Consider the following 144,179-nt stretch of genomic DNA (forward strand, 5'->3'; position numbering starts at 1 on the left):
GCTAAATTTTCCATTTCTGAAAAAATAAAGCTACTGTGTTTTTTCTTTTACACATCCTCTTTATACACACCGTGTACACTAGACCGCTGCAAGTTTTGAATGAAAATTTCAAATTCTTAAATTTTTACACCTCCCATAACTTTTTTTTGGTTGTTTTTGCTGCCACAAATTGCAATAAAATTCTCGGAAGCGATCCACCCAGTCCTGAATAAGCGCAACGATTTTTAATTTTGTATGGAAGTTTGTATGGGAAATCAAAATTTTTCATTCAAAAAACGCTTGAGCTGTACTGAAAGTTCTTAAAAATATATTTTTGAATGAAAAATATTTCTTGATTCTTGCAGTATAATTTATGTGAATAAACCACAAATTTAACCCAGGAAAGATATTCGATGTTATACACAATTTTTGTTTTCAAAATTATTGTTTTTTAATTTTAGCGTTTTGACTGCTTATTTGAAAGCTGTGAAAACTTAGGATGAGAATAAAAGATCTCAAAAAACTGCCTTGCATAGCCAAGAAGTTTATTGATTTGTATAACATTTGAAAAAACACTTCATGAAATTATCAAAAGCTCTAGAAAGCAAAGTCTGCTAATTTTAAATACTTTTCAATGCATTCAGATTTTTCTTAGCTGGTTGTCATGTTAGCAAAAAATGAAGCTTAAAAAAAGTCAAAACCAAAAATGAAAGACCGACTTCATTTCAGGCTTGTTTGAATTTTCTGGATGATTTAATGTGCGAAAATTTCTTCTTCTATACAAATTTCCATACAAAATTGAAACGCGTTGCGCTAACTCAGGAATCAACCAAATCATCTAAAAATTTTACACTGCTGCTTGGTGACCCAAAAGGCATCGAAAAAAACATATGGGAGCAGTCATTTCATCAGTCAAGTCATTTTTTGCAGCGGTCTAGTGTACACATAGTGGACCAAATACAAGATATCTCGTTTTTTTGCTTGATGCAAGTGCGTTCACTGATGAGCAAAACTCAAAAGTGATACATTTTATGTAGAAGAAGACTTCATTATTTTGATAAAAGCCATGGGTCGTAATTTCAACTGCGATGTTGCTCCGCCTTGTGGCAAATCAAAGATAAAGATTTTTGCACACATCTCTATTTTCTATACATTTCACCCCTTTGACACTTGCCCTTCGACTGGAATGTTTTAACGCCATGTTTAAAAACGAGTCAAAATGATTGAAAAACTGTGTGGAAAAAGAGTGTAGAATTTTCTTTTGTGGATAGCTTTTGAATCCGTGGATGAAAATTGATGACATTTTATGTGATATTACCTAGTAATGTAATGTTTACATGTTTTTAAGATAGTAACTTTGTAAAGATCAATGGCCAGAACTTTTTCCGCGTGAAAATCAGTGTTAAAACAGTATTTAGGTAAAAGTCCTATTGAACTTATATAAACCAGTGTTTTCAAACATATTTACAAAGTTCCAAATAATTTTAACGACTAGAAGTACTTTCGGCTATTAACAGGATGAGAATTACCTCACAGAACTTAATATTACGATTTTATATGCTAGAAAATCATCAGATAGAAATCTGTAGAGTCAGAACATCAATGCTGATTCCAAATGACTATCATACGCATAAAACGTCTGAATCTGGGATTCTCTCGAACAATAAAAAAAAATTTGACCAAAAATAGCCTTCAAGGGATTGGATGCCGTTTTCGGAAACATAATATGGGGACTTAATATTAAATTTTTCAGAGTTCCCAAATGAATCAAAAAACCCCTACAATCAACCCAAACCCCTAGAAACTACAAATGACATGTAAATTATTCGAGAATTTTTATAAGCAAGCTCGTTTTTAAGGCGGGCAATAGGGCGCAATTGTCCCCGGTCCCTCAGCTCAGAAGGACCCCTCCAGGAAAAAAATTAACACGGTTGTCATCATACTACTTTAGTTCATATAAATCTAGGAAAGGTAATCAAAATTAAAACGATAAATATAAAAGCTAAGGGAGCCGCCTTGAAACATTTATTTTAATAGTATCAATCTAACTTAAGTTATGATCCACCTCCCTCTCTCCACTAGAGTAATTATTGCAGAATTTTTCTGCATTCATCTGCATTTATGCAGTAAATCAGGGATGATTTTATTGAAAACTTGGTAAAATTTGACCATTTGATTTGGAATTTTTCAAAACTAAATCTGGACAAAAATGAGCAAAATCCAGTGAGTTGAAAAAGTGAGGTAAACACCTAACATTTGAATTTTTTTCAATGAAACACGTCAGCAACGTTCAAATTGTTTTCCAAATTCCTAAAATAAAACGAGCCCGATTTGAGATTTCTGTATTTGTTTTAATAATGCTAGAAAAAATACAACCAACCCTCTGACCTGCAGTCAATTTTGACAACAAATTGTGGTTTCTGGCTCACTATGGCATTCCCAGTTCGATTTTTTCAAAAATCCTGAAGGGGGAAAAACACATTTTTAAGATTTTTCTTCAAATTTCGTTGAATGTAGCGAAAATTGTTTCAATTACAAGAACGAAAGACAAAGTGTGAAAGATGGAAATTTTATCTCTTTTCAACATTCCACATTTTTTGCAAATTTTCGTTTTTAAATTGCTCATTTTTTCGAATCTTTTATACGGATTTAACGGCGGCTGAAATAACTTTTTCTTAACGTTGTCGAAATTTGATAAAAAATTCAGTATCTAACACATTTAGGACCGCAAAGAAATCTTAGTAAAATACAGCAATATTCGCATTCTATATTTCAATTTGAATAAATTTAGTACCTTGGGTTATCGAATTTGTTGTTTTCAAGTTTGTGTTTTGTGTTTTGTGATTGTGTTTTGAAGATTTAAAATTGAAATAACCGTTTGGATTATGAATTATTAAATTCCTGCTTTGGTTTTGATTGTAACTTTGACCTCAATTAAGGGTTTGAATCTCATTTGTAACTCTTTCTCAAATCTTGATTTGAGACACTGAATTGTGGTTCTGAATAGAATCTGACAATAGATTTTAAGTTCTACTCCTGAGCTCTTATATGTATCTGTATCAGATTAAACTTGATTTTAAATATTTTTTTCAAGTTTATTGTTTTGGGTTTTAACTATGTAAGTCTGAAATCTTACCAATTGTCATGAGCAAAATATTTTCATTATTTTGATGAATGCGATCAATGATTAAACAAAAACATTTCAATATCTCTCTTTCATTTTTTCTAACCCAGAGACTTAATTTTTAACATCAATTGCGGATTGATTATGCATTTAACGGCTCTAATCATTGATTAACTCTTCAGCGATGATTGCACATGATGTTTCACAATTATTGTTTGAAGATACCAGAAACCATCTTCTACGCAGACGTAACGGGTAAAAAGGCAATATACTGAACTCATATTCAGTTTTTTGTATGTTTGAAATATATTGAATTCTCTGGAATGACATTTGTAAAGAAAAATCGATGCATAGCGGCCCCCGAAAAAAATTGCCCTGAGCCCCCCGATGGCATAATCCGGCCCTGTTTTTAAGGAATCTTAAACAATTTTTTTTGCAAAGATAGCCAAAAAAAAAAATACCTAAAAACCATAAAAGTTGATCATATATTCGAATTGAATGACGAAATACACCCAAAATACACACAAATAAAAAAAAAACAAAAAAAAAGCTAAACGCATACATTGACAAAAACAAATTTCTGTCAAATTTGTATTTTTTTTTAATTTTCGAAATTTTTGTGCATTTTGTCACCTTTGTCATTTTTGTATTTTTTGTAATTTTTGTAATTTTTGTAATTTTTGTAATTTTTGTAATTTTTGTAATTTTTGTAATTTTTGTAATTTTTGTAATTTTTGTAATTTTTGTAATTTTTGTAATTTTTGTAATTTTTGTAATTTTTGTAATTTTTGTAATTTTTGTAATTTTTGTAATTTTTGTAATTTTTGTAATTTTTGTAATTTTTGTAATTTTTGTAATTTTTGTAATTTTTGTAATTTTTGTAATTTTTGTAATTTTTGTAATTTTTGTAATTTTTGTAATTTTTGTAATTTTTGTAATTTTTGTAATTTTTGTAATTTTTGTAATTTTTGTAATTTTTGTAATTTTTGTAATTTTTGTAATTTTTGTAATTTTTGTAATTTTTGTAATTTTTGTAATTTTTGTAATTTTTGTAATTTTTGTAATTTTTGTAATTTTTGTAATTTTTGTAATTTTTGTAATTTTTGTAATTTTTGTAATTTTTGTAATTTTTGTAATTTTTGTAATTTTTGTAATTTTTTAATTTTTGTAATTTTTGTAATTTTTGTAATTTTTGTAATTTTTGTAATTTTTGTAATTTTTGTAATTTTTGTAATTTTTGTAATTTTTGTAATTTTTGTAATTTTTGTAATTTTTGTAATTTTTGTAATTTTTGTAATTTTTGTAATTTTTGTAATTTTTGTAATTTTTGTAATTTTTGTAATTTTTGTAATTTTTGTAATTTTTGTAATTTTTGTAATTTTTGTAATTTTTGTAATTTTTGTAATTTTTGTAATTTTTGTAATTTTTGTAATTTTTGTAATTTTTGTAATTTTTGTAATTTTTGTAATTTTTGTTATTTTTGTAATTTTTGTAATTTTTGTAATTTTTGTAATTTTTGTAATTTTTGTAATTTTTTTAATTTTTGTAATTTTTGTGATTTTTGTAATTTTTGTAATTTTTGTAATTTTTGTAATTTTTGTAATTTTTGTAATTTTTGTAATTTTTGTAATTTTTGTAATTTTTGTAATTTTTGTAATTTTTGTAATTTTTGTAATTTTTGTAATTTTTGTAATTTTTGTAATTTTTGTAATTTTTGTAATTTTTGTAATTTTTGTAGTTTTTGTAATTTTTGTAATTTTTGTCATTTTTTAATTTTTGTAATTTTTGTAATTTTTGTAATTTTTGTAATTTTTGTAATTTTTGTAATTTTTGTAATTTTTGTAATTTTTGTAATTTTTGTAATTTTTGTAATTTTTGTAATTTTTGTAATTTTTGTAATTTTTGTAATTTTTGTAATTTTTGTAATTTTTGTAATTTTTGTAATTTTTGTAATTTTTGTAATTTTTATAATTTTTGTGATTTTTGTATATTTTGTAATTTTTGTAATTTTTTGTAATTTTTTAATTTTTGTAATTTTTAATTTTTGTAATTTTTTAATTTTTGTAATTTTTGTAGTTTTTGTATTGTTTGTATTTTTGTAGTTTTTGTAATTTTTGTAATTTTTGTGATTTGTATCACCGTTGCTCAGGAACTTTTTTGTCTTACATTTCTCAAGTATCATAAAATAAATTTACTGAAATATGCCAACCAACCCCTGCACCAGTTTATTCCCTGCATTGTTGAATAATACTTTTATTCTAGCTTATTTATTGGATAAATTCATACTTATTAAACATTGCATGAGTTTTAATCAGAAGAATCTCTTAGAGTGAAAAAGAGTATGTGTACAGATAACCTACTTTCGAGAAATCATGCTACCGTTTCGAATTTTCGGGTAAAAAATTTTACATTTTAAATATTTTTGAAAAAAAAAGAAGTTTTATTTTGTGGAAAAATAAAAAAAATAGAACAATTTGAAAGATGCATGCGTTGATTTATTTGGAATATCATATAGCATAACTCACAAAATATTGATACATTTTGCTTTCACTACTACATTTTAATGTAGTCAGTGCTAAATAAATTATAATTTAACGATTCTGCCGTTTAATCATACAAGCATGCACAATAACAAATGTCATAATGAGTTGAGACTTTTTTATACTCTGTCAATATTTACAAAAGGTCCTCAAATATTATAACTTCACTTACCTAAATGACTTAAGTTAAACTCTCTTTTTCAGGGGAAGTAAACACAATTGTAAATATTTCACCTCCCTGAGAAAAAATAACAAAACCACCGGAATGAGTAGCAATGATTAATGTCTCTTCCAATTAAATTACTTTATCGCATTAAAATTTCCAGCAGGGGACATCCGGGTGCAAATGGCTGCTGCAGCGTGGTACCAGTTGTAGTGATGTGGCCCATTTCGCGGCCATAACTCGCACTTCCTCGACGGAATTCAGCCGAGTTTTAAATTTAACGTGCTAAGTTCGAAACTCGGTTTGCACCATAACAACAGCACATCGCAGCAGCTTGCATCTGATTCGCAGTGGGTCGCAATGCTACTCGTGCTGCGGCGAGGCGGCCGACTCCATAGTTTTCCACTTGATTAATTTATTCCATTTGCATAATTTACTTCCCCCTCATACTACTTACAGCCTATCTTTGGGGGTGGGCTGAAAACAGAAACAGAAATGTATGGCTAGTACATGATTATGTTGGCAGTAAGTACAACTGCACGCTGAGAAAATTTTCTGAAAATGTTAAAAACAAAATTGAAATAAAAACTTTTTTATCGTTTTTGTATGGATTTAACGCCTTTGAAAGTTTAAACTCAATAAATGTTTTCTCTGTACATGACACATTCAAACGGGATTCACAAACACAAAAGCAATCGGAATTCTCTAGAGTGCTAGTCTGGAACGGCTTTTTACAAGTGCACTTTTCTACTGGAATATAGCAACAGTTTTCAGATTGCGCATTCGACACAAAAAAAAGGCAACATCAGTAAAAGTGTTCACTCTTTCCCCGTGGAAGGCAAATTCTTTCGTTTTGGCAATACTTTTCATCGGCAAAAGAGCATTAAGAGCTGGACAAGACTTTTTTTTTCCTTCACCCCTAAGGGTAGCTAATTTCTGTTTGCAGTTTGTGTTTGCTGAAGTCGCTTCCCGGGATTCTTTCAAAACTGTTTCAGTCCCTCTTCTCCGTTCCCTCAGAGAAGAAAAGACACAGGAGAATGGCAATTCGGTACAACCAAAAGTTAAATAAAGTAGCTTCGAAAGATAAGTGCCGGCAATTTGCAACGCAAATGCACCAGGAGAAAAAGTTATTTAGTTTTGGTACCGGCGGTTTTCGAGCGCCCCGCTTTGCGATTGTGATAGAGTTTGTAATTAATTAGCCCAATGATGGTGGCTTTTGAGGTAGTTTAGCGGCTCGAATTCTCTTTATAGCTTTTGCAGAGATTGAAATTCCTGAATATATAGATGAGATCACTGGAAAACTTCAGGACATTTACTTTTGTAATCTTTGTTAATTTCTTATAAAATATTTTTATGTTATTATGAATAGAAATTGTCAATTTTTTAAACTTAGAAGTGTTTGGGATTCGAAATGTTTTTTATATAGTCAAATTTAATGGGGCTCCTATTTCTTAGACGACCATGAGTTCATAACCGAGCGAAGGACCCGCTTTGGGGATAGGGCGGTTACATGGCTATCGCAGCCCTCTTTTTTAGCAAAAGAGTAACCGACAGCCGCTTACAGATGGCCACTCTGAGTTGCCTGTGAAGGTGAGCTGTGATTGCTTCGTCTCTTCTACATAGTCAGTCAGTGAGGATCAAATTTCTAATCGATAGTTTTGAGGTTTCTACACAAATTCCCTTCCGCTTACCTTTAAATATTCAATTTTTAAATTTTGAAAGATTGCGGTCCGTTAAATCAATATTCGTAGAACATACCCAATTTTTGCCACATTTATTCACATTATTTACAAAAGCAAACGGAACGCTGAAATTGAGTTATATTTTTTAATTTTCACGCTCAACAGCAATCTGGAATGCTAAATCTCGCCGCAATGCAATAAAAATTTAAAAATCAACATTAATAATCACGCCAAAAATCTTAAAGATGATTGATATTGGTAGAAAATGTATCAATGGATAAATGACGATTTATTTGGTAATTGATGGTGGCTCCAGAGAGGAAAAATCATCAGGTTCAGGATAAGAATCAGGATAAGCATCAGGGTTAGGATAATTATCAGGATAAGGATGAGAATAAGGGTAAGGATAAGGATCACCATTAGGATCAGGATAAGGATCAGGATAAGGATCAGGATAAGGATCAGGATAAGGATCAGGATAAGGATCAGGATAAGGATCAGGATAAGGATCAGGATAAGGATCAGGATAAGGATCAGGATAAGGATCAGGATAAGGATCAGGATAAGGATCAGGATAAGGATCAGGATAAGGATCAGGATAAGGATCAGGATAAGGATCAGGATAAGGATCAGGATAAGGATCAGGATAAGGATCAGGATAAGGATCAGGATAAGGATCAGGATAAGGATCAGGATAAGGATCAGGATAAGGATCAGGATAAGGATCAGGATAAGGATCAGGATAAGGATCAGGATAAGGATCAGGATAAGGATCAGGATAAGGATCAGGATAAGGATCAGGATAAGGATCAGGATAAGGATCAGGATAAGGATCAGGATAAGGATCAGGATAAGGATCAGGATAAGGATCAGGATAAGGATCAGGATAAAAATCAGGATAAGGATCAGGATAAGGATCAGGATAAGGATCAGAGTAAGGATCAGGAAGAAGTTCAGGATTAGGATAAGGATCAAGATAAGAATCAGGATGAGGATCAGAATAAGGATCAGGATAAGGGTAAGGATAAGTAGCAGGATAAGGATCAAGATAAGGATCAGGATAAGGATCAGGATAAGGATCAGGATAAGGATCAGGATAGAATCAGGATAAGGATCAGGATAGAGATCAGGATAAGAATCAGGATAAGGATCAGGATAAGGATCAGGATAAGGATCAGGGTAAGGATCAGGAAGAAGTTAAGGATTAGGATAAGGATCAAGATAAGAATCAGGATAAGGATCAGGATAAGGATCAGGATAAGGATCAGGATAAGGATCAGGATAAGGATCAGGATAAGGTTTAGGATAAGGATCAGGATAAAGATCAGGATAAGGATCAGGATAAGGATCAGGATAAGTAGCAGGATAAGAATCAAGATAAGGATCAGGATAAGGCTCAGGATAAGGATCAGGATAAGGATCAGGATAAGGATCAGGATAAGGATCAGGATAAGGATCAGGATAGGGATCAGGATGAGGATCAAGATAAGGATCAGGATAAGGAACAGGATAAGGATCAGGATAAGGATCAGGATAAGGATCAGGAAGAAGTTCAGGATAAGGGTAAGGATCAAGATAAGGATCAGGAGGAGGATCAGGATAATGATCAGGATAACGATCAGGATAAGGATCAGGATAAGGATAAGGATAAGTAGCAGGATTAGGATCAAGATAAGGATCAAGATAAGGATCAGGATAGAATCAGGATAAGGATCAGGATATGGATCAGGATAAGGATCAGGATAAGGATCAGGACAAAAATATGGACAAGGATCAGGGAGAAGATTGAAATCAGCATCACGATAAGGATCAGGATAAGGATAAGGATGAGGATCAGGAAGAAGTTCAGAATTTGGATAAGGATAAGGATCAGGATTAGGATCAAGATAAGAATCAGGCTAACGATCAGGATAAGGATCAGGATAAGGATCAGGATAAGAATCAGGATAAGGATCAGGATAAGGATCAGGATAAGGATCAGGATAAGGATCAGGATAAGGATCAGGATAAGGATCAGGATAAGGATCAGGATAAGGATCAGGATAAGGATCAGGATGAGGATCAGGATGAGGATCAGGATAAGGATCAGGATAAGGATCAGGATAAGGATCAGGATCAGGATAAGGATAAGTAGCAGGATAAGGATGAAGATGAGGATCAGGATAAGAATCAGGATAAGGATCAGGATGAGGATTCGGATAAGGATCAGGATAAGGATAAGGATAGGGATCAGGATAAGGATCAGGATAAGGATCAGAATAACGATCAGGATAAGGATCAGGATGAGGACTAGGATAAGGATCAGGATAAGCATCAGGATAAGGATCAGGATAAGGATCAGGATAAGAATCAGGATCAGGATAAGGTTAAGGATAATGATCGGCATCGGTATCGTGTTGAGAATCAGGATAAGGATCAGGATAAGGTTCATGATAAGGATAAAAATCAGGATCAGGATAAGGATCAGGATAAGAATCAGGATCAGGATCAGGATAAGGTTCAGGATAAGAATCGGGGTAAGTATCGTATTGAAAGTCAGTATAAGAATCAGGATGAGGATCAGGATAAAGTTCAAGATAGGAATCACGTTAAGGATAAGGATCAGGATTAGAATCAGGATAAGGATCAGGATAAGGTTTAGGATAAGGATCAGGATAAGGATCAGGATAAGGATCAGGATAAGGATCAGGATAAGGATCAGGATAATGATCAGGATAAGGATCAGGATGATGATCAGGATAAGGATCAGGATAAGGATCAAGATAAGAATCAGGATAAGGATCAGGATAAGGATCAGGATAAGGATCAGGATAAGGATCAGGATAAGGATCAGGATAAGGATCAGGATAAGGATCAGGATAAGGATCAGGATAAGGATCAGGATAAGGATCAGGATAAGGATCAGGATAAGGAACAGGATAAGAATCAGGATCAGGATAAGGATCAGGATAAGGATCAGGATAAGGATCAGGATAAGGATCAGGATAAGGATCAGGATAAGGATCAGGATAAGGATCAGGATAAGGATCAGGATAAGGATCAGGATAAGGATCAGGATAAGGATCAGGATAAAAATCAGGATAAGGATCAGGATAAGGATCAGGATAAGGCTCAGGATAAGGATCAGGATCAAGATAAGGATCAGGATCAGGATAAGGTTCAGGATGATGATCGGGATAAGTATCGTGTTGAGAATCAAGATAAGGATCAGGATAAGGATCATGATAAGGATCAAGATCAGGATCAGGATTAGGATCAGGATAAGAATCAGGATCAGGATCAGGATAAGGATCAGGATAAGGATCGGGGTAAGTATCGTGTTGAAGGTCAGTATGAGAATCAGGATAAGGATCAGGATAAAGTTCAAGATAGGAATCACGTTAAGGATAAGGATCAGGATTAGGATCAGTATAATGATCAGGATAGTGATTAGGATAAGGATCAGTATAAGGATCAGGATAAGGATCTGGATAAGGATCAGGATAAGGATCAGGATAAGTAGCAGGATAAGAATCAAGATAAGGATCAGGATAAGGATCAGGATAAGTATCAGTATAAGGATCAGAATAAGGATTAGGATAAGGATCAGGACAAGGATCAGGATGAGGATCAGGATAAGGATCAGGTTAAGGATCAGGATAAGGATCAGGATAGGGATCAGGATAAGGATCAAGATAAGGATCAGGATAAGGATCAGTATTGGAATTAGGATAAGGATCAGTATAAGGATTAGGATAAGAATTAGTATAAAGATACAGATAAGGATCAGAAAAAAGGATCAGGATAAGGATATGTATCAAGAAAAGGATCACGATAAGGATCAGGAAAACATAGGAGGTAAGGAACAGGTTTAAGATCAGAATAAAGGTCATGACAAAAAAAAAGAAAAAATAAAGATAAGGATCAGGAGAAGGATCAAGATTATGATCAAGAAAAAGATCAGGAGAAGGATCTGGAGGAGGATCAAAATATGGTTTAGGATCAAATAAAAATCATATCTGAATTGCAATGATTTTAGATGAATGTGTCGTTTTCTTGAAGCAGTTTTGTTTTATTTTCTAATTTGTCTTTTGATATAAAAAAATTACTGATAAAGTGAACGAAACGTTAGTAGATGTTGCCTGATGTTCAAATCTTTGACGTTATAATGCTCCCAAAAATAAAAATTCTGATAAACCAAAAAAAAGTGTACACTTTCATGCTTCATTTCGAAGGAAAACGCGTTTAAAAGTGCGAATGAATCCATTCCTCACCGAACGTTTTCTTGATCCGATAGAAAGTTAGGGATTTTCCTCCTCTGACTTCCGACTTCTGCCAGCAGTGTAGGAGAGCACTTAAAGGATAAAGTCGAATCTGATAAGCCCGTCGATCGATTGAGACGAATGTGTGTGTGTTGGTGTGAAACGATTCCAAACGATGATGGTTTGCCAATAATGTTGAACACTCCAGGTGAGAAATCAACTTGTTCGGAATTCTCGGTATGTTCCGTCTGGAACAGACCAACAGCATCGGTGCGAAAGATGTTTGTTGGATGGATTTGTGATGCTATCTTCTTTGGAAAATCCTACTTGTTTGTCTCTGGATTTCGGATAGGCATTTGAATGAAGGAAGGATTGAAAATTGAACTATCAATTTTTTGTGTTACATTTTTGTGTAAAAATGTTTAAAATTACTCAACTTAGTTTATTAAATTTTCAATGATTAAAAAAAACTACACATGTTTTCGTATAATGATAGTTTACCGCTGAATTTTCCCATTTGAAAACATTTCCAAGGCAGAGCTCTGTTTCAGTTTTCACCGAATTTCTTCCATTCGTTGACAAGCGGCACAAATGACGACAGTTGAATATTTCATCATCGAATAACTCCACAGTCCCTAGCTTTTCCCCAGGATGAGTACAATCATCAACTTTTGTTTGTTAAATAGTTAATGAGTTTCAATTTGGAACTTAATTTTCAAAACTGTTGAAACTGGTATGGTTTTTTTTCTCCTCCAGAGCGAGCAGTTGGTAAATGAGTTTTAATGCGGAATGCACTCGCTGTTTTTAATTATACACATTTAACAATTAGGAATCCCTGTAAATGTGTTCGTGGCGCACAGACTTGGAAATGAAAAATTGCCTCAATTTGCGAAATTGGGTTCAGAGGTTGAACGAAAGTTTCGAGGAAAGTTAAAGTCAAGCGGGATGAGGCTGAGCATCACGCCCGGTGCAAAAGTTATATATGCCGGAACTTTCCGTTGATCGCTCGAATTGAATTGGATTTCACGCATGCATATCCGCATCCGGGGGATTATGTTTTCCCTTCACAATTTGTATTCTAATTTCAAAAATTTCTCCACGGTATTTTCACCTTCATCGGAAAGTTGTTGCTGTAGTGGATTAGGAACGTTGGAATGTAAGTTGGAGGCAGAACTGAATGGTGGAGGCGGAGGAAGTTTTTAGGATAATTCGCGTAGTGCATGTATTTTGAAAACAGACTGTAGAGATGAGATGATGGATAAGATACATACAAATAAAATTTTAAAAGATAATAAGGTACAAAACAAAATCACAACACGGAAAAGTAAAATGATAAAATAACACAATTATGATCTATTCTTGTACGCGAGAGACCAATTAAAGTGAGTTGCAGAAAGAAATGACAAAAATGACAAAAATGAGAAAAATGACAAAAATGACAAAAATGACGTTACTCAATATAGATTAATTTTTTAAAAACCACAGAAACATAAAGTTGAAAAAACGTAAGAAGCTTCAAAATCGGCAACACTTGACAATAAATTTTATTTTCGGAGAACATTTCATAAAACCATTGATATTTTCAAATTGTAGTTCGTTTATTTTTGAAAGTATATGAAAATCTAACACATTTTGGTTTATCAATTTTCTTAAGCAGCTAGATATCAATATTGACGACATTTTGGTGGACATGTCTTTTGTTCAAACTCGTATAACGTTAGCATAAGAGACATAAACAGACATATCTTCAATGGTTCACTATTCTTCGTGATTCGTTCCATCTTCCTGTGATGAGGTAGCGTTGCTTGGGGTAGGTTGAACTTCGTCTACTTCTTCCAGAATCTCTTCATCGGAGACCAATATCAACTCGATGGGACCGCTGCTGGGCATTGTTATAGAATTCTCCATGAGGACACTCTCTGCAGTTGCGGGTTCTTGGGGTGTCAGCTCTTGACGTTCCTGTTCAACAAGTCTAGTGGAGCTTTCTTGTTCAGCATCTTCGGGTTGCTCACCGCCACTTTGCTGATCATTGCTGCCGTATCGAGAGTGAAGTTTGTCTAGGTGGCTGTTGAGATTCGATCCCCGTTCGAGTGTCTTACTCATCTTATTGATTAGTGACTGACTCTCAACTTCCAGTTGATGTAGGCGATCCGATCGACTCTGTGTGTATTCTTGTTCACGTTCGCTCAGAGTTGCTAGGTCTTCAGCTGGCCTTTCCTGACTCCTATTGGGTTCAGCCGATGAAGATGATCCAGGTATTGGAGATTCCGACTGTCTTGCCATGAAACCGTTATGAATGTCGTCTATCTGTGCCGATATTTGACTTCCACGATTCACAGTCCGCTTAAGTCTGTTTCGAAACTCCTGTGCTTCACGTTCTAAACGTTCCAATCGTGCAGCTCGCCTCTGCAGATATTCTTCTTCAGTTGAAGTTAGAACTTGTGTCGGTTCAGAGTCGGATGCATTCTCTTCGGTTACATAGCTAGAGGTGTCTTTAGAGGAACTAGCTCCACTAGAGTAATTATCCAGCTGGTTGTTCAATTCAGCCATTCTTTTCAGTCTAGCTTCTCTTTTCAAATTGAACAGTTCCTCGCTAGTCAAAGCAGGTTCTTGATTCTGAGTACCTTCCTTCTCTCCCTCGCCATTCCCTTCAATTTTCTCAATCTCAGAGCATTCTGAGTCAATGGTAAGTTCGGTTTCTGAATCATCTTCCTCATCGTCATTGCTATCTGGAGGAATACCTGCCAGCCGTTTAAACATCTCCTCAGCCGTTTCTGGTCCTGATTTCTTATCTTTTTTCTTTTTTACTTTCTTTGTTTTCATCTTCACTGTACAATCACACTCTTCCGGAAATAGTGGTAGATCTTCAATCTTCTCGTTACAAAACTGATTTGCTCTCTCCACATTGCTCAGCGATTTCATATCCGACTCGCTGTGACACTTTCTCAGCTCAAGAGCCACCTGCAAAACGTTGCTCAAAGAAGCACTACGGAACCGATTCTCCAAACAAGCCATCCTGGCCAAGAAATCTTTACGAGTTTGCTTTTTGGATCCTTTAATCGACGTATCGTCCTCATCATCCGTTGCCTGCTCATCACTGTAGCCACTTTCGCCCGACTGGTTGAACGAATCCTGTTTCTTGCGAGCGGCAAAATCAGCCTTCAACTGCCGCCATTCTTCTTCGGATTCGGTGTTTTTCTGCCGGGCTGCTGACCACTTCAAGCGGCAGTATTCGAGTTCCTCCTTCAGTTCACTCAGCAGACGCCGTTTTTGCTGCAAATGGTAGCGCAATATTTGTTCCTGGGTGTGGAGCTGTCGGTGTTGACGCTATCGAATGATTAAAGGAAATGTTAAAAAAACACACTTTAAAAATCTGAAGACAAGTTGTACCTGCATTTTGCCAACAAGGTGCCACGTTTTGGTGAGCTCCAAACTCACTGCACTCAGGCGTTTTTCTTGCGTTTCCAGGCGGCGTTCCAGGTGAGTGTTCAATGTTTTCAACCGGTTCGTTTCCTTCTTCAGTGCTTTTTTCTCCAGAATGAGGTCCTGAAAACAGAAAAATCATTGAAAATTAGTCTTAAATCATATATTTACGTTTTGCTGTCTTTGGACAGTTGTATTTTAAGAGATCGGATGTTTTAAAAGGTCGAAATTCTTTCTGAAACGAGTCAAATGCAATTTAGTGCATTTGGAGGACATATTAAATTATTGTTGATTTTACAGTAACCTTTTTCGCTTTATACAAATTCTTAAATTCAATTTTGGCTATCGTGTGATTATAACAGTATTTAAAATGTAAAAAAAAACAAATAATTGTTTTGACATCAGATTTGACTTCTTGTAACAGTTGAGAAGAAAGTTTGAAGAATTTTTTCTCTAATCGCTTACACAGAAGAACAGCATTTTTGGTTCTAATGTTTAAATTGCTGTTTTTGGAAGATTATAGCGTCCTGAATTCGGATTATTTTCCAGATGATTAAAAGTTTTAAAATTCATCATTTCATAGTATAGGCAATTTAAGGCAATCTTTGATCAGTCCGGAACAATTTGAAATCCTTTTTTTGTGATTTGGAGTTGAAATATTACTAGGGGGATAGGGAAAAATAGTTCGCTTTTTCAATTAATTTGAACAATTTGGAAAAATGCTTGTTTGCCACATATTTTCAGACAATCAACATTGCGCAAAATCTAAACATTAATCTCGATTACAACAGGTGATTTGTTGCCTCTCTTCTACAGTTTGATTTTCACTCTTCCAACTATTTGAGTTATCAAATAATTTACTATTGAAATAAAAATACCATTTACATTATTTTTACCCCCTTTCGAATTTGAAGGAGGATGAGGGGAGTGAATGACAAAAGAAGAATTTAATACTTGTTCCGTCCTTAGTAATGAACAAACAAAACAACATGCATAACAATAACTGATTTCAGATCAATTCATTATCCTCCCTTCTATCAAGGATTCAGATTTAGGGTTTATGTTTTTGTATTAGAAATATTTGAACTATCTTTGACATCTCTTAAACGTTGATGAATTTAACCTTTGCTGAAGCCTGCGAAACATTTGGACGATAACTTCTGTATTTTTTCTTCTTAATAGTCGAAATTACTCACTGTGTTCAAAAAAGTCAATGATTTTATCAATTACTAGCTGATCCCGTACGAACTTCGTTTCGCTTTAAATCATTGGTACGTCAAAATGAGTTTAGAAAATGAATTCGAAACATCCTTTCGACAGTTTTGGGGAAAAAATTCAACAGTGTTTAAAGTCGCTACTATTACTATTACTTGAAATTCGAATTAAACGGTTGCACGACTCTTTTTCTTGACCTTCACACTTAAATTGGTATGAATTAACTGCCTCCAACAAAATTCTTGCACAAAACACTGAACTTTCAATGAAACCCTCTTTTTCTGTCCCATGGCCCGAAATTCGATAATTGAAACCAATTTTACGTTCCTCAAAACTCCCTTGTGCCATTTTTTCTTTTCAAATTATATGTAAAATAACGTCAGGAACTTGAAAACAGTGATCAGTGAATATAGACGCCCCTTTCGCCGACCCTTGACACGGAACATTTTACCTGGAGTCAATTGCTCATAGTTTATAACCCTCATCTGAACATTTTCATCTCAATCCGATGCATGATCACGACAATATCGCGAAAACAGTGAGCAACTAACATGGACGGCCTTTTTTTGACCACGATTCAAAACTTGACACCTGAAATTAAATATCTTTTCAGTTGAACTCCCATGTGCCAATTTTCATTACAATTCTATGCTCAATCAAGAGAATATCATAAAAATAGTGAACAGATAATAACCCCTTTTGCCGACCCCTGAGTCAAGATTTGAAACCTGAAAGCAAAAGAGCGTCCCTCAAAACTCCTATGCGGAAATTTTCATCTCAATCCAATGTAGAATAACGTCAAAATCGCAAAAACATTAAAGTTGGGTATGGACGACTCCTTCAGCCGACTTCTGATCCGCAATTCGAAACTTGAAATCGATTGCTCGTCTTTCAAAACACTCATGTGCAAATTTTCATCACAATCCGGTGTATAATAACGTCAGTATCGCAAAAACATTAATCAGTGGATATGGACGACCCCTTTTGCCGACCTCAAACCCTAAATTTGATAACTGTAATCGATTGCTCGTCTCTCAAAACACTCATGTGCAAATTTTCGTCACAATCCGATGTATAATAACGTCAATATCGCAAAAACATTAATCAGTGAATATGGACGACCCCTTTGGCAAACCCTTGACCCTAAATTTGATAACTGTAATCGATTGTTCGTCTCTCAAAACACCCATGTGCAAATTTTCATCACAATCCGATGTATAATAACGCCAATATTGCAAAAACATAAATCAGTGGATATGGACGACCCCTTTTGCCAACCCTTATCCCTAAATTTGATAACTGTAATCGATTGCTCGTCTCACAAAACACTCATTTGCAAATTTTCATCATAATCCGGTGTATAATAACGCCAATATCGCAAAAACATTAATCAGTTGATATGGACGACCCCTTTGGCCGACCCCTGAACCTAAATTTGATAACTGTAATCGATTGCTCGTCTCTCAAAACACTCATGTGCAAGTTTTCATCACAATCCGACGGAAAGTAACGTCAATAACGTGAAAACAATATTTGTCTTGTATGGACGACCCCCTTCAGAAAGGGTCGTCCAAAAATCTAAAAACATTTTTCATCATTCCTGGTCCTAATGAGCATCCATGCCAAATTTCAGATCTCTAGCTCTTAAGACGGCTGAGTCTATAGAGGACAAACAAACAAACAAACAAACAAACAAACATACATACAGATAATTGCTTTTTATATATATAGACTAGCTGATCCCATACTAACTTCGTTTCGCTTTCAACTTGGAATATGTAATGAACAGTTTGTATGAAAGCCAATTGCCAAGCATTTTCCAGATGCACTTCTGAATTCATTGTTAAGTAATAATTGCAAAAATATTGGTCGATCACTTTGTCTGTCGTCTGCTACTTAATTTGAAATCAAAAATCCTTTGAACGTGCCAAAAAAACCACGTGTATAAATTTCGACTTGATCATTGCATAACAACGCAATTATTGCCAAAAAGCTAAACCTTTTCGGGGGCTCTTATACAATCTTTGATGACTGAAATCGATATCCCTTCCCTCAAAACTCCCGTGTGCAAGTTTTCAAAGCAATCCATTATATAATAACGTTAATATTGCTAAAAACAGTGAAAAAATTAATTTATATGGACGACCCCTTTCGTCGACCCCTGGCAAAGCATTTGACATCTGAAATCGGTTGGTCGTCCCTGAAAACTACCGTGTGCAAATTTTCATCACAATCCGATGTAAAATAACGACGATATTGCAAGAAATATTGAAAGGTTTATATGGGTGACCCCCTTTGCCGGCCCCTTACACTGAATTTAATACCTGAAATCCATTGCCTATCTCTCAAAACTCTCGTGTACCAATTTTCGTCTGAATCCGATGTATAATAACGACAATATCGCATCAACAGTGAATAGTTAATATGGACGACCCCTTTGGCTGACCCCTTACACAAAATCGACCCCTGACCCCTGAAATCGAATTCTCGTCTTTCAAACCACTTATGTGCAAATTTTCAACACGATCCGACGAAAAATAACGTCAATATCGCGAAAACAATATTTGTCTTCTATGGACGACCCCCTTCAGAAGGGGTCATCCGAAAATCTAAAAACATTTTTCATCCTTCCTGGTCCTAATGAGCATCCATGCCAAATTTCAGCTCTCTAGCCCTTAAGACGGCTGAGTCTATAGAGGACAAACAAACAAACAAACAAACAAACAAACAAACATACAGAAATTGCTTTTTATATATATAGATTTGAAATCTATATTTTTAATACATTAAAAAAATCATCAAATTTTCAAAAAATGCACAAATTTTTTAAAAAATTTCGGCCTTTTTTCAAAAGTTAGCCCTTGTATCCTACAAACGAGAGTTAAAAAATCAGAACTGCATATTTGCACCACTGATATTGTACTCCCAAATAAGTCAATGTCAGCTCTTTAACTCTTTGCACCTCGTTAAAATGTGAATTTTGTCACCTAGTGCTAACGATCACCAATCATTAATATGACTTGAAGACCAGTCAGATAGATCACATCTTTATACGGATACTATTGTAGAGATTTGAAGTTAGGATCCAATAAATTTGATTAATATTTGTTTTCAACTAACTTTCAGACACTGGAATTTTAAAAAGACTTAAGTATTGTAAGTAGGTATGTCGGTTTTTTGAGTAACTGTGTTTGGAATCTTTAATTCCGTTGTGTGTGCTGTACATTGCAGATTCAAGAAGAAAATTGAATATTTTGAAATTTTCTACCGCAGCGTTACATGAAACGCGAATTTGGAAAAAATATCAATGTATCAATGACCATGAACGCAATTTAAAAAAAAAGATGTTTGTTTTTATTTTTTCCTTAGATTTTAAGACAATTTTTTTTTATTTTCTTCAATAAGCGATTGTGTAACAGTGTAGAATCCGACAATGTAGAATATTGGAATATTAGTCATTGATATCCAAATAAAATAATAATCAAAGTTAAAAATGCACTTGGGTTGGGTTTCTCACGGAACATGAGTAAATTTTTCATGAAAAAATATTTAGTTATTCTCGCTTAACCCTATATTTCATGATTTTTTATTTTTCCTTTTAAACCATCTTAAACAGTTGGAAATGATGAGTACATCAAGAAAAAAAAATTTAAAAGAAAATACGATTTTTCACTTTTTCCATACATTAATTGTTGCAAATTTGTTACTTTATGAAACGAAGGGTTAAAATGATCTATGGAAATAAAATCAAAAGCATATGCTGAAAATCTTTGTTAAGTCTTTTCGAACATTTAAAAAGTGGTTTTAAAAGATAACATATTGGTAACATTTGTATGAAAATGTTTAAACATATCAAAAAAACATATCAGCCTAAAGCATACACAATTAATACACGACATATTAGAGGACACGACACTCAACGTTCTTATAATTGGATCCGTTTGCAAGAACGTTAAGTGTCATACCCTGTAATACGTCGTATTTAAATTGGTGTTCATAAATTGGCACAAATCTGCTTAAAAATGAGCCAAAAACATCTCTGTTCAATAGAGAAGCGATCCGTTAAGTCCTGATTAAGCTCAACAAGTATCAATTTTGAAGGGAAACCTGTATGCATTTCTTTTTATTCCCTGAAATTTAGAATCCAAAAACTATTTGACATCGGATATTCAATTTTTGTTTTATTTTTGTACTAGAACTTTTGTGAGGAAAAAACTACAAAAAATTTGCAACACAACAAATATGTTATATATTCAAAAGAGAAAAAAAATATTCATGAAAAAAGCATTTCAGACAGCCTTTTTCAAAGCTGGTGAATCGAAGGATGAGAAAAAAAATCAAAGTCATATTCGTCTGTTTGTTTATGGAACAATCTCGATAACATTTCATGAAAGTATTTAAAAGATAAATTAGCAAGCGAAAAGTTACATTTTGGACTACTTTTCTTTGTACTTAGAATTTAAATTTTTGAGGGATTTTTTTTTTCAGGAAACATTTTGTTTAAATACATTTATGAAAAATAACAACTGCAAGAGTTAAGAGGGTAAGAGAGAGTGCGTTAACGAGAGACATGAGGAAACGTGGACCACTTTCAATACCTCAGCTGTGTGTTGCGATAAAAATCTCAATCCAACTGTTATCGTCGTTGCTTTGCGTAAGCATATGTTCCGATATGTTGTTGACTTATGTATGCATTCTATGAGTCTTTCATTTAACTTACAGAATAAAAAATCAATTACATGATTAAACAAGCAACGAAAATTGCATCGGTGGGAAACCTATAGTTCATAACAAAAATATGCCCATATGCTAATAATCTCAGTTCTCTTGCTCTTTCACATGAAAAAGGAATTTTTCATGAATAGCTTAGCTTAGCTTAGCTTAGTTGACTACTCATATCCACCTTAAATCATTGAACTTGAAGTGCTTAGATATGGTAATTCATTTAAAACTTCAGATAGCATATTTGATTAGACTTTGCTCAACTTATGCACTTAAAATTCCATGATCGCTGGCGTGGCTAAGCAGAACAAGTTCTACCTCGCCAATGGTTGCTACTCCGTGATTGATCAAGGCCATCAGTTGTGTTCAAGGGCCAAAAGAATGGTGCTTGGGACTAGCAGTTCATTCACAATGCACAAAACTCCCTTTGAAAATGATCAATACCGGCGCCGGCCACGTCCTAGTAGTCAATGAGGGATGAAGGAAGGATTGTTAGTAGGATACTTCATGGGATCAATTAGCAACCTTTTGTCCCTTTATATTCCAACGATTAATTTTGAAAAACTCAGAAACAAAGGTAAGTCAATATCTCCAACTATAGAAACCGTCTATACGTCTGCGAATCTATATTTTTATAAATATCCAAGGAAAGGGTTGTGTTAGTAGAGGAAAGATTTAAGATCAGGATCCATTTTGGTAATGGTGTGATCGAGTTTTCGTACACCTCCTATGCTCCTAGATTTTTCCTAAGGAAACACCTAATTTCTATCTTTGAGGCAGTGATAAGAATCTAATAATAAAGTAGAAATCGTATTTAGATTTTCTTTAAACTAACTTGTTTTCCTAAATCTTGTTCCTGATACACTTGTATTTTCAAAAACAACCCTTTAGAGTAAAGATAATTTTATCATACTTTGAAGAATATTTATAAAGAGATATTTTTAATATTATTTTTTATATGGATGAAGTGAATCTCCTTTTTGTTCATTTCAATTTTTAATTTTTAATGTAGGTTGTGATAACTGAATAAGATCGTTTTTGGAAACTCATCAACTCTTTGCCTCATATGAATTTGATTACTATTCTGAGTTCTGAATCAAATCTGTATTAAAAATTTAAATTTGAAATGTCAGTTTTTCGGTGTTTTTCCAATTACCGTGTTTCCCGGTTCACCGGCCACCCTGGTGTTTGTTCGGTTAAGGGGGGGGGTAGGGTCTAACATTTTCAAAAAATCGATTTTTTTATTTTTTATTTTCTTATTGTAAAACATTTCAGGAATGTTGTGTCAAATTTTCAAGTCAATTGAAGCAAAACTGTAGAAGTTATAGGCCTTTATCTCCTCCTATCTAATACTGCAAGAAAGCAAGAGCAGAAACTTCAAACGCGTTTTTCTCGAAAGCACATTTTTAAAGTCCGTGGACATCGTCATTTGAAAACTACTTATCCGATTCTTTTCAAATTTGGAACATATTTTCGACATATAAAATACCAGACCCCAACGTTTTTCTTTTTTGATTTTTTTACTTTGGGGAGATTTTACAGGTGAAAACTGGCGGAATTTTTTCGTGAAAAATCGTAGTTTTTACTTCAAACAGCCACAAAAATTTCATAAAAATTTTTTTAAGTTAAATAAAAACGTTGGGTTCCAGAAAAACATCTATTAAAACTATTTTGCTCTGATTTTTTGACTTCAGATGATTCTGTGCTGAGATACAGTGTCCACCGCAAATCCTGTTTTCTAAAAGGCATCCTCGAAAGTGCTCCGTCACCGGCTCATTTTTCAATATTTTTCTACGAAAAAATTACTAAATGTTCTTTTAACAATGCTTTGTATAGTGCAAAAAATTTGAATACATTTGTTTGAACGATAGCTCTAGAAAAAAATCGTGAAAATGGTGTTTTTTTATACCCGTTAGACCCTACCCACCCCTTAAATTTTAAGATTTAAATGAAGTATGTTTTGCGTTTAGTGAAGGACAAATTTATCACATATGCAGCGGAAAAAAAATATTATTATTATTTAAAGTGTAATGTGTAACGAATTCAACACACTTTCAATCAAGCTGATTTAACTGATGTTGAAATAAGTTGATATATTCCGTTAGTATGGGAACATGAGTAAGTAGGATTTGTCAAGTGAATTGAAATAAATGAATTAAATATAAAAACCGGATAAAAGATAAGATGAAGAAGATATATAAAAAAGAAAAAATTGTTTCGGTATATTTTTTTATATTGATGATAAAATTGTGTTGTGTCGAATAAACAAGGGATTAAGCAAAAATTAGAATAACTTCACATGCATGTCGTCAGACACGTTGCTCGGCCATAAACATAAAAAAGAACTCTTCCGCATCTAAGCAAGCTGGCTGTCAACCATCCGCAACCATCCGCAGAAATAATGATAAGTTAAAATATTGATAATCAATAGTTGTAAAAAAAAGGTGTAGTAAATTCACTATTGAGTGAAACAACAATAGATCAGGTCTAATATGCGATGGAAACAAGTACTTATCGTTCATCAAGATTGTATCCCATTTACCCGAAAACCATTGCCCAGAATGAATTTTTCCCAGAATGACAAATACCCGAAATCAAACCCCAGAATGAACCATTTCCCAGAAAAAAATTCCCCAGAATGCACCATTTACCAGAATTTTTTTTCCCAGAATGGACCATTTCCCAGAATTTTTTCCCCAGAATGGAACATTTACCAGAATGGCACAAATCCCAGATTTTTTTCCCTTGTATTTTTATTTGTTTTTTTTTCTAATGAATTCTTGAATATTTCATATGATTCGAAATTAATTTTTTTCAAAATGATTTTTTAAATGAAACTACGACTTTGAAATTTTCCAACTAAATTTATTTTAGAACCAATATTGTGCTTTGTTTATGGTTTGGGTACTTTAATTGATTCAATGCTTACCATGGTCCTTTAAAAACCGTTTTGGTATCCGACTCCTCACGCTGCGCGTTCAAACTTGAAAGACGTTTTGTCCTTCACGCTGTCGCGTGGCGGACGGGGCTAAGGGATCACCCCTAGTTTTCACGCAGACCTAGGAAGCCCCGGCAGACCTAGACCAATGTCTTAGGGCCGCCGCTTCCGACGGCGGGTCGGCGGCCTCCTCGGATTTGGGAGCTTCGGCGGCTTTGTGCCGCCTCAGCCCCTTCATCCTCGTTGGTTGCGGCCTTGCCGCAAAAGAATAAAGTTATGAAACCCCATTTTTTTTGTAACAATTCCTTTTTTTTATAATTAATTTCTGGTTAGGATAAATGTTTTCAATTTTCTGGGAAATGGTCCTTCTGTCGAAAAAATTTCTGTTACATGGTTCATTCTGGTGAAAAAATGTCTGGGAAATGGTACATTCTGGCGGAAATTTTTCTGGGGAATGGTTCGTCTGGGGAAAAAAAATCTGGGGAATGGTTCTTTCTGGCGATTGGAATTCTGGGGATTTTTCATTCTGGGCAATGGTTTTCGGGTAAATGGAGTACAACCGTTCATCAAGTATCAATCAACTTCCATGTTTTGACCGCCCATCGAGTTCGGTTGAAATTTAATTTTGTATGACTATCAAGCCTGGGAAAATGAAACGACTCTTGCTGCTTAGAGTTTAGCCGTCAAATTTTTTTCCATCATTGCTTTTTATTCAAATAGCTGTAAATCAATCAAATGTTAAAGAAAAAAACAATCATAAATTCCACTTATCTGAAAAGCCGGATCAGGTAACTGGAGCTCATTGTGACAACTCGTCTGCATGCAGATTACCATTCTAGGGTTCGTCCTATGTTCCGAGAGCGTAACACCTTTCATTCCACGCAAATAACTTCTTCAAAAAATGACTGGACTGTACACACACTTTTCTTCAAAACTTAAATTTAAAGTAAAACATAAATCATTTATACTACACTAGAATCAACAATAACATATTAATGTTTCTTCATATTTTCTACCACGAGACACGAAAACGACAAAAAAACGCAGCGACAGAAAACAACGTCCCGTCTCGATCCTGAAAAAGGAATTTTTCATGAATACTACTCAAACTCAAACGCAACCAATTAGCAAATAATCTTTTGTGGGATATCTTGGACCACCTTAATTTTGGTGTATTTATACACGTTCATAAGTTGTAATACATTTTTTCTATCTGTGATGTTTTTTTTACGCCAAATAAAGAGTCATGAAAAATATTCTGTCAACTTTAAAACTTGGAGAAAATAACTTATAAAAAAATATTGTCTAATGATACGTTAGAAATATAGAAAACTATGCCATTTTTTTTATTTTAACTTTCATAATAAAGAAATTATGGAGCATAGAAAAAAGTTGCCTATGATTCCCCAATCTTTTTTTCTATTTCAAGCTCATTCGAACTTTCTGTCTGAAATAATGTGACCTTTTTATCCATACAAATTTGAAAACAAATTTGAAACTCGCATCGCTTATTTCAAAACTAAGCAATTCATCTCATATTTTACACTGATGCTTGATGAACCAAAAGATATTGAAAAAAACATGAACCTAGGAAAAATGTTTGAAAACTTGCAGATAATGTTCATAAAATTTCGTTTAAAAAAATAAACAAACTATTCCAAAACTTATCAAAACAAAGTGTTGAATACTTGTTTATTTTGAGGTAGCTCTTGAAGGTGAAAAAAAATCCAACAGTGGTTATGAAAATTCTTGGTTTACAATTACAGATTCCTTTTTGTCTTTATGAATGCCTATTTCTTACTATATGTAGAGAAGAATGAGGATACTTGATCCCTGGGGATACTTGATTCCTTCGCTGTACAGTGAGCGAAATAAGAATAGCACCACTATGTGTTTTGCTTGTAAAAATATGAATGATTGAAAATAACGAAAATTTTCTTTCACAGTTTGTTCTGAATTATTTAACGGATACATCTAGCATAAGTTTACTTTTTTTGGACGTAGCAATTGGCGTTGAGAAACAAAAATGTGAAAAAGGGGTGCGAAGTAAGAATAGCACCACTTGTGTTTTTCAACAAAAACAATATTATTTTTAAAAATTTACTGTGTAAATGTGAATAATAACGTTCTACGAATTATTTGAATAGATCACTGTATTTTAAGGAGTTTTCCAGAATTCCAAAGGTTTTCAAAGGTATTAAAAGGGGGTTTTAAGAGATGCTCCTTTAGCTTTAAGGAATTTGATATTTGAGCTATAAAACTTTATCAAACTGCTTTATTTCTTCATTAACATTCATTAGTATGATGCAAAATGATGAAACATAAATTTGAAGCTGAGTTTAAATCCAAAAAGCAGGATGGAATTAAAAAATACTAATGTTTTTTTAATAGTCAAACACTATTTCTCTAGTTTTAAGTCATAGATGGCAGCACTATCTTGCCATTTAACCAAATTCATGCCCATTTTGAAATATCCGGTATTTATTAAGGAGTGCTGGATGATTTTGGTCAAGAAATAAATACATGTACCTTGTGAACGCTTTAGAAATTCTAAGATCACTAAATCCAAAAAAAAAAGAATTGCATAAAGGTCACTAAAAGTTAATTTTTTGGACCGATTATCAGAATAAAGTTATACTTTGCGATGGAACTTGATGGACCAGATGGCTAGCAGTGTTCTTGGTATGATTTGCAATTGAATCGGAAGCTGAGATGAGCAAGAATTTTGGCGGTTGTACATTTTTGTGCTGGTGATTCTTTTGCAAATCCGGAAAAGCTTTCTGCAGCGTGACCTTCCACAAAACTGTGATGCGAAAATACCTCAAAATGATGAATATGGGCCTAAATAAACCTGGAAAATCAATATTGAGATCAAATTTGGTTTTAACTGCAATATAGTGCTGCCATCTACGACTTGAAACTGGAAAAAAGTGTGGTTTACTTTAAAAAATCAAAGTTTTTTACTTCCAACCTATTTTTTTCTGATTCAAAGTTAATCTCAAATGTTTGTTTCATCATTTTACGTCGTTTTAATGAAAAAAGTAAGTAGTTTGGAAAAGAATTACAGCTCAAATATCAAATTCCTCAACGCTAGAGGAGCATCTCTTAAAACCCCCTTTTAATACCTTTGAAAACCTTTGGAATTCTGGAAAACTCCTAAAAATGCAGTTATCTATTCAAATAATTCGTAGAAGCATTATTATTCACTTTTACACAGTAAATTTTCAAAAATAATCTTGTTTTTGTTGAAAAACTCAAGTGGTTCTATTCTTATTTCACACCCTTTTTTCACATTTTGGGTCTTCAACGCCAATTGCTTTGTCCAAAAAAAGTAAACTTATGCTTGATTTATCCGTTAAGCAATTCAGAACAAACTGTGGAAGAAAATTTTCGTAATTTTCAATCATTCATATTTTTACAAGCAAAACACATAGTGGTGCTATTCTTATTTCGCTCACTGTATCTCGAAACCGGAATGTCTTACAAATATTAAACCTATTCGAGAAAAAAATATGCCAAATAGAACAAAAAAACAATGCTGTTCTCTCCATCAATTTAAAAAAAATTCCAGTTATTGAACTTTGTTTCAAAAATTCAACAAAATATGATTTGAAGATCTTTTTTTATCACTTTAAAATGTTTCTCGCATGAAAAACTTAAAATAAAAATATTTATTCCAGTATATCAATCGTGAGAGCATAATATGAACTTCGAACAAAGCAATAATAAATTCTTTTTTTTTTAAGAAAAAGTCATCATAAAACTACTATTTTTTGTCCAATAACTAATGTTCATGTAATAATCTATTAAAAAGGACTTATAATACTGTTGTTTCATAAAAACTATAAAATTGCGCCTCAAAGGATGCAATGACTTTAGGGTAGTAGACGAAATTTTAGAATTCTATTTGTCGGATACTGACAAACTGTGAAATGTTGATTAATGTGGCGAAAAATAGTCAACAGAACTTTTCTCTTTTTATTTTGTTAGGTTTTTGCCTAGGGTCAGGGCACCTTAAATCAAGGATCAAGTCTCCTCTAGTAAAGGATCAAGTCTTTTTTTAACTTAAAAAATATCACAATTTTTTTCGTCTAACGAAAATGCTTGTATTTCATTTACGGATTCATGTATCGCCCTAACTTTTGGAGCACATAAACTTGAAGTTACACGCTGTCAGAAAATGCAAAAGACGGCAAGTTGCTAAATTTTCATAAAAAAATATGATGAAAATAAGAAAAGAGGAGTTCAGTTGTACCTTTCATATTCTGGATGTCATGCTCAGCAGATTTACTTTTTTGTCCATAGTGTGAGCTCTAATATTAGTAACTCCAAGATAATAGTGAATTTGTTTCTTGATAACTGACTTGCATTTGTTTATATATAATAAACTGATCTTGAAAGAACTCCGTTTTGTTTGCTGTTGCTTAAACAGAGAGGAAAATACAAAACAAATAACGAGTTCCTATACACGAACATTTTATTCTGATTAAAATTGTAAATTCTTAATTCCATGATCCTGCAAAATATCACAAGAATCAAAATGGATTGCATGCACCACCCCTTTTTGGCATTCAGCACAAAATTCAAAGTCTAGGATCAATTGTTTTTAAACCTCGGTAGGAACCTATGTGAAAAAATGTTTTGATACGATGCATAATCAGCTAAAATATTGATTTGTTTTGAATTTGCCTTATACACCAATGTTTCTTACACGGTTTTTGGGAATTAGCCCGGTTTTCACACGGTTTTTGGAAATAAACACGGTTTTTTTTGCACAGTTTTTTTAACGCGCTACGTATATCAGTGTAAAAAAAACCCTAACTGTAATATAATGATTAAACAGCCTGTAAAAATCTGTTTAAATTTAAAGTCAATTTTCAGTTGTTTTTTGTCTAGAAAAATCTATAAAGTGAAAAAGCCATGGCCATTAGACTGCCTCAAATTTGAACTAGGCTTAGGATCAATTTTAGACTGCAGCGTAAAACTTTATCAAAAGCCGGGTTATTTGGGGCACCCTAATGGCCATGGATAAATCAAGGAATATTTGAACAAGATAGTACCAAGAGCCATATTGGATTTTATATTGTGACGTCACAAAAACAATTGCATCGAAAATTTATCAGAAAAGGGGTAAGCTTAAAGCGGCACGTTATCCAAACAAACGGGAAAATTGTGCCCTCATCTGAAGATTGTTTCATTTATATTTTCCACTTTTATTATTGAACGCAGTGTGATCTTGAAACTAAAACGTGCATAAATGAAATAAAATCAGCTTTAAAAGTATCTAGCCGGTAGTAATTGAGTGTTCAACTGATTGTCATGATTTTTTTCTAACCGGTAAACTATATACAATTCTTATGTAGAACAACTAACATCAATTAATGATTGTTAACTTGGTTTACTATAACGCCAGTGACAATATTTTACTGGCGTTTTTTAGTAAACCGAGTTAACAATCGATTATTGATGGTTGATGGTTTTGCTAAAAAAAAGCTTTTTGGTTATTTTATTGTAATAAGAAGCTTAAACTGCACTGACTTGAACATTTACATGGTGGGTTTTGAACTTCTTCTAAAGCTTTGAAAATTTAAGTTGGGAAAATGCACCATTTTCCCAACTTAAATAGCCAAAATTTCCTTCGATACCGTCAAACGGGGCATCATGCAACAGCGGCGTTGGATGCAACATTTATATAACACCACACAGATTCAATTTTTAATTTAATGTAATGTGATAAAGTTATCTTTTTATGATTAAAAAATGATGATGACGTAATTTCTTGGATTCTCAGATAGTTTTTTGAAGTTTTAAATTTTCGTATAAAATTTGAAAAATCGAACAATAAATGCACAATTTTTAACGTTTTTTGATGCCGTAAAAAACTTTACCCAGTATGACGGATTGGCTTAATGATATTACCCACAAACTTTATACTAGTTTCCTCACCCTATACCAACACTCTTAATGTAAAAATATTTTTCGAACAATCACTCAATTTTTTTAAATAAATATTTTTATAATTCAGTTACCAGCCTGGGGTAAAATGCAACAAAATGCAAATCAAAGAAACACCTTTTAAATCTCATTTGCATATGCTGGAATATGATTGCTTTGCATCACGCGTTTGTAAACATTGAAATTTCTTCCATCCAACTATTTTTTTTTCATTAAGATCGGCTTTTACAATTTTTAGTAGTATTGTTTTACCCCTAAATGTATGCAGCACCCTTATTTTCAGAAAAAAATGTGAAAAAAGGTTTTCACAAAACAAAAAATCACTGCAATTGGTGTTTTCATGCGTAATGATCTTTAAGTAATCGAAAATTTATTAAAAACTAAACATTTTCATACGTTTTCATCAGATTTTTAATCAAAAACAAAGTTTGTTGCAAGTTACCCCATTTTCTGAGGAAGATAAATATCGCATGTTTTTAGAAAATTAAAAATAACTGAAGAAACCAATAATTTTTCTGACTACGCCAATTTGATGTCCCATCAACCTTAAAACTTTTGATGCATAAGGGGTATGATTATCTGTGAACATCAAGTTTTTAGAAGCCTCCGAAATTGAAAATTGTTGCATGTTGCCCCAGTTGACGGTAGTCCTTTTTACGGAAAAAAAATGAAAATCCAACCTTTTAGTACCGATTTGAAGAGCAAAAATCTTTCTCGAATAACATGCCTTCGAATAATCTCGAAAAAGGTCTGTTTCCTAGTAAATTACCAAATTTATCGTGATTGAGACGTCGCAGTCTGTACCAATACGAGAGCAGGGCTGCCTTGGTACTACCTATTCTTTAAATATTCCTTGTGGATAAATATTATTATCATTTAGTCAGCTGTCAGTCTTGAGTTGCTTATCGTCTCTAGGAAATGTATTCCTGGTGCAAACGATTCATGCAAGTAATTACCTTCAGTTTGAGGTAGGTTTTGCTCACGCTAACCACCGTTTTCGATCCATTCTTTGTCGGCACGGACTTGAGACATTCTTCACTTTCTCCGTTTTCCTGCGGATGAAAAACACAAAGCGTCAGGATAGGGAATATTTTCAACTGCTGAGAAAAGCGGGTAAACACGTGATATAAATTAGTAAGCGTTCTAATTAAGCACATGATCTAGATGGCTCGAGGAATTGATTCAGCTGCAAATTGTCGGACGTGGGGGTGTATTTTTTAATGAGTAGTTTTTTTTATTGTAACTATTCCGGTTCCCTTTTTCTGTTTTTCTAATCAACTTGTTATGTCTGACTGAATTGAGAACAATAAACTCAAATGACGTTTGACTAAAACCATACAACCCCAGGTCAAATACCTACCACAAATGGCACAGGTTCGACTTGTTCCTGATGATTCACCAGTTCAATTAGCACCCGCCACACTTTCGGCAGTTTGTCAGCGATTTGTTCCGGTGAGGCGGTCTGCACCTGACTGAACTCTTCTCCCGACAAACTAGACTCCGAAGTTGGTTCTCCTGAATCGTCCTGCTGTCGTTGTTGCTGTTGCTGCTGCTGCTGCTCTTCCTGGTCCACCTCGGACACCAAATCGTACAAGGCCCGGGGCAAGAACGCACCCAAATCAATCGTTTCCGCTTCCTCCTTGGTCATTTCGATCAGCAGGTCCCGATTTTCGGCCAGCACCGAGGTCAGTTTGTCCAGCTTGACCTGGTCGGCCGTTCGATTTGGGCCCATGCCCAGCAAAAACTTCGAGATGAATTGATTTACCACGGTCATTTCCGCCTGCAGCTGGTGACATTCGGCCACCGATTGGGCCAGCTTTTCCTTCGTTTGGTACAGTTCAGCTTTGGTGGCTTCCAGGTCGGTTTGCAAACCGGAGACGTGGGATTCGAGGTTTTTGTTCCTGATGGATGGAAGAATATTTTAACTTTAAAGTATCATTTTTTTTTAATTCATTCAATAATTATTTATTCAACAAGTTGCTAAAAGTGATTTTTTTTTCAGCACTAGTCGTAAGTTCATCTTACGAAGCTTTCCGATATAGATTATTACGGCGAGAGCTGAAAAAAAAAACGAATTGTGTAAAGAGATGCACATATTTTTATGCAAATTCGGAAAAAAAAATCCTTGAAAATCTATTACTTAACCTACTAAGGCTATGATCATTTAGTATCCAGGCAGTTACAAACGTGTGTATTTTAAAAACTATTCATTTGATCGAAAAACTTTCTATGGAGGAAATGAAGGTGTTGATATGACATTTAATGTGAAAATCTATATATATAAAAAGCAATTTCTGTATGTTTGTTTGTTTGTTTGTTTGTTTGTTTGTTTGTTTGTTTGTCCTCTATAGACTCAGCCGTCTTAAGAGCTAGAGGTCTGAAATTTGGCATGGATGCTTATTAGGACCAGGAAGGATGAAAAATGTTTTTAGATTTTCGGATGACCCCTTCTGAAGGGGGTCGTCCATAGAAGACAAATATTGTTTTCGTGATATTGACGTTACTTTTTGACGGATCGTGTTGAAAATTTGCACATAAGTGTTTTGAAAGACGAGCAATCGATTTCAGGTGTCAAATTTTGTGTAAGGGGTCAGCCAAAGGGGTCGTCCATATTAACTATTCACTGTTAATGCGGTATTGCCGTTATTATACATCGGATTCAGATGAAAATTGGTACACAATAGTTTTGAGTGACGTGCAATCGATTTGAGGTATCAAATTCAGTGTGAGGGCCCTGCAGAAGGGGTCGTCCATATTAAATTTTAAGTATCTTAGTGATATTGACGTTTTCATACATCGGATTGGGATGAAAATTTGCACATAGGAGTTATAAGGGTCAAACAACTGATTTCACTTATCCAAACTAAAATCAGGGGTCGGCCAAAGGGGTCGTCCATATTAACTATTCACTGTTGATGTGATATTGTCGTTATTATACATCGGATTCAGACGAAAATTTGTACATGAGAGTTTTGAGAGACGAGCAATGAATTTCAGGTATTAAATTCCGTGTAAGGAGCCGGCAAAGGGGGTCGTCCATATAAACCTTTCAATATTTTTGCAATATCGTCGGTATTTTACATCGGATTGTGATGCAAATTTGCACACGGTAGTTTTCAGGGAAGAGCAACCGATTTCAGATGTCAAATGTTTGCCAGGGGTCGACAAAAGGGGTCGTCCATATAAATTAATTTTTCAATGTTTTTTAGCAAAATTGACGTTATTATACAATGGATTGCTTTGAAAATTTGCACACGGGAATTTTGAGGGAAGAGAAGGGATTTCAGTCATCAAAGATTGTATAAGAGCCCCCGAAAGGGGTTTAGCTTTTTGGCAATAATTGCGTTGTTATGTAATGATCGAGTCGAAATTTATACACGTGGTTTTTTGGCACGGTCAAAGGATTTCTGCTTTCAAATTTAGTAGCAGACGACAGGCAAAGTGATCGACCAATAATTTGGCAATTATTACTTAACAATGAATTCGGAAGTGCATCTGGAAAATGCTTGGCAATTGGCTTTCCAAACTGTTCATGACATATTTCAAGTTGAAAGCGAAACGGAGTTCGTATGGGATCAGCTAGTATTAAATAAAATATTTATCAATGATATCAAGAAATACTCCAACTTTTTCACAAAATCTCTTTTTTATCTTTGCACACTTTTTTCAGTCATGTATTGATTTATTTTTTTAACCACAGAAGCAAAACCTTTGCAAAATCATGATATTTTACACAAACTCACCTAGAAAAAGCAATTGGAATCTGGTTGAAACATTTTCATGAGTAGGCATCTCGAAAAATTTTATATCTTCTATCCGGTTTTAACATAAATTTTTTTTGTCCACCAGAACACATCTGTCATATTGCGTAAAAACCGGATGCACAGATTTCGATCTTTGGAACTGATCATTATTAGTTATTTACTTGATTTCCACTAGTCAGGCAACACTTTTTGCCTGCCGGAAATGGTTTTTTTTTGCATTATTTAAGGAGTCTGCATTCAGTTATCCCCAATAACCATAGACTTTTTACCATATTTAAGACCAAGGGTTGCACTCCGATGGTTGGTTTGAACTTCGTGTGGATCCTAATACTTCTTAACCATTTGGTCCGAAAAAAAAATCAGAAAAAATCAACAGTTTATGAGCTTTTAAGTCAACAATGAAGAATTTTCGAGGCGCAAAATGCATAAAAGGAGCAAATTTGTGCAAAATTATTTTTACCAAGTCTTTTTGAATCGTAAATATCTCAAACACACGTTAACTTAAAAATCTATCAAAAAAGGCAAGATAGTCCTATTTATAACCTACACAACGCTACTAAAGTTTTGCATTTCCGAGCTCTAAAGCATGGATCACTACAAATCTGGACGCATTAAAACGGATCTATCTCGGAGCTATGTAAACGAAATAAAAATGTTTTGTACTTGAAATGTAGGGTTTTTATTGCACTTTAAAGGAAAAATCATAAAAAAAATATTCCGATGTTGTTTTGATGAATTTTTGAGCTTTTGGTTGAGTATCACTCATTATAGTTTGAACACCCTATTGGCTGACCTCAGCGGCCATTTTGTTCCACAATCTTTTCATCTCTGTTGCTTCCCGAGTCGTCCTACCATTCTTCTTCATCTTCTGCTTGACAATTGCCCAAAATTTTTCGATAGGGCGGAATTGAGGGCAGTTGGGTGGGTTGATGTCCTTTTCGACAAAATCCACCCGTTGGCCCAATACCACTGTAGAACCTCCTTGCTGTAGTGGCAGCTTGCCAAATCTGACGAAAACTTAACTAGTCCTTTGTGAGATCTAATGTATGAAAAAAAAAAAGTTTTTCAGGCATTCCTCCTTGTAAATTTTGGAGTCCATGGTCTTGTTTTTCACAAAAACCGGAATTTTTTGTCCGCAGCTGCAAATACCTTGCCAGATCAAACACTTTCTTGCACACTTATCAGCAAAAACGAATTTGAAGTTGCCGGGGACATCACCATGACCCGTGCAGTGCACCACTGCAGTGGCTTTACATAATTTTTGACCAGAAAGCTGCCCAAAATCCATCTTCACGTACGTTTCGTCATCCATGAGGATGCATCCGTCGAACTTCGTTGGAATCTTCTTGTATAACTTGCGGGCACGTCCTTTGGCTACTAAATTCTGCTTCAATGTCCGGTTTGGTTGCTTACTGGTCCGATAGGATCGTATTCTTTCGCGTAGACGAATTCTGCTGACGGTGCACCGGTCGGCGTTGAATTTCTTGGCAATGTCATAGTCCGACTACCCTGTGTTTTCCTTGATCGTTCTCAACACCTTCAAATGCAGTTTCTGATTCTTAGGTCCACTAAATATAACGCTTGGTATGAACCTGCCGATCTATAGTACGCATCTAACGGAAACGTTTGAGAACGCTACACACGGTTGATTTGACATTTTTTAACGATTTCGCGATTTTTGAACCCGACCACGTCGGGTTTTTACGTGGGTGTTCAAAATTTATTTTCATCTCGCGGCTTCCATCACGTGTAACTTTTTTGAAACAAAACAAATCGTAATCAAATTTTCAGCACTGATAGAAGAAACATTCCTCTACAAAGTGCTGCCAAAACATTCCAGATCCGGCAACTAGGAGCACTATGGCAAAATAAATAGTGCGTCCAGATTTGTAGTGATCCATGCTTTAGTTTGTTTGAGGAAAAAAACTTTCAGACTTAAAATATATTTTTGAAAGACCGAACAATATTTTTTTCACAAAGTGAAATAAGGACTATATCCGAAAATAAATCAGACAGGGGCTGATAGGATTTGGTTGGTTGGATATCCAAAAACGGCAAACGCATCATTTCTCATCATAACTGACAACTCGTGCAGTATATGAGAAGGCAATGCAAATCTTGCCGTGCTTAAAATGTCCAAATTTGAGTCCAAATACCGTAAGTGGGATGGGATGGGAGATGGGAATAGAAATAGACAAAGAAAATGATGATGATGACATGGGAAAACAATTCCCTTCATTCCGATAGACATCGACACTCGACCAGTAAAACTTTCATACGCCTGATTGTCTCCTGTAGTAGAATGTTAATACATGGACCCCGGAGATTCACAAGATGTGGGTTCAAATCTTACCGAGAGACAATGCGAATTTTTTCAACATTAATTTTCATCTTGTCTAGTCCCTGAAATTTCAAAAAACAATGTAGGATTCATTTCTCTACAAAAAAATTTTCGCTGACTGAATGTTTGAGTCAAGACCCATCTCTGGGTCGCAGTTTTAAAATAAAATTTAATTTTTATGTATATTCTTTTCTGTTCTCAAATCCTGACCTGAAATTTGAGGAAAGTTGTACCCCTTTCCCTTTTTTCTCTCCCCACTGAAATGAAAACAAGAGTCTAAAATTCTAACTTTCACATACTTTTCAATGACAAATATGACCCCATTTGCTTAAAAAAGTTTCGACTTATGCAAAAAAAAATTAGAGCCCTCCTTCTTCCTTTTCATCTTCCACTGATTTTTATTTTATTTATTTATTTACATAGTATTCCGTCTCACGACATAACTTGACGAACATAATTCCTAAAATTCACTCGGTCCATGATAACCGTTCTCCAATTTCTCGGGCACCCCACGTTCGCCAGATCACGCTCCACTTGGTCTAACCACCTCGCTCGTTGCGCCCCCGCTCGTCTTGTTCCTACCGGATTCGTAGCGAACACCTGTTTTGCAGGACAGTCGTCCGGCATTCTCGCAACATGTCCCGCCCAGCGTATCCGGCCAGCTTTCACCACCTTCTGAATACTGGGTTCGCCGTAGAGTCGCGCGAGCTCGTGGTTCATCCTTCGCCTCCACACTCCGTTCTCCTGTACGCCGCCAAAGATGGTTCTTAACACTCGTCGCTCGAATACCCCGAGTGTACGCAGGTCCTCCTCGAGCAATATCCATGTCTCGTGCCCGTAAAGAACAACCGGTCTAATAAGCGTCATATACAGGTTACACTTCGTGCGAGGGCAAAGTCTTCTCGACCGCAGTTGCTTGTGGAGTCCATAGTAGGCACGACTTCCGCTGATAATTCGCCTCCGGATCTCACGGCTGGTGTCATTGTCTGCGGTCACCAGTGAGCCGAGATAGACAAAGTCTTCGACTATCTCCAGCTCGTCGCCGTCGATCGTGACCTTGTTATTACTGGACAAGCGGGTTCGGTCGGTCTCGGATCCGAAGGCCAGCATGTACTTCGTCTTGGACGTATTAATCATCAACCCAATCCTTCCTGCTTCGCGTTTCAGTTTGCGGTAGATCTCCTCCACCGCCGCAGATGATCTGCCGACTATATCAATGTCATCGGCAAAGCAGATAAGTTGACTGGATCTGTTGAAAATCGTGCCCCGCATTTCGCCCACCGCTCGTCGAATAACACCTTCTAGCGCCACGTTGAACATCATGCAGGATAGACCATCACCTTGTCGAAGCCCCCTGCGCGACCAGCCGACTTGTTTCTATTCAGCTGGCGAATGGCTTCCTTAACTTCACTCGTCGTTGGGAGTGGCTCCTCTTCGTCGTTGGCTACGCCGGCGATGTACCTTTCCCCACCGTCTTGATCTCCTGCATGTGCGCCGTTCAGGTGTTCATCGAAGTGCTGCTTCCACCTTTTGATCACCTCACGATTGTCCGTCAGGATACCCCCGTCCTTATCCCGGCACATTTCGGCTTGCGGCACGAAGCCTTTGCGGGATGCGTTGAGTTTCTGATAGAACTTTCGTGTTTCTTGGGAACGATGCAGCTGCTCCAGCTCCTCGAGCTCCTCCTCCTCCAGGCGGCGCTTTTTCTCCTGGAAAAGTCGAAAAGTCGAACTCGCTGCCTCTTCCGCTGTCGGTGATTTTCCACATTTCGACGGGTGCCTCTTTGCACTACTGCCGCCCGCGCGGCATTCTCTTCGTCCATCACCCTCCTACACTCCTCGTCGAACCAGTCGTTCCGTCGAGATCGCTCCACATAACCGATGACGTTCTCCGCAGCACTGTTGATGGCTGTTTTGATGGTATCCCAACAGTCCTCGAGAGGGGCTTCGTCAAGCTCGCCCTCTGCCGGCAGCGCTGCTTCGACCGATTGCGCGTAGTCTGCCGCGACCTCAGGTTGCTTCAGTCGCGCGATATTTAATCGCGGCGGGCGCCGGTTTCGCGTGTTGTTCACTACGGAGAGTTTTGGGCGCATCTTCACCATCACCAGATAATGGTCCGACTCGATGTTGGCGCCCCGACAGGATCTGACGTCGATGATGTCTGAGAAGTGCCGGCTGTCGATCAAAACGTGGTCGATCTGTGATTGAGTTTGGTACGGTGATCTCCAGGTGTACTTGTGTGGGAGGCGGTGCTGAAAAAAGGTACTACGTACGGCCATTCGTTTGGAGGCGGCGAAATCAATGAGTCTGAGGCCGTTTTCGTTGGTCAGCTGGTGCGCGCTGAACCTTCCAATTGTCGGTTTAAATTCCTCCTCCTGGCCGACCTGAGCATTGAAATCCCCGATGACGATCTTGATATCATGTTTTGGGCAACGGTCGTATTCACGTTCCAGCTGCGCGTAGAATTCGTCTTTGTCGTCACCGGTACTTCCGAGGTGAGGGCTGTGCACGTTGATGATGCTGATGTTGAAGAACCGGCCCTTGATTCTCAACCGGCACATTCGTGAGTTGATCGGCCACCACCCGATCACGCGCTTTTGCATCTTTCCCATCACTATAAAAGCTGTTCCAAGCTCGTGTGTGTTGCCGCAGCTCTGGTAGATGGCACGACCATCTGGATACGTTCGTACCGTGGAGCCCTTCCAGCATACCTCCTGCAGCGCTACGATGTCGAATTTGCGGCTCTTCAATTCGTTGGAGAGCACGTGGGTACTGCCCACAAAATTTAGAGATCGGCAGTTCCATGTTCCAAGTTTCCAATCGCTAGTCCCTTTTCGTCGCGTAGGTCTTTGCCGATTTCCATCCGAAATTTCTTGTTCGTTATTCGTTGCTTATGTTTTTTAGTAGTCACAGGCTCGCAAGGCCCGCAGCTAACCCCACTATCTCGCAGGAGGACCGTCGTGATGTTGCTGTTTTGGGTCCCGAACACCACCAGGACGTTGTTGCACTCCGCACGCCGCCCCTAACATGGAGAACAGACGCGTGCGAAGCCCCCTAACTCATTCTGCATGCGACCAAAGCATCCACCGGGGTTGGGTACCCGATCTCCGCTAAGGTTGCTCGCACCCCAGCTAGTACCACGGGGAGGTAGAGAATCGGAGTTGCAGACAAGAGGTGATATGACCACTACCCGAAGGTTGGGTGTATGGGGTCTCGAGTTGCACATTGTCTACTTCACTAGCCACATCTTCCACTGAAGGGTTCTCAAATAAGCATAGAATTATTTTTTCATCTCAAACACCCTCCCCTACTAAAGTTGGTTTCTTTGGTATGACTTAATGTGTGGGGCTTCCGTCTCCTCTTCCTGTCTCCCTCAATGGAAGAAGGAAAGGGTCCCAAATAGTTAAAGAAATATTACTCTTATCAAAATACAATTCAATACGAAGTTTGGTGTTTTTTAACTGACTTATTCTCGACATCTTAAAAAACTGTGGTGCCCTTCTCACCTCTTCCTATTTGTTCACTGGGATCAGGGAGGGGTCTCAAACAACCATAAAGTCTTTATCCGTATCCAAATATTCTCCCATGTCAAATTCAGTTTCATTTTCTAGATTATTTCTCAGATTACGCGAAAAATTGTATGGGAGTCGCCTTCCCTTTTCTGAATATCCAATGGAAAAAGATCTTCTTGGGAACATTTCGTTCACCCAATTATAAATAACCCGCATTCCAAATTTTATTCCCCTTGCTTGACCAGTCATCGAGTTAATGTAAAAAATAGTGTTGGTCCCTCCCTCTTACTATCCTCCCAATGCAAGTCGGGAGGAGTCTCAAACAATCATAGAACCTTTCCCCACATCCAAATATCCTCCCATGCCAATTAGGTTCCATTTGCTCGAATTTTTTTTCAATTTTGTTTATGAGTAATTTTTTGTTTTTGACTAAATATGTCTGGATATTGCCCGGATTTATAGTTTCCATATAAAATTGTCTGGATTTGTCGGACCCGGATACGTGCTGAAAAATTCTGGCATCTTTACGCTATAGAATGAAAAATGCAGCTGGAGTTTTGAATTGCAATACAAAGAAGACTTAAACTAATTTTCTGAAACTTGATTACTCAATTTGTTTCAAAGATTTGAAAAAGATTATAACAATAGTAGAACCATATCTCGTACTCAAATACCTTTCCATTATATACTCGATTCGATTTGCTGTCATCACAAATTGAGAACTTATGCTAACAAAATTGTATTGGGCCATCCTCCCCTCTTCCTTTGTTCCTGCTCACTAGAAGAAGGGTGATGTCTTAAATAATCTGAAAACCATATAAACATAGTTTCTCATGTAAATTGTTACCATTTATTAGATTAATTCTCGGGTTATGCAAAAAATCCCATTTCAAATTTGTTTTTTTTGCTTGGTTATGTTGGTTGTCGAATTATACAAAAGCATATTAGAAAGACCCATTTACACTCCATTGGATGAAAGGACGAGTGCTTAATATTCATAGAAATATTTCTTATACTCAAATACCCTTTGATGCCAAATTTGGATTTATTTGCTCGATTAATTCACAAATTATACAAAATTTGTATGGGAGCCCTTCCCCCCATTTATAACTCCCCGCTAATAGAAATGAGGAGCCTCTTTTCATCATACAATCATTTCCCATATTCAAATACCCTCCCATGCCATATTTGGTTCCATTTTCTCGATAGGTTTTCGAGTTATGTATAAACATTGTATGGAAACTCCCCTCCCCCATTTCACCGTCCCTGCTGGATAACCATAGAAACATTTCTCGTATTGAAATACTCCTACCGAAATACATTCCCATGTCAAAATTGGTTTCATCTGCATGATAATTTCTCAATTTATGAAGACTTATTACTTTTATTTGAGAGACACCCTCCCCCCTTCCACCACGAGGGAGGGGTCCCAAACTATTATACTAACCTTCTCTAGTCTTAGAAGCCTCCACCTGCCAAGTTTCACGTGAATAAGTTCTGTAGTTTTTGAGTCTATTTATAGGGAACAGACAGACAGAAACGAATTTATATATGTACATACTAGCTGACCCAGTGTGCTTTGCTACACCTTCCAAAATTGAATCAAATTTGTTAAAATAATTGAAATTTTGTCTTATTTCCTAGGCAGCATTTCAATCCAAATTTCAGTATAATTAAGAAGCAAACGCTTTAAAAAGAGAGCTTTAACTGAAGTTTCGCTTTTTAGTATACAAAGATGATTTCAATAATGTTTTCGAGAAATTTTTTCCTAGATTTATTTTTAAAGATCTGAAACTTCAACTCTATTTTTAAAAACTTCATAGAGTTTATAACGATTTCAAAATATATGTTATAATGATACGGACATACAGCCCTTTCCATTTTCGAATGCAAGAAGTGGTCACGAACTACTATTAAATAATTTTTAGTACCTAAAGGGCGTAATATTTCAATTTATTTGACTGATAAGTTTTCAAATTATGGGCTTGTGATATAGCTCAGTTGGCAAGTCTATTGTCTCCTGAGCCGATGTCCGCGAGTTCGAGCCCAAGAGCAAACATCGAACACAGTTGTACCGGATAAGTTTTTCAATAACCATCCGCCAACTGCACCGTTGATAAAGTCGCGAATGCCATAAACATGGTAAAACGACTAAAATCGAAACAAAAAGAGGTTTTCAAATTATGCCAAATATAATATGAATATTAACTTGCCTCCTTCTTTCCGACTCCACCCAGAAATAAAGAAGCCTCAAATTATTCATACGCAAAAATCCCGCTTCTTTCTGTTTGTTGAGTTCTCGATTTATGTCAACAAACTTTTATTGAAGCTCTGAATGTTTAATTAGTTTTCAAGCTAAGCACCGCAACTACATGGAACTCACTTTGTCCCTCTTTTCTTCACACTTCACAATGCAGAAAGGTTTGCAACAATCATAGAAACATATCTCGTACATTACAACTTATGCCAAAAAGCATGAATGACATCTGACGACGACGATACGTTATACTGAAAATTAATATATTTTTATTTCTTCCAGTATAAATTGCAAATTAAATTCATATGGATAAGCTGTTATCTTACACAGAAAAAAAATTTTAAAAGTATACGGAATCTAAAATGAGAGGGATCTTTTTTTCCACAGTGTAATTGTGGAAAGATGTAATTTTACAACCTTTTTGATTTATTGTTAATTGATTTTAATGAAAAAGTGTAAAATTGAGCTCTTTTGGTATAAATTTATACTCCCTGATTGAAAAATATGTTTTTAAATTTAAATTTACATCTTAAACAATGTAAAGTATGACAGATCAACTGTTTTTCTTTTGTTCGCAGACTAAGTTCAATCATTTTGACACGCGATGGTGTTTTCTAGAACGAACAGCAAAGTTAGAAGCAGTTCGCGATAGTTTAACGGATCAATGTAAGCCAGAGCAAATCGATGCCCGAGAAGGCAAAACACACAAGATCCCGATTAGGTAAATATATGAAGTCAAATTTCAAGCGATAAACCAAAGATGTTTAAAATGAGTTTCTCTTCTTTCTTTGCAGTGACGAGGATCCGGAACCATGATTGTCCGGAACAAAATTTGATACTGGTGACGATGACTGTTAAAATATGATCAGGATTCATTATTGTCATCTTCGAGTCCAATAAAGTACCTGCCTGGCCCTGCTCTTGGTGATGATAGTGGGTGAATTTTTTAAATTTACTTTTGTACTGTTTATTTAAAATAAATTGTTCAAAAAATTTATCACTGTTTTTAATAGCATATGAAACATCCAAAACCTGGATATTCAACAAAAATTGAAAACATCCAGAACAAAACTTCAAAAATTTTACATCGTTGTTTATTTTTACACGACAATAAGCTGATCCATTTTCGTTTTAAATTTCGATCTAAATTGTTTTCGATCTAAATTTACACGCCTCAATAGAATTTTAGATAAAAAACGATGTTCCGTTTTCGTGCATCGTTTTCGATCTAAAATTACACTAATTTTTCTTGCAGTGTATGAATCAATAAAAAAAATGGTTTTCATAGGAGAAAAAAATGCTTAAATTTTATTATTCAACTGAATTACTATACTATTTTCTCTATTTTTTTTGCATTTTAAAACTTTCTGAGATTTGAGCTAACTGACTTGATATGTTCATTGTAAATCGATTGAAAAGCAGATTTTCGAAAATTGAATGGATCGAGAAAAAAAATTTGTTAATGTTTCGACAGTGGTATGAATATTTTCTAAAAATTTTCATGTAAACATCGCGAAGGCAAACATTTATTAAAGTTTATTTTGCTCCTATTTTTCTATTTCATTCTTCATTTCAATTCAGATACACCGAGTCAAGTGCAAAGGGATTTTATAATAGTTGAGTTTTTATCAATCTAAGGAGAAAATATGTAAATTTTTATTTAAAACAAATCAATTTTCTTTTTTTTTGCAAAACTAAATCAGTTCGCAACAAACTCTTGTTGGAAGTAAAATCACAGAGAACCAGAGTTCGGGCTGGAGCCCCAACCGTGTGTAAAAATACCAACCGTGATTTCAAAATAAACGACGCCATTTTTGCAACTTAGCTAAGAGCCACCAGATGTCGTTACCGGTACTTTTAGTTTTTTCATTTTTTCTACACGCTCAGACGATAGTACCTTCAACGAATGAAAAATGCGCTCAAAGCCAAACTTATATTCAGTCACTCAATCGGGTATTAAAATAATTGTATATGGTTTTTCAGTTTTTGGCCTGTGTTTGTTTTTGTCGACATGAAATTCACTACATCAAGACTAAATTGATTTTTTTTATAATTTAGAATAAATTTCGATGATGAACACAAATTTCAATAATTCGTTCAGTTTTCTTTATCTTCACAAAATTGTTATCTCGGTAGGATTGATGAAAAATTGGCGCATGGTGTTATCGGATATCTGTAATAAGTATAATAGAAGGGGGTAATATTTGAAGAATTTATAAAATTTTGATATCGATTTGCTTTTAAATGCCTTTTGCTATTCCCTTCAATTCTTAGGATTCTTAGGTGTCCGGGTAACGTCCATGCCATTACTTTGCTCTGTCTAAGAAGCCTAATTCGATAAGAAGCTATTCCAATTTTCGAATATTTTCGGAAGTAGGTACTGAAGTCCTATCCTGGCAGAAATGACGCGATGTTTACAAGCTAGAATTGCGCAATGTTCGAACGCAGATGAGTGGTGATACTTTCGATAAATAAGATTTAAAATGTTGTTATGAGTGAAATTTGATTAAAAAAAATCTGATCCTAAACAAAAAGTGGAGTTAATCCATTAGAGGGGTATCATAAATTAACACATCATACAGAAATTCTGCGGCAAATGTTGACTGAACTATTTTTGAAATTATAATTCATATTAAAACAGACACATAATTAAAATCTTATATGAACTTTCTCTTCAAACAACTAAATAATGTTTGCTTTTTTCAAACTAAATCAGTGGCTCAATACAAAACGAGTACCAAATGAGGTAACATTGCCAAAAGAAAAAGATTTCGTTCAAAGAGCATATAGTTCCTGCTGCAAATTTCATTATGTTGCTTTTTCTACACCCCAAAAAAAGAAAACTAGCTGAACTCTGTTTTGGTGCCACCTGGAAGTAAATTTTGGGTTATTTATGTTCTGAGTGTTCTCAACTGTTGTCAAAAAAAAATCGACAACAACAGCTGAGTCACTTAGCTAAGAGCCACTAGATGGTGCTGTTTTTAGGCTAATTTTAACGGTTTTAAAATGGCCGACGATTCAAATTCTTACACACGGATTCGACACATATTTGTTCGGGGCCCGTTCTCTGGTTCTCTGTGGTAAAATGTTGACAAAAAGTTGTTTATATGTTACAATTTTTCCTGTTTATTGAGGCAAGTGAAAACACAATTCTTTTTCTGAACTTATTCACAGATGCGTTACAAATTCAATACGTGTTTATGGTTGTTTTATCAAATTTCATTGATGTATCTGCAGTTTTTCTGCAGTATAAGTTTATGTTTAATACTTCACTTTTACTCAATGGTGTTTTAAACAAAAGACCTTCGTTTACCAAGTCATTTAATAGTTTTGAATATGCACTTCAGATTCAACACGCGGGATACCCCTTTCTGACCATTCTCGTATAATGCTGAATTATTTTGGTCAGAAAATTCTTAGAAAGTAGAATATTCATGGCTAAAAGCCGCCTTTGAACTTTTTATCCGTGTGACATGACAGTTAATATTATGGCATCAGTATTACATTCATATTTTTTAGACAAAATTGCTGCTATAATTAACACGAAATCAAAATAGTTTTAACTTTTAAAACCGTTTATATGGTTTTGATTCAATCGGCAAAATATTAATCTAGGTCACATCCAGGCCTCATTTATAGTTATGTGCTGTTCAAACGAGATAGGAATCAAGAAGAAAAAATCACATCTACGCTTCATAGCCTTGAGAAATACGCGCCCAAATGTTCCCACTAATCAGTATGCTATACCATGGTCACTACCCTCTCGTGACGCCTCGACCATGGAGACGAAAAACCAAATCCCCAAAGGAAAAAAACTCGAAAAAATGGAAGCCATGACGTTTGTTTTATTCAAATTATTACAAATTTAATTATTACAAACAATTGATGCAACTTTGTGTGTTTTTTATTCGATATGAACTGATTCGCATGCCTACAGAATATTCTAAAAATAATTTCATTTGCATCGTTTGGATCATTTTGGAGGAGTGGTACTACAAACACCGTTACAAAAGAATTTTATATAATAGATATACTACAGGTAGGTTTGTATATATCCTCCACTTTTGTAGCTATATACAATTTTTCAAGTGAATAACGATCAATTAATCTGGTATATTATCTGGTACCTATAGGTAATTCTTTTGTGGATAAAGCCTCCTCAAATGTTTGCTGGGTACTTTCGGCCGAATGACCTAGCCTCTTTAATGGATAGGACTGAATCAGCAAAACCTGTATGTTGATTTTTTTTGTAATTTCTTTATCTGAAACGGCTCACACATTGAGGCTTTAAGGAGCCAAACTCGTTTTGTATGTTTACAATTGTTTGCTAAGGTCTGGAACGTCAATTTTTTAATAAAACAGTAAATAGATTGGAAAACGTGATAATAAAAAGAATTATAGACGAAGATCAATAGCTCTTATGAAAAGGTATATTTCGAAAATGTAATAATGTAATTCATGTCTATTGCAGTTAGTATATCTCTCACTGGGGTACAGGGTGGTCTTGAACCCAAATAGAATCTATTAAATTCGCTCTAGCGGCCAGGTGGACCTCACACGACCAAACGATATGCTCGATGTCGTGGTAATTTTTGCAACAGCCACAAAAATTGCAATATTTATATGATAGAGTACCGCAGGAATAGTGATTGGACATGAGACGGGAGAATATACGAATAAAATCTCAACTCAGGTTCAATCTGTTAAACCAGGGCTTAAAACTTATCCTTGGAATAATCGAGTGAAGCCACCGTGTATGTTGGTTGATGTTAAATAAAAATACAAATAAAAAATTCAGACAAAAAAATTTCGATCCATTTGGCTAATTCTGAGAGCCAATATATTCTTGTCAAGTTTCAACATGTGCATATTGTCTTCATAACTTTTCTTTCACTGAGGGTTTAGTTTTTTTTTTTTTATAAACTTCATTGTTTGATGCCCATTTTCAATGATAATAAAAGAAGTACCTATGTACATATTTTATCAAATTAATGGCTGCTAAGGCAGTTCAAAAAAGCATCATGATCCCAGCGCAGCACACATTATTCATTACACCCTTAACAACACTGAACAAAGCCTCCTCTAGAGAGAGAGAACGCTAAGGAAAAATGAGCAAATCATTTTACAGAAGCAGCACGACACGAGGCGTCACTCTTTCAACGACACGATACGTTTTCCTTTGTGACATGACAGCCGGCAGCAGCGTGCGGTTAAAATGAAAACACCCGGTGTGGAAAACCGATGGTTTTTTTTTTCTCTATGTCTCTTCATTTTTCTTTTTCTTTAATTCCGTTGTGGAACTCGACCGAAGCGTAATGAATATTAATAGCAACAAGCAGTTAACAAATTGAAAACATGAACAGCTGAAGTTTGCGCGTTTCGGAGCTTTCCGGTTTATGTTCTCTGTGAGTTTGTTTTGATGGAAACGTTCTTGTCATCTCGGGAATGCTTAAAGGCTTCACTTTGGTTGTAAACTTTAATATTGGGCACTGCTATAACTTAGTTGTTCATTTCCTTGGGTTTTAAAATCAACTGAAGTAGCAAATATCACTAATTTTTTGTATCACCTGGACATTTCACTAACTTCAATTCCTCGGTATCCTTTTTTAAGTTTTTTTTTAAATCCCATTACAAAAAAGAAAACCTTGTGCAGGTACTTACTTTTCCAGTTCCGCGTCCAGGTCGTTCTTGCGCAGCTCCAGCTGCCGGAGCAAATTGTCACGCTCCATCCGGGAAACACGTTCACGTTCTTCGTACAGTTCACGCAGATTGCGGATGTTGGTCATTTGTCGTTCGTACTCGCGGCGAAGATCGGTGGACATTATCTGCAGCTCGCGCTCGTGCAGAGAGTCCTCAATCTGGCGCAGCTTTGCCTTCAGCTGCAAAGGGAAACAACGAAGCAAAAATTAAAAAAAAAAATCGAAACAAAACAAATGAGACTCGGTACAGACAAGCGCTTTGAGAAGACTCAACGTAAATCGAGGTGAAAATGGCTGGCAACAAATAGAATAACGGCGAAAAGCCATTTAATTAGGACGAAACAAATGACGTGATATTAAAACATGGAAACTGCGCAATAAATGTGTCGCAGACCGACATGAACATCCTATACCAGAAAAAAGCAAAACCAAACACGTTTTGGGAAGCACAAAATATGCAACTGACATCAGGATCTGTTTCACTATTATTAGTTGCACCCGGTAATAGAGCCATATTCGGAAACATTGTCCAACTATAATATGCACAATTAGGTTTTCCCCATTTTTCGTTTATTGCGGGGGACTTCAAGCAACTGCTACACGAAATAATGCAATTAGATTCCTCAGAATTGTCATTCAACAATTTTCACGATACCTAACAAATAATCTATCTCTTTTTATTAGTCGTTTAATGGTTCTTTACAATTCGCGGCTTATTAATAGCAACCATAGCCCGATTTATTATTCATACTTTGTCAAACAAATGCATTGAAAACTGTAAAAAAAAATATTGGTGATCAGATAACTGATGTAACAGGTAGATTGTCCATTTCCCAGCCATTTAAGCGTTCTCGGGAATCGGAAAATTTTACGATCCGTTTCCCGGGAATTCTCGGGATCCCGGGAAACAAAAGTAGTTGATTTTTTTTACTCTGTTAGGTACTGGTCTCTATGATATTTTCTTAAATTTTAGAAAGTAGTTGCGAAACATTTAAAACTTTATAATGTCTCAAATATTTAATTAGCAAATATTAAACCCAAGACCCAAAATCTAAGTACCTTCAACGATAAACTTGCCTGATTCATGCTGCAAAACTTTTAAACCCATAATCACACTTAAAATACACTTGAGAATTCATTCAAAAGAAGGGATAAGTAAATTTCTTCCTTTCAAGTGGTTCATGTACATTTAATTTTTCTCTCTCTTAAGTTTAAGGTAAATCCAATATCTATCTACTCATTTTAAGTGACTGGCACTTGAAATTCTATCATCGATCGACTACACTAGAAATCATTGCTTTTCTTTTGCTTTCGATTGAACTCAACAGAGCATGGAAGTAAAGCAAAGTGGTTATTTATTGGATTTATATCAATGATATGTGTTCAAAGCTTGTTGACGATGTCTCTCGGAACTTGCAGCGATTCGCCAAAAAACAACTCGAACTGAAGATAAGGAAAAGTTGCAACTTTCATTAGAAACTATCAATAATCCAGGCGAGCATTGCAATGTTTGTTGTAAGTTAGTTTAATAAACCAATCAATGGTTGTATCTTTTCATTTTGTGTTTGATATTTTTTAGATTCCGGGGAGGCTTTTCATGACGATTATTGCTTCTTAGAATCGGATCACAACTGTTGGGCAAAACTAACGAATAAAAATATAATTTTAAATTCTGAATGTCTGATTGATTAAAATAAATTAAAATAAATACAACCCTTAAACAATACATTGTTGTCTTCTCGAATACCAAAACATATTAAAGAAATATCATTTTTACAGAAATATGTGAATGACCTGATCATACACTTACTACCTACATGCTTGGTCACTTTAAATTCACCTGACTGCTAATTTAAGAAAATTTTCACTTTACGGTCACTTGAAATTCACATTAATTTACGTACCGTAAAACGTATTTCAAATATTTAAAGGATGATACGGTCAAAATTTGGTCAATATCAACTTGACGTATTTCTTTCAATTTTGCATTTAAAAAACCTGAACACCCCTCATTTTGAAGGTGTGTGTGTGTAGAATGTTGCTCCTATTTTGATTTTGGAATTCACTCTTCAGTTGTCAAAATGTCGTCCAAGGAAGAAGAGCAGCGTATCAAAATTTTGCTCGCGCATCGTAAAAATCCGAGCTACTCGCGCGCAAAGCTGGAAAAATCGCTAAAAGTTGCCAAATCAACCGTTACAAATGCAATTAAAGTGTTTGGGGAACGTTTGTCGACAGCCAGGAAGTCTGGATCGGGGGGAAATCGAAAACCGGAAGCCGCTGAGACGACAAAGAGAGTTGCCGGTAGTTTCAAGCAAAACCCTAACCTCTCTCTCCGAGATGACGCAAATAAGCTGGGTGTATCGTCTACAACCGTGCATCGAGCCAAAAAACGAACCGGACTATCGACTTACAAGAAGGTAATGACTCCAAATCGCGATGATAAACAAAATATGAAGGCCAAAGCGCAATCCCGGAAGCTGTTCACGACGATGCTGACGAAGTTTGACTTCGTGGAAATGGACGACGAAACCTACGTCAAAGCCGACTACAAGCAGCTTTCGGGACAGGAGTTTTTATACGGCAAAAGGAAGGGGAAAGGTAGCAGATATTTTCAAGCACATGGAACTGTCAAAGTTCGCGAAGAATTATCTGGTTTGGCAAGCCATCTGTACCTGTGGCTTGAAAAGCAGCATTTTCATAGCTTCCGGGACTGTCAACCAAGAAGTTTACGTGAAAAAGTGTTTGAATAAACGTCTGCTGCCTTTCCTGAAGAAACACGGTTGTTCCGTACTGTTTTGGCCGGATTTGACATCATGCCATTACGGTTGAAAGGTCATGGAGTGGTACGCCACCAACAACGTGCAGGTGGTTCCCAAGGACAAGAACCCTCCCAACACGCCAGAGCTCCGCCCAATTGAGAAATACTGGGATATTGTTCAAGGAAAACTGGCTTTCTGCGGCGAAGAAGGTGGACAAAATGGCTGTACCAAATCTGATGGCAGGGGTAAGCGTTAGGCCCGGCAATTTGGATTTGGAAAAGCGGAAACCTAACTGAATATTTATCCTGCATTTTATACTAAATAAACTTGAAAAAGAAATTTGATTTGATTTTTTAAATAAACGATTTCACTGATTTACACGACCTTGACCAAATTTTTACCGTATCACCCTTTAAAGGTATTATTGTGATCTTCAACTAAACATTAACTTTTTTATCCTTTTATTTTGACAACTGAAAGAATTTTGATAACTGGAAGAGCTTGAATATGAAAAAGGATTTTATCCCTGATTTTGATTATCCTAGGCACTTGGGGGATAAAATGGGAGGTGTCCCAAATAATCGAAGTCCCAAATAACATTTATTGTACCCAAATATTCACCCATGTCAAATTTGGTTCCATTTACTTGATTATTTCTCGAATTTTGCAAAAATTTATATAGGAAGCCCTTCCTATTCATCAAATATCTACAGTTCTACAATTCTTACTCAGAAATCATGTTCAAATAAATTTTTTCGCCTTCAATATGAGCAAAAACAAACTGCTGTTATTAACCCGAAGATGTACGGATTTAAGTGCAAGTACTTTTATTTACAACTATATTTCATATTTTGAACTTTATTACAAAAGTGTTATGCTCAAAGTGCATGGAGACTCATCGACCAAATATTTGAATTTCAGCAAAACATGGATCAGAAAAGGCTATACTTTTCATTTCTCAGAAAAAATGAGTTACTGTTTTTTTTCTTTTAAACAACTTCTTTAAACACACCGTAGTGTGATCATAGTCTTGATAAAAAAAAAAAAAAAAAAAAAAAAAAAAAAAAAAAAAAAAAAAAAAAAAAAAAAAAAAAAAAAGAAAAGAAATTAAAACTAGTAAATCGGAATGAAAACTTGAAAATTAACAGCTAAAAGGGGCCCTTGTAAAATAATGTCTAAATTGGTTTTTTTCTTTTACATGAGTTAGGGGCCCCCCCCGAGAGTAAGCAATGAATGATTTCTTCCGCATTTCGCGGGCTGAGAAATTCAAAATCTAGGTATTAAATTTCAAAATTTTCAGGCCAAATTCTGGACAAAGATAAAGTTAATCAAATAACGTCATTTTTCGAAAAAAATGAGAAGAAAATTAAAAAAAATCACATGAAATTTTAATTTTTTTTATCGAAACATGTCAGTAAGGATGTTCAATACAGATCACGCAAGATAAAGGTAAAAAAAACATCTCCTCATTTTCCCCAGCTAACATGGAATCGTAATAGAAATGATAATCCAAATCGAATATTTAGACATTTTCAATAACCATCGTAAACAAGTTGGTATTGAGTGATTTTCTATCATTCATTTACGACAAGCTTTGCCCAAAAAAAGTTGAATCGGATAGCAGTTTAGTCAATTCGTAAATATGTCTCCAAATAGTTGAGAATACGCTAATTCGACATTTACGATTTGAGTGAACTGATTTACGATAAATGGGCGATCCTTCCTTCATTCTTCCTTTGACCGGTTCGTGAACAGAATATCTTACATATAGAGCTATAGCGCGAATCATTTCAACTGATGAGTTGGCCTCGTGGTAAGATACCAGACAGACAACTCGAAGGCTGGAGTTCAAATCTCGGTCGGGGAATTTTTATTTTTTTCGTTTTATTCAAATTACTTCAAATTGTATATTTGCTTTTTGTGGGGAAATCGAATCGATAAAATCTTGTCATTGTAGATATATTGCCTCCACTTTTATAGCTATATGCTATTTTGGTAAGTTTAATACAATCTTTTCATCTGGTATATTCGTTTGATTAATTCTGTTGTTCCTGCGATATACCCTCTTAAATGTTTGCTGGGTCATTACATGCAAACGTCTTGCACAATAATAATGTTAATTAATGCGTTAACTTTCCAATTCATATTCTGGCAGTAAAATTAAAAAAAGAAAAAAAAACAATTCGTTATTGGCGGAATATACCATTCTCCGAGTGCAAGCAAAGCTCGTTTTCTGGATATCTTGGAAAATACTTGGTTAAATGAAATTGTTATAGATGAAATCGATAACTTTGTTTGTGGAGACTTCAATATCAACTACAATAGCGAAGCAGAGTGCAGAGACCTTAAACGTGTTATGGAGGCAAACGGATTAAGACAAATTGTTAATGAAGACACTCGAATAACTCCTTCCAGCAGCACTAGAATTGATTTGGTTTTCACGAATGTGAAGGGAGCTAAAGCGTCTGCAATTCCAGATTTTCGCGTATCGGATCATGAGACAATAAATATTAATGCTGGATTTGAACTGGACAGTTTCATACCAGAAATTCAAGAGACTGTAAATGATTGGTGTCGGTATAATGGCAATGTTTTTCGTCAGCTTCTTGAGGCAGGTATGTCAACCTTGAAAAACACGGACTTTAATGAGTCAGTAAGATGTTTCGATTTATTAATAAAGGAAAGTGTTAATGCACTTGTATTCCAAAGAAAGGTTAAGAAAAAACTCGTACTTAATGGTACAGGTTCGGGTGCTAAATGGTACTCCAGAAACCTTAGGGATATGAAAAAACAAAGAGACAATCTGTATAAACAATTTTTAAGAACTAATAGCGAAAGAAGTTAGCGAAAATACAAAACTGTAAGAAATGAATACTCGCGTAAAATAAAACAAGCGAAAAACCAAGCGATTCAAGATGAACTGGAAAGAAACCAAACAAATGGTAAAGTACTTTGGAAAACAATCAAACGATTAACAAGTTCAAATGCTGCCAGAGAAGACTCCGTCTTGTTCGATGGGGTTGAAATCACGGACGAAACAGAAATTGCAGAGAAGTTTAATGACTTCTTCATTGACAGTGTCATGGAAATCCATGACAGCATTCCGACTGGTTCTAATTTCTACTCAGATCATGTGATTTACAATAGTGGAAGTTTAAGTTCGTTTGAAATAGTAAGTAATGAAGAGTTCTATGAAATCGTAAAAAATATGAAGTCCACTGCTGGGATCGACAATGTTTCTTTGAATGTATTTAAAGATTCTCTACCGGTAATAGCAAATCAGTTGAGACATATTATCAATACCAGTCTACAATTAGGGAAAATACCTTATACGTGGAAGCGTTCGACTGTTATTCCTATTCAGAAAGAGAAAAATGCGAGAGATGCTAAATTGTATGCTAAATTGCATGTTGGAAATACAAGAAAAGGTGCTTGAACTGGCAGTAAAAAAGCAATTTCTACTTTTTATTGAGTCAGAAGGAATATTGATCGACGAGCAATCTGGATTTAGAAAGCAGCACTCAACGGAGTCCGCAGTAAATTTGATGCTTCGAAATTGGAAGATAAATATGGAAAACGTTCGTTACACAGTTGCAGTATTTCTGGACTTCAAGAGAGCTTTTGAAACAATTGATCGGCTAAAGCTGGTAGAACTATTAGAAAGAATAGGTATCAACGGAACGGCTCTAAACTGGTTTAAGGACTACTTAAATAGCCGAATGCAAAGAACAAAATATGGTTCATCTTATTCGAGATTTCGAGAAAATAATCTAGGTGTCCCACAAGGAAGTGTCCTGGGTCCCTTGTTATTCATATTGTATATTAATGATATGAAAAACTGCCTACGATATGGTCGTCTTAAACTGTTTGCTGATGATTCTGTCTCCTACTGGAATGGTAATGACTTAGAGCTTTTAATTGAAGAGGCAAATGCCGATTTGGAAAATATCGCAGAATTTCTGAAACGTAGAAAATTATGTCTAAATCTAAACAAAACCAACTGGATGGTTATCGGTAATCGGAAGATTGGAGTTTGTCCAGATTTGTTCATTGATGGTTGTGCCATCGAAAGAGTGCGCCAAGTCAAATATTTGGGAATACAAGTCGATGAAAAGCTTAATTTCATAGCCCATATCGATTATACAATTAAGAATATCGGTGGTAGAAATATGGTATATTCTGCCGAATTAGCCGATACATGACTTTCTGGTCAAAAATAATTTATGTTTAATCTGTTATAATGCCACACTTCGACTATTGCGCTACAAGATTGCTCAATGCATCTGATACACAAACAAATCGACTGCAAAGAATACAAAATAAAATAATGCGAGTAGTAATACGTTGTAATCGATACACTCCTAGTGTTTTAATGCTGGATATTCTTCAATGGTTATCAGTTAAACAAAGGATTGCATATAACAGCTTAATTTTTATATACAAAATGAAAAATGGAATGTTACCATCTTATTTTATGGAAGGCCTGCAGTACGGAATCGACATACACAGATACAATACCACAAGAGCACAAGACTTCAGACTGCCCAACACTAAAAAAGAGATTAGCAAACGCTCTCTTTTCTACAACGGATTGAAAATGTTCAACATTTTACCGCCGAGTATCAAAGACAGTGTGAATATAAGCATCTTTAAGAAACTAACAATACAACACATAAAACAGACTATTTGATAAAAGGACCAATCCTAAAAAGGATCATACGAAAGTGATGAAGATCTGAAAAAAAAAAATCAGATATGAAACTGTACGGTGATGGACATACGCGGGAGTAAGACGAAAAAGTCGTACAGAATAAGAAAATAAATGTTAAATTTAAATATCCAAAGGATAAAATGTCCCTCCCACTTCTAAAGAAGCGTATGGGGTGGAGGAAGGACCCAAATGGGCCTAAGGGACCATCACAAAAAAAAAACTTATTTCTACAAAACCGGATCATAGTGCTAAAAAGAACAGAGAAGCTCTGAAGCTATTGTTGAATACCATTTTCACAAGTCGTTAGTGCTTATGCTTTCTTGGGTTTTACTTTTACATTTTTTGATAGGAATTTTTAAAATAGCCCAATTATGAATATATTCACTTTTACTAAATAAAACTTAAATCTTTATGAGATTAATTTCAGAATTTTACACGGGAAATATCCGGGATAATACCAGGTATTATTATAACTGTTCATTTTCCAATCATTTTTTATTGAAATTTCCGTTGGTTTGTAAATTCTAAAACCTTTTTTTTTTTTTTTTAAATCTTAGCTTAGCTTAGCTTAGCTTGATTGACTACTCACATCCACCTTTAATTATTGAACCCGAAATGCTTTGTTCATAGTTTAAAGTAATTAGTCAAAATTAATTAATTCCGTTCGACTTTTTCAGTGTATTTAGTGATTATCATTTTTATTTTCATGGCAATTAATTTAATTGCATTTCGAATTCCATAATCGCAGGCGTGGCTAAGTGGAACGAATTCCACATCGCCAATGGTTGCTACTCCGTGATTGACCGAGGCCATCAATTTTGCCCAAAGGTCAAAAGAATTGCGTCTGGGATTGACAGCACATTCACAGTGAACAAAACTGATGCTCTCTCTTTACACATCAATAACGGTGCCGGCCACGTCCTAGTAGTCAATAGATAGGTTGAAAGAGAGAAAAGGATGAAAGATAAATTTTGTGCTTTAGAACCGAGGTCACCTCTGCATCCTAGCAAATAATTTTGGTTTGGAGGTTTGGATGATAGGATATGATCAGGAGACACTTTTGACAAGTGCGATCTTTTTTTAGTATCCTAATGTTCTACTATCTTGAAGGCGATAATCATTACTAGTGACAATTTAAGAGAGTTGAAAGTTATTAATAAAGAATAATCTAGTTAACATTTTTCGTATATATTATATATCTTGTATCTTACTAAAAATTTATATTCTTCAATGATTTTGCTTATTATTTTTCCCTATAACCCTGTATTAATAAAAATTCGTTTGAAAAACTTAATTGGGAATTCTTGACTACCAAGCATATTTTTTACGTATGGGCAAAATATTCTAAAAGAAAAGATTGACTTTCACTTACCAAACGTACAAACGATTCTTAAATTCTTCGATGCTCAATCAATATTTGTCTTAAGGTTAGAAATGTCCATTCATGCGTGTACCAGAGCTTTTTCTCTAAATTATTTTAGAATACGTTTGAAATACTATCTTCAAAGTAATGTAAAGTAGGAATTCTAAAATAATAATAATAATAATAATAATAAAATCATAATAATTTGTAATAATTCATATTTTTTTACTTGAATAACCCTTTTTGCCAACGATATGACTGAAATTTCAAATGAACATTTAAACATATGATAAAAAAGACAATTCAAAAATAAATAAAAATGCAAAGTTATCATTCAAATATGAATAAATAAAAAAACATTTGAAAATAGAAAAAATATATTACTGACAAGAAGCTGAAGATGTCGTGAAATTAAGTTATTTAGTAATTAAAATATTACAAACTTTTTATTAATCATAACTAAAAACAATTCATTTCTTATATCAGAGATTTTGATTAGGTTGGGTACAAGCTTGAGTTTGCTATCAACAATTAGTAAAGAACACGTCAAATTATCTCATCTTTTCTCAATTTTTTAAACTTGAATTTGAGAAATTGTATAAACCTGAGATCGTAAGCGAAGCGACAATTTTTCTGGATTTTAGAAAACTAAGTATCACTTGTAGTGATACGTTTCAAACTAAAAATTAAAGCTATTGGTCTCCAAGAAAAATAAAAATAAATCATTCCTGTTTGTAAAATGTCAAAGAAAAAGCAAAGCACACACACACACACACACACACTGATTTCCATGTTCACTTGCTAGCCTAACATGTCGGCGATAATCATGCTTTACAACATGCAAACCCTTTCATTATTAAAATAAACCCTGTCACTTACATATTTCGGTCACTTGGGATATAGGTGCATGAATAACGTTTTAAAGTTGACCTGTCGACATGCACATCATTGAACATTGTTATTAAACTGCATTTTCGTACAACAATATTAAACATAGTTTTCACTGTGAATTTGGCAACCACCTAATACAGTTGTTTAGCTTTTACTGAACGAAGGATTCTTCAAGCTTACTGGACGTGGATAACTTTAAAAGCTTTCATCTTTGTGAATTGGAAACGAGCTTTCGTTCATTATTTTTAACAATATTGCATGCAAGTTGAAAAAATTGTTTGTAAGTCAATCTATCTGCCAAACAGAAACATTATTCTACATAATTAATAGGAAAATTTGCGAATAATAGAGATATTAACTTAATCAAATTTATACTTAGCTTGAATTGGGTGCTCAGGTAATTCACTCTTTCGGGAAAAGGGTAAGTTCATCTCGGTGGCGACGAATGTTAACGCACCGGAATACGGAGCTGAGACACGAATTGAGACACTACCGCACTCTGCATTTCAGTTAAGCTAACTATTTCACTAAACCACCTCCACTTCACTCCACTCTCTCCATTGTATGGGTCATCCGAAGACCAGAAAATCAAATGATTAAAAAACTAAATTTTCGACTTTCTCGTAACTTCACTTTGAACATTTTATGATGCACGGTCGCACTAGTACTAGGCTCATCGATCTATGATAATTTCACAATTTGAATTGATGAATATCACGTAAAAATTGTAAAATTTTCTAAGGCTTGAAAATTCATGACAACTATCAAACAGTGTTTCCAGAAACTCCCCTTTTTTTTTTTTTTTTTTTTTTTTTTTTTTTTTTTTTTTTTTTTTTTTTTAAATCTGTATAAAAAAATATAGCTGCTTTAATTAGACCAATTGATAGTATTGAGTTTCTTCATTGAATTTCCATGCCCTAGACTCGAAATTCGAATTGAAACATTTTCAACTGATTTTTTCTAAATTTTATCCTGAATTCAGCATATTATTTAAAAAATTATCATTCTCGAATTATTTTAATCATAAAAACGATCTCATAGTTGAGTTGCTAACATCATCGAGTGTTTCTCTTAACATGAATATTTCAATGGCTTTAACCTTATCTTTTTCCAGATTCAGTTCATTGAGATTTTCAAGTCTTGTGTTGTTTCTTCAGTCTGTAGTTCAGTTTCTTGGTTTTTCTGAATTTTGAAAACTCAGGATCTTTGTTTAAGATAATTAACTTATTTTAATTCTTTATCCGACTTTTCAATGATAACTGATTATGTGTTTTTATTTAAACATTTAATCTGTATTTTGATTTTTCTTCAATCGATCGTTTTCGCATTTATACCCCTTTGGCTTTGAGTGCATCTAATGAAACTTTTGTCATACTTAGAATAACAATTTGATAACAATTTATTTTTATCTGATAATAATAACATTCATAAACATCTTATGAAAACCTTTTTTTAGCGTTTCAAAGATATTAGATTAAGAAACACATTTTCTGCAAATCCTTCTTTGGTTCTGATTGTAATTTTGAACCTTTTTTTTTTTTAAATTTAATTTGTACATATTTTGTTTCTTTAAGCTTGATTTGAAATTGCGAAATTTGAAATCAAAGCTTCGGACATAAATTAAAATTTGTAGGAAAAATGATAATGATTGTGATTATTAATCATTTAATATTAAATTTTTTTCTTTTAGTTTTCAAATGAAGAATTGATTAAAAAATGTAATATTAAATTTAAAAAATAATCATGATTTGAAGTGTGAATTCTCAATCAGGAAAAAAAGTGTATTTTGAAGTTAGAAGAATTTAATCAATAGTTGATAATTGAATTTTATTTGATAATAAGAAGAAAATATTTGAGTATATTTCAAGAGTGCAAGTGATCAAAGTCAGAGATTAAAACTTTTTCTATATTTGAATTATTCCAGTAATTAAAATAAAAGGCTACAAACTTTATATATAAAAAGTACAGATTGATAAGTGACTAATGAGAAACTTAAATAAAAAGCAAATAATTTCAAGTTTTGTTGTAAAAATCTAATGCACAATGATAATAGTAATAAAGTTAACATTGCCCATTAAAATTTAACTGCTACTTTAATAAAGATAAATTAAAGATAAATTAAAAATCATGATCGATTAAAATACATGATTTTATACGATGAAAATAAATAAAACGTTATTAAATTTTCAATCGAAGGTTTTAAAGTTATTAATTTCAAGCACTGAATATTTGTCGCTTCCAATTGAATTATTTAGTCCAGGAAAAAAGAGAAGGTGGAAACTATGGTAAGAATTTAGATTTAAAGGCTTCAAAGATGATTACGTTTTCAGAAAAAATAACAAACATATAAAAATATTTCAATAAATTTAAAAAGTTTGATTTAAAAATTCGATTAATTTATTTGAAAATAAAATCAAAATACGAAAATGAAAAAGATAAGTTTTTGAACATTTTAGACTTAATCATTTTAAAATCTTATTAATAGAATTTATTTGGTAACTTAAGGGAACTGGTAGATATAAGCGTCCTGAACTCGAACAAATTTTGACTCCTTACGTTTTGTGTTTATTAGCTTTATGATATATCGGTTTTAATTGACATCAATCATTGATAACTTATTATATAACATATCTTCATTTAAGAAAAAAAATATTTTGATTTTGTTCATTATATGTATCTATTTAATTCAATTAAGAAATAATATTTCATGGATGATAATGCATGATCTTAAAAAGGTCAATTCCACTGCTTTTTAAATTTTTAAAGCATTAAATATTCAAAGTATTTCAGATACAACTGAATAAAATTGAAAATTTTTTTTTTTTTTTTTTTTGTCTTTATTAGAGAGACTTTCAGCCTTTGTGAAAAAAATTTAATTCATTTAACAAAATTGTTCAATTTTGCAAAACGATTTGATTTTTGCTTTAAAACAGGAAACATTAAATTTGGTTCAAAATATCATTAAAACTAGGGAAATGTAAACAAATAGAAAAACCATATGACCCATTCCAAGCACCCCTGAACTGGAGAACCGATTTTTATTTTTCATTATCCAAAAATAAATTACATAGCGTTAGAAAGGTTATATTTTAAGTGTAATTTTCCATTAAAAGATTTTCAGTTACCTTTTTAAAGAATTGAGTATGTTAACGTTGAAATTAAAAAAAAAATAGTATGAAATTAAATTGATTTTTGCAAATATTCTTTACTTATAACAAAACTTTGTCAAAAATCTAGTAATGTCAATAAAATTACTGCAAAATGATGGTAGTTAAGCAATCTTTTAAACATGATATAAGATAAATAACAGTTACTGCAAGTTAACGCTCTAGAATCGTTGATAAAGGTGACTTTTTTTAATCGTTGTGACGTCACGAAAATTCTACTGTTTTTAAATTTATGATTTACTGAAATTTCACATATTGTCGAAAGTTGGAGGTCTCTTCAAACTTTTTGAGTGGAATTTAATGCAATTTTTAGATTGAAAATCGGTTTAGCAGGTTGTGAGTTCCACCCGGGTAAAGAATGCGTTGTGACGTCACGAAAATTTATTCACTTTTTTTGAAAACATTCACGACTTTTTACTTCAACAGTATGATAGTATTTCTTCAATACAAATTCAACACAACAATGTGCTTCAATAAACGAATTCTATTATCAAGTTTTTAAAGAAACTAATTTTTTTTGCATTAACTTAGTTGTTTTTAAACATTTCTAATAAAACATATAAAACAGCGCTTAAAAACGCTTGATTCAAGAATTAACAAACTATCAAACAAATGAAATTCTCATCGATTTTTTAGAAGAATATTTGTGAATCATAAAGCAGGTAGGTATCTGTGATTTAAATAAAAATCTTGCAAAAGATCAAGTTCTTCATATATCTATGTTAGAATGAAAAACATCGCTAATAGCTTCTATTTTTTTCTGGCATTATGTTCAAACAAAATAAGTTCCATGAAATAAATGTAATGAGATTCAAAAAATCTTTGAACATGGTAAACTTAATAGATTAACTTTTTTATTAGAAAATGCATAAGATTTTCATAAAAGTTAATTAATAAAATTATTTATATTATTTTAATACAAAACTGCCCTCATTGAAATTTCCACCTCAAAGAATGTCACTAGAAAATCCAAATCGAACCCCGTGTTCACATAAAAACTCACAAAAGAGACTTTGAACTGAATTACAAAATTGAATAAATTCAAATATGTACTAGCACAAGGTCTCATGCAAAATTTGGGTCAGATTATTCTAAGGGAAGGGGTCACGCAATACACCTGAAGTTTGTATGGAATTATGTAGATTTTGTTCGGCATGATAAAAAAAACCGTTTTTCGTCAATAATTTAGGTCTTTATCAACCAATTTTTCTTTTAATTTGAGTATTTTAAAGCTTTGATTATGACAATATTTCATCTGAGGAACGCGTCTCGATTAGAGTTATCATAAAACAGCTATAACGTTCAAAATTAGCGTCGATTAACGATCATTCAGGTATTTTTTGTATTTGACCCATCAGAAGCTAATTTTTGAAAATTTTTGAAAAACCTTTTTAACTAAACCATTGTCGAAATGGGATCTTGAGATAAACTATTTGTCATAATGAAAGTTTTGTGAATGACTATAATTAAAACAAATCAGCCGATAGGGACTTCAGAAATTGGTGCATAACTTGGTTTTCATGTCCTTCCAAACAAAATTTCTCATTATTCCATACAAATTTTAGGCTCATTGTGCTCTCTATTTCCGTGGGCCAATCCCCAAATTTGGCACTGGACTTTGTGTTAGGCCTAGGAAATATTTAAGCTTGCAACTTATAAGATTTACATTAGATGGCTGATTTAGGCACTCTAGTGTCGATTAAGTATCTTTGAAAAGATCGAAGGCTTTGGAATTATCATTTATTTTTCCTTTCCTTTGCAATTAAAGATTAAAAAGATTCAGAAACATATTTCTACGCTTTTACGAATAAATATTTCCTAGTTTTAGTTTTGTCCTAAATAATATTCACATGATCGCTCAAAAAAACTTCGAATAAAATTGATATGAGCAGTGTTGCAAACCTTATCTGCTTATATGGGCCTTTAAGATTTAATTCCTTTTAATTTTTGGGAATAAATGGATCGATTTCATCACCAAATGACATTATTTATTAAGTTTTTAAGCATTTTAAGTAAATTAAGCATCCATTTTAAGATTATACTTTGATTTATTTCATGTAGCTAACCATAAAATTTCGTGACGTCACAACGCTTTGCAAAACTCTTCTTTTAAAAAAAATGGTGCGTTGTGACGTCACGAAACTGAACCGCTCTAAAATAAATTGAAATCGAAATTTGAAAAAATCAAAAACAGCGATATGTTGGTTGTAATAAAACGATACTTTCCTGAAATTTTCATAAAATTTGATCTAATAGAAGAGCAGAAAATTGCGGCGTTGTAAAAAAAACTGAAAAGTGGGAAAAGAGGCGCGTTGTGACGTCACGATTCCTTTTGCTTATATTTTGTTAACTGTTTATTCTATACAAACACTTTTGGTTCCAAATTGTAGAGAATTAAATTTTGACCTTATAATGTACGATTTTCAACAATGTGCGATGTGACCTTTAAAACTTACATATAATATACCAAAAGAATGTTTTGCAAACGTTGTGACGTCACGCTGGAATGGGTCATATAACTTTTTTCGTAGAACTCCAAAGTCTTGATTTTATACCTTTATTTTAAAATATTTTTGCTTAAAGTCTTGATTTTATACCTTTATTTTAAAATATTTTCTTTTTAAATTTTGTCAAAAAAATGCAGAAATTTCTTAAATGATTGTAAAATATGTTCAAAAGTTAATTAAAAATCAAAAACTGATAGAAAAGTTCCATACTTAGATCAAGGGCACCTAAATTAAACAAAATCAACATTTAAATTTTTTATCAACTCGAAGTATGTGGCTATGTGCAATTTATCAAATGTTTTTTAAGTGTGATGTTGAGCATTTAGAAAAACAAGAAACACATAATAATACTGAGACTGGAATTGGTTTCTTAAAGAAAATTTCATATTAGCACGATTTTTTGTAAATCAAAATTTTTAGTAATACAGTAGAGGACACTAGGTTTATGATTTTGTTTTGCTCATTCTGATGACCATCGTGAGTCATGATACATGGCTTCCAACTTATTGATATAAAAATTAGTATTCGATGCATTAATTTTGAAGTTAAAATGGTTGGTCTCAAATTCTGAATCAGTTTGGTTACACTTCTTAATAAAACTCATTCTAAAGACAAGGTAGAAATTTCGAATGTCAAGACATGAGTTTCAACACAAAAGATTGATTGAAATGCAAAAATTAGTTTCAATGTGTGAACGGCATATATGTATGTAGTGTCATGAAATGGAATGTCTCAAGCCTAGAGTGATTTAAGACTTATTTCTGACTTTTTTGTTTACACTTATTGAACACCTTTTAAGATCAAGTAATTTTGCTTTACTACGTTAAAAATTTTAACTTGAAAAAAATCTCCATGGGGGTGGGGGGGGGGGGGTGTTTTAAACCTCTAAACCCCCCCTATTCGCACGGCCATGGGTCCAGTTATACAAATTTTTTAAATACAACTACATTGTTTTCATACAAAATATTTTTTTTTTCAAAAACAAAACTTTCAATTCATACATATAATTGGCGATATTAAAACAAAAAAGTTAAACATATTAGATTATCATTGAATAACCTTCAGCTTCCTCAAAAGAAATAAATTCCAAATGCCGAAAATGCACCAGTTAAAATGCCTTGCTTCGCGTTTGGACATCAAAGTTCAAGTGCAATGAGTTGACACGCTCCACACACGAATATAGAAATCCCTACTTATAAATATTTCGGCGACGCCTCAGCCGGTTTCCCAAATGAGTTCATTGCCGGCACTAAACAGTCTGCTCGAGTTTTGGCACCGAATTCGTAAACATCAACTATAGGTAGCTATCAACACCTGTCAACGTGGCAATTATGCCTACACCACCAACTCGCACTTACTTGATCAACTTGATCCTCCCGGATGGTGATGATTTCCTTGCCGGCTTTGATCACTTCCTTGAGGCTCTTAATCTGGTTCCGTAGCTGATCGTTTACCGTTTGAAGGGAGAGAGTTTCGGCGTTCGAGATCTGTAGCTGGAATTGAAGCTCCGCGAGTTCTGCCTTCAGTTTTCGCAGCTCAGAGCTGTGATCTTCCTGTGTGGTTTCGTTTGTCTGGGCTTGTGATTTCAACTGATCGATGGTATCCTGGAGGGAGAGAATTTCTGCATTGGCTTGCTGCAGATGAAGCTGTGACTCAGCCAGGTCTTTGCGCAGGGCTCGACGTGTTTCATCCTGTGAAAGTGAGTCCGATGAACTGTCTGCAGAGCTGTCGCTTTGTCGGTGCTCTGTCTTGTCGTGAGAATCTTCCACGTGATCATTTTCACAGCTTTCATTGACGGCAACAAATACATCAGCAGGCAATTGCTTTGTTTGATCTTGTCCTTGTATGTATTGGACCAGTGTAAGGTTTTTACTTTTTTCCTCTTCCAGGTCTTTTCTCAGCTGATCCATCTCTTGCCTGATTTCCGCCATTTTCGCTTTTCGAAGCTCACGATGCCTCGCGATCTCCTCTCGAAAATCTGCCAATTTGTCGTTTTGTTCCCCACCATCACATGATTCAAACTCATCAGGTTCATCGTCCTTGAACGAACTTTCAACAACACTATTTTCTGACAAGTTTTCTGATTTATTGCAAATTATTGCACAATTTTCCCTCACTTCTACATCTGCTGAGTCGTCGTTAACGTGCTGAGTTTCTTCCCATCCGCTTTCTGTTGGCGCGCCATTCGATGTATTTCTCTCCTCTTCCTCCCCGCGGCTCCCATTAGTCGATATAAAACTACCCATTTTCCCGAGCGTGATTTTTCTTCACTTGCCCAGATTACGTTGGTGGAAAATTAATCACCTCCGTTTAAACTACTCTTGAGCAGCCGTTGACTAATATTTATTTGCACAACCCTTGCCGGAACAATCGCTGAATCATTTCGCGCTATCGTTTTCCTCGAATTGAAACCTACTTTACTAGCCGAATTATCAAATGAATCATAAAATTGCTACCCGAATAAAATATAAAATGAAAATTTCAATCCAACAGAAGGCAGAATCGTTTCGAGTGCGTCGTGCTTCTGTTCGAGTTTAAGAAATCGCGACGACTGAGCTATTTTTGGCGGGCGGCTGCTGACTGGCGAATGCGATGCCGTGGTTTAGTACAACTGAAAACCAAGCCATGAGATGCGATGAGATGCGCGCGCGACTTTTCCGGCTGATTTTTCCCTAAACATACTTGACCAATACATATACACACTCGATCACCCACGAATGTGACGCGTCCGGCATCTTCGGCGTGGTCGACTGCTTTCGTCTGGATACATGCAGTTGTTTGGAGTTATTCACCTGGCAGATGTTTAAGGGAGAAACATAGTATATTTATGATTGATTGAACCGGACAAAAGAGAAAGTGTCTAAAAAAACAGAAATCCGATCTTATGCAAAGCCGCCTAAGACAAGGTTTCGCTGAATTTCGCTGAAAATCCTTTAATATTTTGACCACATCAAATTTGTAGTATTTTAGTTTGGCCTTAAATGCAGATGGTTCAATCATTCTCAAACTTTGACTGAAATATGCAAAATTGCAAAATTATTTGCAGTTTCGTTTTTTTTTGTAATTTTATTTGATAAACCGAAAAGCTTGTATCAAAATAAAAACTAGTTTTGAACAATTTATTCATTCAAAGTGACTGAGCGAAGGATGGTTAAAGATTCTGGGTTTAAATATTCTTATTCCCGTTATTCGCCATTGATATTTTATGTTTTTTCTCGGTTTCAAAATATATGTACTGTAAAAAGAGATGAGATTGATAACTTTTTTTCAATATTTTTTATGGCTTTTTCTAGGTAGGGGAATGAGGCATGTTTCATATATTTGAAACCAGTACTGGACTCCTATGAACGTCAAACATGGTTGCCGAAATTTATTAAATTTGATTTAAAAATCAATTTCGTCTTTGTTTAGAATGTGATGCTCTGGGGTAACATTGATCAGTCTATATTTTGACGTTACAATGAGTTTTCTTGATCATGCATGTAGGATACAAAACACCTTCATAATATTCACAATTGCTAGTAATTGATAAACTAAGGCAGTTCGGAACAAGCTCAAATGATATAAAATCAAACATGAAACTTTACAAAATTGAATACAACACTTTCGGTGGCTCAAAGATACTAAATTTGTAACTATTGGTCGAGTGAATTTTGAGGTATACAATTCTGAATTTCGGTGTTTCTTGGTTTAGATTTATTCGTGGTTGAAAAAACAACATCGCGGTCCTCAATGTGTTAAGGCCGAACAACAATTGAAATCGTAAGATGGACAATGATGCTGCATAAATTAAGAGGCTAATTTTTTAAAGATTACTTATAAAATTTTTAACTACAAAAAAATAAATTTTGCATTCATTTAATTCTCTAGGCCCTCGAACTACTCTCCTTTAATTTTTTCCTTCAAAAATGACCATCTGTTAGGGTCTCTAGCCTTTTATCCTATATAAACTGGTTTACTCTAAGAAAACGTCACTTTTTCTTAAATATCAAAAATTTTCCTCAAACACAACAAAAACTACACCGAAACTATATATTTACTAAGGAAAAAGTTCAACTTTCACGTAAATCAATCTTCTGCTTCTAACGCCTTAATTTCACCAGGAAAGGTGTTTTTTGCGAGCCTTCGTTAAAATAGAAATTTCAAGATGTTGAAATAACATTTTTACTTATATTTGAAATTCATGTTGAAATACAGAAGGATAAGCCATTAATTCCAATGTTTGTTGCCTTAATTTTAGTTTTGCGTTATTTTCACCCACTTGATTAGCACTTAACGTACTGGAGGCGGTCGAATGACTGTTTTTGAACTTGGAACGATGATTATGCCTATATAATTTGTTTTCAAAAATTTATTGAACTACAGGACTATTTTAATTTTTAATATGCATGTATTTTTTATCATTATAATTTTTCTAAGCTTTGTAGTTTTCGTTTAGAGCATGTGTTATACGGTTATACCTATTTATACCGCGAGCGGTCAAATAACGACAAGCACTTTTTCGCTAAATCTATCTTGTTTCTCAACCGATTTCTACAAAATTTGTAGTTTTGGAAAGTCTATAACGTGAGTAAGTTTAAAGCATTTGTTGTATCAGGCCCGTGCGAAGGACCCGACCTGGGGGGGGGGGGGGGGGGGGGAGGGAATAATTACAAAACCAAACATGCACAACAAATGAGCAAATTAATTTTTAAAACCATTTTCTTATTTATGTACGACCATCACACATGCTCAAAAAAATTATTAATATTTTTCTGATACGATTCAAAGTCAATCAGAAATCATGTTTCGAATAAGGTGCGATTTCCAAAAATAAATTATTCAAAATTAGGATCCTTATTCTGAACAAGAAATGTGTTTGAATTTTTTCTAAAGAGTTTGGTTTACAAATTAGAAATCAAAATTTTGGAATCACCAGAAATAGAATGCGAATTTAGCGAATAAAACTAGAATTTGAAGTTCGGACATAAGAATCAATTTATAAAAAATACACCAGACTTAAGAATAAATTAAAACCCAAAAGAAAAATTAATTGTTCACCATGTTAGAAATTAACCATCATTAAAAATTGTTAATTGAAATTCCTTTTCTACATTTTCAATTAAAGGGTTTAATAAACAATATGTTCAATTCATAATTTAAAGCTTATACTGACAATGTACAGCTTGGATAATAAGTGATTTCTTGAATGATCAATAGGAAACAGAAATAAAAAAAAATAAGGATTTCCCAGTTTTGTCGTAAATATTGAAAGCACGCATCATATACTCATAACGTTGACGTTCAGTTAAATTTAGCTTTACAGCTGCTTTAAATCATTTGTTTTGGTTGTTTCGACGATTATTATAAGTTAGATAATATATGATCGGTTCATTATGATTTTATATATTAAAAACAGTTTAAATATTTGTAGGTTTGGTAATTTGAAATTCAAGCTATGAATTCTTTGACGTCTTCTATTGCAATATTGGGTCCTGAAAAGAACAAAATGCACACAAGAAGATTATTTTTTCTAATCACAAAAAGACAAGCTCATTAAAAATATTCAAAATTATTCAAAAAGTTTTTTTTATTAATTTTTGAATAATATTTCCATTAATTTATTAGAAGATTAAAACAAAATATTTAGATGAAAACGATTGATTTATTAACAGTTCAGAAAGGATAAGAAATATGTACATCTTTCCATTTCAAAAACTTGTTTTAAAAATTAGATTGATTTCTCAAGAAAACATGTTTCAAAAATTTGGTAAATTTTGTCATCTTGAACTCTTATCTTATGTCAAATTTTGTCTGTCATCTCTATTATTGGTGATATGATGTTTATGCATTTTAAAATGAAGCTGAGTTATGTTTTGAGTGAAATCTGCGATGAATGAGTTTTAATTTTTTATTATGCTTCATTCAATTTAAGAATAATATTTTGATGAAGATAATTGAACTTGAAACTTGAAAACATGGCTTAACTATAGTATTATAAACAATACTGAAGAAAGTTCGAAAAAAGGTTTTATTTCTCTGAACAAATTTGCAAAACGATTTGACGTTTGCTTTAAAAAAAATTTAAACTCAGTTTGTTAGAAAAATTGAGTTTAAATTTTTTATAAACGGTTTTTTTTGTAAATCCCGTATATAAAAAATTGGGTAAAGAAAATAATATAAAATTCTTCTATAACTTTTTTTGCAGAAGTGCAAAGTAATTGCGGTCTTGAGGAAAGTTGATTACTGGTTGAAAACCTTTGTTTCATATTTTTAAGGTTTTGTCAATAAATACAGAAATTTTTTGAATAATGTTTACCTATTTTCACCTTAAAAACCTTAAAACCTTGCACCTTAAAAAATGTGAATTTTGTGGGATTGAGTAATTTATCAAAATCCTTTAAAATGTGAATTTCAGCATTGAAAAAAAACTAGAAAAAAATTGAGACTAAAAATGGTTTCTTGCAGAATATTTTATATTACCTTAAAATTTATAATGACATACACGATTTTTTTTTATTTTAAAAGATTAGTAATAAGGTAATGGTTATTTGATTTTTTTTACTTTTATGTGTATTAAACAATTCTCACATAGCTTCCAATTTGTTTCTGTATTAAGTTAGTATCCAATGCATGACTTTTGAAGTTAAAATGGTGCAAATTCTTATTTTTTTTTAATCACACTCATAATAACAACCCATTCCTAAGGTAGAGTTTTTGTGTGTCAAGATTTGATTTTAATTACAAAAGATTTGTTGCATTGCGATTCTAAACTTACAATATAGAATAAATTTCCATTCGTGAAGGTCATATACTTAGTGATGTGGTAAAATAGAATGTCTTTGGCCTAGAGTGATTGAGGATTAAATTCCACCGGAGGCTTTACTTAGAAAAAATCTTCATGGGGGAAGAGGGGGTTTCGCTGTTTTTTAAATCCTAAAAAGAAATTCTTGTATGTACATTTTGCAACCTTCGATCTATACTAACCGATTATACTTTAAATTCAATCTCATGATGATTCCACTTGGTTTTGTGAGCTTTTGTCAGCAAAATTTGCATTAAAAATGCTTTAAAGTGGCTCAAAAATAATCAAGTTTTGTTAATTTCGAAACAGCTGTATCCACTAAATTGCCCTTAGTTTTTTTTAAAAGAGAAGTATTGAACCGAAAAGTTGCAGAAATTTAAGGAGGAGGATGAAGCAATCTGAAATTCAGATGAGACGAAGTAGAAGTTTGAAAAACTGATCAATATCATGAATAAAAAAGGTGTGTGCCGGCCAATGGAATAAAGTAGTTTTTTTTCTTACATAAAACGATATTTTTTTTTCATTTTTTTCATGAATTATCATAAGATTAACTTCATTTCCTTCAAAGAAAGTATTTAGATCAAACGAATGGTTTTTGAGATACACGCATTCTGTCCCATTTAAAAAAAACTAAGGTTTATTTAAGCAGGTCAGTTCTGAAACTCTGATCTGCTTATTTTGAACTCTGTTGAAAGTTTTTTTTTATTACTAAACAAAACTCGAATGAAGTTTTTATCAATATACAACATTCTTTGTGATAAATTTTGACAATGTGAAAAAAATAAACCAAGAAAACATTGATTACGATGTTTTCCATACAAACATCCGCCCAAAAAAGAATGAAATCGTCTGACAGTACACAGAAATTTTTTTTTGACTATTACGTGTCACTGGAAACTGCAACCTTTAAATTAAATCACCTGTTATTAACAAAACCTGTCATTTTAAATTGTTTTCCTTGAAAGTTAACGAAGATTTATTTATTATTACAGCAATGTCCTGTAAAAAAGTTGTACTCTAAAAATTAAATGTCATGTAATCATGTTTTCGACCTGTAGAATTACGGTAAATGTCCTGCTCCTTTTTGTTACAGAACATTTGCGTAATTTTACAGGAAATAATTTGTGCTGTGCAAAATGAAGACTTTAACACTCTACTGCATACGAAACCATATATGTATGTATTTTCAAATTTCAAGAAATAGTTTTGCAAAACATTTCAAATTTTTTTGATTCCTCACAAATACAATTAGCTATTATAGGTATTTTTCCCGGGATCCCGAGAATTCCCGGAAAAAGGATCTCGTCAGATTTCTTGATTCCCGAGAACGCTAAAACGGCCGGGAAATTAGAACATTTGGCTACTACCCTAGTGGTTACTTTTGAATTTCAAAAACCTTGAAGTCCATAAAGTTTCGTTTCGGTAAAAAACTTATCTATCTTTTTTTTGTAAATCAACATGAATGCCGTAAGTTTTATTTCATTTTATTTTATTTTACTAATATATAAAAATTAATGTTTGTCTGTTTGTCTGTCTGTTCCCTATAGACCAAGCTTGCAAAAAATCAACTCAACGAGTAAAAATCGGCTCAAACGAACGTGAGTGTGAGGCGGAACAGAAAAAAAATCCACCCCAGGCTGAGCGAGAGTAAAATAAAATCAAGATTCCTTTTTGAACCTTACTCACCAAGCACCGCATACCTACTCGCTCCGAAAAAAAATCGCTCAAGTGGTGAGTAGAGTCAAATTAGATGACTAGAAAATCTGCTCAGCACAGCACGTATGATTTTTTCTTCGGTGGTGAGTTGAGCAGACTAGCAAGGAGCTTGAGTCTGATGGGAAAAAAATCCGTAGAGTAAAAATAAAATCCGCTCACAGGTAGGCTGATTTTAAATCCTTGAGTCGGGAAGAGTCTCTTGGTTTTGACTCGCTTGAGTATTTTATTTTGACTCGCTTGAGTATTTTTGTTTTGACTCCGATTCTTTTCGGCTAGCTTGATTTTTTTAAAATTTTGACTCAAGGTTTTTCTGGCTTGCTGGAGTCGTTTGATTTTGACCGGCCTGAGTCGTTTTTTCTACTCGCTTGAGGCGTATGGAGTTTGGATTCTGGCTCGGCTCGTCGTTCGGGTGGAGTGCACTGGTGTGGTAGAGATGATTGATTCCTTTACCTGTATTATACAGGCTGTATATACCGGGACAAGCGTCGGGTGTCTGGTTTGAAACAAATTTGTTCTATTCGCGCTGTTTGCTTGCGTCGCTGATTGTAGTGCGCTATATAAATTACAAGACCGACTCAAGGATTTAAAATCAGCCTACCTGTGAGCGGATTTTACTTTTACTCTACGGATTTTTTTCCCATCAGACTCAAGCTCCTTGCGAGTCTGCTAAACTCACCACTCGGTTGAGTAGGGAGTTGATCTTGAGCAAGAGAGCCAAGAGTGGTGATTTTATTTGACTCGGCTCTGTCCGGGTTAGCTTGAGCGGATTCTCTACCCAACTCAGGCAGCATAAGGATGGAGTCAAAGAAAAACTCGACTCGGGCAAAAAAAAATCAAAATTCGCAAGCTTGCTATAGACTGGGAAACTACTGAAACGATCATCTTAAAACTTGGTATCTGAGAGTTTTTGAGGCCTACGACTTAGGGGAGAGGGGGCTAATTCTAATTAAAAAAAGAGGTTTAATTTTACTATGCGGAAAGTTTTGGTCAACTTGACAATACTCTGGTAGGTTTTACCCTGTAGTCAGTACACAAAATGCTTCTGTTGTGACATCTTTCACTTCGTTTAACCCGAATGTGAATTTGAGTCTATGGTGGAAAACTAGAAAATCAATTTTGATGACATTATATGTGTCCCGGTTTTGACGATAAAGGTAAAGTGTTTCGTTGTAAAATTTGTGAAATAAAATATTAGGGGGAGGGGGGGGGGGGGGGTGGTATGTGTTATCATGAGGGTGTAGGATATTATGGGCCACTTTTTTTCTTTGCTTTATAACTTCTTTATTATGTTATCTTATTTTGATCGCCGCTGGGATATATTCTTATCTAAGTTTGTGGCATATCGGCAAATTGAAAATCTAATTAGAGAGCAATTATGATAGACATGAAAATTGATAGGTGGAAAGGTCAAAGCTAGAGCGCTTTGGGTAGAAGAAACGAATAGATGGTGAAACTGTGAGCTTAGGGCATTGTTTTTATCGACAGCATGAAACTACTTGTGTGATTCTTTACCGCGCACCTGCTGGCTGTTTGTAGTAAGTGACGAAGAAGCCACATTGCTACCCACAACCAGCCCAGATGGGTCGAACACATGATATTGCGTCCGGTCGATGATAAATAACCACTTGAAATCTTTGTTTTAAATTGACATTTAAGCGCATGAGAAAATCAGATTTTTTAAATGTTACCATCGAGTCTAAAACTTTCGTTGATACAAATTTTTCTCTAAAAAAAATGCGTTTTTTATAATTTTTTTCAACCATAAAGTCACTAATATCAACAATACTGTTGATCATACGCAAAAACAGTGTTGAGATGATCGATAGAAAATTTATTCACCTTCAATATGCAAAAGAGGAATTTCAAACTACTGTTATGCCGTCCGAGATATTTTAATCTAAGTACAAGAACGTTTTTTATTTTTCAAAAATTTCATATTTGGAGCATAACTCAAAAACGGTTCTACTGAGATTTTTTTGAATTTCATTTTCGGATTCAGCGCCCGATTTTACATTAAAAATGACCTTCAGTTTACTAAGTTCAAAAATGCTGTAAACTAGTGTTATTACTGATGCCTATGAAAGAATGGTATGACTCTTTGCGGACATACGAAAAAAAGAAAGTAGCAAGATTTACATACAATTTTATAATCCAAAAAGCCTAGAAGGTGAGTTTTGATTCATATCGATAACAGAAAAAAGAATAAGATGTTTTTGACAGAAATATATGGAAAACATTTTGTAGAATATGTTCAAATATAGTTAAATGAAGATGTATCAAGAGCCTTAAAATTTTAGAACGAAAACAAAATTCGATGAAAATGAACAGACACATGAATTGAACAAGAGCCTGTCCTTTATAATAAATTATAAAAGATTGATGGCCGTGGGTTGGGTTTCAAGGTCGATTGCAGAGAATTTTTTGAATTTTTGCAAGCATAAGAAAAAGTTATCACTTAAATAAACCACTTTTTCATATTAAATAGTCAGGATATGAATTTTCCGGAAGAATTTTTAGTTAAAAAGGAAAGTTCACTATGATTATATTTTTTCTTCATCTATAAATTGTTGGGCCCAAATAAACAATCTCTCTGAAAAAAATCAACTTTGTTGACAACAATCCAAAAACGCTGAACCGGTTTTTTACACACAATTCAAGTACGTACTTAACATGAAATGTGTTTTTGTTTTTCATATTTTGTCTAAATTGAAGAGTCTTTTAATATCGTTTTTTATTAAAAAGTTAGTTTTGTGATTGATATTCCAGTGGAAGCAGAATTTTTTAGAATTTTATTTCAATAAGACATGAAAGTGTTGAAAATAATGTCATTTCACACCGTGAAACAAGTTCAAACGCGCCTTTTAGTCATGAAACATCTTCGTAACTTTTAAGAATTTTCTCTTCAAAATGATTCATAATTATATGAGAAAGTTCAAAAGGGGTATCCCGTTTGTTAAATTTTGTTTGTTTGGATATTCTAAATCATCATATGTCTTTGTAAATGAAGATTTTTTTTGCTTGAAGCCACATTTAGTAAAAGTTCAAAGCTTTTACACCATGTTATGCCTATATAAACAAGTTCAGAAAACGTGTTTTCACTGGCCTCAATAAACGGGACAAATGTTAATTTAGAAATACCTTTCACAGAACTTTTGCATATTTTAATTTCAACAAGAGTTTGTTGAGCACTGATTTACTAATGCAATAAATGAAAATTGATTTGTTTTTAAGACTTACATATTTTTCTTACATTAAGAATAGTTCAACCATAGTAAAATCCTTTTACGCTTGCCCTGGTGTACCTGAATTCAATTTAAGATTGAAATCGGTAAAAAACATCATTATCATCTTTACATGAATTTTTTAGGGAAAATATTTATAAAACCGTCGAAGCATGAACAGATTTTTTGGTTTTTGGAAATTTTCTTTTCAATCGATTGTTAATGAGGTTAGTTAGTTTGAATATTGAAAAGTTTTAAAAAGAACCTTCAACCCAAATTTCAAATTTGAAAAATTGCTGTGATTTTGTTGAATAACAAAATTGAAATATATGTTTTTTTCTTTTAAAAATCGATCTTTTCCTCAATTCATTGAATTAAATTAACAGAGTAAAAGTTTTCGATCTTGAAAAGTATTTGGAAATAAATTTTAAGAAAATATTATCAAATATTATTTGTACTGAAATTCAATACTCCACTTGCAGCTTCCTTTTTAAAGCGTTTTCTTCCATATTATCTTGAAATTTTGTTTGAAATGCTCCCTAAGGAATAAAACAAGATTTAATTTTTTTTTAACAAATTTAATTTATTTTTGGAAGGTGTAGCAAAGCACACCGGATCAGCTAGTAACTATAGTGAAATTGTCAATATTCATGAGTATTTTTTACATCGTGCATGGTAAAATTGAATGTTTCATAATAAAAGTGGTACGTGTAATGATATAAGTAAGTACATGTTGCTTGATTTGACAACAAAATTACCATGCGCCATGGTATAACTATATTGCAGCGCGATAGGATTAACACTGTTTGTGATTTTTTCAAGATCTAGAAATAATTTATTTTAAAACAAATTACATTTTTGTTTTTCCATAACAACGATACAATGTTTTATTAATAATTTAAATGATTAATTGTCATGTTCTGAAGAAAAAAAAAACTTGATGAGCACATCAAATTTGGTAGTTGTTGTACTTCCGCTGGAATCGATTTGGATGGTGGCAGTCATCTTGAGACCAACGATTCAGAAAGTAGGCAAGGATTATTCTTCTGGAAATTGCTAGCCCCCGTTAATCTTCAGAGGCTGGTTGGGAGGGAGATACCCATGGCCGGGGAAATCGGGTTGCATCGAATGGAACAGCTTAAGATTAAAAGAAAGATAGGAAAAACATTTGATTCAAAAAATAGAAAGAATTTTCTGTTAGCATATTCCATAAGAAGTAAATTACAAGTAACATCAAAAACACAACTTACTCACCTGAGGGAACGCGTTTACCGATCCGACAAATGGGCTGATTCTTATCCTCACACCAAGTGCGCCAGTCACCTGGTAAGTTAATACAGCATATCAACCTCAATGACGTACCCGTGCAACAATTTTGTTCGCGTTCCGAAATCGCGACCGGCTGACCCGAATAAAAAAAAACACGCGACCGAAGCACAAATTAGTATGAATTATATTGAGTCTAGTATTTTCGACAACAAAAATGACGGTGTTTCAACATTACCTTGGGCGGGCATAGTAATTTCAACAACACAAATTGTGTAATATCAAAATACCATGCGCATGGTAACTAAGCCACGAGGAAATTACTATGAGTTGTCAAAGTAAGCATAGTAAAACGACTATGACGTAGTATTATCGTCCAGATTTCTGGTAGAAAATACTAAATCATAGTCGAAAATACTAAATGATGGATACAGTAAAATTATCATGACTCTGCATTAGAAAAACCTATACATTTTTTTCCGTGTACTTTTCAAGCAATGCACAAGCAGTGATTTCGATTGAGTTTATTGTTTATCAATGCCAAAAGACATACCCCTGCTGAACAGCTAATAAATTTTTTGCTTAAAAAGTTATAAAGTTAATATCTTCGACAAAGTTGTTCAGCGGAAAATTTCCTTTAAAAAATTTATAGATTATAACAAAAATCATCTCTGTTTCACAGAAGAAACAAAAATGATGTTGTTTTTTTAGTACAAAACATTCAGTTTTCCCATACAAATCTCAAAGTTCAAATTTACTCATGTAAGCGTTACTTCAAAATTCTGCAAAAAATCATGGATGAGTTTTGACCTAAAACAAAGCTTTTTAGGCCCCCGGGTTTGAGAAATTAAAAAATGACCCAAAATTGACTCAATCCAACGGTGCATGTCTTTTTAATTGATAGTCAAACCAGACGCCTTGAACCATGGCTTAGAATTACTTCTCTCGGGAATGGCGATGTACATCATCACTTTCTGTTCACACTTATGTTTGAACTTATATTTAATGTTCGGAGTAGTAAATATTAGAACTATCCTTGAAATAGTATCGATCGTCATGGTCAAAAATTAGATGCGTCCCACCAAAGAAAGATATTTGGTAAGCCTACTTTATATAGAACTAGCTGACCCGGTGTGCTTTGCTACACCTTTTAAAATCGAATGATATTTTCAGAATTTACTCAAATGTTTATTGTTTTGTTGGCATTATCAAATTATAACATAATTCATAAGCAACCGCTATAAAATGAGAGCTGCAGCTGGAGTAGCGGATTGCAATCCAAAAATAACTTAAACTTATATTCTGAATCTGGAACTATAAATTTGTGTTAAAGATCTGATAATTTTAATATGTTCCTTTAAGCTTCGCCCTTAAAAAGAAGGGTCTCAAATAAATCATACGCAAACAATCCAACTGATAAAATATGGTTGTTTTTGCTTGATATATTTTGAATTTATGCTAAAAACCGATAAGAGAGCCCCCCCCCCGTCCTTCCCCCCCCCTGAATGGTGGGGTGATTTTTAATAATAATACCCATTTTATTCGTTCCCAAAAATCTTCTTGTATCAAATATTGTTCCATTGGTTGATAAGTTTTTAAGCTTAACAACAAAATTTATATGAAACCCCCATTTGTTGGCTTCGTTAGCATAAATTGAGAACTAATGCTAACAAAATTGTAATGGGCTCACCTCCCTCCTCCTATGTACTTGCTCACTGAAAGGAGGATGGTGTGTCAGATAATCATAGAATCATACCAAAATGATTTTCAATGTGAAGTTTTGTCCATTTCTAGGAAGAAAATAGTTAAGTGTAAGCTTTTCTCTTCCCTTCCTTTATTCCCAATTCTATTACCCACTGCAAGAAAGGAATTGTTTGACATAAAAAATCTTCTCGTATTAAAATACCATCCCATGGCAAATTTGGTATTATTTGCGTTGTAAATTCTTAAGTTATGCATAAACTAGAAAGGAAGTACAATCCCCCTCCCGTGTTCCCCATTGAATGGTGGGGGGAGAACCTAATATTCATAAAAGTATTTTTTGTTCTCAAATACTTTTTGATACCAAATTTTATTTCATTTGCTTTATTAATTCTCGATTTATGCAAAAGAATTGTATGGAAACCCCCCTTTCCCCCTTTATATCCTTCCGTTGAAAAAAGGCGGGGTTCAATTTATAATAGAAACATTTCTCGTATCCAAATACCCTCACATGCCAAATATGGTTCAATTTCTCGATCAGCTCTCCAGTTATACTGAAAATTGTAAGTGAGAGCTCTTCTCCCCCTTTCCTCCTACTTTTCGAAGGAGTCAGGGATACGAAATATTCATAGAAGCATTTCTCGTACCCGAATATCATTCCATTCCTTATTTGGTTCCATTTGTTGTTGTAGTTCTTATGCTATGCAATAAAAATTATATGAAACTTCCCTCCCTCTTTCCTTTCTCCCCGCTGGAAGAAGGAAGGGGTCTCAACCAATCATTAGAACATGTCACGTTCCCAAATATCCGCCCATGCCAAATTTGGTTCCATTTGCTTGATTAGTTTTTGAGTTATGTAAAAAATTAAAAAGAGGGCCCCTACCCCCTTTATATCTCCCTACTGGAAAGATGGAGGGGTCTCAAATAATCATAGAAATATTTTTCGTATCAAAATACCTTCCCATGCCAAATTTGGTTCCAATATCTTGAATAGTTTTCGAGTTATATGAAAAATTGTAAGGTAGCCCCTCTCCCCCTTCCTATCACCCCACTGAGAGGAGGGAGGGGTACCTTATATTTATTGAAATATTCCCCGTTCCCACATACCACCTCATGCCAAATTTGATACCATTTGCTTGATTGGTTCTCGAGTTATGCAAAATATGGTCATTTATTTGAGAGGCCCCTCTCCCCCTTTCTGTTAGGGGGAGGGGTCCCAAACCATAATAGGAACCTCCCCCGGCCTCCAATACCTCCACCTGCCAAGTTTCACGTAAATCGGTTTAGTAGTTTTCGAGTCTATAGGGAACAGACAGACAGACAGACAGAAATTCATTTTTATATATATAGATTTTGAGTGCAAAAGAAAAAATCGATCTACAGAAAAATCTTGATCCTCAAGAATCCGACCGATTTTCCTCATACATACATATTAAGTTCAGGAACATCCATATGTTTGAACTTGGAACAAGTAGATCAGCATGAGATACACCACACACTTTTGAAATTTATAACTTTTTCATAAATCGAAGCTGAATAAGCTATTTAAAGTCTCGTCATAGTCAAAATGGGAATCTTAAGATTAAAAGCTAATAAAAAAATTTACTTATTTAAGATTTAAAGTGAAATAAACGAAAATAAGAATATCAGTGGCTCCCTACTATACCTTATTTAAAATTCAACACCCATGCGTGTGCGCCGTTCTTGCAACCCAGTTATGTCCAAAATTTGACAAGGGCTTTTTTCATTACCTACGTCCCACCTGACTGACTGGACGTTTATGATCGTGATTACCCCGAGGAACAGCTTTGTCATATTTCCGATCCTCAGTGTTACGTTACAATGCGCCAGGCCGTTTCGTCGTCATCGTCGTTGGGCTGAACATTTTTATGGTTCATCTCTTTATCAGCTTTGGACGACGAAGTACGGCGAGGATGTAATCTTGCCGGCAACGTTTAATGAAATCTCGCAGTCAGCATGCTCTCAGTATCCAAGAGCATCAGGTAGGTATGTTCGGATTTCCAACAAATATGCGCTGCGGCTGGAACAGATTATCACCGTAACTGGCTTCGAAAAATTTCTCCTCCTTTCGGTGCTTGTATTTAGTGGGGTAGTGGCCAAATCAGTCAGCCCAAATATTCGGCTTCGTAAATTTCCTCCTCTAATAGCGAACAAAGGCAAACAGAACCCGGTGATGGTTATGTTTCGTGGGTGGGAGCTGTGTGAGTGCTTTATGGTTCTGTTCTTCGATTCGGATTTGGTCCATGCCTTCGTTCGCCCAACGTGGGTTTCGTCGAAGCCCATAAAGCAAGTACGTGCCCTGCATTCTTGGTGGGATCCGGCGGAATGCGTTGAAGGTTGCCGCCATTACCTTCTGACGATGGGAGCTTTTCTTTTTTATTCATCACCCCCTCGCTCGTCCTATCTCTTAAACCAACCCACCATCAGACCTTATTGGCAGGATAAGTACAATCGAGAGCTTACAAGTAACGACCAGTGGAATTACCGGTTCAAATAAACCAGAGAGCCGATACGATAGCAGTTAGTGATCCAGAAGAAAAATCGGACCCCATAAAATCTGTTTGAATTCGGGTGCTAAATCGTGTGAGGTTTTCAGTCGCTAGAGTAAAGTCAAGGAAAAAAATAAAACTGACTGTGTTGATTTGTGGGTTTCAAATTCAAAGTAGGTTTTAAATTACAGTTAGCCCATTTGTCAAGGAATACCGCGCCTTTCCCAACATGTGACAAGGGAAATTCTAAAGTACCTAATTTGATTGTCGCCTATTAATAGTGATGTGACTGAAGATGCAGTTGAAGCTAATGTCCATCCAAGCTAACCAAAAAGCACAAAAAAAGGCTCTTAAATGCTTACTCAGCTGTTTCGATGTTTGAATAGTTTGAAAGTATTCATTTTTCGATTCTTTCTGGTATTGAAATGAAAAGAAAGCTAATTATCCTGAATCTGAATGAATGAAAAATGAAAATACGAATGTCTAAGCATCCCTTAGTATTTGGCCGTTTTTTTGACGTAGAACAGATCTCGCGTCACGAAAAACGCCTCATTAACGGACATCGTATCTAAAGGATTATGACGTAATCGCCAACGCCTGCTTTGATGAGTTCTGTTTTCCCTACCTACGAAAGGTATAAATCAAAGGGCTCTTCGGTCGACTCGGTTTAGTTTTTTATTGGCCGTCAAGCTGAAAAGACGTTGCTGCGCATCGATCTAACCACCAGTGGTAATCCAACTCAGATATCGAATAGCAGAAGTTCAGTGGCTCATGGATGACGAAACGTACGTGAAGAATGATTTTGGGCAGCTTCCTGGCCAAAAATTTTATAAAGCCACTGCAGTGGTGCCACGAACAGTGGCCGGGTGATGTCCCGGCCAAGTTCGATTTCGTTTTTGCCGATAAGTTTGCAAAAAAGTTTTTGATCTGGCAAGGTATTTGCAGCTGCGGACGAAAAACTCCGGTTTTTGTGAAAAACAAGACCATGGACTCCGAAATGTACAAGGAGGAGTGCCTGAAAAACCCAACCAACTGCACTCAATTCCGTCCTATCGAAAATTTTTGTGCAATTGGCAAGCAGAAGATGAAGAAGAATGGTAGGACGACTCGGGATGCAACAGAGATGAAGAGATTGTGGAACAAAATGGCCGCTGAGGTCAACGAATAGGGTTTCCAAACTATGACTCGACGAAAAATTCGAAAATTCATTAAAACAACATCGGAATTATTTTTTTAATTATTTTTCTTTAAAGTGTAATAAAAACCCTACATTTTGAGTACAAAACATTTTTATTTCGTTTACATGGCTCCGAGATAGACCCGTTTTAATGCATCCAGATTTATCGTGATCAGGCCCGTGCGAAGGACCCGTCCATGGGAGGGTTTTCGAAATTCAAATTTAGCTGAAAATAATAACAATATCAAATTACACAATAAAGAAGGAAATTGATTTCTAACATCAATTCTCTACTTATAATTTTCACACGAACTCAAAAAATAATAAATTTTAGTGATAAAATATATCAATCAAATCACAATGGAAGTTTTAAATCAGTGGTTTTCAAAGTGGTCCCTACCGCCCCCTTGGGGGCGTTGAGAGCTTCCAGGCGGGCGGTAAGCTAAATTTTAAAATTTGAGGAGCGTTGGAAGGGCTCAGGGGGGCGATGAGGTCGTAATTCACATTTTCAAAAATCACAAAACAACGTTGATTTGAAATAACAACGAGTAGGTTCCATGCAAGAAAAATGAAATCACACTAAAGAGCTAAACTACAGGTTCAATACTGAAATATCTTCTATTTCGCAGAGTTGCAAGCTATTTAATTTTCCTAAAAATGTAACTAAAAAAGAACTGTGCCCTTGTGCCAAAAGGGTATAAGTGAAAAAAGCTCATTTTGAGAAAACACGGTTTTAAGTTTTTATGTTTGGTAATTTTCCATAAATTTTTCGAAAATTTGCATTTTTCCTTCGAACAAAATAATATGTGAATAAAATTCTAAAAAATTTGAAAAATCACAAAATATAGTTTGAAATATGAAGAATCGTCTGACATTATTAAATCAAAATCGACCATTTTTACACTTATTATACCCCCTACCACTTTGGCTTAGAGGGTCTCATATAAATTTGAATGAATTTTGTGTTATGTCTTACAACAACATAAAGCCATAAACTAATGGTTTTCAACGATCCAGATTATAATTTTTTTTTAAAGGATTTTCTAAAAATTAGCCCAGGGGGGCGTTGAGCTTCAAAATTTTGCAAAAGGGGGCGGCGATTGAAAAAAGTTTGAAAACCACTGTTTTAAATCAATGATGTTTTTTGTCAGTCATTGATAAATTTTTCAAAATGATGTTCCTTACTCTGAACTAGAAATTTGCTTCCAAATAATATCTTAACAGTCCATTTTTTTCAAATCTGAAATATGTTAATATTTCCAAAACACAGATTTAAAAATAAATCTTAATTCGGATAATGTCCAATAAATAAATGTCAGATCAGGTAAAAAATTAACCATGATTGATTGTTAGGAAAATGATAATATTTGATATTTATTACTCATCTTAATTTACATTTCTTTTCTTCATTTTCAACTCAAGCGTTGATGTATTTTTAATATGAAAAAAAATTAATCGTGATTTGAAATATGAATTTTTGATTAGGAAAAAAAAATTAAAGGTTTATGTTTTAAAACAAACGAATTTCAGAAATGAAAAATATAGACAAACTTATAAAAATTTAGCTTTACTGTAAAATTTGGTAACTTTATTTAAAAAATGGAAAAAACTGTACTATGAAATTTGATAAATTCATTTGAAAATTGAATCAAAATATTGAGAAGAAAAAGATACTTTTATAAAGGATTTTTTTTTTCAATAATCACGTCTTACCATTACTTAACTTATTCAAGAAATTTTATTGATAACTCAAAAGAGAAGCATTTTGGTGCTCATATTTTAATGATTAATTTGGTAGATAAAAGCGCCCTGAACTCGAATCTTTTTTTAAATTTAGACTATCACATTTTGTTTTAAAATGTGTCAGTTTTAAGTGAAATCAATCTTTGATAATTGATTAACTAGCTATTAAACCTACATTTGAGAGAAAAAAAAAATATCTGATTTCTTTTACAGAACTTCACTGCCGTTCTAAGTAAGAATGTCCCATGTGACTTTTGGGTCATTTTCGATTTTTTGCTGGAAACGGTCTCTTTTAGTGTTAACTTTCGAATAAAGACACAAACAAGTATATTTTGTTCTGAACTTATATGAAATTTTCATCAAGGTGGTTGTCTCTATGTTGATAATTCTACGCAAGAATGTCACACTAGAGAAAATTCTATGAATATTGCAAATTTTATCAAAAAATTGTGTTGAGTTCAAACTGTTGAATTTAATGTTATTCACTGAAAAGAACACTAAAATAGAGGGCAGAGGAGGAGCGAGAAGCCTTGAGTGTTTTATTCAGAGAAATTTTCACTAAACACTTTTCGGTAGGCACTACTTACAAGATCCATACTCAACTATACATTTTTATAAACCAAGAGGAACGTATTTCTCAAATTACGGTTTAGCATGAGTTTTTGGGAAAAAAAAACTTCGCAAGCTTTTAAAATGATAGAAAAATTGTAGCTGTGTGACAGTTTTTCGTAGAAATAAAGCATCGGCATGAGTTCTGATTCTACGCAAAAGTGTCACATGGAGCATTTTTGGTTTTAATTTGCTGTTTTTTTTGTAGGAAATATAATTTTATTTGGCAGAAAACATTGTAAAATTATTAACTTGAACTGTTCACTACGAAATAAAACTGTCGGTGAATTTTTAGTTTGAGAGAAAAATTGGAAATATAGCTGATATTTCAATCGCGTTTTTCTCGTTTGCACGTTTTTCCACATGGGACAATCTTGCTAAGAACGGCAGTTCATTCAATTAAAAAATAATATTTTGACGATGATGATGATGATGCATGGCTTTAAAAAGTAAAATTCGACAGTTTTTGAAAATTTGGAAAGATATCATACAAGTATTTATTACATTGCTGCATAAAGGTATAACAAAATTGGTTCAAACTTCTTTAAAAATTGGTTAAATAAGAAAAATAAACAAATAGAAAACTACTTTACCTTTTATCGCGGAACTCTAAATTAGACTTTAAGTCTTGAAGAAAATCGTTTAATCATTTGAAACTTTTATTTCAAAATGTTTTTTTGTGCTTTCAAGTTTGGTCAAAAAAAGTGCTGAACTTCCTTAAAAGATTTTAACTTATTTGGAAAAGTTATTTCAATAACAGTTGAAAACCGATAGAAACATTGCATATTTAGATTCGGGGCACTCAAATTAGACAAAATTACTTTTTTAAATTCATTAACCTTGGAAAAATGAAGATTTTGTGGTCTTGTGTAATTTATCAAAACCTTTTCATATCTGATGTTGAGCAAGAATAAGAAATACAAAATTAAATTAAGACTGAAATTGGTTTCTTGAAGAATATTTTATATCAGCAAATCATTTTTAATGACATAAACGATTTTATTAAATCAAAATTTAAGTAATAAGGTAGAGGATATTAGATTTTAGATTTGTAATTCTGTTGATCATTGTGCCAGTTGCATGGTATCCAACTTTTCGATGTTTAAAATTAGTATTCTATTAATAAATTTTAAAGTTAAAATGGTTAGTTTCAAACTCTGATCTTGTTTAGTTGCATTTTTAAGACGAAGTTAAGGGTTTTTGTATGTCAATTTAAGAGTTTCAATACGAAAGGTTAATTGAATTGCAAATCGAAATTTACTATGAAAAATTAGTTTCGAATTGTGAACGTTATGAAGTGTCGTAGAATGAAATGTCTCATGCCAAGGGTGATTTAAGACTAAATTCCGCCGAGGGCGAGCAAAATTTTTTACTTGATTGTTAACACTTATTTAAGATCAAGTTATTTTCCAATACTGCGGTGAAAATTTTACTTGGAAAAAATCTTCATGGGGGGGGGGGGGGGGTTAAACCCCTAACCCCCCCCCCCTCCCCGTTCGCACGGCCTTGATCGTGATCTATGCTTTAGACGGGGCTTTCTTAGTTTACTTGTTTGTAACACTGAATGATTTTCCATTCGGTTAGAAGTATGAAAGAAATCTTTTTAAATCTACCAAGCAGTACATGCAAATATATTTCAGATTTTTTGAATTCACCTTGAAAATTCATTAGCAAAAGATGGCTTATCTTGACGGAAAAAAGTCAAGATTCAATCATTTCAGCTAATGATTTCAATTATATCTGTGTATTTGAATTTAAATATAATTATTTTAAAACAATTATTCATATAGTTGAGATTTTCGATATGCTCGATTTGAACCACAATTTAAGTGTTCTACTGCAAGAGTGAAATATGTGCTGCAGAAAAAAAAGAAAAACAACCGCAAAATCGGCAGGTAAGATTGTTAACTTTGTTGAATTTTGTTCGTTTGAACGAAAATTATTATATTTCTCCACTTCTAGGTTACTCTGCATTGGATGCACCGAGTCTAGAGATCGTTAGTCGGTAGATTGGTTCATACTTAGACCCGAAAAAGCCCCACTTCGTTCAGAACGTGAATTTGTTCGCAGCACCAAACAAAAAACTGATGGCTTCCCAGAAGATTCCCATTTCCCAGGAAATAAATAATACGCCAGTCAGCTATCAGCCAAATCATTTGTTGGAGCGAGGAGTCCTGTGTTGTCGGAACACCTCCGTTGTTTTGAAAATTTTGTCTAGCCCAGTTCCGAGAGCTGTTGGTTGAGATGGCCAAACCCGAAAAAAATCGTCAGGAGGAATCGCGGGTTGTTCTTCGTCGACATTTACGGCCAGCTGACGGCCAAATAATTTGCTGGAGCAAGATGAACTTGCAAAGCGCAACATCCGGCTGTCGAACCAAATTGAATGATATTAATGGGCAGCCCTATGGACGTGGAATTTTTCAAAATTATATATTCAATTTTTGATATGAAATAAAAACCAAATTACTAAATTATACCATAAAATTAATCACAAGTATGATTGAAGTAAAAAGAAAATAACAATCCTACAATATCTATAGTTGAACTCATTAAACCATTCATAGAAATATAATTGATTCCATTATATTTAGAGTTAAATCAACTATACCAGTATAATTAAATTTCCTATATTTATTGTTGAATGCACAAAACATTCTCTGAGTGTAAGAAATGCACAAGCATTAGTCAGTTTTTTGTGCCGATATAAACTGTTATTAAACCGTGTAAAACTCCACATTTCAAGTCGATTTTCTGTAAGGATCAACCTTATTGTGCGCTCTGCTGAGTGAAGTAAAAAATTAATTCTATACCGGGCTGGTTTGTGCAAGAATTGCTGTTTTAAGATCCGTTTCGACCACAAAGTTTGTTGTTGCTGCGACCATCTTCCCGTTGTTGCTATAATCCTTCCCGAGCCGTGCTTGAACCTATACTATCTAACCTGGTTTGCTATAATGGGAAAGGATAGAGCAAAACGATCGAATAGAGACCTCGACGCATCAGATGATTTTACTGTCCCTACCGATTTTTTGGACCGCATTCAAAACATGATCGACGCTGCCATGGAACAAGTTCTGGTGAAAATCACGGAAACCAAAACCGATCTACAGAACGAAATCGCCACGCTAAGGGACGAAGTGAACAAATACAAAGAACAGTGCTCCAAGTCTATTCACTCCATTCAGGAAGAGCTTAAAGTCGTCCGAGAAAAAGCTCTCCATCTCGCTAAAGTCAACGATTTGATCATCACTGGTATACCGTTCGACCCCAATGAGAACCTCGCGGATATATCTGAAAAAATCTCAAACGCGCTCGGCTATGCTAGTGGTGAGCTCCCTCTTATACACTCAAAACGCTTGTCGCGTTCTCCGATTGCGCCTTCTACTTCGCCGCCAATTTTGCTAGAATTCGCATTCAAGAGCGTGAGAAACGAGTTCTTCAGTCGGTATCTCAAAAAGCGTGACCTGGTGCTCACCAATATTGGTATCAACATTGATCGGAGGATTTATATCAATGAAAATCTCTCGGAATCCGCTCGCAAGCTTCGCGGAGAGGCGATCAAGCTCAAACGATCTGGACTAGTGCACTCTATCTTTACAAGAGAGGGACTGGTATACGTGAAAACTGCTGCTGCTGACGAACCGAAGATCATCACATCAATCGATCAAGTTGCAAACTAAACCTATCCTTGTTTCTATCATCTTCCTACCCAAAATATCCTTTGTATCCTTTCCTTTCTTTCCCATGACTCCGTCCGCTCCTGAAAGTCTTTACATACATAAACCCTTCCTTTTTTGCTTCTCTTTTATTCCTTCCCATTCATCCCATGATTCCGATCCCTAAGCTATCCTTGATTCCTTTCCGTCCTAAAAGCCATGTACGAGAGGGTGGGGCTGCTTCCGTGGGTTGTTGCTGTGTGTTCCCGATGGACTGTTGCTGTATCGACGTGAACTGTTTCCGTGCCTAAGTTTATTATTATACTACACGAACTATCTCGTAACCCGGCCGATAAAATATGTTGTGAAAATGAACTGTGTAAAAGAAATGATAAGTTGTTTTTTAAATTTACTGGTTAATTTGAGGTGGAAAAAGATATGTGCTCTCGTGTTAGACACCTTTAATCTCGATGCCTCTTAGTACTCGTAATGCTCCTGACAACGTAAGTAGCTTGAATATTCCTCGAATTGTAATGAACTGTTCCCTACGCTCAGACATGCTGAATGTATGCCACATTAATATTCAAAGTTTATGTGCTAGACAAATGTGCAAGTTTAACGAATTTACAGATTGTTTTGTGGACAGCAAAGTAGATATTATTTGTTTGACGGAAACTTGGCTTAATAGTAGAATATCTGATAGCTCTATTGCAATTGATGGTTACCAACTCCTACGTAATGATAGGCCCTATTCCCGTGGGGGAGGAATTTGCATTTTTTACAGAAATAATCTCAAATGTACCAGCATTGCTTCCTCAAGAACTAGCCTCGAGAGCGTTGATAAAACCGAATATCTCTGCATAGAAGTTTCACTAAATCGCAAATCTTTCGTTTTAGCTGCTTTTTATAATCCTCCCAGAAATGATTGCACTGATAAGTTAACCGAACTTTTTACAGATATTTCTCTCATGCACGACAGTATTGTGCTACTCGGGGATTTCAATATTGATTTATTAAATTCATGTGAACAAACTCGAAAGTTCAATGACGCTCTAGATAATCTAGGACTTTTCTGTGTCAATTCTAATCCTACTCACTTTCATGCCAGCGGATGTTCTTTGATTGATATTTTCATTACCAATAACAACAATTTTATCTTAAAGTGTGATCAAATATCTGCTCCCTGTTTTTCGAAACACGATATGATATTCGGTTCACTCAATTTCAGTCGAACCATCAACTGCAACGTTCGTTATTTTAGAGACTACTCGAATATTAATACTAACCTTCTTCTTTCAACCTTCGATACTTTTGATTGGAGCTTCTGCGACCGAATCGATGACCCTGAAATGATCCTTGCTATTTTAAATGAACGCATTTTAGACCTGTTTACAAAGTTTGTTCCCTTGAAGAAATTTTCACCAAAACGAAACCCTTGGTTTTCTCATGAGATACAACGAGCCATGATTAATCGTGGTACTGCTTATCGACACTGGATTAGGACCAAATTGTCTAACGATTTAGCGAATTTCAAAAGACTACGGAATCTAGTAACAAATTTGATAAAACGTGCTAAAATTGATTATGTTTCAAATCGACTTCAAACTACTAACTCTAATCAAGAGCTTTGGAAACGACTTAAAAAGATCCAGAGTATTAAAACCAACAATAAAGACATCATCAATCATACTAGTAGTGACATGAACGAATACTTTGCGTCCAATTTCACAACTGATATCTCACATCTTCCAATCCTTCCTGACAACCAAAATGGTTTTCAGTTCGCTGTAATCGTAATCGGTGATATTACTAAAGCTATCTACCCAATCAAATCTAATGCTATTGGCCCTGATGAAATCCCGCTTCAATTTATAAAAATTCTTTTGCCATCGCTAATAATCCCTTTATGCAAGCTTTTTAATTCTATAATCAAAACAAGCCGATTTCCTTCTGTATGGAAGATCTCTAAAATTATACCCATTAAGAAAAAATCAAATAGCAATGATCTGTCCAACCTTCGTCCGATAAGCATTCTCTGCGTACTTTCGAAGGTATTTGAGCGTATACTGAAAGATCAAATTCAAACTTTTTTAACATCTTACAACCTTCTCAATGAATTTCAATCAGGCTTCAGATCAAAACACAACACTACCACTGCACTCGTCAAAGTACTTGATGATATTCATAGCTCCGTAGATAAAAAACATTTGGCTGTTCTATTGATGATCGATTTTTCTAAGGCTTTTGACCGGGTTTCTCATACTAAACTTCTCACAAAGCTTTCAAATCAATTCATGTTTTCTCGAGCTGCTGTTTATTTATTAGAATCTTATCTTAAACACCGTACACAGTTTGTTAGTAGTGGAAATAAACCATCGAGTCTTTTGCCAGTAATGTCAGGTGTTCCTCAAGGATCAATTTTAGGACCAATACTCTTCTCCATGTTTATCAACGACCTTCCGACGGTGTGCAGAAATTGCAACATACATATGTTTGCAGATGATGTCCAAGTTTATTTTTCTTCGGCTAGATCCCAAGCAGACTTCATCCTCGATAGCATGAATTACGACCTAGCAAATATCCATAGATGGTCTATAAAAAATCAACTTCCAATCAACAGCGCCAAAACTAAGGCTATGCTATTCCCATCATCCTACAACACCTCAAATCTACCGCCTCTTAAAATTGGGAACGACATTATCTCTTACGTTGAAAAAGCTACCAATCTAGGCGTTGTAATCCAAAATAATTTTCAATGGACTTCGTTTGTTAACGTTCAGTGCTCTAAAATATATTGTACGTTGCGTATGCTTAGATTAACCTCATACTTCTTACCAGTCAATGCAAAGCTAATGTTGGTTAAAGCACTCATAGTTCCACATTTTGTGTTTGGCGCTGAGCTTCTAGTAGGTGCTCCTTTGACTATAATGAACCGATTAAAAATTGCTCTACATAGTTGCGTTCGTTTTGTATATAATCTTTCTCGCTATCACGGAGTGAGTCACCATCAATCGCATATACTGGGCACTTCGTTTAATAACTTTTACCAATTAAGATCTAGTATCTTCTTCTATAAGATTATTCAATCGAGATGTCCTTCTTATATATTTGATAACTTATCCGCCTCAGAAGTAATCGTCTAATCCATTATACAATTCCGCGACATTACACTGAAAGCTATAGTAAAACTATTATTGTCAGGGGCATTGCTGTTTGGAATCATCTTCCAAACAGTATTAAAAATTCAAACTCATTAAATGTGTTTAGACGGGAGTGTCATATCTTTTTCAATGGGGGGGACCAGTAAATTTTTTTTCACAAAGTAACAGAAGAGAATTATAGATTAAGATAGATCTGTTTCTTTAACTACTAAATACTAAGTGTAGTGATTTGAAAAGGCATTGAATTACCTTATACTACATGTTGGAAATAAATAAATAAATAAATAATTTATAAATTTGAATCTTATCCTATTATCCTATACAACCACTGTTGGTTGAAAAAATATATCATAAAATCATTAATTTTTTTGTTAAATTAACACTTTTCTTTGTCTTTATTATAGAGATTTTCAACTTTTGTATCAATTTGGTGTCTCTGAGTCCTTGAAACTCGGGCAAATTAATATTTTCATAATTGAGTTACAGTTACCAATATGGGCTGAAATGTATCAAAATGCAGATCTAAGATTCACCTTTCAAATCTCGATTACATGGAACATGATTGTATTGCATCACAAGTTTGTTTATTTCAAAGGATTTTTTACCCCTAAATGTATCATTTTTTTCAAAAAATATGTAGAATTCTAACCAAATTAAAAATTACTGCAATTGGTGCTTTAGGCGTCATAACATCATAAATATATATCAAATTCACAAACCTTTCTAATTTTACTTTCCATTATAATAAATTTTGTTGCAACTTAGATACCTCATTTTCTAAGAGGGGTAAAATTCGAATGTTATTTTAAATTTAAAAATAACTGGTGAAACCAAAATTTTTCTGACTACGTCTATAAGTTGTCCATTATCGTTAAAACTTTTGGACATAAAGTTTTTAGAAGCCATTGAATTTGTAAAGTGTTGCAATTTACCCCAGTTGGCGGTATTTGATGTTGTAAGCTTCTAGTAGTGGACGATGAAGAACGTTTTCGAGAAAGTTTGCATTTCTCCGAAACAGTTGATTTTTTTTAAATGAAGAACTTTAAAATTTGATAGAAATCTTTTTCCTATGATGATTTTAATACAAGTTCAAAATTTTCTCTACCTTGAAAATCATTATCTATTTCCTAACTTATATTAAAACTAATTTCAAAAATGATTTCAAACTCAAACGTTATTCATTTGAAATTCCAATAAGACAGCTTATAGATTTATAAAACTGAATCAATTATCGATAGTTTGTATGAAAATTAAATTTAAATTTTTAACCAAAACATTTCTTTGTTTCACTTTACGTGACAATTCATTTCCAATAAATTACACTCAAAGTGATTACATTTAATTGCTATTTATATCTCGGGTACCGAGTAAGCACCAGAAAATTCTCCGTAACTGACCGGTCAAAGTGGTGCGGGTTCGTTCATAAATACATATTGATGACGGAAGTGGAATTTTTATGCTTCTATCATCTTGGGCCGAGCCGGTTAAATTTATAGGCATCCATAAAACAGCTTCAGCTGAAAATGGGCCCAGAATACGGTACAGGATTCCGGGAAGGCCGATTGCCGGAAAAAGGGACAAGCCGTTTGCCGAAATTGATTTGTCCACCGCCGCGCATGGTGGTGAAACACCAAACTGGGCAAGCCCTTCGGTGGCCATTGTTGAGGGAATAGGGTGTTCCAATTGTGGTAGGAATTATTTCAGTAGATTAAAAATCATTCATTTTTGTAATGGGCTTTATTAAGGTTTTTTCGGGTACTGTGAATTTTTTTTGTCAATGATGTTTGCTTTTGATGATCGACTTTTTTGTCGAATAAATTAATTATGATCCGATGAATCACCCTAGCCAGTAAGGTGTTGTTGATGATCAGATGAGTGTTTTATTGAGCTACTTGTGGTAAACGGTAAATATTGAAACGAATGGTGTTTCCATGAATAATAGTTTATTTTTAAAAGAGTTCGGGCATCAATCAAACCTGCATGGATAAGATTAAAATAATGACAAAAATGCCTCCCGATAGATAATTGTTTTCTATCAAAGCGTTACGGCTTTCGTCCTCAGCCCTTTCCGGTTTCCGGTCCCAGGGCTAAGGACCGTTTAAAATGTTTACGCAGGAAAACGGTTCAATTGAACGCAATCAATTGGCAGAAGTCACAATCGGAAAAGATTTATTGCTGATCAGCCAGCCCTCTGCAGCAGCGTCAGTGAGTTATGTAATCGCACGGAATCGTAAATTATTCATTCAGGAACATTCGGCGAAGGCAGTTTGTGGGATTTGAGGTATAAATACTATTTACTGGCAATGGTAATTGGAAGTGATTTTTTTTAATGCAAAATATTCTGAGCCTTTTGAGTTTTCTCATGATTATTATTGAATTTTGAAGAAGCATCACAATTCTTCAACAATTTAAAAAAGAAACATTTAAAATTTTTAATTAACATTCCAACACATAAACCAGAATTTGATGAATGAAATGAAAATAAGATAATCGTAAGATTTTAATCAAAATATTAAATGAGAATGCACGATTAAAAATTAAAAAAGGCATTCAATTAGATTGTTAATTAGCATCATTATCCGAATATAAATGCCAGAATTTGTCGGAAATTAGCTTTTAGAAAATGATAGAGAGAGTTTAGATTCACAGCTTATAGTTAAAACACTGGTAATGAATAATATTTCATTTCAGTTTCTTTTCCTCATTTACAAAAGAAGGGTTGATTTTAAATCCAGATCTAGATTAAATCTAGAGTTTATAATGAGGTTGCCTGAATTCTTTCTGGACGTATCCGGACCAGGGATGGAAAAAAATCTCTTCTAGCGACTTTTGAGCAGGGAGCGACCAACCGTAGGACACATTCAAATCGCCCTAGCAAGCGATACTCTCTGCTCTGTTACAGTTATGTGGGGAGATCTCCGAGAGTGACGAGTTACCACAATCTTAAAAAAGCAAGATAAAAAGAAAGCCCTTGATGAGCGCACTCGCTATGCCTTCCAATATCGTACATACGGATTGTTGTGAGTGGTTGCAACAAAATGCGAATCTCTAAACGTACAGATCCTGACTTAGCACAGATCGCGATATGTACAACATGCGATCGGATCCCATCATAGCATTAAGATTGTGATTTTTTGGAAGATTCAAAGAGTAGCTCTTGCTCGCAACAACATTTGTGTGTTGCTTGGTCGTTTGTTTGGAATAGTACGCAACGGCAATTAATTAGATAAGCCTTGGAATGTAATATAGTAAAAAATGAAAAACAATTCAAACGATGAGGGGGGGGGGGGGGGGGGGGGTTTGGTTGGCGGAAGGTTGTGGGTGGAAAACTGGGGGAAAACTGTTGCAAGAAGTAAAAAAATCCACAAAAATGAAAGAAATTTCGAAAAAAATTGAAATAGTTTTAAAAAAAATTACATTCAGAATCTATTGACTTTATTGACTTTTTTGATATTATGTGTTGAAACGGTGTGCTAAATTTCAGCACTGTTTTTAGACTTCCTTTCTGTTTGATGCCCGATGGTTACCGACGAAATTGCAAGAATAAAATTGCATACAACTCGTTGCAAAAATCGAATTTTTCACCACACGGTAACCCTCGTTAGATAAATCTTCGACTCGTGCTGGAAAATCTACTTTTTGCAACTTGTAGCATAAATAAAAGAAGATATATCTATTTGAAAAAATCATTGAGATTTCAATTTCTGAACTACATATTTACGTTGGCTTAGGTGCAGAATGTTAGTTACATCATTCTGTTTAAAGATTTCAGGGGCATTTTTTAATTAGTAAAATTTAGCTAAAAACAGTGTTGAAAAGTGCTTCTTTTCAACACTGCTTTTTCCATATCTAATTACACTAGTTTACAAAATTTTAAAAAAATCGTGAACTTGATTAGCTGACCAACATTTTTAATGTAAAATCGGGCGCTGAATCCGAAAATGAAATTCAAAAAAATCTCAGTAGAACCGTTTTTGAGTTATGCTCCAAATATGAAATTTCGAAAAAATTAAAAAAGTTCTTGTACTTAGATTAAAATATCTCGGACGGCATAACAGTAATTTGAAATCCCTCTTTTGCATATTGAAGGTGAATAAGTTTTCTATCGATCATCTGAACACTGTTTTTGCGATTGACCAACAGTATTGCTTATATTAGTGACTTTATGAGAAAAAAAAAAATGATAAAAAACGCATTTTTTTAGAGAAAATTTTGTTTCAACGAAAGTTTTAGACTCGATGGTAACATTTAAAAAATCTGATTTTCTTTTGCGCTTAAATGTCAATTTAAAACAAAGATTTCAAGTGGTTATTTATCAAAATCGTTTGAAAATTGAAGAAGTTATGGCTACTTTACCATAACTGAAATTTTTGGAGTTTTTAATAATTTAACGAACCATAGTACACTTTTCATAGTATAGGAAGAATGAAACATGATAAATCTCACTCGCTTCAAGTCAAAATTATTTATTAGCTTACCAGAAGGTCACATGCCAAGTTTCAGGAAGATCTGACCATAGGGAGGGGTTGCTTAAGTCTCAAACGTGAATAAAATTTTGAGGTATTTTGCCCGGAAGGGACGAAAAATACTGGTTTTTCATCAATAACTTTTTTCATCACTAGCTGATTGTTTTTTATGGTTGATTTTCTTAAAGCCTAAGTTGCGACAAATATTTCACCCGAAGACTGTAACTCGATTGGATTTGAAACAGAAAAGTTATTGCGGTTCAAAGGCCGCAAATTTTGTCCAACTCGCAATGAGTACTTTTTACCCATTGCGTTGTATACGACAATTTTCGACCAAAATACAATCTTTGAACCGCAATAACTTTTCTGTTTCAAATCCAATCGAGTTACAGTCTTCGGGTGAAATATTGGTCTCAATTTAGGCTTTAAGAAAATCAACCATAAAAAACAATCAGCTAGTGATGAAAAAAGTTATTGATGAAAAACCAGTATTTTTCGTCCCTTCCGGGCAAAATACCTCAAAATTTTATTCACGTTTGAGACTTAAGCAACCCCTCCCTATGGTCAGATCTTCCTGAAACTTGGCATGTGACCTTCTGGTAAGCTAATAAATAATTTTGACTTGGAGCGAGTGAGATTTATCATGTTTCATTCTTCCTATACTATGATAAGTGTACTGCGGTTCGTTAAATTATTAAAAACTCCAAAAATTTCAGTTATGGTAAAGTAGCCATAACTTCTTCAATTTTCAACCGATTTTGATAAATAACCACTTGAAATCTTTGTTTTAAACCGACATTTAAGCGCAAAAGAAAATCAGATTTTTTAAATGTTACCATCGAGTCTAAAACTTTCGTTGAAACAAAATTATCTCTTAAAAAAATGCGTTTTTTATAATTTTTTTCTCATAAAGTCACTAATATCAACAATACTGTTGGTCAATCGCAAAAACAGTGTTCAGATGATCGATAGAAAACTTATTCACCTTCAATATGCAAAAGAGGGATTTCAAATTACTGTTATGCCGTCCGAGATATTTTAATCTAAGTACAAGAACTTTTTTAATTTTTTCGAAATTTCATATTTGGAGCATAACTCAAAAACGGTTCTACTGAGATTTTTTTGAATTTCATTTTCGGATTCAGCGCCCAATTTCACATTGGAAATGACCTTCAGTTTACTGAGTTCAAAAATGCTGTAAACTAGTGATTAATATTGACTGGTTATATGTTATACGCTCCAGGATATTTTTAGTAATTGTAAAAAACTGTTGTTTGTAAATCTTTAAAACTGCAGTTTTTAATTTAAAAGTTCGATGCTTGATTTTTTTGTAAATGTATTAAATTCTGTTCCATTTAAATAATACATGGGAACAACATTATCAGTGTCTATGTGAAAAATCTGATAACCTGATTCTATTTAGATAGAATTTTGCATCCTGAATCCAAATCATGTGTGGGATATTGATGAAATCAATCAATCATAACTTATGAAACAACAATCTTTAAAAAACATGAAGTAAATTCAAACTAAGTAGTTGTACTTAATTTAAAATAGAGTTTAAATTCTGCATAACTTTTTAATTTTCAGAACAAGTAAAGAACTACGAATATTTTGATTTATGCCTTAAAATAAGCGTGGCTGAACATTCTTTCAACATTTACATATAAACCAAACTAAGAAAAATCATGCAAGAGAGACCCTTTCCAACTTTTTCTAAGAAGTCAAGACTACCCGCGTTCTTAGAGAAATTTTATAGTTCAATTAAAACCTTTTATTTGAGCTTCTTCGAATTATTCTATAGTTTTACCAAAAAGTCCAAATGAAATTTAAATAATATTACTTGTTTTTTTTTTCAAGTGTTTAACTTTGAATTCCAGTTTCCAGATCTAATAGAAAAAAACTAATTATCCATTCAGCGCTTTTTTAATTATTCTTGACACTTCGAAGGAAGGAGAATTTGGTAGCGTTGGGTATCTCATTTAATCTATATAATAACATATCAGGTTTGAGCTGATTTTTGGGTTTTATTAGTTAAAGGTTATTTCGATTGAATATCGTAAAATAAACGGAGATATTTCCACAAAAAAGAGTTAGGAACCAATCAAGCAATTAAAATTGTGCCCTTATTTGTGTGAGGATTAAAAATCAATATGAAATATCTCAATTTAATTGTATAATTCATAATCTGACAAGATTTTGAATCTTTTATGCTAGAATAATGAATTAAAAATTCATATTTAAAAGAAATGAATAATAACTTAAAGAATTCTTTGAAATTGATGTGTTTGTATTTAAACAAAAAAAAGTCTAATAAAATTTTTTATTTGATAATTTTGGTTTTTGCAGATCTACTCGCTAACTTTCAGCTACTCAGTTCAGAGTGACGGTTACTCAGTTGTCGCCAAAACCGCACCTACTCAGTTCTGACTAAACGGCTTTTACTCAGAAATGACTAACAGCCCTTTTCGCGACAACTGAGTCTTGGTTACTCAGAATGCGCGAATAATTCTGAAGCGGTTTTTGGCCGCTTTTTCATGCTAGAATAGTTAAAACCTGTATTATTATTCACACTAATGATGGATTTGTTGATTTGATAAATAACAAAAGTAAAAATAATGTCCATACACCTTTATTTTTTTAAAAATCCACAAACTTGTTGAATTTTTTTTTTCACCCGTCGGGTTTCGTCTCTCGGGCCGTGACCCAGTATGCCGTACCAGATTCAGCTTTGGCAAATTTATTTGGACCATCATCTTTCGTCTCAGAACCCTGTAATATAAATAAAATCGGGTTAATAGCTAGAAATTACCTTTAAAATGCATATTCACCATGTAAATTTTCTAGTTTTGCCGCAACCAAGTCTGACCACCTCGCACAAACTAATCAACATTTACTCAGTTGTCGCCTTCAAGCACTCGAGTTCTCTGAGTGCCGAATTTTCTGACATCTGAGTAATTTTTCCGCTGATATCTGAGTTCATCAAGATCAGCCGTCGGCTGCTTCATACATGTGGTGATGTCTGAGTAAAAGGTAGGCGGGCTCTGGGTATTTCAAATTTAGAGAGTAGATTATTCATTTTATCGAACTTTTGTTTATCAATTTTGTAAGACGAGTTCTCATACTCGAATATCCATTTGCAATATGAACTTCTGGATGTCATTGGAATTAAATTGTTTGAATTGAATCAAAATTTAACCTTTTATTGAACATAAAACAGAATAAACGACTTTTTGGCAATTTCAGATTATTTATAAAAAAAATCTTATTTTTTATGTGGACATAGGTCCGTATTAGACCTTTGCCATCTTGAAAATCACGAAGTCTTGGCGAATGCACTAAGAAAGAAAATCAGATACAGGCATGTAGACATGATTGTAGCCCAAAAATCACTTTAATGTTAACTTTCAATATTGAAAATTTAAACATTTATTTGAATTTTAATTGATTTAAAAATTTGATGGACCAAAAATTTAAATCCTACATTAAAAGTAATTTGTTTCAGAAGAAAAAGTGTCGTGGTCGTAGGAAATTTGAAATGAAAATTAAAATGAACATGCCATACTGAAAATATCAAAGTCAAACAGTTTTTTGCAAAATATTCACACATTCATATATTTGTAAAAAAAATCCATATTCAGAATACAATGAACAATATACAATTTAAGATTTTAATTTATATTCGCATTAACATTACAAAAGTAAGCAGCAGCTTTCATTTTCAAAAGTGTGCTTCTGATTGTTTATGTTATAAGAAGATGCAAATTTATTAAATCAAAATTATTTTAAAAAAAAATTAATTATTCCAAGAAAGTGTAGCAAAGCGCATCGGGTGTGCTAGTATACAATAAACAAAAAACACAAAACATTTAACAAAAAAAAAATATTTTTTTTTTCATAAGTATGTATTTTAATTGATAAGGGTTCCACGCCTCGAAAAAAAAAACTGTGAAGTTTGGCGCTAGATTTTTAGAATATGGAAGTTTCATGAAAATGGTTTATGAAATCTAAACAGACTTGACCTTTAAAATAATAGTATAGTAAAAAGGTATATTTGAGGTATCAAATCAAGGTTTTAATAAAGAAAAACTAAAAATATCAAACACAAACTGCGTTTAGAAAAAAACGAATATGTTCTTCAAGTTTAGACGTTTAATATCACTTCGTATCACGGAATCATTAAATCATCCTAATTTAACTCAGAAAAATTTAATTGAGTTTTCAAACTGTTAACAGTTTACAACAAAACGAGCAAAACTTTATCTTTATGTTCATATGTAGCGAACTGGTGGTGATACCTGTTCAAAGATTTAATGAAATATCATTAAATATCAATTAAATGAACATTAAAAAAAAGAACACTTTCCCGGTGCTTCCTGGCAAAGCTTTGAAATTCCAGAAATTTTCCGGATTTTTCCTTATTCCCAATCACCTCATTTTAGCCAACTTGATTTTATTCCAGTTTTATCAGCTCCTGCTTGGAGCTTTCAATACAAAAGTTAAAAAAATCATATTAATACCAATTCAAACTAATTATTAATATAAGCGCTATGGTGATCTAAAACAAGGTAATAAATTTTGAATCAATCAGTTAAAAACTCCCATGCCCGTGCGCTAAGCCAAAAAAAAATTCTTCAACATGTGCCGGCCGACAGTTGAACTTCCATCCACGTCGTCTGTCATATGTTGTTGCTTCGTTTGCGCCATCCGATTCGGATCCGCATGGATCTGTGTATGTAAGACACTCACTCTCAGCGAGCCAAGCGTACGTTGCGATTGGTTAAAGTTCGCTAGCAAAAAGGGTAGCTCTTCTCCCCGAGCTACACACAGTCTCAAAATGTGTTTGTCGGTATTCAACCATCATCGTTTCAATAAAGATCTTCTATCGAGGGGATATGATTTTGCTCTCGGTTTGTACAGATCGCGACTTGTACATTTGACGACTAAACGTTTGTCGGATCAAAATCCTTTCGTTTCCATCCCTGATCCGGACTGGTCAAATTCGGGCAATTTTGCTTAAAAACCTGTCAAATCCGGGCAATGAACTTTAGACACATTCCACGCGCTTATACCGCTCAAAAGTGATTTTTATCCGTTCTGTTATCCGTTTGGCTCAATTCTACAACCAGATTGACGATGAATACGGTACCGAGGCAAAACATTCGCGTATCAAAAAATCTCAAAATTGTCTATAATTTTATGAAGGATTAATCACCGTAATTTATATTTTGTAGATTTAATTTATCGGCCTAGCGGTGAAAATAACTTTGGCCAAAAAGAAATAAAAAACACGACATCATAGCATCGGTGATAGGTCACTATCAGATGTAACAAAAACGCGATGATAACAAACTGAGAAGACTATACATCGATAGATGCGTTTCTGAGTTAAAGGGAGTATATCTGAGCGATCAATCATATCATCTTTTTGTTCGTCCGCACTGCAAGTTTTTCCTTGTGGGGCGGACCACGCTTGGCCTACTAATGTGTGGTGGTAGATGCAACTCTATCTGTATCTACCGCTTCATAGTAGTAGGCCCGCGAGGAACAAAAATTTGATATGTGATGATATGCTTCTAAATAAATAATACCCGCTCATTTTCAACATCTTTCATTTCACCTAACCTTCTATCCACCTATATAAAAAATATTTCATAATCTTTAGATGTCCCTACTGAAAAGGACATCCCTTTTCACCGCTAGGCCGATAAATTAAATCTACAAAAATGTCTATAATTTTGATAACTCAACAAATCACACAAAACCAACGGAAAAAAGAGAAAAAAGTTTTTTTACACATGTTTTAGATGATTTTGAAAATCAGTTTTTATATTGAAAAATTGGTGTTTTTGACAACTTTTACAAAATCATTAATTATAATATATGGATGATTTTTAATGGAAATATTTTAAGTATGTTCAGAAACCAAAAAACACTGCTTCATTTTGTAGAAAAAAGGATTTGTTTATATCCAATCTAGTTGGTTTGAAAAGCAAACAAAAACAGTCGCAAATGAGTGAATTCGCGTCACAAAAAAGGGAAGTTTTGAATTTTACGAGAAAACTCTGACTTTTTTTTAAATAAAAAAAGGAAATTTTCTTTGGAAATGATAACACGATTCTAAAACTCTAAAATTTAAAGAAATCGGTTGGAATCTAGTTGAGTTACAACAGCGCGAATGAGTAAATTCACGTCACAAAATTTTATTTTTTGTTAAATCTTATATATAAAAATGGAGGCGTTTTCTTTGTAACAACATTACGTATGAATGGTCGGTCGGAATGAAGTGAAATTTGGTATCAGAGGGTTTTTTGGGTCAGAGATTGTTTGTATAATAGTTTCAAGAATCTCACTTTTTATGGAAGGTGGTCCACATACAAATTCAACTTTATTTGTTACGATTTCCATAAGAATCGATTCGCGAGCACGATGAAGTTAAGGACGTGTTGATAAAATCAAACCTTTATTACGATTACATAAGAAGGTAAAACGAAGTTTACCGGGTCAGCTAGTTTTATATGAAAAATGTGCTCTGAAAGCTGTTTTGACCCTCCAGATGGTCGGATTTTTACAAATCGAGCATAATTTAGTTGATTTTTTTAATAGGTTCATTATTTTTAAATAAAAATACAAATTGATTGATTGATTGATACAGATTGAAAAAAAATTTATGTTTTTTTTGGTGAATCTTTAAATGAAGACAGTAGTAATTTTAACATATGATCCCTCAATATGTTGCTATTCAAGTGCCAATCAAAATTAGGAAAAAGTTAGGTGCAGATACTGAAAATGTATGATTGTAAAAGTCGGAACAACAAAATATCGTTTTTGAAAGTGTACATAAAAATTGAAGACTCCAAAGAATGATTCAGTATCACCACAGTATAACTTTATATTTCGTGGCGTGAATTCAGTCAACTACCCTGTTCTGTTTGAACTGAGTGAATTCACGTCACAACTTCAAATAAGCATAACTTAGTTCGTTGTTGTTCAATCGAGAAGTTTTGTACATCAAATTGTGGGTAATTGTTTTCTTTACAACTCATTCGAAGACACCGATATTCTATTTCCACAGGAAGAACAGGAAATCATAGATGTATGTACAAAAGTCCGAAATGGTTAATTCTAGTGTGAAAAGCTGATGCCCTTGCACTTATCGGCGTTTATTTCCATTTCATGTTGTCATCTTTAGTCCGGTAGATTTTCAAATCATCTGTAGTTTTGGCGATTGAATGCATGTTGCTAAGTGGTTTATGAAAATCACGAAGATAAGTGGTCCTATGTAAGTGACTGCCTTGCGGAACATCAGACGTCATATTAAACATAGTGGAGTGAATTCCACGGATATTTAAGAAGCCTTGACGATTAAGCAGGTAAGAGTGCAACCATTTGCTTACCCATTCAGGGAAACCGAAGCGTTGATTTTCACGACCGTATGAGGAACTTTGTCGAAGGCCATTTTCCAATGGCTAGGAAAAACACCTTCTGAGATCGATCGGTTGAAAATTAAACAAAGCGGTGTTGCAAGAGGAACAGCCAATCTCGAAACCAATAACGTTGTAATTCCATCTGGACCTGGACCTTTCGATGGATCGAGCAAATTGAGAACGTTTAGCACTTCCTGATCGGTAAAGAGATGGTTGCGGGAGTCTGACGTCATAGTTCGGCAAAGTTCCAAAATAGGTATCAGCCGATTCCCTGATACTACTCGAGGTGCGTCCATGAAACGATACAGAAAATGGAACCGTATTTTTGAGGCGGCGGCTGTTCATAAATTTCCATAAACTAGATGAATCTTCCTTTACGTTGCGTTCGGTGTTTAATATGTACCGTTTAAAGGCAGTATTTCGCAGGGTTGAGTACTCGACTTCTAAACCAGATAGGATAGTCTTGTTATGATCAGATTCATCCTTGAAGTAACGTTTCCGGGCTTTCCGAACTGAGTTGCGGCTTCTACGAAGTTCCGAGTTCCACCAAGGGAGCTTAAACGGCTTATGTCGGTTTGGTCGTCTGTGAGGGGTGCACTCACGTAGTATACCCCGAAGGTGATCATAGAAGGTAGAAAGTGCACTGTCGATATCCAGATTGGCAAATTTAGAGATCCAATTTCTAACGATTCTATCACACGGTCGGTATCACAGTGCATAAAATCTTATTCACAAGATACGGGGTAAACTGTATCTATACTAGGGTAGAGGCCCCTAAGACAACGGCTTAAGGAAGCTTTTTTCATGACTTCAATAGAATTGCCTTCCATGTTGGTTTAAAACTGACATTCATTCATTGAACTATATTCCTAATATTGTGTTATGAAATTAGGCAGCAAACAAATCAATCCATTACGTTCTTTTGAGCCAATTATTGATTTACTTTTCACATTCAAGTTCTTTCATTGTCGTACCAGGTCCTTACTTCCGTCGTACAAGGAGATCGAAATTGTCTCAATTTATTCAACCATCTTTAGGGATGAATTGAAAAATTTGCGGTTGCGATTCATGCAATTGGAATTGGCTTACTTCAAACGGATCAACCGCGCAGGATAATAGCAAACGTTCTCTCAAGTAACCAGTCGCAATATGCCTTGAAACTATTATACCTTTATTGTAAAAAGGTCTACCATTGCTTGGCTAATGCATCTGCAGGCAGCAAAATTTTATACCTTCTTTAAACGCTACTGAAATTGTCTCAATCTATTGAGCGATAGTTTTAAAATTTTGCGGTTGCTGTTCATGCAAATGCTATTATGCTTAATGCTTCGCACGGATCAACCACGCGGGATAACTGCAAAGTTCGGATGAGATCCAAGTCGCAATAAAATGGTCTTCCCATGAAATAAGTAAGCAGATCAAAGGTAACTTTATTGTGTTAAGATACCATTGCTTGGCTGAGGCAATTGCAGGCAGCACAATATTAGACCTTAAAAATTGAATCCACCCTGCAAATGTATTTTATATCAACACACTCTCCAACGGGCAGAGCTGCCATGAGCCGGGATTTGTCTGTAAAATAAGATTTTTTAACGATCATCCAGACATTTTTCACAAATTACTTTGCACAAATTTACACAGAAACTGCATATATTTAAAGAACATCAACATTTTTAAATGAACTATATGTTTTTGTACATAATGACATTGAATAGTAAGAGATTGGAGAAGAGGCAGAATCACACATGCGTTTTGTCAACATTTGTATTCTTTTTCATATGGGAACCCTGGCGAAGGATATCGAAACAAAGCAACGCTACGTTCATGCGTGTAATGCGCATTAGACTGGTTCAGCTCATTTATTTGAGTTTTTTTTACGAGCGATAAAAGTTTTAGCAAGAATTTTTTTTTCTCGGAAATTGACGCTTCGTTATTCTAACATTTTTTTGTAGTTGTCATTTTCAAAATCAGCTGAATGCAAGTTTTTGGGTTTAAAATTTTGGGAGTTGACGTACAGTAATTCAACTAAAATTAGACTTTTCGACAATTTTCATTCAAATTGTACTATGTCAAAAACGACGAAACACATTTTATTGAAAATTCACTGAGAGTCTATAAAAATGAAACAAACATGAGTCAAGTTTTTCAACTTATATGGGAAGAATCAGAACATGAGCGGGTTCGATTTTGTAGAATTTTGAACAAATTTATGTACAAACAATCTACCAAAATCGATTTTTTATTGAAACTTGTATTGAGACCCAAACCAGAGACTCATGAATTCTAGTTAGTAGTTAGAGTAGTTATTGATTCCCATTCAGAGAATCTCTGAAAACTGGAGAAGTTTTAGTTTTAGTTTTCAAGGATCTCTCAGTGACCATTCTGTAGAGCAAAGCGTTTGGTCGTATGTGAGATATTGCAGTTTGAATGAAAGAAGTTCAAAAAGTCTAATTTTCATAGAATTTATGTATCACATGCGTCAAATACTTAAGAAAATGTTTAATGTCATCAGATAATAGAATCAAAAATAATCAAATCTTAAAATATACAATTTTGAAGAAACAATGTCATTGGAGTTGAACGTTAGATATGTGTAAAGTTGGAGATATTCTTGCGTGCACCCCAACTTCTAGTAAATTATGCACGGTACTGTTAGTAAACAACTTGTAAAACACCAACAACTTAGCTATAAAAGCCATCAATTCTTTGTTCATTTAAAAACCATGCATAGCTTATATGCTGAATACATTCAAGTAATTTATTAATATAAATAGACTTTTCGCACTTATCTCCTAGCGCATAGGTCGGCAACCTGCGGCTCGCGAGCCGCATGTGGCTCTTTTGATGTGAAGTTGCGGCTCTTCAGCTCACTGCACTAATATTGCCTATATTTTTGAATAAAATATTTATAAATTCTGGCTAAAGCGATAATTGCGTCTTGTGACCTTGCACACAGATTTATTAAGGTCCAGAAGGGAATTAAAAAATTTCATCCGCTGTAGAAACAAGCTAAAAGAAGCAAATTGCAAAATAGCATTTTTGAAGCCTAATTTTACATTTTTTCCAAGAATTAATTTTTTATGAACCCTAAATGCAAAGAATAACTGTTGTTTTAAAACAACAAAAACTAAAATCAGTTTATTTGTTTCTAAAGCGTGTGATGTTTTTGAGTGAATCAAACTCAATAGTTTAGCTGTAGCTAACAGGAGAATCAAAGTTTATCATAAACGAAAAAAATACTTCTGAGACAGCTTTTGTTTCGAAATTAAACAATGTAATCCTCATCAAATTTTGAAAAATATTTACAACTTTGACGAGTAGAAACATAGATTTTTTAGGAAACACAGGATTGATCTTATTTATTTGAATTGAAAACGATAATTATAATGTATATATTTGAATACAGATAACACGTAATAAAAAAAATCCAGTTATCCCAATAGCATTCCAGATTGCTCGGTTTAACCTGACTTGCCCAAATTTTCAAAAAAAAAAAAAAAATAAAAAAAAATGGGAGGCCAGGTCTGGTGCGGTTGCCGGATAACACGGAAAAGGGCATTTTCTCTTACTTTTAATGCAAAATACCTAGATTTAGGCCGGATTCAGCCGGATATTACCTGATTTAGAGTTTTAAATTGAGAAACCTAATGCCCGCATTTGCCAAGCCTGAAAACGTATAGAAAAAAATCTGGAAAGCTGATTCAATAAATAACGTTTGGAAAGTGAAAAGATGCATAAAATTCAAATACCAAATTCCAAAACTCAGACTTGGGAATTACAAATCAAAATTGGACAGCTTTTCAAATTCGAATCAGCAGTGAGTATGAATGAGAATTTCAATTCTTATAATATATTTCATAGCTCAATTACAGGTAAAATACATTTAATCGAGAAATAAATTAACCTGTACACCCCGAAGCAGTTTTTTTGTGAATTCAATTGTATATGAGGCTATCAGAGCCAAAGGGGTATAAGTGACAAAATGATCGATTTTGAGTTAATGATGTCAAACGATTCTTCACCTTACAAACTATATTTGATGATTTTTTCGGAATTTTTGAATTTTTTTTACATACTTTTACATTAGAAACAAAAATACAAATTCTCGAAAAACATATGGAAAATGGCCAAACACATCAATTTAAAAGCTTGTTTTCTCGAAATAAGCTTCAATGCACTTATACCCCTTTGGCTCCAAGGGCCTCATATATTATTGAAAAAAATAAATTTCAAATGTGATTTAGGAAGCCAAGATCTACCAAGAGCTCACACATTTTTAACAAAGTTTCAGTAGCGGACAAATTTTATTTATTTTTGATTAGGAGTTAGATAATTACCGTTGATTTATTTTTATGTTTCGGAACTTCATAAGTGTCCTTGAACTAATCTTGCCAGTTAAAATTTTCTGTCTCTTTATTATTTGCCACGAATTTTCAATGAATTGAAATGAAGGCTTAAAAATCACATTATTACAGATTTATACTGGTGAAACCACCGATTTTTCCCAGCAGTCTTAGCTTTAGTAAGCATTGATGAATTATCCAAAATGTATTTCATTCTTCATTAATTGGACGCAGAATGCTGAAAATATCACATGAGATGAAAAAAGAGATTGAGAACTTTTTGAGATGAGATTTTTTAATTTTATAGATGCCTAAAATTCTGAACACTCGTTGGAATGACATATGTAACCTGTTATCAGGAGTATGATTTTGAAGATTTCAATTGTTGACTACATAAATTTCAGTTGAATTTCATCCCTTACTTCAGGATTTTTGAAAGAATGAGCTAATTCTTGGAAATTGTCATGAGAAAACTTTTCAAGCTTTGATTTTAAGAAAATTTAAATTAATGTCCCATTTTTTTGTTATTTAAAAAGTTTTTCTTTGCCGAAGAAATTATAAATCATATTATTATGTTCAACTCTTTCACTTCAACCTCATGCAAAGTATTTATTTAAGCTTAATATGTATGTATCTTTGTTAAATTTTATCGACCTGAAATTTGCAACTCATTGAAATTAATATAAAATCACGCCATTTTAGAAGAGATGACAATCCAGAAGAGAATCCATGTACAGAAAAAGATTTTGAAGAAATATGCAAGGAAAAGTAAGAAAAATATTTATATTATTTTAAAGTGATTGTCGTTAAAGTTAAGGTCACTGAGCATAAATTTTCATAAATTTAATTAAAAACAATAACAAAAAATCTTCAATGTGGCTCTTTCAAACTCTGAAATTTTGAAAATTTTATGTTTTGGCTCTTTTGACTCAAAAGGTTGCCGACCACTGTCCTAGCGCATTAAGTTCCTAGCTTCAATGAGGTCCAAGTAAACAAAATTACTTTTAAATCAATTATGTTCATTCTCTATGAGTCCAACTGTGGTCAGCAAAAAATAGTAAAAATGAACCGGTTTAATTCTAATTATTGTAAAACGGTTTCCCATTCTCGTCGCAAAATTATGATGAATTATGGGGGCAGAGCGATTCGATTTCAATCGAAAATTTACAAATTTATATAGTTCAGATTAGTTTGAAATCATTTCAACATTTTTCTGTTGGATTTTATGATTTTGACCGTTACATGCATTGACAGGAAGCGTTAAAGCAAAGAAACTCATGGGGGGGATCACTAAGTTTGTCTTTCAATATGGCGCAGTGCGCCAATAATTAATTTCACTTCGCGATTTTAAAATGAAATATCTCAAAAAATAGTTTGAAAAGTGACAAATTTGTGATAGAAAATAAATTCACAGGCGTAAGTTTATCATGTGAAGTAGCCAATTAAAGTGGAAAGTGATTTTTCGGCTCTAAAACATGCAATTATGAATTAAGACGAATCAGAGGGATACGACGGAGGTTGGTACACCTAACCTACATGCTTCGTAAGGATTGTCAATTAATAAAATTGAAGGGTGATGATGTCGATTGGTGTTTAAAATGGCATGTGGTGGGTAGAGTGCCCCAAATGACCCGACTTTTGAAAAAGTTATGCGCCGCAGGCTAAAATTGATCCTTGGCCTAGTACAAGATCTTAGCCAAATTTGGGTGAGATCGGATCACGGGAAGGGGTCGCTCAATGATCCTGAAGTTTGTATGGGACTTTGAGACATTTTGTTCGGGAGAAACATGAAATACCAGTTTTTCATCAATAACTTTGGTTTCCGTTTGCCAATTTTTTTTCAAAAACGGGTATTCATAAATGATTATTATTAAATTATGAAAAATATTTCATCCGAAGACTGCATATCGATAAGAGTTAAGATTAAAAAAGTCAATGAGGCGTCAATATCTTCGACCGCCTCGACTTATTAACAGTGATGAATGCCATCCTTAAAAAAGTTAGCCCATTTTGAAGCCAAATAACTTTTTTATCTTATCTCTTATCGAAATGCAGTCTTCGGATGAAATATTTTTCATAAATAAGGCTTTAAGAAAAACCGCTTTTGAAAGAAATTGGCAGACGGGAACCAAAGTTATTGATGAAAAACTGGTTTTTCATGTTTCTCTCGAACAAAATGTCTCAAAATGCCATACAAATTTCAGGCTCGTTGAGCCACCCCTTCCCTTGATCCGATTTGGCCCAAATTTGGCATGAAATCTTGTACTATGACTAGGATCAATTTCAGCCTGCAGCGCATAATTCACAATTTTTGAATTCAAAGTTAAAGTCTTGGACCAAGTTGTTCTGCGGAAAATTTGATTTAAAGAATAAATAAATTGGCACAAAAACCATAAGCAGGCTCGGTTCCACAGAAGAAACAAAATGATGTTAATTTTTCAGTAGAATATATTCAATTTTCCCATACAAACCTGAATGATGAAATTTACTTATGTGAACGTTAATTAAAAATGCTGAGAAAATCATGGATGAGTTTTGAAGCAAAACGAAGCGTTTTAGACCCCAGGGTTTGAGAAATTAAAAAGTGACCCCAAAAGTGGTTTAAATGTCATCCGAAATGAGCAGGGTTGTATCAAAATCATGCTAAGACATAAACAGAGGCAAATCGATGCAGTCTTCCATTGCAGAGATTCGCTCTCTCTACAATTAAGTTAGCTTTTAGGATTTAGGATTTAGTTTATCCATTTTTTTCTCTACAGGATATACTCATATATATCAAATACTTTATTGCTATAGCAAATTTATATCAAATAAACAATGTTTAGAATTTACTGAATCAAAGAGTTGAACTGATCATAATTGATCTGAACACTTGATTTACTCACGACATAACTTGACGAACATAATTCCTAAAATTCACTCGGTTCATAGCAACCGTTCTCCAATTTCTCGGGCACCCCACGTTCGCCAGATCACGCTCCACTTGGTCTAACCACCTCGCTCGTTGCGCCCCCGCTCGTCTTGTTCCTACCGGATTCGTAGCGAACACTTGTTTTGCAGGACAGTCGTCCGGCATTCTCGCAATATGTCCCGCCCAGCGTATCCGGCCAGCCTTCACCACCTTCTGGAAACTGGGTTCGCCGTAGAGGCGCGCGAGCTCGTGGTTCATCCTTCGCCTCCACACTCCGTTCTCCTGTACGCCGCCAAAGATGGTTCTTAACACTCGTCGCTCGAATACTCCGAGTGTACGCAGGTCCTCCTCGAGCAATATCCATGTCTCGTGCCCGTAGAGAACAACCGGTCTAATGAGCGTCATATACAGGTTACACTTCGTGCGAGGGCTAAGTCTTCTCGACCGCAGTTGCTTGTGGAGTCCATAGTAGGCACGACTTCCGCTGATAATTCGCCTCCGGATCTCACGGCTGGTGTCATTGTCTGCGGTCACCAGTGAGCCGAGATAGACAAAGTCTTCGACTATCTCCAGCTCGTCGCCGTCGATCGTGACCTTGTTATTACTGGACAAGCGGGTTCGGTCGGTCTCGGATCCGCAGGCCAGCATGTACTTCGTCTTGGACGTATTAATCATCAGCCCAATCCTTCCTGCTTTGCGTTTCAGTTTGCGGTAGATCTCCTCCACCGCCGCAGATGATCTGCCGACTATATCAATCTCATCGGCAAAGCAGATAAGTTGACTGGATCTGTTGAAAATCATGCCCCGCATTTCGCCCACCGCTCGTCGAATAACACCTTCTAGCGCCACGTTGAACATCATGCAGGATAGACCATCACCTTGTCGAAGCCCCCTGCGCGATTCGAATGAACTCGACAATTCACCCGAAATCCGCACACAGCACTGCGTTTCATCCATCGTCGCCTTGATCAGTCTGATCAGCTTCCCGGAAAAGCCGTTCTCGTCCATGATTTTCCATAGCTCGTTACGGTCGATCGTGTCGTATGCGGCTTTGAAGTCGATGAATAGATGATGCGTAGGGACTTGGTGTTCACGGCATTTTTGGAGGATTTGCCGCAATGTGAATATCTGGTCCGTCGTAGACCGTCCCTCCATGAAGCCGGCCTGATGACTTCCCACGAATCTGTTTGCTTGTGGCGTTAGGCGGCGGAGTAGGATTCGGGACAAAACTTTGTAGGCGGCATTGAGGACAGTGATCGCTCGGTAGTTCTCACAGTCCAATTTGTCGCCCTTCTTGTAGATGGGGCATATTACCCCCTCCTTCCACTCCTCCGGTAGCTGTTCTATGTCCCAGATCCGGACTATCAACCGGTGTAGGCAATCGGCCAACTTGTCCGGGCCCATTTTGATGAGTTCAGCTGCGATGCCATCCTTCCCAGCCGACTTGTTTCTATTCAGCTGGCGAATGGCTTCGTTAACTTCACTCATCGTTGGGAGTGGCTCCTCTACGTCGTTGGCTACGCCGGCGATGTACCTTCCCCCACCTTTTTGATCTCCTGCATGTGCGCCGTTCAGGTGTTCATCGCTTCCACCTTTTGATCACCTCACGATTGTCCGTCAGGATTCCCCCGTCCTTATCCCGGCACATTTCGGCTTGCGGCACGAAGCCTTTGCGGGATGCGTTGAGTTTCTGATAGAACTTTCGTGTTTCTTGGGAACGATGCAGCTGCTCCAGCTCCTGGAGCTCCTCCTCCTCCAGGCGGCGCTTTTTCTCCTGGAAAAGTCAGACTCGCTGCCTCTTCCGCTGTCGGTGATTTTCCACATTTCGACGGGTGCCTCTTTGCACTACTGCCGCCCGCGCGGCATTTTCTTCGTCCATCACCCTACTACACTCCTCGTCGAACCAGTAGTTCCGTCGAGATCGCTCCACATAACCGATTACGTTCTCCGCCGCGCTGTTGATGGCTGTTTTGATGGTATCCCAACAGTCCTCGAGAGGGGCTTCGTCAAGCTCGCCCTCTGCCGGCAGCGCTGCTTCGACCGATTGCGCGTAGTCTGCCGCGACCTCAGGTTGCTTCAGTCGCGCGATGTTTAACCGAGGCGGGCGCCGGTTTCGCGTGTTGTTCACTACGGAGAGTTTTGGGCGCATCTTCACCATCACCAGATAATGGTCCGACTCGATGTTGGCGCCCCGACAGGATCTGACGTCGATGATGTCCGAAAAGTGCCGGCTGTCGATCAAAACGTGGTCGATCTGTGATTGCGTTTGGTACGGTGATCTCCAGGTGTACTTGTGTGGGAGGCGGTGCTGAAAAAAGGTACTACGTACGGCCATTCGTTTGGAGGCGGCGAAATCAATAAGTCTGAGGCCGTTTTCGTTGGTCAGCTGGTGCGCGCTGAACCTTCCAATTGTCGGTTTAAATTCCTCCTCCTGGCCGACCTGAGCATTGAAATCCCCGATGACGATCTTGATATCATGTTTTGGGCAACGGTCGAATTCACGCTCCAGCTGCGCGTAGAATTCGTCTTTGTCGTCACCGGTACTTCCGAGGTGAAGGTGAGTTCGTCATATGTTATGTAATTTTTAAGATTTTCTTCGTAGTCTGTTGTTTGAAGTTCAAATTTTAAACTGATTTGTATTAAAATAAAAAAGACACAAATCACCCAAGATGCATAGAAGTTCCATTTTTGGTGACACGTGAAACTTAAAGCCGATAACAGTTCATCGGAACGCATATCAACTTCCACCATCAACACTTAGGGTACCGTAAACTGGAGGAACTTTGATCACCGGGGTAACTTTGATAAACATAAAATTTTTGCAGATAATCATCATTAACTAAGCCTGAAATTGAAATGTCTGAAAACTGTTGTCTATATTTGAAAGCCTATGAATTGAGTTTCAAATTGGCTAAATTTGGTTTGTAGTTGGAGATTTTTTTATATAACTTAAAATGTAGTTTTAATGTTTCAAAATATCTGTTTTTAAGAAGACTCACAAACGAACACCTTTCCTGATAAAATGATAGCATCTAGAAGCAAATGGGTTGTTTTTTTCCTTTGTGAAGGTATAGGTTTAGGGTTATTTTTTTGGTCGTTTTATAATAATTTTTGGATATTTAAAAAAAACGGACATTTTCTATGAGATAGCCTGCAAAGAACAAATGGCTAAAAACCCTATCAAATGGTTAAATTTCATTATAAAAAGAACATAGGAACAGTGAAAGGATCTAGAGAGTCACATGATGGTAAATTTTAATTTGTTTTAGAGATAAAAAAATATTGAGAAATGTTTATAATTTTTGCCTCTAAATGTATGCATCAACATTGTCCATCTTTTGAGTAGGTATATTTGTATTTGAAAGAAAACGTGGAAAAATTCATTTGAGTCCAAACAAAAAATTACTGTTATTGATATTTTCTGTACTAATTGGCATCAAAACAATAAATTTGAAGATGTTGAGACACGTTAAAACCAACCATGATCGTAGTTACCCCAAAACAGTAAATCTAGTTTTGTATCAAACATTTAGTTATAGCCACTAAATGCCGTTGGAATATTCTGCATTGCATGATCATGCTTTATACTCCCTACCTCAGTTAGTATTTTGAAACTTTTAAGTGTTACAAAAAAGCAACCCCTTCCAAAATATTCGAAAATGAATTAAAATAGTGATCAATGTTTCCCCAGTTTACAGTACCAAGGATCTGAAAGAGCTGTAACTTGCCAACTACTGATTAGAATTTCACAAACTTGGCCTTGTTGAACAATTTGATTATTACTGAGAATAAGGTTTGTCTTTGGTTCTGTGGGCGAGACATTTTCAAAATATATTTTTTTTTTACAAAAACAACATGTTTACATAAACATATAGTGATGATCATTGCTTTTAAAGCGCCATTTGAGCCTAGAAGTGGATGCTGTTCTTTTTGAAAATCCCAGAGCAAATAAAATAATTTCCATCTACATTTTTCCGATCGTAAGCATATTGAAAACATTTCCTTAGGTACAAGATGTTAGAGCAGTAGGTAATTTTTCCATTTCTATGCATTATTCCGTCTGGAGACATATTCCCGAAAAAGTTTCTGTTTGCCTCTCTCTAAACTGATATGGCTTTCACGTACCTCCACGTTAAACGTAAGAATGAAAATACTACAGGGGACAACAACATTTCCTATTCCGATCATGTACCGAAATCGGTACTGGTGGGGGTGTTGTGCGTTTTCAAGCTCGAAACACCACTAAACTTTTGAGAGAGTCATACTGTTTCCGGTTAGGGGACAGGATTTTTTTTTCGGATGTACAAAAGTTTGCTGCACAATCAAATTCGGATTAACATATGGAGAATATAGGTGCGATTTTTATTTTACTTTTGTTGTGCAAAATATTTACGGTAGCAGAAGCTTTTAGCCATTGAAAAAAGCTCTACGCCTAAGTGCCGAAAAATATCGTCCCACATGGTGTTAATTGGTAATGGTAGCAAAAAAAAAACGATAAACAAGCGCTTTTTGGGAATGGGTGTTTGAAACTTTTCGATGTCTCGAACTTACATGTATTGGGGAAAAAATGTTCAGAAACATTAATAAAAAAATAAATTTTTAGTTTAACTTTAAAATTTTTATTTTTCGTTTGGCTTTGACTTCAAAAATTTAATTTCAAATGGTATTTGATGAAACTGAATTAACAAAACCATTCGAAGAAGTCTAGATTGTTGACAAAGTTTCATTTTCATGTCATTTATGTTTACTCATTTGTGTGTTATGCTTTCAAACGACCGAAAAATATTGTGATTGTATTATTTTTTTTTCAACTAAACAAAACAACATGTCTAAAATTTTTGTAACAATGTTTGCATTCACCTGACGGCTTGTTTGTTTTTTTGCTATTCTTATTTACCCCACAAAATATGCTGCTGATGGTCAGTTGGGGTAGAGTTTTTCCACCTATTTTTCGATTGTCCACGTAAAGCTCAACCCAAACAATTTCGCAAAACATTTTTCTTTGTGAAACAAAAACTAGGAGAAAATATTCACAATGTCATGCGACTTTTTTTTTCTGAGGCACATGTTTCAATTGGAGTCATTTCAAGCGTTACAGCTCCAACGAGGGGACCGAGCCAAATTTGATAAGGGATACCTTGGTGCAATTACCGGAAGACAACGTTGATGATAAGCTTTCCTGTTTATGGTTCAGGAGGGTCCAGGATGACGACGGAAGTAACAGTGGGGAATGAGGGTTGAGAAAAAAGGAAACTTTCGTCGGTTCACATTTTCCGGTGCTTTGGAAAAAAGCGAGCCAGTTGCCGAGATTTCCCCATTCGGTTGTTCACGAACGGTTCCGCGTATTTGGGAAATGAATTTCATTACCCTTGAATGGAGATGATTTTTCCTGAATCGGGCGATACGATAGAATAATTTGGCGCACTTTTTTGCGTGCCATTCTGTTGCTGTTCGTTCGAAGCGTGAATATCAATTCCAATCAATCGTGTGACAATGCCAAAAATCAATAGCATTCGTTCAATAGACTCCTGTCGATTATGAAATTTTGCACGGTTCCATGCACGTTAGAAAATTGATATCAAAATTGATGTTCAGTTAACATGATTAAGTTGTCCGAATTTTTAGGAATCTATTTTTTCGCTTTTTTTAAATTAGCATTTCTCTTAACAGTTATGAGGAAAAATTCAAACATCTTCATCATAAATCATCACTATTTATTCAAACCAATGGTACCAGTTTTGAGCTTTCCATATCCTAAAAAGCACTCTTAGAGAATGAAAACCCCATCATAGCCAAAAGTCGCGCGCCATTTCTTGCCATTTCATCCGTTTTGCTGTTCTAAATGCAAAAATAAAATGTCGACAGCGCAAACTTATAAGGTTCATTTTTCGCTGAAAGTAATGACGCTGGCAGCTACCGGATGAGTAGTTTTGAACAATGACCCGTCCTGGTCGTCCGACATCCGAGAGGGGGTGGAAAATATTTTCCAGGCGTCAAGGCTTCAAGGTGGATGCCGCCGTGACATTTGAATGGTCGGACTCGTTCAGTTGGGCTGAAGGAGTTTTTGAAAGCTTGGCTGGCATTAACGGTTTGTGCTTTTGATAGCTTTTATTTTAATATTCCAAGTTAAACTTTTTCAATGGCAACATCCATTCGAAACAAGCAAATAGTTTGTAACTTCAAAAGTACACACCTTTTTTCGAAAATATATTTGCTCCGAAATTTTAAAATTAGCATATTCTTATTATTTTTCAAAGTTCAACGAGTAACTCAATGTCTAAATATTTAGCTATGCTTTAAGTAGTTTCTAGAGGAACGATAGTCAAACTGATGATTCAAAATTGTTGAATTAGAATGTGCTACTAGAAGAATGTTTGTTGTAAATTGAAAAGTTTTATCACATCATCTATTTTTCTTGTGACTTCAAGAGAAAATGATAACATTTAAATGAGTAGTGTTAACAAACAAACAATAGTTATGCTTATGAAAACCTGCTTAATTGGCGCATATAGCTTTTCAAGTAACACAGATTAGGCTGACTAGCATTAGGATGTTTTATTATGGTTTAATTATGGCATTATTTTGTGCAGCTCGTTTTATGAGGGTTTTATTATGGTCATGCAAAATACTTATATTCTTGAATCGATCATATGTTTACAAATAGTTATGAAAACGTTAAAAAAGCTTAGCTTTTATTAAACAAACTGTTTTAGTTCTTTTGAAAGAGTTATGAATGCTCTGTTTAAACTTTAAAAAACACAAACTTAGAAGTTTGCTCCAAGCATTATTTTGCCTGTTGTATATTACAACTCAGTGCATGATTATTAAACCCCCATAAAACTAAACGCTCAGGCTAGCTAGCACATATTTGAATTGGAATTTCCATTTTTACACATTTGAGTAAAAATAAAAAAAAATATATAAAATCAAATTACCGGAAGTGGTATGAATATCTCTACAATATAAGTATTGAGTGAAAGAGCCAAAATAGTAAGATTTTTTTTTGCTTGAAGCCATCATTAATCCTAGATGGCGGCTTCCGCTTTTATTTCCAAAGCTGTAATTTACTGAAAATATTGGGTATTGGGTGAAAAGCTAAACGAGTAAAAGTCGTTTTTCCCTATCTGACGCCATCTTGAAATACAAGATGGCGACTTCCGCTGAACTTTAAAATGCTGTTAATCAGTGAAACTTCCACAATGTGGGTATTGGGTGAAAGGACCGAACGAATGAAAGTCCAATCTTGCTGTCAAACGCCATCTTAAAATCCAACATGGTGGCTTCCGCTGAACATTAAAATAGTTTACTATTACTGAAAATCAAATGAAATTCCCTCTATATGAGTATTGGGTGGAAGGAATGACTAGAAAAGTCGAATTTGGCTACCTGAAGCCATTATTAATCAAAATGGCGGCTTTAACTTTTCTTTTAAAAGCTATAAATTACTGAAAATCTAATGAAACTGCCACAAAACGGAGCATGAGGTGGAAAAGCTAAACGAGTAGAATTCAAATTTCGCTATCTGACACCATCTTGAAATCCAATATGGCGGCTTTCGCTGAACTTTAAATGCTGTAAATGACAAACAATTGCGTTAAACCGTAACTATTAGGTACTGGGTGAAAAGGCTAAGCTATGCCATCTTTGCTTTCAAGATGGCATCGAACAACGAAATTCGACTTCTTTCACAACGAATTTCGACTTTTCACCCAATACCCCGTATTGTGAATGTATCGTGAGATTTTCAGTAATTTTAGCTTTGAAAAGAATAGCGAAAGCCGCCATCTTTCTATGTTTGGGAATCGACTGATTGTAGTGTTTTTTCTTGGAAAATTCCGGCTTGCAGTCTTTTTAGAGCGAAAACGATTTTTTTTATGTATTCAACGTTTCAATTCGTTTTGGATCTTATTCAGGGACCAAAAAGTGTAGTTTTCGCTCTAAAATAGACTGCAGGCTGAAATTTCCCAAGAATAAAGCCGCCATATCGGATTGATGCTGGCGTCAAATAGCGAAATCCGACTTCTTCTAGTTTAATCCTTTCACTCAATACCCATAATGTGGGGGTTTCATTCAGTTTTAAGTGGATAAAATCATTTTAAAGTTTAGTGGATGCCACCATCTTCGACTTCTACTCGTTTAGCTTTTCAACTCAATACCCAAATTGTGGGAGTTTCATGCAATTTTCAGTGACTAACAGCATTGCAACAGTGGATGCCGCCATCTTGAATTTCGAGATTCACCTGATAGCGAAATTTGACTTCTTCTGGTTTAGCCCTTAAGCCAATACCCATATTGGTGGGGTTGCATGCAATTTTATGTTATTTACAGCATTTTAAGGTTCAGCGAAAGTCGCCATATTGGATTTCAAGATGGCGTCTTACAGAGAAATTCGACTTAAACTGATCAAGCTATTTTACCCAATGACCATATTGTGGGAATTTCAAGTGAATTTCAATGATTAAAATCTTGGATTTCAAGATGACGACTGATAGCGAAATTAGTCTTCTACTCGTTGAACCTTATCAACTTTTACCTATTTTGTAAGCTTTTCATGCGATTTTCATTGATTTACAGCATTTTAAAGTTCAGTGGAAGCCGACATCTTGGTTTTCAAGATGGCCTCCGATAGCGAAATTCGACTTCTTCTAGTTTAGTCCTTTCACCTTATACCCATATTGTAAGGCTTTCTTGCAATTTTCAGTGATTATCAACATTTTAAAGTTCAGTGGAAGCCGCCATCTTGTATTTCATGATGTCGTCGAATAGCGAAATTCGACTTCTACTAGTTAAGCTATTTCTCTAAATATTCATATTGTGGGGGTTTCATTTGATACTCAGTGATTAAGAGCATTTCAAAGTTCAGCGGAAGCTGCCATCTTGGATTTCAAGATGGCGCCGGAAAGGAAAAAAATCGACTTCTACTCGTTTAGTCCTTTCACCCAACACCCATATAGTGGTGGTTTAATGCGACTTTTTGTCATTTACAGCATTTAAAGTTGAGGGGATGCCGCCATCTTGGATTTCAATATGGCATCAAATAGCGAAATTCGACTTCTACTTTTTTAATCCTTTCACCCAATACCAATATTGTGGAGGTTTCATGCGATTTTAGGTCATTTACATCATTTTAAAGTTCAGCGGAAGCCGCCATCTTGGATTTCAAGATGATGACGAAATTCGACTTAAACTCATGGTTTATTCCACGGGTCATTCACAACCAATCCCTTTTCATTCCAAAAGTCTATCCTCATTCACTGTACTAACATTAACAACTCAGAAATGAGGAACTCATCCTAAGCGTGTAGTTGGTTGGCTTGCGAGAGAAACGTAAAACTTTAGCTTTTTACATGGCTCTCATTAAACCATTATAAAACTAATTAGCCATTTATCAGACCATAAAAAGCTATTAAGCATTGAATTGACTAACGCCATGTTGGTTGCAAAATCGAAGGGCACAAAATGACACCATGTTGATAGATTCACAATGCGAGTATTTGAAAATATTTTATCAGGTCTATTTTCCATCAATTCCATCATGATAGACCATCAAATTTGACGGACGCATTTATTTTAAGGTACTATATCAAACACATTTTACCTAAAATCTTGACTGGCAGTAGAAAACATGCTCGTAATATAATGAAAACATTGGTGTTTTGGCCATTAATTTTACTAACATGTTCAATTATAGCTTTTTAAAAGCTTTGGTGACCAAGATTGATGACAACAATGAGTGGTCATGATGACGTTTCTAGGTTAGGGCCAAATAGCCTAGCTTTTTATGAACATTAATTCTATAGTCCTAACAAAATTTTGCTGATCATAACAAAGCTAAAATTGTTACTTGGGACGCCGCCATAATATGCTGAAATGAGTGGTTGGAGAAGTGGTTAAGAAGGAAGTTATAGAAACCTCGTAATGGTACTCATACAACATTTAGCTACAACACTTCAGTTTAACTTTATTCAAAATCTAAGAAAAAAATCGAAAAAATATGCTTCAGAAAAAGACTAAGCTACGGAAGGCTCAAAAAAAATTCACATTGTTTCCAGTAAAGCTGTAAGGGGCCGTCCATAAATGATGTCACGCGTTAGGGGGGGGGGGGGGGGGGGAGAGGGGGTTTCGATTTTTGTGACAATTTGTGACATGCTTGGCTATTCTAACCTGTGGAGAAGATTTGGATTGCGAATTGATTGTAGAAAAGGAACTAGATTTGAATGGTTTCTCAGACATCGTCGCTGATGCTGCAGCTACTGCCTCGACTTTCCTGGTCATTGATATGGAAAGTCATCAACAATCTTTGGACTAATGATTGAAAGGTGTTTTAAGCAATGATTGAAAGCTTGTCAAAAGTTGGTAACCTTTTTCCAATTCTTTGAATAAAAGTGATGAATTTAAAATAAAGATACATTTTTCAGCAAATTTCTAAACAGTTAAAAAAAATTCTCGGGGGGGGGGGGGGTATAAAAACGTGACGTAATACAAAAAGGGGGGGTTAAGGGAGTTGTGACAATATGTGACAAGGGGGGGAGAGGGGGTCTATTTTTTCCAAATTTTGCGTGACATCATTAATGGACAGCCCCTAATAAGAAGCTAAAAGTTGCTTACAAAGATATATATATATATATATATTTTTTTTTTAAATTTGTATAGATCAAGAAATGTGAAAAATTGGTGTGAAAACCTTACTTTAAAATCAATGAACCGTTCAAATTGTTTAAGTCACGCCAGACAAAATAAAAAAAAATAAATATTCAAAAGTTGACATGATTTGGCACATTTTTGCACCATTAGATTTAAAAAATACGAAACACAGAATTTTTGACGAATTTTTAAAGCCACTAGCACTCAAGTTCATCCTTGGGCTAAATTTTGAGTATATTTTCGCAAGATTTTCACAATAAATTTACATTCACCAGAAAGGCTACTTCATAGCGGTTCTAGTGTGTAATTTACATTTTTTATTGAAATTTCGCAGAGTGATTATTGAAATATAATGCTAGCATGTTGAAGTTTTTGAAAAGTTCTGAAGATGGAATCAAAAGTTACGCGAGGTACAATATTTAAGGCATGAACCTGAAAATGTGACTTCTGTAGAATTTTGAACGATTCATAAGAACAATATCGTTTCAATCCACAAATCAGTCAAAAAATGTCTAGCAAATGCAATGAAGGAAAGAAACAATGGAATAAATTATTTATGTGTGTTTTGAAATCAGAATTTTGCGATATTGTTTTGATTTTTTGATTGCAATAGATTTACTGGGTGTTAAACATAAAACAGGTATTTACTATAGAAACATTATCCAAAATTATGTATGCATGTATGTATGTATGAAAACCCACCAGTGGCTGATAGGTCTTTCGACCCGAGGCAGTACGGGAAGTCTCGATAGCACATTCAAAAATTGTTCATGCTTAACTCATCAACAATAATTGCAGCACAACCAAGGGGTCCGTTACCACTGGTTTGGGACAGGTTTGACTCATCTTACCCCCTTCAAACTGTTCGAAACAAATAAAGAATCCTGAGAAGGTACCTAAGTAACCTACTCATGATTACAAATTTGTCGAGATACTCCGGCTGGCTTGAACCCACAATCCATTGTATATCAGTTGTCCGATCGTTTGATGTCCTGTCCAATCCCCCCACTAAACCCCATAATAGAGTTAAGCTATTTAAATATATAACCAATAACAAAAAATGCATATTTTTACTCATGTTTTACATCTTACCTTGTTACCATTCTCAAATCGCAATACGGAACCAAATACTCAAATTTTTTTTTATATATTTCCTCTTTAAAGGATTCAAAGTCTGTTCATTAAGATAAAAAAAATACCACAACTTGCAATTGAAATGTATAGATAACATTTGAATGATGGAAACAATTATCACCAATGCATACACGAGAATATTTAAGGCATCGTAGTAATCTTCACGTTGAAAATCTGTAAGCGAATGATTTCAAAAATATCAACATTCAACATATCAAATTCAAGCAAAATAAGAATTTTCAAATTAAATTTAATAATTTTGTCATTAATTATTATTATTTATTTGATTTGTCAATAATGATAACTAGGATTTGAACAAGGAATAATAAATATCTACTCAAAGCAATTAATGTGCATCCTAAAACTTTTTGAATATATCGATTTCCCTTTGTAAGAATGAACCAAAAAGTAAAGGATACTTAGCTTCGGCTTTCTTCATTTTTCCAATTTTGACTAAGAGGACTGTGAAGACACGTCCGCAGTCTGGAATGGACATTTGTGGGCCGCTGGGCCACACCCGGCCTTGGGAACAACACTACACCTCACTAGGCTTGCTCACTCGCACCAAGACGTTCCGGTAAGAACAGCATCGGTATTCAAGGGCCTAACAGGTTGATCCAGCTTCGCAATAAGTGAAAACTGCTCTGTATAACTGTTCCTCCAATTATTGAAAAACATGAAAACACATATTTTTCTATCCACGATTTTAACACACGCGGAAAAAAATTATACGTCCGATTCCGTCAACGCCTATTTCAGCTCTCCCTATGGAAACATTATCCAAAACTCTATATATATCGAATTTTTAGGTTCATGCCTGAAATATTGTACCTTGCGTAACTTTTGAATCCATCGATAGAACTTTTCAAAACTTCAGACATGCTAGCTTTATATTTCAAAAATAACTCTACGAAATTTCAATGAAAATTATAGCGCTGTCTCTGAGATATTGCAGTTTGAGTGGTAAAAGTCCAAAAAGTCCCATTTTCGTAGAATTACTGTATTTCAGGCCACGCAAATTCCAGATAGCTCAAATTTTGTGGTTTAATAGTGTGATAGTTGATCAATCTAACGCAGAAAATTTGATCAAAAATATAATCAGAGTTAAAAGTTATGGAAGTTCAAAGTCGAAGTGACAGTGCGCATGATTCCAATTTCTATACAATTATGAACGGTCCTGTATAATAAATTTGCAGGTGGTAAGGATGACGTTTATAAACATGGGCCAAATAGCAAAATTTAACCCTCATCCGCATTAGATTTCATTACCTAAGGTTGCCAGAATTTTTTCCACTCGCATCCGGGCCTAGCAATTCCGGGCATATTTTCAAAAAAACCTGGCAAAATCCGGGCATGGATTTCCATTTTTCAAATCCAAAAACCGGGCAAAAACCGGGCAAAATTAAAGTGTTATTATATAGAAAAGCAAAGAAAAAATGCAAAAAAATTAAATTAACATTTCATTAATGTAATTGCAGACTTCCAAAAATTTTTTGGAACACTTAAATATTTAAAGGTTTACAAAAGTAAATCAGCAAAATTATTTGAAACAACCGTTGAAAATTTCCATACCGTTAATCGATTTTGCTGAAACTTACTCAAAAACTTTGATTTTTTTTTGGTTTTTTTGTGAAAATTGTGAAAAAATCCGGGCAATATCCGGACTTTTTTCGCGATATCCGGGCAACCGGGCCGGACCGGACTTTCTCGAAATTTTGCATCAAATATCCGGGCAAACCCGGATAAAACCGGGCAATCTGGCAAGCTTATCATTACCCTAATCAGCACTTGTGGTGTCAATTTGACACCACAAGCTCAAATCGTTATAACTTTTGGCGTGTTAAACCGATTTAAACAAAACTTACACCAAAAGAAACCTTGTAATGTCAGTAAAATATGTTTTGAACATTATATATAGCTAAAGTTACTAGTTTTCTCGTTATTCAGCATGAAAGAAAAAAAATCCGAAAAAACATGCCTCACGAAAACTGCTGTACTTCATATTTTACACGTCCAAAAAAATATTTGCCTTATGCATATGAAATCTGAAGTTAATGCCTACATCATGAAGACAAGAAATATTTTTTTAAATTTTTTTTAATGAAATGGTCACAAAAAGTTCAAAAAAGTGGTCTAAAAAACCTACTTTTCATTCGATTGCTAGTAAATACTGTTTGAGCGATGGTAGAGTTTTAAAAAAAGTATGACTACAAAATGTATTAAAATTCCAACATTTTGCTGTCTTTAGATTTTTGATGCAACAAAAATTGAGTTTACTGGAATTTTTCAAAGTTCACTACTTTGCGCGATTTTTTTACAAATTGAAATTTCATCTGTTTTTGTGGTCCACCGTCAGGTTGTACCCGGATTATCAGTGCTTTTACTTTGTTTGGACCAACCAAGAGTATATTCATTGGAAAGCACATTTAATCTACATTCTAGTGAGGTGCTACAATTCACGCTGTGAGATTTCACAAAAATATGAAAATTATAAACATAAAATCATTCCTGAATTTCTAGAACTACAAGCACCTCGTCCAGCAAAACGTGTTTGTTTGCTCTCCGAGTAGGTACGGTGGGTGGTGATTCGGGCAGAGAGCGAAGCCGACAGACGAAATAACGATGCGTTTCGTGCATTTCTTGGTCTGTCGGCTTCGCTCTCTGCCCGAATCACCACCCACCGTACCTACTCGGAGAGCAAACAAACACGTTTTGCTGGACGAGGTGCTTGTAGTTCTAGAAATTCAGGAATGATTTTATGTTTATAATTTTCATATTTTTGTGAAATCTCACAGCGTGAATTGTAGCACCTCACTAGAATGGAGATTAAATGTGCTTTCCAATGAATATACTCTTGGTTGGTCCAAACAAAGTAAAAGCACTGATAATCCGGGTACAACCTGACGGTGGACCACAAAAACAGATGAAATTTCAATTTGTAAAAAAATCGCGCAAAGTAGTGAACTTTGAAAAATTTCAGTAAACTCAATTTTTGTTGCATCAAAAATATAAAGACAGCAAAATGTTGGAAATTTAATACATTTTGTAGTCATATTTTTTTTTAAATTCTACCATCGCTCAAACAGTATTTACTAGCAATTGAATGAAAAGTAGGTTTTTTAGACCACTTTTTTGAACTTTTTGTGACCATTTCATTAAAAAAAATTTAAAAAAATATTTCTTGTCTTCATGATGTAGGCATTAACTTCAGATTTCATATGCATAAGGCAAATATTTTTTTGGACGTGTAACATATGAACTACAGCAGTTTTCGTGAGGCATGTTTTTTCAGATTTTTTTTCTTTCATGCTGAATAACGAGAAAACTTGTAACTTTAGCTGTATATAATGTTCTAAACATATTTTACTGACATTACAAGGTTTCTATTGATATAAGTTTTATATGAAGTTCATAATAATTCAAACGACTTAAATAGATTTTACTTTTGTGGTGTCAAAATGACACCAAAAGTCGGAAAAGGGAGTTTTTTTGTCCAGGCTTCCAGGGTTCGTCCATAAAAAAAATAAAGATGCAATATTGAAGAACTTTTGAATTCATTTAGGGTCCCCGAAGAAATTTTTGTATTTTGAAGCTTCTGAAAAAAGTTACAAGCCTTCAAACTTGCAATGGTGTCAAAATGACACCCTAATGCGGATGAGGGTTAAGCTTAACAAGTGATCTGGTTATGTATAGAATGCACTTCAGCTTTTTATGAAGGTTAATGCTTGTGGTCGTTACGAAGTTGTGCTGATCGTAATAAAGCCAAAAATATAACTTGGTTTGTGAACCAAAAATTGAAAAATTGATAAAAATAGTTCAAAAAGAATTCATCTCATATAAATAACTTTTCTTAACACTTGAAAGACTGCACCAGTCAAAATGACTGGTTTGACACCTTGTTTGGTGAATTGCTTCTAAATAATTCGTTTAAAAATTCGCAAAAAATGCGACTTCTCATTCATTTTGAATCTCTACAAATCTGTGTATTTTTTATTTCATTAGCTCCATTGATAAGCGAAATAAATTTCGCCATGGACACTTGGAACGTGACCAGTCAAAATAACTGGTAAAATTCACAGCCCTATAACTAAAACAAGATATAAAATTTTCGCTCACTTTTGGTTTTGTTTGCAAGATACATTTAAAACGAAGAGCCTTAGTGGATTTTTTGTATGCAGAAGTATTTTAGTTATTATAGAATGATTGATTTTCAAAGCAAAGTCATGAAGATTTGTGGAAAAAGTTTCGGATTGACTGCTGTGTGGCACTTCAAACACTTGACTTCCAATTTTATAGGTTTGATTTGTTGCCTAACTATAATTAAACTTTCTGTCAAAATTTGGCGAAAGTTCTTCGAATTTTGTGAAAATTATGTTAGATTTCATACATGCCCTTCGAGTAATTTGAGTAATTTCAGGTTATAAATATCTTTTATACTAAACTAAATATCAGTAAAATAGTTATGATTTTGTATTCATCCATTCATATTTGAAGAAATAAGTTTTGAAACTGAATAATTTAAATGATATTTCAACATGGGTGCACGGAATGGCTGCAAATTCGCCGTAGAAAATTATATAATGTGAAATAGTTCTTAACTTGCTCTGGAATACAATATATTTTTGAATAAGATGTTAGGAATCTTTGAATCTTGCTGGCAGCAATTTATGTGGTTGTGGTCAAGGTTATCATGACATCGAGCATATTGTTTGGTCGTGCGAGGATCACCTTGTCGCCAGGGCGAATTTAATAGACTCCCTTCGGGCCCGAGGAAAACCACCCAACACTCAAGTGAGAGATGTATTAGCTGCGATAGACATTGATTACATGCTCGAAATCTACTTCTTTCTCAAAGCTATTGATCTCCGTTTATAACTACTATTTTCTTTTTCACTATATATAAATCTATCGAAAACTTTGAAATGTAATTACACAAACCAGACATTGGCTCTTTGAAACCTACGGTACGAGCCGTTTCAAATAAACGATTTGTAAAAAAAAAGATGAAAGGAAACGAGAATATTTAAATCAGTTATGATTTGATATACACGGAAATTAACATGTATATTAGACCGCTGCAAGCTTGGTATGGAAACTTCAAATTCTTAAATTTTTACACCTCCCATAACTTTTTTTGGTTGTTTTTGCTGCCAGAAATAGCAATAAAATTTTTTTAAGCGATCCATCCAGTCCTGAATTAGCGCAACGAGTTTTAATGTTGTATGAAAATTTGTATGGGAAAACAAATTTTTTCATTCAAAAATCGCCAGAGATTTTCTGGAAGTTCCATAAAATATAACTTTGGATGAAAAATGTTCCTTGATTCTTGCAGTACATTTCATGTCAACAAAGCACAAACCTAAATTGTACCCCAGAAAAGATATTCAATGTTATTTAAAATTTTTATTTTCAAAATTCATTTTTTAATTATATCGCTTTTGACTGCTCGTTTGAAAGCTGTGCAACAGTAGGATGGAAATAAAAAATCTCAAAAATCTGCTTTGCGTTGCCAGAGAATTTATTGATTAATATAACCTTTGCCATAACATTTCATTAAATTATTAACAGCTCTAGCAAGCAAAGTCTGCCATTTTTGAATACTTTCCAATGGATTCAGATTTTTTATTTTGAAATGGTTGTAACTTTTTTCATGAAAGTCTTAGCTGCTTGTGATGTAAGCAAAAAATGAAGCCTAAGAATAGTCAAAACCAAAAATTAAAGACCGACTTCATTTCAAGCTTATTTGAATTTTCTGGATGATTTAATGTGCAAAAATTTCTTTTTCCATACATATTTCCATACAAAATTGAAACGCGTTGCGCTTACTCATGAATCAACCAAATCATCTCAAATTGTACACTGATGCTTGGTGACCCAAAAGGCATCGAAAAAACATATGGGAGCAAAATGTCATTTTTTGCAGCGGTCTAATGTATATGTATGTATGTATTGAATCCACCTTGGGTTTACGGCAGCGCCGCGGTTGTGGCAAAAAAAAAAATAACCCACACGTCCATCTTGGCTACCACGCAACACAATCATAACCACTTAATGAGACTTCTAAGGGAATTGAATCGTAAGCAGAGGCACTAACGGTATCCAGGGTGAAAAGGGGAAAAGTCTCGAGAAGCTATAACCATATTGTTGACTAACCACTGTTGCATGCAAATTATAATCCCGCCGCCAAGGAAAATAGAGTGCGTCCTTATTTTACAAAAAGTAATCAAATACTTTATTTTTCTCAGCCATGTCAAATTCCCTTGACATAAATTGATGAACGTCTAGTATTCAATACGGTACTAGCATACACGGTAACCCGCTCTTTTTGTAAAACGAGGATACCCAGATGCCCCTACCCTAGATTTTAATATAATACAACTGATATATAATATAATGGAATATAATATGCATAGCAATGTTATGAAATATATATATGATGTTGTGTATAAATAATATAATTTAATACAATATCAAAAAAGTCATAAATTGTACACGTACGGGCTTCGACCAGACCAAACTGAGCGCCATGAGAAAGTTTAGAAACAACAGAAATAAAATCTATTTTAATTAACATTCTTGAACGAAGGCGCATAATAGCGATTACAATGAATTCCATGGTTTAAAAACTATCGATTCTGATTGATAAAATCAAAGATTTTGTCTCAAGATGAAAATATTTGCCACAATCTTGAAAAAATGCTGATGGCGTTCAATTCGGTCTGGTCGAATTCCGACCAAATTTAATTTTACATATATAAGAAACACGGCTGTAAATATATCATATAATATGTTATTTAAAAAAAAAACAATAATATGAAAATATAAGGATATCTAATTCTATGATAATATCTACTAATTGTGAAGATTATTAAATTATGATACATAGATGTTTCGAAAAGATTATTATTTTTGTTGGGTTATCCGTTCTATCACAATGTGTTCCAAAATAGTTGATCTGAAAAAATGATATAAACGTTATCTAATAAGATAAAAGTTTGTCAACAGTTTCATATCAATAAATATTTCATTACTGATGTGTTTTCCTGAATGAGAATAGTTTTAGAAACTTAAAAAAAATATAATCCATTTCAAGAAATATTAATACATAGAATTTGTAATCTACAATTTATAAGGTAACCTACGCTTGAACAACTTTAATAAATCAGAAAAAAAATCGATGGAATAGTTAAATTTTTGATCATAACCAGATGCAGGAAATAATGTATGCTGTCGTTGCCTTCTCCTGAATATCTTTTGAAAACTGAAACTTAAATAAACTAAACATTTAGGATAGGGTAAAGGGTTAAATATGCAATGCCTGAAAATGAGTGTCTTGATGGTATATTTATTGGGCAATGTTTTGAACGCCCATTATCTGAAAAAGTAAGATATAAATTAGAGCACACCCTCCAGAGAAGAATATTGGAAGGACATTTTTATTTTGACACACTGCTTACACAACTGAAATTGTATTGATTCACGTCATGTATGTATATTTGTATGTATGGTTCCTCCATTTGTGACCTCCGAAACCTACAAAGGTTGTGATGCTGGAAAAATCATGTAAGAAACTATTTGAATAATCTAGTGGTACAAAATATCATCATTTTAAATAAATGTACCACAATCAGCTTATCATATGAATTTTATTGTGCATTTAAACCTAAATTTTAGAAACGTCGCTAGTGGATTGACAGCTGCATATAGATTTCCGACAATCTAGTACTTTATTTTAGTTTTTCCTTTGTCCGGCCGGACATTCCAAGTAAAATTTAGTGCTGGTGCGATAATATTGAACTGCAAACAATCGACGTGGGTCCATACTTTAATGCTGTGAATTATTAAATGATGATTAATAAACTTAACTAATTAACTTTTAGATAATATATTTTTAAAATTGGTTCTGAAATATGTTTTGCCAAACAAATAAAAAAACTGAAATGAAACAATCGATTAATGGATTCAACACCGTACCTAATCGTAATATGAAGCCTTTTGATTTCGTAAGCTATTTCTAAATTTCGCATGTCTAATTTACCTAAATAATTAATTTTATTAATGGGTTATCTCCCCCAGAAGATTCAAGAATCCTAAAGACAATTAAAGTTCAGCTCATCGATGCATTCGGTATAAGTTCCAAACGCGTAGAAGTGAGATGTGATATTCTTTCATCCGTTTGGGTTTGATATATTGAAAAATCTGCTTCGACTCGGCAACTATCGGTCGAAGTGAGTTGGAAAGAGACAGGCGATCAACCCTCAATCCCTCTTCACTCGCTTTGACCAGACTTCACGTTAATGCGTCATCAGTTGTCTATCTTTATTTCACCTGCTGGTATTCTAGTACTACCAATAAATCATTAAGTCTGTTCAATGCAGTCTGGTCGAAACAGGTCGAAACAATCAGAAATGGACTGACAGCCGACCACCAGATCGAAACAAATTCCGTCGCCGAGCCGGGCCGGTCCCGACCAGTCCCAACCTGTCCCACCAAACAGCGACCCGACTAGCCTCGACCAAAACACCGGCCCGCGGAACATCCACCAGTTGCCAGAAATCAGCGTAAACCGACTCCCACCAACGATTGAACGAAGCTAAAATAATAACACACAATTTGGAACAAGGTCACCGGGTTCGTTTGGTTTTTCGTCTCGCTTGCTACATGCCATCTCGTTCTCTCATCCAACATGTTTGAACAAGTATCGGCATCACCTAATTTTCATAGCTATTTCCACACGAAAACTTCTTGTCACAATAAATAACTTTTTTCTTTTGAATTTCTATCAATTCAAATAAACTTCTTTTCAAAACACTTTTTTCCACTTCGCCTTCGTTTTTTTTTTAATTGCTTAATTTCATTCATAACATCCACTCAAAGGCAACATTGAAAACATTCTGAACCCCATTTCTTCAACATAACTGAACATTTTAGAATTTTTGTTCAACACCTTCCTTAGCATATTCATTCGAATGTTCTTTAGAAGGGCATTCAAAATGCCTATGAAAATAAAAGAGCACCGCGACGAAAATTGTATGTAAGCAGCCATGACATCCGCTCGCTCTCCTGCTCACAAATTTCACAATTTCACCATTCCGTTCAATCCATTCAAGCCCATTGAATTCAGACGCCACTTTATCCGCACTTTCATCATAAAAAGTAAATTCACTTTTGATACATGATCAATGTTGATACTACGGCAAGAAAGTTGAATACGCGTTTTGCCAATCTACTCGCAGATGTTAAGCGGAACATTTCGTGTTTTCCCACACAACCGCGAACCGAAAACAGAGCACATCAAACGAACGACCCGCACTGCACGGCTTCTTGCACGCAACTGTGATATACACGGAAATTAACAGTACCAAAAAAATATGCTCAAAAAATGTTTTTATAATTCAGAAGAAAAATTTTGTTTGTTTACTTTATGCTGAATGATTGTGACCAGGGTTTCTCGTTCAGTCTTAAATCTGATTTGCTTACACACCAGATGCATGTGATAGGTATTTGAAATGCAACACAAACCAATTGAAAAACTTTTCAGGAAAAACATATCAACCTGTAAATTTAACAATGTTGATTCATTATTTTTATTTTCACAGTTTTCCGTCGCAGGACATAACTTGATGCATATAATTCCTAAAATTCACTCGGTCAATGGCAACCGTTTTCCAATTTCTTTGATGTTGATACAATTACCATCTTATCAGATAAAAATACGATCGTAAAAACCTGAATTATATTTATAAATTAGTAAATTTTTAATTTCAAGATATGATTGAAACTTTTGTTTCAGAAATGAATAAAACCGAACTATAAATAAAAATTGTTGATTAATAATTCATGTTGAGACATGGTTTAGAGTTTGGTATAGTTTTAATTTAATTTTCATAATAATCGCAATTAACCATGGGTCCATGGTTTCACTGCCATTTATCCAAAATCGACTGTTTGCATAATAAAGGTAAAGAATAACGGCATTTACAGATAAGAAAAAAAATGCGTTATATACATGGTTCTCCACTATGGGTGCAAGGATTCACCGCATTTTCAGTTTGGTAAAGTTAAAATTTGTCAAAATACTTTTTCAAAAAGAATGCAATATTTGATGAAAACGCGGTAAATCCGTGCACCCATACACTCAACGAAATCGACACATTGAGGCTATGTGTCGGCCTATATAGATTTTTGCAATTTACTAAACAAATCATAAATAATCCTCCTTGCATGTAAATGCCACCTGAATAGCGCTCCTAAAGTCCTAATTGATAAGTGGACGGTTTTGAATTGCATCCGGTCTGTGAGCTCCAGCAAACAAAAATAATCCTGAGGAAAAAAAATAACATTCACGGTCAATTTTCGGTTCGATTTTCTCTGATCACTGGCCTTACCTCACTTGCATCCACTCCTGAATTGCTTGTTGTGAATGATCCTTTGTCTCCGAGGACTTTTTAAGCAGGATTTTAGGGTTATTCATTCTTTTTTCATCCCGTTTCGCTGCAACTAGAAACAACTTGGAGCGCACCATTTTGGACGAAAAAACTGACAAAATTCATCGATAGCGGGTTCGATGTTTTTTAGACAGGTTTCGCATGCTCATTTTAATTCAGTCAGCTCAATAAATTTGTTCCACATAAACATTATCTGTCAAAATGTTGGTTTTTATTAGACCCAATTGAATTCAATATGTGAAGCAATTTCAAAACCGTATGTGTGGAAAAACATACCGTCTAAATGTACATTTTTTGCAGTGTACACAGCAAAAATTATTTCCTGTAAAATTACGCAAATGTCCTGTAACAAAAAGAAACAGGACATTTTCGGTAGCTTTACAGGCCGAAAACCAAATTACATGACATTTAATTTTCAGTATATAGTGTAAAAAACAGGACATTTGCTGCAATAATAAATGAATCTTTGTTAACTTTCAAGGATAACAATTCAAAATTACAGGTTTTGTTAATTACACGTTGATTTATTTTAAAGGTTGCAGTTTCAGTGACACGTAATAGTCAAAATTTTTTTCTGTGTAGTGAAGAACCACGTTTATTACACAAATTTTCATTCGAATATATAAATGCCGCTATTCTTTACCTTAAGGGGGGGGGGGGGTAGGGTCTAACGGGTAAAAAAAAACACCATTTTCACGATTTTTTTCTAGAGCTATCGTTCAAACAAATGTACTCAAATTTTTTGCATTATATAAAGCATTGTTAAAAGAACATTTAGTAATTTTTTCGTAGAAAAATATTGAAAAATGAGCCGGTGACGGAGCATTTTCGAGGATGCCTTTTAGAAAACAGGATTTGCGGTGGACACTGTATCTCAGCACAGAATCATCTGAAATCAAAAAATCAGAGCAAAATATTTTTAATAGATGTTTTTCTGGACCCCAACGTTTTTATTTTACTTAAAAAAAATTTTATGAAATTTTTGTGGCTGTTTGAAGTAAAAACTACGATTTTTCACGAAAATATCCGCCATTTTTTATCTGTAAAATCTCCCCAAAGTAAAAAAATAAAAAAAGAAAAACGTTGGGGTCTGGTATTTTATATGTAGAAAACATGTTCCAAATTTGAAAAGAATCGGATAAGTAGTTTTCAAATGACGATGTCCACGGACTTTAAAAATGTGCTTTCGAGAAAAACGCGTTTGAAGTTTCTGCTCTTGCTTTCTTGCAGTCTTAGATTGGAGGAGATAAAGGCCTATAATTTCTACACTTTTGCTTCAATTGACTTGAAAATTTGACACAACATTCTTGAAATGTTTTACAATAAGAAAATAAAAAAATAAAAAAATCGATTTTTTGAAAGTGTTAGACCCTACCCCCCCCCCCCCCCCCCCCCTTAAGCATGCAAAAAAGACGATTTTTGAAGAATGGCAGTTAATCCGTGCACCCATGGTAACTTGCTCTACTAATAGAAAAAAACTGTTTTAAAACCTACAATATCAGGTGTAATTTATAAGCAGCATGTTGAAAAACTTCAGAACGGTGGGTGCTGGAAATATCTTATACGACAAAATTGAAGTGAAGCCGTGCACCCATGCTCAAAACTTATAACCATTTAACATAACTTCCTAATAGAATTGGTAATGTACATAACATTTTTCATGATAATTTGAAATATTCAATTTATGACATACACGCAATCGTCAACTAGGCCAAAATGAGGTGATTCCGTGCACCCATGGTGGACAAATATTTCCATTTTATAATAAAAATATTATCGAATAAGTTACAAAATAATATCAAAATAATATCATAAGAAAAAAGTTAAAAATATTATGTTATAAAAAATTTCCCCTTTACCAGTCATTTAGACTGGTCACGGTCCAAATAGGTATATGTATTCAATTTGCCGGTCTTTCTAGTTATTAGTTATAAGTATTACGCATCGACAAAATAATGTTTTTTTTCCATGATAGCTGAGGAAACATACTTTTTTAAATTCTTTTATTGAATATTCCTATAAAAGCTGTTAAAGCCACTTAGTAAAACATAATAAGAAAGGAAAACCCGACTCGTTAGCATCGGGCTCTAATTTTAAATTTTTTAAGCAGAACCCTCACCCAGCGATTAATCGTGGGGTTGGCTAACATAAATTGTTATGTTTGTTGTTATGCGCTTTCATTCCACTAATCGAACTGCAACAAACATGTTTTCGGAAAACACGATCGACTTATCGGTTTCATGATGCATCAAAAATTTAACAGCAACGTTGAAATTGGAACCACTTATCCGTTGCTAGCTAGCCCTCCCTTGTTCCTTTTTTTTCAGCAAACTGCAATAAGCTGCGGTTAAACGACAGTTTGTAGTTGGGGTTTTAAAATATTCAACCCACACGTCTAGCAAATCTTCTCGCTGTCATAAAAGTGCAAATACGTAAGTCATCGTCAGAAATTGAATTATTCTGGCTGCGACAAACGTTTTTGCATTCTGCCAGTTTCGTCCTTTTTTTATTTTATTTTTTTCAACTTTCCATCTTCCCTCCTCTTTTCCCTCTGGAGCAGGTTCATCTAAGCCAATAACTCCCTGAAGGCTGCGCCCCACTGACTGGTAGAGTAGAGTAGTACATTACACCATGTCAGATCCCGTCATGCGGGTTCATTTTCCCAAGGATTTTATTGCGATTCTAGTATAGCCTTAACCGGCTGGCTGGCAAACTGACTGGGGCAGGAGAAAGCTGGATGGATGGAAAAACCACAGAATGGATCCGACAGCTTCGACATCGCGAATGAAGAGAAGGGAATAAAATTTCTTCAGCTAACCGTGTCAATGAGCTTGAAGCAAAGTACCTTGTAAGAAATTTCTCATTTAAAAAATTGCAATTTCTCGCTGCAATTGGCAACCTGGTATTGCTCGTAATGGTGGCAGCAAGTGGACCGAAAAAACGTGTACCATTTCAGCGATTCTTTTTTCGTGCTTGGCTGGACGGTTGAAATATTGTCGTTTTGATACCATGGTGAATACGCCATGGGTTCGCGCCCGATTAGTTTAAATGGCATTGGCTGGGTTGGATAATGATAGCCCACGGTCTGCTAAAATAATGACAAGTGATAATGATAATTGTTTTCGTTACAATCACTAAACGGTGACGACACGTGAGACCGAAAACGTTTTTCTCTCACAGATTATTACATTATAAGGACCACAAGGAATAAAAAAACGGGAGGGTTTCGAAATACGACGTGCTCTATCTCAGCAATAACTTCACTTTTGGTAGTTTTGATTTGGTAATTACTCACAGTGTGTTGGCCAGTGGACAAAAGATGAAAAAATTGTAAATTTTTCTTCATTTCTCTCTATGCTATGATGTTTGTATGCTGCTATTGAATGAGTGCATTCCCAAGCAACCAAAAGTCTCGTTAAAAAGGTCGAACACAGCTTAATCAGCATAATCAATGTGCTGAAGCTGCTATTATTCAGCCCAAAATTTAGGTTCTTATTGAAACTTTGAAGTTCCATTACAGATTTGAACGGCCTTCTATTCAGCCCACAAGTTAACGTTAAATCAGCGAAAACAAAAAAATAATTTTCCTCTCCTTTGTTCACCACACCTCCAGCCCATGTGGTGATGCTGCCGGTTTCTCGACATCCATCTTTATTCCTCCCATCACCTCCCTCAATACTTAATTGCTTTATTTTTAACTTTGTTCGGATACATGCCAGCACGCACGCCAGTTCTGCTGCACAACTATTTGATTCGCTTACTCAAGCAATCAAACAACCTAATGGAAAAAATTAGTCCTGGTACTAGATTTGAACCCGATCCTCCGAGATGATAGCCGAACACGCTGCCACGACGCCACACCTAGATGTTGCCTTATCGGCAGCTAAAATTCGAAGTAATTATAAGCTTCCTAGAATACTCGCAAGGGCAGCCAGCGGCCAGCAGCAAAGACGTATGTTGATTATCACTAACTGGGGATGAATAAACCAATTGGTTTAAAATTCCAAAAAAAAAAGATTATTACTAAGAAACATAACGAAACGGCGTATAAATCAATCATCCGTTAAAATAATATCAGTTTAAAAATAAATGAAATTCCATGTTTATAAATGTTAAGCATAAAATAATACAAATTCTTGATTTTATCTTCATATTTAATCAATGAATTGCTTCAAGTGACTTTCAATGTGTGAAAAATTCGTGGTAAGTGAATACAGTTGGACGAAATTTTATAAAGTCAAGGTCAAGGTAGTTAGCTTTAAGTTGTTCTGAGCTGGAGTTTCAATATAAATTATACATTTCAACAATAAGCTCCAAAAAATGATTTATTTATTATATGCCCTTTTGTGATGTTCGTTCACATTACATATTCATGAAATGGCGGACATGTCTCAAAAAAGGCTATTTGAGGAACTTTTTGGAACTTCGAGTCCATAGAAGGCTTTTGGAGACCCAATTTGTACCTTTTATTCTGAATGATCCGATTGACATGTCCCAGAAAAGGCTATTTGAGGAACTTCTTGGAACTTGAAGTTCACAAAAGGCTATTTGAGGAACTTCTTGAAATTTGAAGTTCACAGAAGGCTATTTGAGACCTAATTTGTAACTTTTATACTGTGTGAATGCGATTGACATGTCACAAAATAGGGTGATTGAGGAACTTTTGGGAACTTGAAATCCACAAAAGGCTATTTGAGACCTAATTTGTAACTTTTATACTGTGTGGATGCGATTGAAATGTCACAAAAAAAGCTATTTGAGGAACTTTTTGGAACTTCAAGACCATAGAAGGCAATTTGAGGAACCTTTTTTAAATTTCATACTCGCATTCAAGAAAATTCGGTACCAATTCCCTTTAAAACCTTTGTTCAGTGAAATTCGAACTTTGGAGGAACGATTTTAAGTAGATATGAGACTTTTGGTTGCATGGGTTTCTAAAAGTTTCTGATGAAAATGGACAGGATCAAGCTGAGTCGCATCTGAAACAGCCCCAAGCTTATGAACATTTTTCAAAAAATAGGCACAATACAAAACGAAGTTGTTAACCTACGGGGCAGAGACGTGGCGCTCGGAAAATGCGTATTAAAAAACAAAAACCATCGAAGATTTCATCATACGTAGATGATCCAGTTTCGATTCAGAATTCAGAAATGATTCAGAATTGTTTTTCGTCTTCAATTTTTCATTAACTGTATTAATTTAAAAATAAAATAAAATAAACATTATTTGGTATAAATACTTTTTTATGTATTCTAAAAAATATAAACATAAAAATTATCAAAATTTGTGTAGCAGAGGAATGAAAGTAAACTAAAATTACAGTCTATAGCTAAAAGTTTGCATTTTAAATTATCGTTAACATAAACATTACCAATTAATCCTTCAGAGTTATATTAAATCAAGGATTTGTGAGGGTCAACTAAATCTTCCTTTTATAGTTTAAAACATGCCCATGGATGTTAAAACCAGCTTCTTTAGAAACGGAGGTGAATTTCACTTATAGATAGAATTGGCGAGAAACCAAAATTCACAAAATTTGTTATTAAGTTTAAATCCTTGCTTAGATGGTTTCGTCATCCTCAACTTCAGTAGAATCTAATTGTGATTCAACAATAATTTTATTTTCTTCAAATCTTTGATGTTCCCAAAAAATAGGATTTGTGTTTGACAACTCCGGTTCAAGTAAAGTTGGTGTTGAAATTTAACTTAACCCTTTAATGCATAACACTAATCAAAATCTAAATATCATGAAAACGCGTGAATATTTTTAAGTGACGTTTTTACAAAGAATATTCTAGGGATTAAAATTTTTATTAAGATATTTTAATACCTGTGTGAGATATTGAACAAACTATGCGGAAAAATTTCTAAAATCAAATTTATTAATTTTTTTTCAAAAAAGTGGTTTTTGGAAAATTGCTGTTATTTCTTCAGATTTGGAAATTCTAACAATTTTTTTTTCTCAATCAATCACAAACATCTTCCTGCACCCAATTAACAAGGTTTTAAAGAAATAAGCAAAATCGTATTGAAATTAACTAAGAATTTCAAAAAATATTTTTCAACTTTGATGAGCCATAACTTTTATAATACTCAAAATAACGATTTCAAACCTGTTGAGTTTTGTTATTCGAATCAAAATGTTGTTTTTTCATTGAATCAATAACTGCAGTTCTCATTTTAAAAAAGTCATGTATTAAAGGGTTAAAATTAGTAAACTAATCCCCTGATATTATTTTCTTCTGAACTTACCAGGACAATGTTCTTTCCTCAGCTCATTTTTCTTCCAATCGCCGGTGACGGTAATAAAACAAACCATTTTTCGTAAATAATCCATTTTTTTCACAAATTGAGAACGCCTTCGAAAAAGTTTCTAAGAGACTGTAAAAGTACAATTTGAAAATTTTTACACAACTCAATTGTCATAGAAAATCCATAGAAGTTCCGCATGAAACCAAGAAGTTCGTAAGAAGTTCCGCATGGAACCAAGTTGTTTGCAAGAAGTTCGTAACGGAGCACGATAGACCGAATAGATATCAGAACTTTTTAAGGTAGTTTATAACGCACAAATATGTTATATGCAACTTGTTCAGACTTTTTATTTTCGTTCAGAAGTCCAAACCAAGCACTTAAGGAAAACTGATTTAACTTCTCTCGAATACCTTCTATTCAGTCAAATGTGAACTTAAAACGTACAAGATTAAGTAGCTGTTGGACTTTTGGTTACTTGGGAAATACCAGATCGTTCAAAACTAGTAAGGTTAAGATGCGTATGAATGAAAAAAAAAAATAAATAAAATGAATCATAATACTACCAGATTAACTTACTTACTTACTTAATGATCCCGCGCCGATCCTCCGGTGCATAGGGCCGTGGTAAAAGACCTCCACTGTTGACGATCCGGAGCCAGCGTCTTCACCTGGTCCCAGTCAAGATTCTCGTCGACAGTTCGGATTTCAGCGGCTAGGCTTCGCCGCCACGAATTTCTGGGTCTGCCTCTTCTTCGATGACCTTCTGGATTCCAATCTAGCGCCTCTCTGCAAATCTCGTTTTCATCTCTTCGCAGCGTGTGCCCAATCCATCTCCACTTACGTTCCCGAATCTCGATTTCTAGCGCCCTTTGATGACACCGGCGATGTAGTTCCTCATTCGAGATCCAGTTGCCAGGCCACCAAGTGCGGGTGATATTCCGCAGGCAGCGGTTTACAAATACTTGCAGTTTTCGCGTCGTTACCGCATATGTGCACCAAGTTTCGCACCCGTACAGCAATACGGATTTGACGTTTGAGTTGAAGATTCGGATTTTTGTTCGTAGAGAGATCTGGCGTGACCGCCAAATGTTTCGGAGACTCGCAAACGCAAATCGGGCCTTTCTGATCCGTGTTTCGATGTCTTTTCTGGTACCACCATCAGGCGTAATCTGGCTACCAAGATACTGGAAGCACTCCACTTTCTCAACTTGTTGCCCAGCTACCATGAAACTGGAGGGATCTCCTGTGTTGATCTCCATCGACTTGGTCTTTCCGACATTGACTTTGAGACCTGCTGCCTTGGAACTTTCGGTGAGGTCGTCGAGTTTGCTCTGCATATCTGGTTGTGTTTGGGCGAGCAAAACAATATCGTCAGCCAGGTCAAGGTCGTTCAGTTGCTCCATTGTTGGAGGATTTCACGGCAATCCTCGGTTCGGTGCACAGTCAATCGATCCAATCAGAATCTCATCCATTACGATTAGAAAAAGTAGCGGTGATAGAATACATCCTTGTCTCACTCCAGCAGTTACCGGGATTGGTTCGGACAAGACACCGTCGTGCAAGACCTTGCACGAAAATGCCTCATACTGTGCTTCGATGAGATGGAATAGTTTCTCTGGGACCCCTCGTCGCCTTAGAGCCGCCCAGATGTTTTCATGGTTAAGTCGGTCGAATGCTTTTTCGAAATCAACGAACACCAGCAGAAGAGAGTCCTGGAATTCGTTGATTTGTTCCAGTATGATTCGTAGCGTTGTGATGTGGTCCACACATGATCGTCGAGATCGGAATCCAGCTTGTTGCCGTCGGAGTGTAGCGTCTATTTTCTCCTGGATCCTGTTCAGAATCACTTTGCAGAGTACTTTGAGGGTTGTACAGATCAACGTTATGCCTCGCCAGTTACCGCACTCTGTCAGGTCTCCTTTCTTCGGGACCTTTACGAGGATACCCTGCATCCAGTCGGCCGGGAATGTTGCAGTATCCCAGATGTCAGCGAAAAGACGGTGCAACATTTGTGCTGATAGGGCAGGGTCGGCTTTCAGCATTTCAGCAGGGATGCAATCGATCCCAGGTGCTTTGTTGGATTTCATGTTTTTGATTGCCGCTTCTATTTCAGCCAGCGAAGGCGCTTCCGAGTTGACGCCATTAATGCGACTTACTGTTGGCGCTTCGAGCTGCAGATTCTGTTGGCCATCGCTATTCGTGACTCGGAAGAGTTGTTCGAAGTGCTCAGTCCATCGTTTGAGCTGATCTGTTCGATCGGTCAATAACTGACCTGCTCGGTCTTTTAGCGGCATTCTTGCATTAGTCCTTGCACCACTGAGGCGGCGAGAAATGTCATAAAGTAATCGGATATCTCCATTGGCGGCGGCTCTTTCTCCCTCTTCGGCTAGGGAGTTTGTCCAGGCTCTCTTGTCTCATCTACAAGCTCGTTTAACTGCCTTTTCCAGCTCCGCATATCGTAAGCGGGCGGCTGCTTTGGCTGACCCGGTACATGCCTGCTCAATTCCGACTTTCGCCTTTCTCCGATCATCGACCATCCTCCAAGTTTCATCCGACATCCATTCACTCCTTCTTCCACAAACTTTACCGAGAGTACTATGGCTCGTCGTGATAAAGGCATTCTTGATTCCACACCACTGTTCTTCGACTGTTCCGTCTGTCGGCAGCTCCGAGGCTCGGGATTCTAGCTGTTCAACGTATGCCCTTTTCACCTCTGGATTCTCCAACCGGCGGACGTCGTATCGACACCCGACTTTCTCCTCGCGCCGTTGGACACGCGCAACTCTCAGTCGTATCTCGCCAAGTACGAGGTGATGGTCAGATGCAATGTCTGCGCTTCGTTTGTTGCGGACATCAAGAAGGCTCCTTCTCCATTTTCGGCTGATGCAGATGTGGTCAATTTGATTTTCTGTTCGGCCATCTCGGGATACCCAAGTGACCTTATGTGCTGGTCGATGGGGAAACCAAATTAACCAAGAGAGAAAAGGTTTAAGAGATTCAACAAGATGAAAGTAAAGAAAATTTGATTTAAAAAGGGCAACCTAAAAAAAAACTAAAATACAATACACTAAATCAAAGCAAAATAAAACAACAATCAGATTAAAAATAAAATAATGCTATAAATATTTTCAGACAAACCAAAATAATAGAAAACAAGAAAATGTAAACAGATTGTAATGAAACAAAATTAAACAGAATACAACTAAACAAAACAAGATGAAACAGGATAGAACAAGCAAAAATAAAAAAAATCCGTGTCAAACAAATAAAAAGAAATTTGAGTAAACAAAACAAAACTAGTAAGTACAAAACAAAATTTGATAAAATAATATCAAACTAGACGGAACAAGTTAAAAAAAAAGAGAAATTTTCGAAAAAAGATAAAATAATACAAAGCAAGATATAACAACATTAATTAGACTGATAGTATTTTTTTGGAATTCATGCGATTTTCAGTGATTTACGGTAAATGAAAGCCGTCATCTTGGATTTCAAGATTGCTTCGGACATGAAATATGACTTCTTTTCGTTTATCCCTTTCACCCCATACGAATATTGTGGATGTTTCATGACATTTTCTGTAATTTACATCTTTGAAAAGAAAAGCGGAAAATGCCATCTTGGATTCATTACGGCGTAAAACAATGATTTTTTACTCCTACTGGTTGGGCCCTTTTACTCAATACTCATATCGTAGAGCTTTTTTTGCCACTCTCGGTGATGTGAACATTTTTGAAGATGCTTATATATTTTTTTATTTAACGCAAAGCTTCACACATCTTCTATATTTTAAAAATAAATGTGTTTCTGTTTGTCTTTTCCCTAACGACTCGAAAAATACTTAACTGATCAATGTAAAATTTTGTATGGAAGAGTTTTTAGGGTCAGAGATGGTTTCTAAAATGCTTTCAAACCGCTCTGACTTATAAGAGGAGTGCACCCATACAATGCCATTAAAAATATGAGACAATTTGAACAATTTTCGGATACTACTGAGCCGATCAACGTGAAATTTTTATGTAACCCTTTATCAAGACCGGGAATGGTTTCTATAATACTTTCACGTTCCTCCGAATCCAAAAGGGGGGACCCTCATACAAAATAAATAAACATAAAAGCCCAAATTAACTCATGTGAACGTTAATTAAAAATTCTGCAAAACATTATCAATGGGTTTTGAACCAAAACGGAGCTTTTTAGACCCAAGATTTTGAGAAATTCAAAATTGACTTCAAATCAAACAGTCTAATGCTACAGCCACCATAATTTGCTTGGTAGATTTTTGGACGAGAAGCAAACTGGTCACCATCACTCTTGTCGATATAGCGTAGACTCAATTTCTGCATTGTTAACCTTAATTGACAGATGAAGGTTGATACACACACAAAACAAAATTATCCAAAGTCGTCAAAAACTATCCAAAACAGACTCCTAATTTGTTTTGCTTTATTCATGAGCCGATTTAAACAATCACTATATCACAAACAAAAAAAAAATTTTTTTCAGTTTAACACCATGGCTAAAATCAGCGATCATCATTCGAAGCGCTGTCTTTTTTCTTTACTAAGGATATCCGAAATATTGAAAATTAAACAAAAATGGTAAAACTATCATTTTCAAAATAGATACCGTCAAACGGGGCATCATGCAACAGCGGGGTTCGATGCAACATTTATATAACACTACATTAAATCAATTTTTTATTTAATGTATTGTAATGAAGTTATCTTTTAATGATCACAAAATGATGATGACATAATTTCTCACACCTTAAGCTAGTTTTCTTAAGTTTTTTATTTTTATGTAAAAATTGAAAAATCAAGCAATAAATGTACAAATTTTAACATTTTTTTATGCCGAAAAAAACTTTACCCAGTATGACGGATCGGCTTGATAATATTATCTACAAACTTTTTACTGGTTTCCTCATGTTATACCAACATTGTTGGTGAAAAAATATTTTTCGAACAATCACCCATTTTTTTTAAATAAATATTTTTCAAATTCCGTTAGGGGTCTGGGGTTAAATGCAACAAAATGCTAATCAAAGAAATACCTTGTAAATCTCGTTTCCATGTGTTGGAATATGAATTTTTTGCATCACGCGTTTGTAAACATTGGAATTTCATTCGTCCAAACATTTATTTTAATGATTTCAGCTTTTAGAATTTTTCGTAGTATTATTTAACCCCTAAATGTATGCAGCATCTTCATTTTCAGAAAAAAATGTGAAAATTAGTTATTACAGACCCAAAAACTACTGCAATTGGTGTTGGCATGCGTAATGGTCTTTAAGGCATCGCTAATATATTAAAAACTATAAATTTTCGTACGTGATCATAAGATTTTTCATTAAAAACAAAGTTTGTTGCAAGTTACCCCATTTTCTAAGGAGGGTGAAAATCGCATGTTTTTAGAAAATTAAAAATAACTGAAGAAACCTATAATTTTTTTAACTACGCCAATTTGATACCCCACCATCCTTAAAACTTTTGATGCATAAGGGGTAGGATTAATTGTGAACATAAGGTTTTTAGAATCCATTGAAGTTGAAAATTGTTGCATGTTGCCCCAGTTGACGGTAACTTGTGAGAACTTGAATAAGTTTAAAATTTTACCTTTATTCACAGTTTGAGGAACGACTGAACCCGACCATTGATACGGTACAGTCTTAAATTTCCACAATACATCTATTTAACCTCATAAAGCAGCTTGCGATCAGCAGATTCGTTTGTGTATTCCAAAGGAAAACATCACATTCAGACTAATTAGCATAACAACACGATATTTACAGGGGACTCCATCGAGCATTAACATAAACGAACAACGAATGAACATCGACCAAACGCCCCTGTGAAAACCTCGAATGGCTCGGATTCGAAAAGCTCAGCACCATCGCCGGCAAGCCAGAGCAAAAACTGTATGGATGGACCCAAAATGCGAAACAATGCACTTTGCCAGGCAAAACTGCAAAACACACTTAACCTTTTTCCAGCTTGTTTGCCACCCCAATTAATACACTGCTGGATAGAAGTTCTTCGGAAAGACTGTTTCGACTCTG

The 144,179-nt window shown here is 34.7% G+C and overlaps 1 protein-coding gene across 1 annotated transcript; it reads right to left on the reverse strand.

Annotated features, from left to right (window-relative positions):
• Nucleotides 1-13,308: 13,308 nt before the first annotated feature.
• LOC129747018 (restin homolog) lies at nt 13,309-65,523 on the reverse strand. The gene is made up of 6 exons (XM_055741031.1): nt 64,311-65,523; nt 47,517-47,734; nt 31,343-31,883; nt 30,939-31,034; nt 15,120-15,275; nt 13,309-15,056 (listed from the first exon to the last, which is right to left on the reverse strand). The coding sequence occupies exons 1-6, from the start codon at nt 65,196-65,198 to the stop codon at nt 13,488-13,490; spliced, it is 3,468 nt and encodes a 1,155-aa protein (XP_055597006.1). The 5' UTR covers nt 65,199-65,523; the 3' UTR covers nt 13,309-13,487.
• Between the last annotated feature and the right edge of the window lie 78,656 nt (nt 65,524-144,179).

Source organism: Uranotaenia lowii, chromosome 2 (genome assembly GCF_029784155.1).
Source record: "Uranotaenia lowii strain MFRU-FL chromosome 2, ASM2978415v1, whole genome shotgun sequence".
In the NCBI taxonomy this organism is placed as follows: Eukaryota; Metazoa; Arthropoda; class Insecta; order Diptera; family Culicidae; genus Uranotaenia; species Uranotaenia lowii.

Excerpts from the sequence above, each read along its gene's own strand:
- LOC129747018 (XM_055741031.1), bottom strand. The coding sequence starts at position 65,198 with ATGGGTAGTTTTATATCGACTAATGGGAGCCGCGGGGAGGAAGAGGAG. Across the intron at positions 47,735-64,310 it reads GGGAGGATCAAGTTGATCAA|CTGAAGGCAAAGCTGCGCCA; the intron begins GTAAGTGCGAGT and ends TTCCCTTTGCAG. Across the intron at positions 31,884-47,516 it reads CTGGACGCGGAACTGGAAAA|GAACAAAAACCTCGAATCCC; the intron begins GTAAGTACCTGC and ends TCCATCCATCAG.